The 128,956-nt window shown below is 45.0% G+C and overlaps 4 protein-coding genes across 4 annotated transcripts; 1 reads left to right on the top strand and 3 right to left on the bottom strand.

Moving 5' to 3' along the window:
* Positions 1–11,135: 11,135 nt before the first annotated feature.
* Positions 11,136–65,656, bottom strand: MSH2 (mutS homolog 2). Its single transcript, XM_080914921.1, has 16 exons — positions 65,404–65,656; positions 61,082–61,236; positions 59,120–59,398; positions 57,300–57,446; positions 54,382–54,531; positions 53,531–53,664; positions 48,013–48,212; positions 40,512–40,621; positions 24,065–24,188; positions 22,909–23,059; positions 20,515–20,612; positions 17,535–17,780; positions 16,437–16,641; positions 15,735–15,982; positions 14,280–14,455; positions 11,136–11,416 (listed from the first exon to the last, which is right to left on the bottom strand). The coding sequence occupies exons 1-16, from the start codon at positions 65,612–65,614 to the stop codon at positions 11,249–11,251; spliced, it is 2,802 nt and encodes a 933-aa protein (XP_080771047.1). The 5' UTR covers positions 65,615–65,656; the 3' UTR covers positions 11,136–11,248.
* LOC308418267 (small ribosomal subunit protein eS27-like) lies at positions 52,072–52,483 on the top strand. The gene has a single exon (XM_080913661.1). It carries the CDS (start codon positions 52,131–52,133, stop codon positions 52,383–52,385), a length of 255 nt encoding a protein of 84 aa, XP_080769787.1. The 5' UTR covers positions 52,072–52,130; the 3' UTR covers positions 52,386–52,483.
* A 6,864-nt stretch (positions 65,657–72,520) lies between the features above and the next one.
* Positions 72,521–87,342, bottom strand: EPCAM (epithelial cell adhesion molecule). The gene is made up of 9 exons (XM_080914095.1): positions 87,229–87,342; positions 83,967–84,074; positions 83,500–83,740; positions 82,387–82,452; positions 81,761–81,824; positions 80,123–80,224; positions 77,520–77,723; positions 74,472–74,516; positions 72,521–72,822 (listed from the first exon to the last, which is right to left on the bottom strand). The coding sequence occupies exons 1-9, from the start codon at positions 87,302–87,304 to the stop codon at positions 72,781–72,783; spliced, it is 948 nt and encodes a 315-aa protein (XP_080770221.1). The 5' UTR covers positions 87,305–87,342; the 3' UTR covers positions 72,521–72,780.
* Positions 87,343–97,756: 10,414 nt separating this feature from the next.
* LOC308418599 (large ribosomal subunit protein eL43) lies at positions 97,757–98,118 on the bottom strand. The gene has a single exon (XM_080913987.1). It carries the CDS (start codon positions 98,099–98,101, stop codon positions 97,823–97,825), a length of 279 nt encoding a protein of 92 aa, XP_080770113.1. The 5' UTR covers positions 98,102–98,118; the 3' UTR covers positions 97,757–97,822.
* Between the last annotated feature and the right edge of the window lie 30,838 nt (positions 98,119–128,956).

Genomic DNA, 128,956 nt, shown 5'->3' with positions numbered 1-128,956 from the left:
TCCTTCCTTCAGTTAACCGTGTTCCAATGTACTTAATTTGGGGTTGGCGAGCTGTTTTTAACGGGGTATTTTCCTGGCTTCTTTCTCTGTGAATGTATTGCAGGTGCGTATGAAGCATGTTTTACTTTCTGTCTTGGTTTTTGTTTTTGAGATGAGGTCTCACTCCTCATCCCTGGTTGACCTGAAACACACTATCTCTCTAGGTCAGGAAGACACACATAATGGAACACACAGCCCCTTCCAAAGCCGCCGTCTTTACTGTCCTGGAGGGAGCTTCACTGAGCCCTCAGCACAGTTTTCCAGCTTTTTCTCCCTGGTTTTCAGTAGCATGGTTATTTGGCTGTTTTCCAGTTTTAGAGATTATCTCACAAAGAGTAGCAGATTCGCATGCTCACACCCTTCCCCCAGTCCAGTAGTTGTTACCCTAACACTCATTGGCATTTAAATTTCCGTGGGTAAACTACTAGAATTCACAGCAGAGGTGTTCAGGATGCTTCTGTGGCTCAGCTCATCAGAGAAACAGAGGTCACTGCTTTGAATGAGACAATGTAGACTCAGAAAGAGAAAGTTCCGGTGACTTCACTCATGTGGCAGTAATAGGATTGGATCATGCAAGTGAATGTAGTAGCCAGAGGCTTGGAGAGGGAGGAAAGGGCTGGAGAGAGAGGCCTACTGTGTGAGTTAGAAGCACACTGTGCTCCCCAACAGCACGGGGTCTAAATGTAGCAAGTATGGATTGTGTATCTCAAAAAGCTACATGAAATGATTTTGAGTATTTTTGCCATAGAGAAATAAGTGCTTAAAATGTAGTTAGATGGTAAAATGTTTTCTTAGTGTGTGTGGGGTCCTGAATCTGATGCCCAGAAAAATGTTTGTGGGCATTTATGTTTAAATTTCATTTAAATATAAACAACATATACATGTATGGAAAGATCACCTTTGCATTAACATGATTTTTAAATTTTGTTACTATTTAGAATTTATGTTTTTCTAGTTGTGCGTGCATGCGTGTGCACACACATGCATGTGTGTGTGTGTGCGAGCATGTGTGTGTGTGTAGTGTGTATGTGTGAGTGTGTGTGCAAGCATGTGTGTTCGAGTGTGTGTGCGCATGCATGTCTGTGAGTGAGTGTGTGTGCGAGCATGTGTGTGTGTGAGAGCATGTGTATGTGAGTGTGTGTGTGTGTGTGTGTGTACACATGCATATGAAAGTGGGATGATGACTTGTTGGAGTCTGTTCTCTTCTATCATGTGGTTCCCAGGTATCAAACTGAGAACAAAAGACATTTTCTTCGTAAGTGGGTTTTTATTTTGTTTTGCTCTGCAGAGCTGGGAAACGAGCTGAGAATCTTCCTCAAGGCTCTATCCTTGAACCTATACCCTCAAGTCTAACTAGTGGTGTTCACATCTTTGGAGGCTCTTAGGTCAGGGCATTCTCTGTACCAGCTTTCAGCACATTTTATTCACTTGGCCCTGATAGAGTGGCACCTGAGAAGTCTAACATCCTCTAATATCTAAGGATACAGAGGGAAGGAAACCGAGAATGGGAGGGACCAGTTCAAAGTGACAGTGATGAGCAGGACTGTGGTCAAGTCAGTCTTCGGAGGAGGATTTCCCGCTGCTCTCTCTACTCCTCCTGTGTCCAGGCCCATGTGGCTCAGTCAGCAGTTGTACATACTCAACAGAACGATAAGAAGCCCGGGGCTACTCCCCCAGGCTGGTAAAAGCATTCTCAGCTTGTGGAAGAACATGCAGGGCTTCCAAGAGATCCTAAGATTTGAGGCACCCCACCCCTTCTCAGTGTCTTGCTCCAAACACTGCTAACATTACATTCCCACTATCAATGTCCACAGTTCTGTCCTTGAGGCTTTAAAAGCTCATGCCATTCCCAGTTAGCTCTCTGCCTGTGGATTGAGATGTGAGCTCTTAGCTACTGTCCCAGTACCACGTCTGTCTGCTGTCACATTCCCAGATTATCATGGATCTAACCCTCTGGGACTGAGAGCCTCAAATTAAACATTGTCATGTATAAGTTGCTTGGTTGTGATGTTTTGTCGTAGCTATGAAAAAGTAACTAAGCCTGGAGTTGGTAGTAGGAGGTGGGCTATTGCTGAGACAGACCACACACACACACACACACACACACACACACACACACACTTGTTTTGGGTTTTGAGACAGCGTTTCTCTATATAACCTTAGCTGTCCTAGAACTCTGCCTTGAACTTACAAAGATCCACCTGCATCTGCCTCTTAAGTGCTGGGATTAAAGGATGATTTGGGGACATTGAACTAGGAAAGCAATCAACAGCTGTGTTTCAAAGACCATTCTAACAGGAGCTAAGAAGACAGAAGTGTTGAGACCAGTGTGGACTATGGAGGTCAGGCTCAAGATATCCAGACGGGAGGGAAGTGTCTGGGCTAGAGACCACTCCTGTGATCTTCTGGCAAAGAATGTAGCTGGGGGTTTTGTTGTTGATGTTTTGGTTTTCTACCTTGTCCTAAGAATCTTCCTGGAACTAAATTAAAGATGTTTAAGTCTAATTTCATTGGCAGAGGAAATTTGAAGACAGCCTAATATTGACTTTGTCACTTGCTTATTTGTGACACTCTGATGCAGGTCTACAATGACAAAGTGAGTGGGGCAAAGAGATATAAAAAATGTATAGTTTGAGAAGAAAAAGAGCACCAGGAAAGTGAATGTTGTAGCCAAGGCCTGTGCTGAAATAGACAAGGAACCTGAAATAGAACAGAATGAAGGAAGTGGGGTCCTTGGTAAGACTCCACCCAGCTAAGTGTCCAATTTGTAAAGGAAAATGCACGAGGAGTTAGTGAGAAGCTTGTGCAGATGTAACTCAGGGAGGGGGTCAGGCTCCGTCCGAGCAGGCCACCAAATGAGGCAGCATTGCCATTCGGTTCAGTTCTGGCTTTAAACTCATAAAGGATACACACATAAAGGGGGTTTTAGGATATTCCTCTATGGTTTAGGGGAGCAGCTGCAAAAGAGCAACCAACAGATTGGGAAAAATTCTTTACCAATCCTACATCTGACAGAGGGCTAGTATCCAATAAATACAAAGAACTCAAGAAGTTAGATTCCAGAGAACCAAATAACCCAATTAAAAAATGTTGGATAGAGCTAAACAAAGAATTCTCAACTGATTGGCTGAGAAGCACCTAAAGAAATGCTCAACATCCCTAGTCATCAGGAAAATGCAAATCAAAACCATCCTGAGATTCCACCTCACACCAGTCAGAATGGCTAAGATCAAAAACTCAGGTGACAGCAGATGCTGGCGAGGATGTGGAGAAAGAGGAACACTCTTCCACACAGAACACCCACGATACAACTCACAGGTCATATGAAGATCAAGAAGAAGGAAGACCAAAGTGTGGATGCCTCAGTCCTTAGAAGGGGAAACAAAATAATCACAGGGGGTAGATGGAGGGAGGGACTTGAAGGAAGAGGGGGGGGGGAGCAGGGCAGGATCAGGTATGGGAGGAGACAGATGATATACAGAGGGTCGGAAATTGAACATAGGTATATAGCAATGGGGGATGGGGTACTGGGGTTAGCCACCAGAAAGTTCCAGATGCCAGGAAAGCAAGAGGCTTCCAGGACCCAACAGGAATAAAATTAACTGAAATACCCAAAAAAGGGAAGGGAAAACCTGTAGAGACTATATCCAAAGGTTAGGCAAGTCCCCTGGTTGGGGGATGGGGTCACACACTCATCTCCAAATTTTTATCCTAGAATTGCTCCTGTCTAAAGGGAAAAAGGGGGAAAAGTGTGGGACAGAGACTAAAGGACAGGCCATCCAGAGACTGCCCTACCTGGGGATCCATCCCATATACAGACTCCAAACCCAGACACTATTACTGATGCCAAGAAGTGCTTGCTGACAGAAACCTGATATAGCTGTTTCTGGAGATGCTCTGTCAGAGTCTGACAAATAAAGATGTGGATGCTTGCAGCCAACCATTGGACTGAGCACAGGAACCCCAATAGAGGAGTTAGAGAAAGGACTGAAGGAGCTGAAGGGGTTTGCAACCTCATAGGAAGAACAACAATATCAACCAACCAGACCCCCCACAGCTCCCAGAGACAAAACCTCCAACCAAAAAGGGACCCATGGCTCCAGCTGCATACATAGCAGAGGATGGCCTTATCTGACATCAATGGGAAGAGGCCCTTGGTCCTGTGAAGGGTCATTTCCACAGTATAGGGAAATGCCAGGGTGGTAAGGAGGAAGTGGGTGCATGGGTAACACCCACATAGAAGCTAGGGGGGATGGGGTGGGTTGGAGACGAAAGGGGATAACATTTGAAATGTAAATACATAAAATGTCCAATTAAAAAGAAATAATACATTACAAAATAAAATTAGGAATAAACACAAGTTTTTATTTAGAAAAAAGAAGCCAAGAATTGTGTTGGGTGCCCCAGGGTGTTAGAGGTGCTAGAGCTATGGGATGTCAGCCAGGAAGTGCTGCATGTGGGGAGTGGAACCAACTCCAAAGAAAAGTGTGCTCTACTCAGCAAAGCTGGAGGGGCGGAGCCATCTAAGCCCTTTGACAGCAGATACGGAGCTACAGTATCTGTAGTTTGCCCTGCTGGGTTTCGATCGGATACCGGTCCCGTGTTTCTTCAGCATTTTCTACTTCTTCCCTTTTGGAATGGTAATGTATATTCTATGTTACATGTGGGAAGTATGTTGGAAGTATGTAATTTGCTCTTTTGATTCTTCAGAAGGTTACAAGTAAAGGTCTCAGATGAGACTTTGGATTTTTTAAACTGTTTTGGGACTGAAAAGACAGAACTTTTGAAGTTGAACTAGATGCATTTGTATTATAATATGGTAGCAAGCTAATGGGGGCAGGGAATAGAATGTGGTCATATGAATGACAGTGACCCACAGGCTTCTATTTTTAAATATTTGGTCCCCAGTTGATGGAACTGTTTGAGAAGGATTAGGAAGTGTTGCCTTGTTGGAGAGGTTATGTCACTAGGGGGCAGGCTTTGAGGTTTCAAAAGCTCACACTATTCCCAGCTACTTCTTTCTGCTTCATGTTTGTAAATCAAGATGTGAGCTTTCAGCTGAGTGTGGTGATTCACACCATTAATCCCAGCACTCAGGAGTAAGAGGCAGGTGGATCTCTGTGAGTCTGAGGTCAGTCTGGTCTACACAGAGTTCCAGAACTACATAGTAAAACCGGTTTCAAAAGAAAAAAACAAAAGATGTGTGCTCTCAGCTACTGTTCCAGCACCATTCCTGCTGCTCCCTACCATGCTTGCTGCCGTGATAGTCACGGGCTCTAGCCTTCTGGAACGGCGAGTCCCCCAAATTAAATATTTTCTTTTCTAAGTTGCCTTGGTCATGGTGTTTGTCATGGCAAGAGTAACTAAGACAATTGCTTGGGAATCTTTGGAAGATCCTCCCCAAACCCCAAACAGCTAAAGCCTTTCTCAGACCCTCAGGAAGTCTGAGATAAATTACTTCATGAAGTAAATAATAAGACTGAGTTTAGCAGATTATAAATCCACGAGTTGACATTAAGGACACAACATGGGAAGTCAGTTTCTTGATTGAGACAACTGAGTTAGCCAACATCCTACAATAAAACATCACAGTATACTTGATGCTAAACATGAAAACCTACACATCATCATCATGTGAAACATGGAGGCCTGGCATATTGCTCAGTTGTAGAGTTCTTGCCTAGCACACAGAGTTTAACTTCCAGCACCACATAGACAGGGCATGGTGGAATAACCCTATAACCCCAGCACTTGAAAGGTGGGGGCAGAAAAATTAGAAGTTCAAGGTCACTACAACAAGTTTAGTAGTCTGGACTACATGAAGCCCTGGGTTGAAGAAGAAGAAGGAGGAGGAGGAGGAAGGAGAAGAGGAGGAGGAGGACGACGACGAAGATGAGTAGGACAAGGACAAGGGGAATGAGGAGGAGGATGAAGAGGAGGAGGAGAACAAGAAAGACGAGGAGGAGGAGGACAAGGACAAGGGGAATGAGGAGGAGGACAAGGACAAGGAAGAAAAAGCATCCTAGTGAGATATTTTAACCTGAAGGTCAGTGGTTGAATTGAGTTAAATGGCTTTAGATTTAATTACTCTCTGTAGATTTATGTTAAGTTGATACATGATCGGACAGTAGAGGTAGGCGGAGAAAAGGTAGGAAAATGTAAGAGGAACAGGGAGGGAGGAAGAGGAAATCAAGATGGAGCCAGGAAAAGCAGACTGAGATCCTGGTGGCTGTAATCGGACATAGGTAGATATAAATATTTAAAGGGATTCTATAGGTCTTTATCTCATATAGAAGGGCAGTTTGTATCTTTGTCTATTGGATGTAATCTTATTGTGTAGAGGGTTTGTGAATTGAGAATCTATTATATAAACCCATCTGAAAAGTTACTGGGCCTTGAAGTGATGTTTGTGACGGGCGATACCAGGCAGAGTAAACTGCCAGGGAAGGGAATCGTGTGAAGGGGACCGAGTGACAAAGTCCATGCACATGGCTCCATACTAAAAGCAGCACCTGTGGAGTGAGACCTTGGAGACCAATAAGGAGATGTCGTTTTTAAAATATTTGCTGCAACAACTCTCCACTTGGCGATAGCCATTCCCAGCCAAGGTAACTTGTAAACCTTATTAGGGTGCAGTGACTAGCAGATTCTGAACAGCCTGTTGTGGTAACCCTCTAAAATAAGAACTATTTCCCTTTCTTCTAAATTTAACCATTTAAGGGAATTTCAAATTTGTTTGTCTTGTTGAGATGAACAAAAACTACATCATAAGTCTCCTAGTCACCAGGTCTAGATCATGAGTGAGGCTGAATGAGGCAAATATCGGGGTCCCCACCTACCATCCCAGGACTAGGAAAACTGATACAAGAGGGTCTCAAATTACTTGGTCAGCCTGGGCTTGAGACCCTCTCTCAAGAAAATAAGGACAGTCCACACAAAACTACCTAACAGCACCACTGTCAGCCGGCTCTTGAGATCCTGGCTTTCCAAAATGGCTGCTTATGTGCAGGGGGACACTTCAGAGAGGGAAAAGCACACCCTAAAGTAAAACTGTGCCGACTGGAATTTGAGTATATTCTGAATGTTGCCTGAAACCAAGGGGCTGGAGGAAAACACTGCGGCCCATGCAAAGCAAGACTTTCCCTCCCTGGGAGAGAGAAAGAATTGCTCCAGTGCCATGCTCTGTCCCAGGAGTTACACAAGCGCTGTGCCAGGCTGTGCACAATCTAAGAGAGGCTACGCCAGGGTTTTGTTTTCCATCTTTTGAGACCATGTAGTTCTTGGTGGCCTCAAATTGCCTATGTAAATCCAGGCTGGCCTCAAAGTCAGGATCCTCCTCACTACAGAGACCACAGGTGGGCAACATCAAAAATGTAGATTCTAAAGCAAAGCAATAAAAGCTCAGTCCCCCAAAGTGGGGGGGAGGCGGTGTGGGCACAGAGAGGGGACATGTGGCAGAAGCTATTCTTTCATACTGGGCTGCACCTCCAGCTTCACGCTAACAATATGCCATTCTGGGCTTTTTCATTCTCTTGCCTGACCACACCCTCGATCCTTAACCCAAACATACAAAAATCTGTGTAAAAGTCTCTTTCCTTGTTTGTTCTTCTCCACAAGCTAATTAACAATGTTTATTTCAGACCAGGGACTGGCTTTTCCTGGCTATTCTGCACAGCATTTTAATCAACAGAATGTAACTAACAAGCTTAAAGAGCCATTCAGTACTGAATCAGCAGCTCATACCATATGCTGAGGGTAAAAACACACTTCCCCAAAAAAGCTAAATGCAGAAAGACCAAGGATAGAAGATGTATTTAATACTCAAGCAGTCTCACAGGATGTGCTGCTATGTGGAACATTGAGACTTTGAGGGGAACAAGTTATCTTTAAATATACCTACCCTAGTCACCCGGCCAGCTAAGCCAGTACAGCTGGTAACTTAATATATCCACACACACTCCACACACACACACACACACACACACACAACCTTTTCCCCACTGTCTCATTAGAACCTTTAAATATCATTAACTAAATTTTTAAGGAAAAATATAATCAATTACAAAATTGCATCTTAGATATTTGGGGGGTGGGGTGACGGGTGTTTCAAGAGTTTCTCTCTGTATCCCTGGCTGTCCTGGAAATCACTTTGTAGACCAGGGTGACTCCAAATAGAGACCTGCTTGCCTCTGCTTCCCAAGTACTGGGATTAAAGGCGCGTGTCACCACTGCCTTGCTTTAGATGGATTTTTTTTTTTAACTGTTAAAATGTAAAACTATTTTCTCAAACATGATTATATATGGCTAACAGATTTTATGTTAACACTGGGTTGAGTTTGTAATGTTACTAACATATTTATTTCATTCTGGTTAATATTCTGTGAACAAAACCAACCCCACAAAATTAGAGCTAAAATTTATATGAACTTTTTTTTAAAAATGACATTACTTTTTAATTATGTTTGTATTTTACATACATGGGAATATGGATACATTTGAGTGAAGTACTCTAGGAAGTCAGAGGCTTAGGACTCCTGGGACTGGAATTACAGGCAGTGTGGACCCTCCATGGGTATTTGAACTCAGGTATCTGAAAGAATAGCAAGTGCTTTTAACCACTGAGCCGTCTCTCCAGCCCACCTCTTTGGCAAGCCAGAAACTAGGTTACTTGAGGTTCCAAAAGGAAGGGCCTGCCTGGTCTGATGCCTATGTGGGGGATACAACTCCAGTCCTTAGGATCCTAATCATGTCTCAAAACGCCTTAGAACTGAATCCCAAGCTCCCCTTAGCGCATAGAAGTAGCCTCGCTTTTAGAGCTTCCAAGATTTCGTGTTGTCTTGGACTCAGTCTCTCGTAGCCCTAACAACTAAATCTACCATAGCTGATTTCCATTTTCAACTTGCTTCTGTGCAGCAACCTAAAAACACCCTTTCACAGCCATCCCAGGGATGAAAATATTTCAGCTCACTTTAAAAACTGCTTTTGAATTATATAAAGATTCCTGGCTGAGCCAGGAATGGTGGTGAATGCTTTTAATCCCAGCATCCAAGAGGCAAATGGATCTCTACGAGCTCAAGGCCAGTCAGGGTTAAAGAAGCAGCTGGTGGCTCAGGAGTGGCCTGTGAGGAAGGAGATCTGCTGTCCCAGATCAGCCTGGCCTGTCATAGAAAGATCCCATCTCAAAACACAAACACACTATTCAAGTTGGTCTTCTTCGCAAGTCTTTAGTACTCCTAAAAGAAAAACTAGTCAGTGACAAAGAAAAAGAGCACACTAAACAGTATTTAAAGGTCCGGTTTAATTTTCAATTATCTTCACACCAAAAATTATATGAAACAAAACTGCCCATCTCAACAGTAATTTTCAAAAGAAGATCTACAAAGCCATTCAGGAACTCTCTCTAGAGGCCCTGGGAAGAAGTCCACCTGAACAGGATGACTTTCCTTAGTCACTTTTTAGTTGTGCCCTATACTGATCTGCAGAGACAGTTCAGTGTCTATGAATTAATTTGCTGCTACACCAGCAGCCTGGGGTTTGATTTCCAGCACCCACATAGTGACTGACTCTTAGCTGTGTGTAAACTCCAGAGTCAGGGGCCCTTGTCTGGGACACCAGGCATGATGTGGGTACATATCTATGCAGATCAAACACTGCACTCATAAAATAAAATTAAGTTCCATGTAAGAGGGGAAAGTGGAGCACTTTCTTGCTTTCTGTTTGGAGGTCTGCTGATGTTACTTGGTGGAGCTGCAGTTCATCATTGCCCTTCAGCCACTGTGGTGGACATTCTAATTTGCCCCCAGGATGATAAACTGTTCTAGGCTGTTGGGGACAGGTTTTCAGGTTTATACCCATCAGCAACACTCCCTCACATCCTGACCAATAGTGGACACTGCCACTTGAAATTGTGGTAGGTCTTGAGGAGGGTGTAGTAAGGTAGTAGCTTGGCAGGGATTCTTATCTGGTAACTAAAAAACTGGGGAGTCTGACTTTGTACCCTGGCTGCCGCAGAACTCACTATGTTTAGAAATCAACTTACCTCTGCCCCTCAAATGCTAAGGTCAAAGGCGTGAGCCACCACTCCCAGCCCTAAAACACTTCTGTTAACATCTGTTTACTTACCTTTTCTCTTAGGTGAAATGATCCTGATACATTTAGTTCACACAATGATTATCCATGTGGATGGCTCGCTGGTTTTGGTGTGCTCACAGGTGTGTGCGCGCAGAACTAAGCTTTCATCTCAAATGCTAACCCCACAGCTACCACTTCCCCAGGCCCAACCACAGCGTACCTACCTGAGCTGGGCAGGAGACTCGTACAGACTACGGTGTGGATTCCTGTGACTGGCATGTTTCTTTTAGTACATTTCCGAGACTCAGCCCAATCTTTCCCATGTTTCTTAACAGGAATAAACTACATACATCATACAGCCAGACCACACTTTAACACACTCTCACCCAGTTAGGACACTGGGGCTGCTTCTACCTTTGGCTACAATGTAACATAAAATCTTTGGTGTCTGTGTGGCCATTTTGTTGTGATGTTCTTCTCTCTCTCAGATAAATACCAGGATGGGAAGCACAGGTTTTTACTGTTTGAGGGCTGAATGTTTAACTCCCACTGGTATTGGAGGGCCTCTCTCTGCTCCATGCCAGCCATCCCGACGGTGCGGTGGTTCCTGTGGCTTTCACTTCCTCAGCTATGGTCCTTCTCGCTGGCTCCTCACCCATTATCTCTTTTCCTTGGAAAGATTTATTCAGGTCTTTTGACACAGGGTCTCATTGCATAGACCAGGCTAGCCTCCCACCTACTGGGTTCAAAGGTGTGTACCATACCACTAGCCTTGTTTTGTTTTAATTATAGTGTCTGTGTGTGTGTGTGTGTGTGTGTGTGTGTGTGTGCGCGTGCACATGCGCAGATCCTCACAAGTCTGTTTTGAGATTCTTTATTTGTACAAGGTCTATATTAGAGTAAATGCATACAAAAGTCACACTGCAAAGAAACACAAGGTACCCCAAATCTAGAAAGTACGGGATTTTATTTATAAAATTCAGCAGAGTGCTCAAAGTTGCCCATACCATTAAATAGTACCCAGCTACAGACCGGAATGTTTTCCAGTATCATTAAATACGTCAGCACGCTGCAGTCCCAGGTTCTGGTGCTGAGCTTTAAGAGTGAGCTCATCCGTACTGGCTTCACTACTGTCCTTTCATGGAGCCTTTATCCGTGAGATGATTTCATTTACAAAACTGTTATTCTTTGCGACCACCTCTGCTTTCAGCTGCCTTAGCTTCGCTGAGATGCTCTCCTCCGACATGTCGGTGAAGGACATTTGCTTGACCTTGGACAGGAACTCCAGAATAATTTTCTCACCTTGCTGAAAAACACATGTCCCACAGTCATTACAAGGTACTCATGTGTGTGACCTATGTCCATGGGTGCCCTTAAATGTCAGCAGACAGGGTTGGATCTCCTGGAGCTAGATTTACAGATGGTCAAGACCCACCATGTGGGTGCTGGGAACAAACCTAGGGCCTCTGGGAAGCAGCGAGTGCTTTCCCCTGGGTCATCTCTTCAGCACAAGCGATGAACTCTTTAATTGGGGTTGGGGGGGGTTAAGGTCTACGAGGCAGATTTTAGGGCACGAACACTGACGTTCTCTTACATGAACACAGACACACGTGCATTGCACGTGCACACAGGATGGTCCCATTTTTATTTACTGCTCATGTCAAGGAACATGGTTATTATTTTTTGGGCAAATTTCTTAACTCACATTCTCCATCTACAAAATGGGGATATTATTAATATTACCAATTTCACACATCTGTTGCGAGGATTCAAAGAATTTAGAGTGTGTCTGAAGCAAGGCTCAGTACTATGTAATTTATTACAGCGTGTGAAGAATTAAATGGCCCATTTTCACACAAGAGAACCACGTGGCATCATGTAGGCGACTGGCAAGTATGGGACAGGTAAGAAGCAGGCATCCAACTAGTGAGAACAAATACTCCTCCACATAAAATCACACATACGGAGCTGGCAGATGACACGGCATGCAAAGGCAAGCCTGGCCACCTGGACCTGGTCTGAGACAGCAACAGCGATCCGTCCTGACTTCCGAGTGTGCTGCGTGGCAAGCAAACAAACCGACGAGACTCGAACCCTCTCTTCCCCCGCCCCTCATGGGAAAGTCAAGCTCCAGGACTGCCAAGATAAAACGTATTTCCTAAACACAGAAGACCAAAGCCTATGCTAAGGGCAATAGGACTGCGTTGTGTCCTTTAGCTAACTTTCCAAACCTGTCTTGTTATGATAAAAGCACTCAATTTCAGTTTTCTTGGAAACCAGGAATCATGTAACATAGTCCTGCCTAACTCCAATCATTAGGATCTGTGAGTATGATTTATTAAGGGAAGTCTGGACACAAAACCACTCCATGCTCGGGATGGAAGCCTTCCATATCTAAAGTTATGAGCAAGTTAGGATATAGTTCTCCTTTTTGTACAGCAACTATCCTTACAGAAAAAAAAAAAAAAAAGCCCACTGGATAAAAGCTACAAATATGCCGTTATCTGTTATGATGTATGTGACTGTAAGGTGTGTCACTATGTGTGTGACTGTAAGATGTCACAATGTATGTGACTGTGAGGTGTCACAATGTATGTCACTATTAGGTGTGTCATAATGTATGTCACTGTAAGGTGTGTCACAATGTATGTTACTGTAAGGTATCACAATGTATGTGATTGTGATGTGTCACAATATATGTAACTGTAAGGTGTCACAATGTATGTCACTATTAGGTGTGTCACAATGTGTGTGACTGTAAGGTGTGTCACAATGTATGTGACTGTAAGCTGTGTCATAATGTATGTGACTGTAAGGTATCACAATGTATGTGATTGTGAGGTGTCACAATGTATGTCACTGTAAGGTGTGTCACAATGTATGTCACTGTAAGGTGTGTCACAATGTATGTCACTGTAAGGTATCACAATGTATGTGATTGTGAGGTGTCACAATATATGTAACTGTAAGGTGTCACAATGTATGTCACTATCAGGTGTGTCACAATGTGTGACTGTAAGGTGTGTCACAATGTATGTGACTGTGAGGTGTCACAATGTATGTGACTGTAAGGTATCACAATGTATGTGACTGTGAGGTGTCACAATGTATGTGACTGTAAGGTATCACAATGTATGTGACTGTGAGGTGCCACAATGTAGTCACTGTGAAGCTGCCAGGACCAGGCAGCAGTGAAGTTCTTTCATTAGTGAGCAAAGCCAAGTTAGACACATGCCGCAGCACTGTGTGGACATCTCCATCTGACCCTTAACTACAGAGAAGGCTCAACAGAAGACCCAGTTCTGGTAATAAACTTGCCCGTGATCAGCTCAAAAGTCTAAGACACACTCTTACTGCTCACAACGTTCTAAGCAGCACAGAGCAGGGCTGTGCTTGCCACCGAGTTACACTTAGCAGGTGACAGCTTTAGAACACTTGTTCACATCATTCACTATTTACCCTACCAAATCTAGACTCTCACTGGTTTTCAGGAGGGCAGTGTGCGTGTGATGAAAACCAGACCTGCAGATTCCTGCATGTCAAGTCCAAACTCCAACTCCAACCTTCCTTCACATAAAGGACGGTGCAGAACTGGGGGTGGGGGCTGCCAGCCAGGTTTTGGTGGTTCCCACGTTTAATCCCAGCATTCTGGAGGCAAAGGAAGGCAGATTTCTGCAAGATCAGGGTCATCTAGGTCTAACCCTAACCCTAGGGTTACAGTTGTAGATCAGCCAGAGCTATATGGTAAGACCTTACCTCAAACAACAACAAACAACCCAGGGATGGACTTTTGGTTATGCTAAGAAAGCTGAGCCAGTAAGAATGACCAAGAAGTAAACACTGGATTCATACATAAAAAGCCAACAACACATCTTGGTTACCTGACATGCAGAGAGATTCTCTAAGCCACGCCCCCTGACTGACATGCAGATTCTCTAAGTCACACCCTCTGACTGACATGCAGAGATTAAGTCACGCCCCCTGACTGACATGCAGAGATTAAGTCACGCCCCCTGACTGACATGCAGAGATTAAGTCACGCCCCCTGACTGACATGCAGATTCTCTAAGCCACGCCCCCTGACTGACATGCAGAGATTAAGTCACGCCCCCTGACTGACATGCAGATTCTCTAAGTCACGCCCCCTGACTGAGGGCCCCAAGACCCACCTCTCTTTCCAGGCAGCGCCTCTTTGCAGCTGGCTCAGTTTCATCGCGTCCCTGTGAGGTTCCAATGTTCTGAAACTCCTCAAGCTCCAGAGCTTTCTGCTTGGCGCACTCTATCACATGCCTAGGGAAATTAGCAAGCTCAGCCACATGAATCCCAAAACTCTGATCACAGACACCTAAAGAAACAGGGGTGGAGTGGGAGGAGGAAAGAAACAGCATTTATGTGAATGGAATATCCTGTTTACTGCACAGTAGAAAATATAATTTTAGATTATTTCAAATACATTAGCCAAACTGCTCAGCGCACCTCGGATTAACTTTTTAACCAATCACCAACGATGCGACTCACACCCTCGCTCCTTCTGCCTTTACTGCAAACCAGCAGTGGTGAAAGTACTGGAGTAACAAATGAGCTTAGGGCACAGCCACGTGTGGCCCTGCTGCGCCTCAGCGACACACCAACCGTTTAAAGCAGACTAGTTCACGTGTTCACTCCATGCACTCTATCTAGAGCTGGACCGTGCTCAATTTGGAGCAAACAAAAGTAAATCACGGTCAAGCACGTGCTAGCACGCCCACAGCGGGCGTGAGCTTACTCATTTCTATCCACGCCTTATCGAGCCCGGAAGTACTTGGAAATCACTTCTACAGTACACAACATACTGACAACTTAAAGCAGAACGGTCCCATGCCGAATGCCAGGTAACCACAAATATTTCCTTCTCTAGCAAACACCAATAATGCAAACATAGTAAAACATTTCCCACAGAGGCAAAAATCACAAAAAGGAAAGACAGCATCAAGACTATGTGGACAATAATAGAACAAAAACATGCTCGTGGGAAATCCAGATAGCATGTGAAGACCCCTGTCCTGAAATAACTGTCCCCGATACAGAAATCTCCTTATGGAAGTCAGCACCACTGATTCCGTAACTGAGTGGGCGCTAGACCACAGCCACCAGCCTTTCTGAAAGGACACCACACCTGAGGATAACTGACCCCAGAGCCACTAATGGTGCCAGAGCATCTGGAGTCACCAGGTCTAAAGACCAGAAAAAGCCAGAAAGACGGCTGGCTCCGGTAAAGTCGCAGAGCACTTCCGGGACACTGGCTCGCTTCTCAGCACCGGGGTCAGGTGGGTCACAACCCTGTCACTCCAGCTTGACATTCTAGACTCTTCTAGACTGTGTCCTGTGCACCAACCCCACACAAGACTAAAAATAAAACATCCTTTAGAAAATTGTCAGTGTAATCCCCCATACTCTAAACACAAATCAACACCAACCTACAGTCAGACAGCTATAAACCAACCTCCCACTCTTGCCCTTTATCATTTTGATATAGATAATGTATATTCCAGAGGTAAATATGTTCTTAAGAACGTTCAACCACAATGAAGAATGCACCAATGCTACTTCAGACTCCCAGCCCCGCGCTGAGCCACAAAGCCCACCTTTTTTCACTTGGTAAAGCATAGTTAGGGTGTCCTCGGTGGTTAGCGCTGTGACGTGTAGGTTATTAACAGTTGGTATCTGACTGGCCAAAGCAGTGAGTTCATGAAAATGGGTGGCAAACATGCAAAAGGCGCCGATCTTCGTCGCGATGTAATCTGATATAGCCCAGGCTAACCCAAAGCCATCATAGGTAGAGGTTCCTCTCCCCAGCTCATCGATGATGATTAAGGAATCTTTGGTTGCTGACCTGAAATGCATAATTAATGACAGAAAATGTGGTCGAGGGATCATCATGGCAGTGGGGACAGAAAGACTAAAAGAGCCAGAGGTAGTGGATATCTGTAGCACAATGTTGTTTGTTAAACACAAAACAACAGAACACACAAAGTCACATTAATGAGTTTGGCAGCCTTTCATGTGTGAGTTATGCCCCCTCCCCACACCACAGACAGGGCCTGCCTTTGTGGTTCTAGCCATGCTAGAGTTCATTACACACAGCAGCCTGGCCTCGAACTCACAATATCCACCTGTCAGTCTCCCAGGTGCTGAGATTAGCAGCAAGCAACCATTACACCCGGCTTCTAATCAGCCTCTTAAGGTAATATAACGCACATACAGTTCAGAGGCAAGCAAACAATGCCTGTCACACATTACAGACAAATCTCATACACATCTCCACTTTCAGGGGACGAGTCACATACCTGAGGATAGAAGCAGTCTCCAGCATTTCAGCCATGAATGTGGAGACGCCTTTCAGTTGACTGTCACCAGCCCCTACTCGAGCCAAGATGCAATCCACAATGGACACTTCTGCCGACTCACACGGCACAAAACACCCAATCTGGGCCATGAGTACAATCACCCCAGTCTGACGAATGTATGTTGATTTACCTCCCATATTGGGGCCTACAATAAATACGAAAGGTCACTGATTTCTTTTACTTCTAACAAACTACTAGTAGCCCAAAACTGAACTGACAATTACTTAAGTCATAAAGATATGCAAATCAGGACCTACCCACAAGCCATCAAAAACCACTCATAAACAGTCACTGTCCACACAGCCCCAAGTGCAATTTTCTTACCATTTTGTCGGACAAACCGACAGAGCCCTCTAACAGGAGAGGAGAACATAAACATGGCTAAGCCGGAGCTTCACCTGGGCTACCGTGTACCACCCTCCCCGGCTCACAGGCACCTACAGGCTAATATGATAGCGAGCAGACCCCACGGGCCACTCAGCGATAGGATTTATTGATAAATGGGCTACTTATAAGTAACCAGTCTGGGCAAACTCCTCAAATCCTTCAACTCCACGCTACACGACCCTCCTTTTGGCAAATGTACAATAATTTGTCTGGGTTGGGTTAAATAACTTAAATACCCACTTAGGGAAATGGGATGCACCGTAATTCCCACAATATAATTCCCTACTGTTTTCTAGTCTCTGGTTCTAGTTACTGTCTCGGGACAGCTCGGCCACCTTTGAAACAAGTATGAACACATCCTGTCTTAAAGAGGGCTGGCCCAGGCTGAAGCTCTCCAGAAGACAATTCCTACCCATTCTTCCAAGGACTGGCTCTGGTGAGTCAGTACGTGAGTCTTAGATCATCAATACAATATTCTCTCCTAAACTTTAGCCACCCCAAAAAAGTCTTCCTTCTAATCAGGATCTGAATGTATGACCAACCAGAGCAATATATTCTTTAATGCCAGAGATTTTCTTCATCAATTTAAAACATCCCCATTCCATCATCAATAGGAAGAGGAAAAAAAAAACTTTTTTTTTTTTTTTTTACCAGTAATGATATGGAACATCTGTTTATCTTTTTCAAAGTGCACATCATTTGGAATAAATGCAACTTCATCTTGTACTTCGACACAAGCATGTCTGGAGGCTTTCAATACAATTTTTCCTTTTCCTTTCTCCAAGATGACTGGTCGTACGTAAGGAACGGGCGCTGCGTTTGACACGTGAGCAAAGCTGACGACGGCATCTAAGTGAGCTAGCACGTCATTGAGAGTCTGCATTGGCTCTACATAGCCTGTAAAAACACAACGCAATAGAAGGTACACCTTAACAAGTCTGCTATAACAGAATCTGAAAAGCCCTGAAATTCAACATGGTGTTAAATGTTTTCCTATATCCTTCCAAGCTTCAGAAACAAGAACAAGGTCTTTCCTTACAAAATCCCAACTAACTGGCACGAAGTACCTTCCCCTAAGAGGTGGAAAATTTAGGAAAGCATCACAGCACTGCTGTGATCTCAAGAGAGCTGTGGCGAGGCACGCTCACCTTCAATCCCAGCACTCGGGAGGCAGAGGCAGGGCATCTCCGAGTTCAAGGCCAGCCTGGTCTACGGAGTGGGTTCCAAGACAGCTAAGGACATACAGAAAACCTAGGGTTTCAGCCCCAGCTGATCCTTGGCGCCCACTCGGCACACGTTCGAGACTCCCCTGTGCCACACAAACCCACCTGACTCTAAGCCTGGACAAAACACTGACGGCAACCAGGGTCATCTCTCAGAACATAGTCTCCGTGCTGGTGGGGTGCAGCGCTGCCCGCATGCCTCCTAATTTCTGGATGCCCCAGAGTTAAACTCTACGATTACATAAAACTTTGTGTTTAAATAGCTGGAATTCTGAGTTTACAATTTTGTCTTTTTAGATAGGGTCCCGCTATGCAGGCCGGATTGGCTGTGAGAACTCAGGGAGGCCTCCTGCCGCCTCCCGCTCCATGAAGTGAAGGGTGTGTGCACCACGCCCCTACGATCATTGCTCATTCTCTCGCTCCACCTCAAAGCAATGTTTTATTGACCATAATTAACTTTTAAATGGCCACACAAACTAATCTGGACGTACTATAAAACTATGCTTTGCCTTTTAACCTACCAGAGATCCAGCTGTCTGCCTCTGCAGCGCTGGGCTCAGAGGCACTGCAATGGCTGCAGTTAGACACACGCTCTTTACAGCTGTGCCATGCTCCCGCTTCGTGGTTAAAAAGACTGGCTGTCCCTGCGGAAGACCTGAGTTCAGTTCCCGGCAGCTACACTGGGTAGCTCACAACTGCCTGTATCTCCAATGCCCTCTTCTGACCTCTACAGGCACCTGCATGTATGCGGCACACATGACTGTAGTCTCAACACTTAGGAGTTGGAGGCAGGAGAGTTATGAACTCAAAGCTAGCCTGCAATGTTTAAGACTGTCTCAAACAAAACTGAAAAGAGACAAAATTTTTACAATCAAAAAAATTAGGATTTGTTTATTGTGTGGCATGCACGGTCGCTACACACACACACACACACACACACACACACACACACACACACAGAGAGAGATCAGCTCAACTTGTAGGGGCAGTCAGTCTTTCCTTCCCCCATGTGGGGCCTGGTGATCAAACCGCAGGTCACACAGTCTAAAGCAACCACTTTTACCCACTGAGCCATTTCATAAGCACCATAATGTTTTTAAAGCATACTTTTTCTTTCAACTTCAAGACAAACCTGGGTCAAAATCTGAGCCCATGGAATGGGACAGAAGGAGAAAAAAAGGAAAATCTAATTCTAAAGGAAGTTAGCTTAAAAATCAGGTTGATTTCAAATATAAAGCTCTTGATTCAAAGGTTAAAACCCTGAGCCTTAACTAGCCCAGTGATGAACAGTTTTTGTTTTGGTTTTCTGAGGAAGATCTGCTACTGAAATAAACAGTATTTTATTAACAGGGCTCTTTAAAATGCAAATTGGATTCAAGAACACAAATCAACTGAATTCAGATACCTGGCATTCCCCAAGCAAAAACACATCTTCACAAATCATCCTATTCAACTCCGAATCAATACATACAGCGTATTAAATAAAACCTTAACATGTTTCTTCCGATTTAACAGAACTAAACAGGCATATATATAGCTTTTTAAAAGATTCATCACACCTAAGTAATTTGGCTCACAACCCTCAGAGAAAGACCATCTTCCTGCTTTATCCTAGAATGTGATGGTGGTGTCCCAAGCAACACCCCATTCTCAGCCACACCTCTGGCCTGTCAGTCAGTGGCTGGGCGTTGACTTGGTTGTTTTGCCTGTGGGCGGAGCCTGTCCTTTTGATGCTTCTGGGGCGGAACATTCAGAGCCCATGCATGGGAAAGAATGCCCCACCGTCCACATTTACCCAGTGCTGTCCCGCTTTCCGTCTGGGGTATACTCACTCAAGTAACACCTACAGCCCAGTCACACTGCCCTGCAAATACCAACAGCACCTCGAATGCTGTGCCCAGAATAACTGAAAATATATCAAACAGCGTACAGAATTACTATCAGCTTGTCTGGTGTAATGTGCATCTGCTTTAAGGTGATATTTCCTTCCATACCCTACACTGGGAACCCAGAGAACGGTTTAAAACAAACACCGTATATCACACCTTCAATAGCAGTACTTGAGAAGAGCAAGGAAACACTTTAAGTAAGGAATTAGAAACTAGCTACAGCACAGAAAGATTCTACCTTAAAAAAAAAAAAAAGATAAAAAACTTCTATTTTTTTTATCAGAGATGCCTGGCGCCCGGCTGACTCCCTTCAACCCCAGGACCCACGTGGGCTGGAAAAAGACAACCAACTCCTGTGAGCTGTTCTCTGGTATCCACAAGAATGCATGCACTCACACAGGAATAAATAAACGCATTAATACAAAAATTAAAATGGAAAACAATCTTCACACATCCTGATGCTTCACCATTAGAAAAAAACAGGACACAGTTAAACATTTTTTGCACTATCAAGTTTACCTGAGGAAATATTGACAATTTCTTTAACAATGGCGTCCTGGGCCTCCTCATACTCGCCTTTGTTCTTGGTATATTCTTCATTTAAAGAGGACAGTTCACTGAAAATCAAAACATTAAAAGTATCAAAATGCCTGCCAGAAGTAATAATATGCATTATATAAAATATATTCAAATTTGTCTTATGAAGCATCTGAACAATGAAATTTACAGGTTAAAATAAAAAGTGCTTTAAGAGAATTGAAAACAGACTTAGCAAAAAATGCTGACATCAAAGAAAAGGAGCGGCCCTGGCTGGTGAGACGCACAGCAAGTTCAATCTCAAGGGCACACGACAGGAGAGACAGCCATTCTCTGGCCTCCGCATGCACAGTGTATTGTCCCCCCCATACACAAAATAAATATAGACCCTTTAAAGAGAAAAGCCCAGTGGGGACTCAGGGAAGTAGACAAACTAGCTGACGATCTTGAACCTGGCCCCGGGCACAAAAAGATTCCTATGGGAAAGAATTAAGGAAGTGACATGAAGGGGTCATAAACTGACTCCTGCGGCAGGCTGGTGTCAGATCACACAGCCCTAAGCCTAAGACTTGATTCTGATCATGGATACACACTGAACCTTTTAAGAAGAAAAATGAGGGTTTGAAGAGACAGCTCAGCAGTTAAGAGCACTGCCTGCTCTTCCAGAGGCCCTGAGTTCAAATCCCAGCAACCACTGATGACTCACAACCATTACAGTGTGATCTGATGCCCTCTTCTGCCCTGCAGGTCTGCATGCAGACAGAGCTCTCATACACATAAAATGCATTATTAAGCAGAAAAATGCTATGATCAATGTCAGATACATAAGCAAGCACTCCATCTTTTCCACAACTTGAAAAGAAATAGATTTTTCACAACTTTTAGCATCATGCGGCCTGTCATTCCGATATCTTCTAATTACCCCATAGGTTCTTCTCTTCATGTAACCTAAGAGGTGTTTTATTGAAACAGGAGTGATACAATGTAGAACAAACAGCACAAGTCATATGAAGAGCTAGATTTCAGTCTATCACAGCGGTACTAGCATGTAAGCAGGAACTGAGATTTATCGGATCTACGAAGGGCAAAAACTAATACACTGTCCTACTTCTTTCTGAAGATTGTAAGGAGAACCAGCGCACTGCTCCCATAACTGGGGTGTCTAACCCACCTAGGATAGCATCCGCATACAGCACTGCAGTGAGTTAGCACCGGGCTGGAGAGGTGGCTCGGTGCTAAGAGCTGCTCTGGAGGACTCCACAACTGTCCCTTAACTTCAGTTCTAGCAGGACTGACACGCTCTTGTGGCTGTCAATGGCAACAGGCATGCACAAAGCACACATACATACACGAAGACAAAACACCCATACACTCAAAACAAGCAAACACACAAGAGTGGATCCCATGTTTTCTGTACTGGGAATACTAAAGAGGCAAGGCAGGCCACAGGTTCTAGAACAGTACAGGAGGAAGGTAATGCTCTTCCCTTGCGACTTTTAGACATAACCTTTCTACCTATGAATAAGTTCTGCCAAAAACTTCCTGATATCAGTTAACCCCTGATCCAAAAATAAGTTTTCTCAGTAACAAGCATAAAATGGCTGTAATATCGCAAACGGCCTCGGTAAGGCTGTAAGACACCTCTTTAAACTAATTTAGTTATACAGTTAACTGAAATAGCTGGGTTTTTTTTCTTCCTACTTGATAAAATAAAAAAATATTCTCCTAGAAAAATAGAAAGGAGAGATGGCTCAGAGTTTAAGAACGCTAGCTGCTCTTCCAGGTCCAGGGTTCAAGTCCCAGCACCTACGTCAGGCAGCTCATGGCCACCTCTAACTCCAGTTCCAGGGGATCCACAGTCTCTGGCCTCTCCAAACATCTGCACACTTATATACATACTCTTTTGCAACACTTGAGAATAGTTTAAAATAATAATAGAAATGAACCTTTAAAAAATAAACAGACAAAAAATAATTACAGCAGAGCACATGGAAAGGAGCTCTAACGGTGAGAAACAGATGTTTCACATTATTTACAGATGACACAGCTGGGAAACAGTCCCTCTGTGTCTGTCGCCTGTGGCCCTCGACATCTCCCTGGACATGGAGTTTAGGGGTGAACCGGGCCCCCCTGAGCAGCTCTTAGCACTGAGCCACCTCTCCAACCTCTTTGAAGCTGGGACCACAGAGACAAGTACTCATCCCGGCTAACAGTGCCGAAATGTCTACCAGCTCCTCGGAAGAAAGTAAAATGTGACTATTAGTTGATGCTTTTTAAACAGTGAACAATAAAGTAAAAACTCTTTGTCAAAGATATTACTTTCAGCAGAGAAGCCACGGAAACCCAAAAGCTTGAGAGTATGACAGGCTCTCAGACCTGTTGGTAAACTTAACGCCATTCTTCTGGATATCAACTGTGCTGAAGTTCTTGTTGTTACGAAGGACTTTCTCTTCCTTGCAGGTTACACGAAAATAATATCCAAACTGTGCACTGGAATCCAATTTAATCTGCTTGCCAGCGTCCAACCCTTTATGATTAAAAAAGAAAAACCTTAGGCAATAAATACATGCAGCCACTTTTTATACTAATTATGAGACAACACACTAGAAATTATGATTAGCTCCTTGGAAAAGGTTCAAATCCCATTACATTTGGAAACTATGTATAATACACCTGTGGAATCCTTACCCTCTCTAAAAATGCTGGTTTCTGATATGGAAGAAGCTGCTTTTTATAGGCATAACCCCATCCAAGATGGCCGAGCACCGGAGGTGGGGAGCACTGGTGATGGGGAGCACTGGTGATGGGAAGCACCAGAGGTGGGGAGCACATGCTGTTTCAGATGTTGGAGGTCTATGTAATGGCTATATAAAGGCTCATGCTTATGGAGTTTTGCATAAGATTTCTTGATTTATTCTTTCTCACTTTATTTGTGTGTGTAGAGTTCAGAGGATAAATTATGGGAGTCAGGTCTCTTCCCACATTCGTAGTTAGGCTGTGTTGTGTGCTTTATCTGCTAAGTCGCCACCCAAGGCCAAGCTTCTTTTTTTAAACCAAAGAATGTTTGAAACCTAGGTATATAATTAAAAGTGAACAAATGCATTTTCTAAACAAACATCTGACAAGGAGCCACTAGAAAAACTAGGATGTATTCTTCTTAAGCACAGAAAATTTCACAGAGCAAATAATGATTTGCTTGCTGAACTTTACACACCCAAGCTCTGTAAAATTTTCTATCATGGTCTGACTCTAATTTTACTCAAAGTAATTAGACCACACTTAAAAAAAAAATGCTAGGTACAAATTTGTTGGCTGAAAAACAGCAACCGAACTTATTAGCAAAAACTACAGACGGACCACATTTGCAGAGAAAGGACAGCAGAGCCGTGCATAAATAAAAACAAGATTTTAGTAACAGAATCACAAAATGTTCACAGGGAGCCCAACAGTTGCATCTGCCATCATGAGTGGTCTGAGCAAAGCATTGCCCTCTGGGGTGTGAAAAGAACTCCGGACGCACGGACAGCCTTACCGAGACCCCTGGCTGCACTTATTAAGGTGGACTGCATCTTCTTCTCCAGGCCATCCATGACTTCTCTTAGCTCGCTCAGGTTAGGATCAAAGGAAGGTTTCACAAGGAACTCATGGTTTTCTACCTATAAAAAGGACAACAAATGGGTAGAAAGACCTTACGAAACACGGTGTTTCTTCCACCAGAGTAGATCTGGCTAATGCTGGCGGGAATGGCCATCCCTAACCAACACTAGGAAGAATCAGCCTGTTAACAAATTTCCATAGGAGCATGCGAGTTCTAGATGCACAGGAATTCCCAGAGGAAGCAGATCCAAAAACCATGAAGCAACGGTCTCCAGTGATGCCCTTCCTTACATTTTCCTTAAGTATTACTACAGAATGTTCAATATTCAAAGCCTTCACTACACTGTGCTTTTCCCAAACCAAACATCTACCTTAAGAACCTCAATGGCTCCAATTCAGCCAAGCACTCCACTCCCAATGCTTCTCCAGAAAACGACTCTTAAAACTCTGTATCTAGCACAGGCAAGGTGGCTCGTGGGTAAAAGAACTTACAACTGCCAAGCCTGGCGACCTGAGCTTCACCCCTGCAGCCCACGTGGTACAGGGTGAAAAATCACTCACTGGAGTTGTCCTATCTCCACAGCTGTGCCATGCATAGTAGGTACAGTTGCAACACCCTCCTACAAATAAACACACATGTACACTCGCGCACACACACACACACACTCAAAACCTGTGTGACTGCCAGGTGTGGTGTGTAATCCTGAAACTCAGAAGGCAGAGGCACAAGAATCCGTGAATTCAAAGACAGACTGATCTACATAGTGAGCTCAGACAAACAGTACATAGAGACACAATAACTCAACATGAATGAATGAATGAATGAATGAATAAATGAATGAATGAATGAACGAACGACCTGAAACTTTTTCTTCAAAACTGAAGTTCAGCTGAGGCACTAGGTGGATAGCTCATAGGAGCACTTTCAGTAACCACAGAAAAGGCCAGGCAAGGCTTTGAGCTCCTATAACCCCAGACCTAGACAAGTGACAGACCCCTAGAGCCACACCTGCAATGTCACCGCTCAGGAGGCAGAGGCAGGAAGAACAGGAGTTCCGGGTCATCCAGGACTATGTGCATGAGACCTGCCTCAACAGCTAAAGCTCATCAACACTTCCTGACTGTTTGTTTTTGAGACAGGATTTTTCAGCCCTAGCTGTCCTGGAACTCACTTTTTCTTCCAGGCTGGCCTCGAACTCAGAGACCTGCCTGCCTCTGCCTCTCAAGCGCTAGAATTAAAGGGGTGCACACCAAACACCCAGCTCAAGATTTCATGATTTAATGACATTTGGGGGGGGTGAATGCTGGGATCAAACCCAGCCTCGGCCCTCTTGAGCACTGTCTGTTAACTGCTTTGGAGACAGGGTCTCACACTGGGTAGGTCTGGCTGCAGGCAGGGATGGAACCTGAAGATCTGAAGTAAAGGTGGGCGGCGCCATGCCTGCCTTCATTATTCACCTTCTAAATTATTAACCAGCAAGGACCTGTAATGAAAAGTGAATCTCATTTTTAAAAGCAAAGAGATACATGGAATTTTCAAGTCTTTATTATGTAGACCTTTAAAAAGACAATTTATTTGAGCATTATGTAGAACTAGTTCCAAGTTAAGGAGCAAACCATGGAAACGGAGACTTAAATGTTCACGGCTCTTCAAGCCTAGTGACTGCTCTTTTTTTAAAAAGCAAATGACTAAAATTTAAACAAATAAAGTTACAAAGAACATTTTAAAGTCTATCTGTACTAGGCATTAAAAGTTATTAAATAGACAATTATACATAAAAGCTTAATATGAGAGTGAGTCAATTTTCTAAAACAAGATGACAAAAACATATTCACTAAATAAGGCAGAGACAAATTGCCCCTAATTATTATCCACTTAATCAGAGCACATATTCACATTTCTAAAGTGAACTACACAAGGAGGAAAAAAAATCGAATTACAGAAAACTAGTGGAAAATGAATAAAATATTTAAAATAAAACATGTTCCAGCTACATAAAATATTAAAAGCTAAAATTCTAAACAGATCTTTTTAAAGATGAAAGGTATACCACAGCTTTACCAAAAACATAAGAACATAAAAGCTCTTAGTCAGGGCACTTCTTTGCACATCAGGAAAGTATTAAGGTCATTAAATGAGCAGGCATAAACACCTAAAATGGGCAATAAAGTAACAGAGAGGAAAATGCTGTCATGAAGGGTATGAATATTTAAACAGCCTTGGGCTGCTCTACAGCTTTCCCCGAAGGCAGCCACCCCACCAGCTTTTCTCCTGCGCCCTGCCCACCTAAGGAAAAGAAACTGCAGACACCCTAGGCTTCCTGAAACCAGTCACTCAGCAGGCCTACTGAGAGTGAAGCTGGTAGATGTTTATAACCGCAGTGGCCAGGCACACTGCACACACCTTTAATCCCGCGTCAAAAGACAGAAGCAGGCAGATCTCTGGGCTAAGGCCAGTCTGGTCTATAGAGAGTTCCAAGACAGCCAGAGCTATACAGACAAACCCTGTCTTGAAACACAAAACAAAAGGGGGCAGGGCAACATGCAGTGAGACTTGGATATGTTTACTCTGCCACAGCCATTCTACTAGAAAGTTACTGAAATGATGAAATAGAAGCAAAGTGTACACAGAGCTAGATACTGCCTCTGTACAGTGCACACAAGGCTAGATACAGTCTCCGTACAGTGCACACAGAGCTAGATACAGCCTCCGTACAGTGCACACAGAGCTAGATACAGCCTGCATACAGTGCACACAGAGCTAGATATAGCCTGCATACGGTGCACACAAGGCCTCCGTACAGTGCACACAAGGCTAGATACAGCCTGCATATAGTGCACACAGAGCTAGATACAGCCTGCATACGGTGCACACAAGGCCTCCGTACAGTGCACACAAAGCTAGATACAACCTCTGTATGGTGCACAGAGCTAGATACAGCCTGCACACAGTTATCTTCACAGCACAGCTTGAAGACAGAATTTGCATAACTCATCAACAGAACAGAGTATGAATAGTCACTTAAACATATAATGAAGATTATCGAGAAATAAGGATCAAGACGTTTAACAATCACGGGGGAGAAGAAAACCCGATGCTGTCAAGGAAGACTGGAAGTGTGCTACGTAACTTGCTTCTTCCAGTGGAGAGGCAAAGCCTCAAATCTGCAGGGGTATACTCATCTCCAGATGAGAAAGGGCACTTCTGAGAGCTGCTGAGTCTGTGGAGATGGAGCTAGGCAGGGAACTCTGCAGGACCCAAGCTCAGCTCCTACACTCACGGCACCCACATGGAGGCATCACACGGGGCTCAGAGCCACCTAGAGCCATAGTTCTAGAGAATGCCACGTCTCTTCTGCCTTCCCTGGCCCCTGCACTTGCACATATACATATAAATAAGTTAAGTATGTAGCAAACACATGTTTAAATCAAAAATAGAAAAAGAAGTGCAGGGGACTAAGCAAAACAAGGGGATGGCCTGGCCTTTAACGAAACTGAAAGTAGCGCTGATAAAGGATGCGCAGCCCGTGGCATCCGCCAGCAGCCTGCCACTCGCCCCACACAGGGCATCAAACAGTACCACCTACCTCTGCACTAGAACAAGCCACTGTCATCAAAGGTGACAGACAGACAGACAGACAGACAGACAGACAGATGAGCAAGGCGCTCACGGTGGGATGGAGACTAAGGTTGGGCCTTAGCCAAGTCACTAAGGGGCTCATCAATACACCAGAGATGGTCTAAAATCAAACGACCAATCCTGAAAGAGTAGAAAACCTTTGTAGAGGATGCACATCAAAAGATCACTGAGACTTTCAAGTTTTATGTCTGCGTATTTTATGTACGTGTGTGACTGGCCTGCTAGTGTCTGTGTGCCATATGTGTTTGGTGATCCTGGAGGCCAGGAGACTACATGGATGCCCTGGGACTGTGGGTACAAATAGTCATGAGCTGTCATGCCTTGTGCTGGAAACCAAAGCCGGGTCCTTCACAAGAACATGTACATGAACTGAGTCAACTCCCTAGCCCAGGGTATTTTTTTGACAAGTACATTAAGAAAGCTCCACTACCCCAGAAGTATTAGATAAAATATTATAAGCATGTTTTTCCAACAGTTAGAGAAAATTCCATCTAATGCACGCCTGTAGATTGTCCTGAACCTGTTCGAATTTTAATGTTAATTCCACTTCCCCAAGAAGGTCCGGCTAGTCAGTGACTCCAACTGAACCTTCCCATTTTAATTAGTAAAATAAAGGAAAGCCAGTAACTGGGTGGGACTAGGGAAATAGAGAGGTCTGAAGAAGGTCAGAGGACAGAGGTTAGAGGTCGAGGCAACATGGAGCTTCCCAAGGACCACCTGGAACCCAGGTGGGATTGATTGGTGTTAAAAAGCTATGAACATTAAGGATCTTACAGGTCTAATATCTCATATAGAAGGGCAGTTTGTATCTTTGTTTATTCGATGCAATCTTGTGTAGAGGGTTTGTGGACTGAGAGTTGAACATATAAACCTGAATGAAAAGCTATCAGCTGTAGAGTTGTTTGTGTTGGATTTTGGGGCATAGAAACATCCCGGGACAGAGGCAGAGAACAGGTGGTAGAAAACCGCCAGGGAAGGGAGTTTCGAGGATGAGTTGGACCATGTTGGCGGCTCGGACTGGGCTCCAGAGGTGCATGGGGCTCTGAACTAAAACCCGGCCTGAGGAGTGAGACCTCAGGGCCGGTAAAGAGATAAACCCTTTCTATTTTTTAATGTGTACTGCAACAGACACCCAGTGAAGACTCTCTAACATAAAACCAGGGAGATAATTTCAAAGTCTACTTCATGCCACATATGGTTCCACAAGCCTTTAATCCCAGCATTCTGGAGGCAAAGGCAGAAAAATCTCTGTGCAAGAGACCAAACATGTTTATACATAGCCAGTTCCAGGCTGGTCATGGTGAGACCTATTTGGTTGTTGCTTTTGAAAAATAAATCTTGACTAGCTTTATATCAGTTTGACACAAGCTAGAGTCTCTAAAAGGAGAAAACGTTAATTGAAAAAAATGCCCCCTATAAAAGGCAGCTTTAAAAGGCATTTTATTAATTGCTGATTGGTAAGGGAAGGCCCAGTCCATTGTGGGTGGTGCCATTCCTAGGCTGGTGGTCCGGGGTTCTGTAAAAAAGCAGGTTGAACAAGCCATGATTAGCAAGGCCCTCCATGACCTCTGAATCAGCTCCTGCCTCCAGGTTCCTACCCTGTTTGAGTTTCTGTTCTGACTTCCTTCAATAATATGAAAGTGAGCCAAGTAAACCCATCCCTCACCAAGTTGTTTTGGTCACGGTGCTTTTCACAGCAATGGTGACTCTTACTGAGAGTCAGCAGTAAGACCTTGCATCCATCAGCCCCTGGAGGAGGAGCAAAGGCAAACACCCTCTCCCCTAACCATGGAGTTTTGGTAGCATGTGTCTCCATTTATGGCTAAGCACTGGCTTTTTATTGCCCTTGTTTCTACTGTGACCGAAGGGATCTTTTTCTGCTGGTTGGTTGGTAAGCAAAGCAACCTTTCCTTGCTTCCCTCCGAACCAGGAATGGGGTTCTAAATCAATCCAGGCCAGAGAATGTGAACAAAAGAGGGTCAATCACCTTCTGAAGATGAAAACATGTGTCCCTACCACAGGAGCTGCTCACCTGTCCTACTAGCCTGGTACTGACACCCAGACTAAAAACTAAATTCTAATCTCAGTAAAAACAACCAACAGAACACTTCTCTTATTTAAGCCACCAGCATTCGCTTGAGTATGCATCTTGTTTTCAGTTCATTCATCCCAATAGATCTGGAAAGCCCCAGGCTAAGAGGAATCCTGAAAGCTTTCTCTGCAGCTGGGAATGGTGCACAGGCCTTTAATCCCAGCACTAAGTAGGCCAGTGACTCCAGCCTGTAACTCTGGGCAGGTTTCAACAGGTAATGGTAGCTGTCACCAGAGAAGAGGAACCTGTCCCTGGGACTGAGAGATGGCTCAGTAGGTAAGAGGGCTTATGACTCTTGCAGAAGACCCCTGACATCAGGTAACTCACAACCACCTCTAACTCCAGTTCAATTTGGCATATTCTCTCTCATCCTCTCTCAATAAATACAAAGAGTGAAATAAACCTTTGTGTATACAGAAATAACAACTGGAACCGAAGCATCCTAATATCAACAAGACAGACTACAATTTTATGGCAACCAAGAGAAAAATCTGTAAGCTTGGAACCAAACACCTAAAGTGTTCTCAAACAGCAAGAGTTTCTCAAGCAAATTAAAAACCCAACTAGAGCAGTCTAATAAACCAATTTCAAATTTAAACTCAACAATTACGGTGTAGAAATGGAAATAAACACAAAGGTTTAAAAGCACAGAGCTAAGCGTATTAGCCAATAATGAAGCAATGAAATTTGGTATCAGGTGTCCTAAGGGTCTAGTAATTTCTTCAGTGTGAAGACGGGCAGGTTTTTCAATTTGATGAGAGAAAAGGCCAGGTATGCCGGTCCACTTGTACTCCCTGCATCTGAGAGGCAAAGGAAGGAAGATCTACAAGTCCTAAAATCCAGGAAGGCAACCCGTCCCTCCTGGTTCTGCAGGCCCCGATCAAGAGCATTAACTGCAGAGGCTCAGCACACAGCAGTAACCCTACACAGAGGGCTAAAGTGGGAGTCCCAGTCAGCCGGAGCTGCAGTCAGCCGGAGCTGCAGTCAGCCGGAGCTGCATGGCGAGACTGTCCCAGGAAGACCATGGCAAGGAAGAAGAATCACAGAACAATTTGATGGAAGTTCAGAAATTAGAGAAACCACAGAAAATCAATAGGCTAAAATTGCTACTGAAGGTGCATGGGGAAGCAGCTACTGTGGTAAAATGCTTACATGGTGTATTTATACAAGATCCTGGGTGCAACGTCCAGCACTGTCAAACAAAAGCTAACTTCATGTTAACTTCAGAAATAAAATCTAGACATCAGCTTTCTAACTTAAACCCTAAAGACTCAAAAGCTGGGGAATTCTTTATCGTGTAAAAAATTAAGCATCACCTTTTCCATTAGACAAAATTAAATCCAAGGCAAAAAGTTAGCACTAAAGACGGCATACCTAAAAATTGGCGAGAACTTGTAAGAAACCCACGTGACTTTCCCCCAACTCGGCTGGTGAGTCAGACTGAGTGAATCACCCCTTTCTAAAGCTGTGGGCGCACTCAGCCGGAGAGACACTAGAGGAAACTACAACACATGGTGAACCTCCACACACACTGTCCACCACCTGACCGAACACGAGTAAACGTCAAACAAAAATGGGGACTGGAAAATGGCTCAGTGGTTAAGAGTGCTTGCTGCTCTTCAGGACCTGTCTCCCAGTAACCCTATCAGGTGGCTCACGACTGCCTGTCATCTAGCTCCAAAACTCCAGCTTGTCTGGCTTCACAAACACATGTACATAAAAAATAACAACAGTCATGTCTGAAATTAGTGAAAAAGGATAACCCAGGAGAACCCCCAGAGAGGGAAAAGCATGGTGAAGCGCGGACACGATGATTCTACCCAACAGCATTCCTTCAGCAAGTACAGCTCCAGGTCAGTACATGGCTCAGCAAGTGAAGGTGCTTCCTGCCAAGTCTGAGTCCAAGTAACAGGACCCACAAAAAACAGACTCCTCAAATTGTCCTCCGGTGTACGTACACACACACACACACACACACTAAAGACTGTAACGTAAAAAATAACAAACAAGATTTGCCCATTGGTGCAACAGCAGTGTCCTAGTTAGGGTTACTACTGCTGAGCTGAAACACCATGGGAAGAAAGGATTTATGTGGATTACACTTCCACACTGTAGTCCATCACTGACAGAAGTCAGGACAAGAACTGAACAGGGCAGGCCTCTAGAGGCAGGAGCTGAGGGAGAGGCCATGGAGGAGGGCCGCTTACTGCCTTGCTCAGCCTGCCTTCTTATAGAGCCTGGGACCCACCTCAGGGATGGCACCACCCATGATGGGATGGGCTTCTTCCCCACAGATCACTAAGAGAAAATGTTCTACAGGCTGATCTTATGGAAGCATTTTCTTAATCAAGGTTCCCTCCTCTCAGACACTTGTGTCAAGCTGACATGAAAATGACTGCCAAGGTCAGCAGAAAGTTTTATGGGGATAACCAACTGCTTTCTGATTGGATTTGAGACTTAACCCACAAGAGAGAATTTCTGCCAGGTACTATAAACCTGGTCAGAAGACCTCAACTAGGGAGATCACTGGCCCTAGGTGGGGGAAAACTACTCCTGTTGTTTTCCAAAATGGACATAAATAGGATGTGTGTGTGTGTGTGTGTGTGTGTGTGTGTGTGTGTGTGTGTGTGTGTGTGTGTACAGAGGGTAATTTGGGTGACACCATGGAGAATGGGTGGTTAGAGTAGAAAGGCCAGTGGATGAGTGGTAGGAATGTGTTCTGGACACGACTGGCACACATGCAGACAAAATACCAATGCACATGGAATAAAAATGAATTAAAAAAAAACAACAACATGACAATGAGTGAAGACCAAGGCTGTCTTAGATTTCCATTGCTATGAACAGACGCCATGACCAAAGCAACTCTTATAATGGCAAACATTTAACTGGGGCTGGCTTACAGTTTCAGAGGTTCAGTCCATTGTCATCAAGGCAGGAAGTATGGCAGCCTGCAGGCAGACATGATACTAGAGGAGGAGCTGAGAGTTCTACATCTTGATCTGAAGGCAGCTAAAAGAGGACCAGGAGCACTGACTTCTCCCACACTGAGCAGTTTGAGCACCAGGAGCCTTCAGAGCCCACCTGCACAGTGATACACTTCCCCAACACAGCCACACCTCCTAAGAGTGCCACTTCCCATGGGCCAAGCATTCAAACGTTCACGGGGGAAAGTGGAAAGATCTGCATTGGATATGTTCAAAATAAACTGTATACATGTATGAAATTGTCAAAAAAAAATCTTTAAAAATTAATATAATTCACTGAAACACCAAGGAACCTGTTTAGTTTTGTAAAAATCAATGCCTTCTTGAATTTTGGCTTAGGATAGTTTTGATCTACATTTATTTCTAAAATAGGAAAAAGAAGACTTATGGAAAGCAGCCCAGAGACACTTACTTGGGGGGTGGGGTGGGGGAAGGGCACAAGAAGCAAGCCATTGTATAAATGAGATCCTTCATCACATGAACCTCTGAGCACAGCTGGAACACATCGAGGCTTTCAAAGATTAGACATGAACAATTGAAAGTCCCCAGAGAATTTCTGAAAGTGGTTCTAAAAGTGTAATCTGAATGCCTAAATTCATTACAAATATCTTCCATGACGGTGACTTGAACTTGCCTTATAACCTAAGATACAGTCATAGAGGCGTGTCTAGCTCAGCTCCTAGGAGTGTGGTTGTTTAAGACAGGTGCACACTGATACAGTGAGTAAGGAGTAACGGCTACTGGCCACAGCAGTCCTTCCGGGCCCTGCAATGTGTCCCTCCTCCTGGAAGAAGCTAATGTGAGCGTTACAGCTTGGATGTAAAGGATCCTGGCAATAGGGAGTCACAGAATACCACAGTCACACTGCACAACAAACCTCACACAAGAGCTGTTCTGGGAGGAGAACTTGGGACAACGGCTGCAGCAGAGAAGGGCAGAGCACAGGGTTTTAACAAAGGGATTCTTGGGCAGGAATGGCGACATCCTGAGCCCTGCCATTGGTCATTCAGAGGTTTTTCTCCACTGAAGAAATAAGCCAACCGGCAAAGACTGGAAAATGGGCACTTCCAGATCCAGATCTAAAATCAGTCCCGAACACCCCCAGACTGTCTGCTTTGAAATTTATCCAAATTGGGTTTGTCTCAGAACTTGTCTAACACACCTGGTTCTGTGCTCTGTGGCCGGACCTCAGCATATTCTAGATAACCCATCTAAATGGCCAGCCACCAGGAGGTACTCTATAAACTTCAATACTCTCCATGACCTTGAAAATGTCTGCACAGGGCAAGTGCATTGAGCTCCCTTATGTTCAAGTTTTTTGGGAACTGCACTTCTGCAACCAGTGCTTGACAGCCCTTCTTGCTGGCCAGAGCCCCAAACGACCTTTTTTAATCTGAGGACGTGGACCCTGAGTCATCCACCAAGACTGAGCTGCCTGAGTCACTCACTGGCTCCCCCGCCCCTTCCCTTCCCCCTAACCACCTCCCTCCTCCTGTCTCTCCTCCCACTGCTCCCCTTCTAACTTACCACCCCCTTTACCACCCTCCTCCATGCCCCCTCCCCTTCTATGACCCCACAACCCACACCCTGGTCTGCCTCGCCTGGATTCTCCCCGGGGCTTCTTACAGCAGTCTGGCAGACCTCTGCTCTCCTCTGCCCAATCCAAGAGGTGGCAAGAGCTAAGGGGCTTGTTCCAATTCCTGTTCCTTTCTCCCCCAGATTGGAATGTGGTGAGGCTCCTTCTCTACCAACCTTCCCACCTATATTAAAGAGTTCCACTGCCTCTGCCAGGACTATGACCTATGACCTGTATGTGATGCAGGGTTCCATCTCACTCCAGAGCTACCAGAAGTATGCAGACTAGAACCACCTAGTGGACACTACAGTCCCTGTGGGTGACAAGCCAGTGCCAGCCAGAAACCCAACTGAGATTACTAGAGAGTCAAGATGGCCAGAGGGACTTTATGGCCTGCTGCCTCCTTTGGGGAATGAAGTTAGAGTCAAACCAAACCAGACTTTGACAAATTCCATAAAATTATGCAGCAAGCTGACAAAAATCCCAGCCTCCCCAGCAGAAGCTACAGTCCTCACTACCCATTTTATTCCCCAGTCATTGGTGAGAGAATATTTTCTATACTGTACAGATGTATCTATCACCTGTCAATCTAAAAGCCTATGTCCTATGACTTAGGCAGGAAATGGGAAGTGGGACATCTGGGAAGCAAAGAGATAGAGCCAGCCATGGGAAGATTCACCGGGGAAGATGGAACAAGATAGATGCATGGTACCTGAGCACAGCTAACTAGCCATGTGGCAGAATGTAGTTCAAAATAATTGGGTTGTCTAAGCTATGATCTAGTCAGAGAAGAGCCTACCTATATGGCCAAGGTATTTGTAAATTTATTTCTGGGAGCATGGGACCAGTCCTGGATGGACTTCTACAAGTCACATCCACATGGTTGGAAAAAACTAAAAAAGGCAGAGGCTGGTTCTCAAACCCGACTACAGCAGTTAGTGAAAATGGCTGCTAAGTCTGTAAAGCATGAGGAGGCAGCAGAGCTTCCCGAGAAGCTTGGCTACGGCAGAAACTACACCCTGCCAGGGGCCTGTTTCAAATGTGGCAACTGCTGAAACTCTCGGTAGTTCAGTACCCACGAAGCCGCTCCAGCCCGCTGTCGGCCTGGTCACTAGAAGTCAGAATGCCCCTGGTGAGCTTGTCTTCTGTGCCCAGCCACAGAGACTCAGCCCCACTAGCACAGGCACCACAGGCCCTTAAAGCTCCTTGGCCTGCGGAAGACTGACGGCTCCCAGACTCAGCGACCTCCACGGCCCTCACCAAGCTAAGGGCAACACTACGGGCAGCAGCAGATAAGCCCACCTTGCTCCTGATGGACTCGGCTACCCTCTTTGCTTTAATTTCCCACTTGAGTCCTGTACTCCTAAGACCCTGCACTTCTCTGCATTCCCGCAAGGTGATTCTTGTAGAGCTTTTCGGCTCAGGCCTTTCTGCCTTGGTTCCTTCACTCCGCTGCTCTGGAGCCGCCCTGGCCCTATAGCCTTTCCTCATTTTCATCCTCTTTCCCGAGTTGCTTCACAGAGCTCTATGGCAGACTGCCCTGTCCCTACCCTACAGATCCAAGTCAACCCTCAAGTGTGGAATATCTCCATACCTGTGACTGCTACCCACCACCAGCAGGTCCTCACCTCTCCTCTTCTTTCCCTCCAGATCCCGAACCCCACTGCTGCAGTCTCGAGCCATTACCCACCTACTACCTCAGGGATTCCTACTGACTCACCTCGAAACACTCCCCTTCTACCAGTGCAGGAGCGTTCTGATGCCTATCACATGACACGTTAATAAGGCAGTAATTCTCACCCACCCGTGGATACCAACCCTTCCACCCTCCTCTCTAACATTCCTCCTCCATCTTCATACTTGACCATTGTGGACCTAAAGGATCCCTTCTTTACTGTCCCCCTGCATCCTGACTCTTAGTTTCTCTTAGACTTCAAGGAAGCTCACAGGGGCAGTTCTCACTCAGGGCTTCCAGAACAGTCCTTATTTTTCTGGCCAAGCTTTGGCTCAGGACCTCTCCTCGGGACTCTAATCCTACACACTTCTTCATTATGTAGATGACATTTTACTCCGCAGCCCTTCTCTGTTTGCCCCAACCCCCTTAGTTCCCTGGGTTTCTGTGTCTCCCCATCTAAAGCTCAGTGTGCTCTCCACTGTTGTGAACTCAGTCCAACTCAGCCCAGGGTGTGAGACCCTCACTTCTGATGGAATTCAAGCCTTTCAGGTGAAAGGAAAAGGCAAATAATTTTCTGCCAGCCTCAAGGAGCCAAGTAACCCCTCCCCTCCAAGAAAGAATGCTTCAATCTTATCTAGCCACTGTCCTGGAATGTCCAACCTTATCTAGACATCCACCCCTATTCCGGCACAGCTTAGCCCCTGTAGTGTGGGATCAAGAACCCCAACTCAGGTTGGCTCAAATTGGAGATAGCCATACACTTTAAAAGTCAAATGACCCCACCAATGCTTGCATGCCTAATCACCATTGCTATAGCTCGCCCTTTAGAAAATGTATAAAAACTACTAACTCGAAGTTTGGGGTTGCCTCTCCTCTGGATGTAGGCCTCCCCAGTGCACTGGACTAATAAACCTCTTGCTTTTGCATTGATCTCCAATCTCTCGTCTCATTCATGGGAATCTCCATGTAGATAAAACTCAATTTGGGTCTTACACAGGCAGACCAGATTCTTTCATTTTTAGGCCTGGTGGGGTTCTTCAGATACTGGATTCCCAATTTTGCTTAGGTTAAGCTGGAGAGATCCCCACGGGGCCCCCCAGCCAGCCAGTCATAGCCAGCTGTCACTTCTCTTTACTGGAGGATGCCTTCTTAGCAGCCCACCCTGGCCCTCACCTGCCCCTACCCCATCTTTACAGACGAGAAGTGATCACTGGTGCTAGTTCAACCAGTTGGGCCCTCCCATCAGGCCATAGCTTTTATCCAAACAGCTAGATCCCTCCATCTGTGGGTAGCAACCATGCTTGAGAGCCTTAGCAAGGGTGGCAGAACTCACCCAGGAGCCCTCATTTTCCTTTCCCTCCCTGGGCCCTCATGGGTCCAAGCCTTTCATCTCCTGTTTCTAGAAAAAAAACCAAATTACCTTGACCTCTAGTCCTGCTCTAAATCCTGAAACCCAAGTAACCTTCCTCCCTGTCCCATCCCCTTATACTTCCTCTCATTCCCGTCCAAAGGCTATGGAGAGATACTCACCCTGGCCTGGTCTTCTAAACCAACCTCTCACAGAGCCCCAACTCATCCTCTTTGTGGATGGGAGCTCTCAAATAGACAGACTGGTAAAACCCAGTTTATGCTGTGGTCACCTCCACTGAAACAGTTGAAGCAGACTGCCTCCCAGTGAGAACCACTTCACAGTAGGCTGAGTTAACTGCCTTAACCAGGGCACGCCAAATAGCCAAGGGCCAACATCTCCACCAATTCTAAGTATGTCTTATTAAAAGCCTGCACCCACTCTGCCTTTTGGAAGGAAAGGACTTTTTCTCACCACCAAGGGTATACGCCCACTGTGGCCAAACTTTATGTGGCCCACTTAGGGTCAGACTTTTGGAGGCTCTCCAACTCCTGACAAAATTCACTGCCAGGAACACCAGACTTCCACTGACCCGGTGGCTCTTAGTAATGCCAGAGCTTATTCGGTGGCCTGAAGTTAGGCTTCTAGCTCCTCCTGACCCACAGTGCACATTCTCTTCCTGATATCCTCCTTCAAAATCAGCACCAGCTGAGCTGGAGGAAGTAAATTCCTTGTCAACAGGACCACACATTCCTGACATTTCTGACAGCTGTCCCAAGCCCCCTCACCTAGAGTCGACAGCCACCCTACCCAGCCCTAGATAACCATATGTGGGCACTCGCCTAGCATGTGGTAGACAGTCATTTTCCTTCACCTACAAACTGTGAAAACCTTCCTTACCATGTGGGGCGCTGCCTGCACATTCTCCATTACAAGATGGCGCTGACATCCGGCTGGAGTTAGCAGTAAACAAGTCATGTGCGCACGTGCTGGGTAACTTTCCACTCCTTGAGCTCTGCCTCTCCCGTGGCGTCATAGGGCCTGATGAGTTTCAACCAATCAGGGGGCTCCACGTCCAAGGCAAGGACTGATCCCTTTATAAGGGGATGGGCTAGATAGTTCAGGGTCTTTGTCTTCACGTGTTGCAAGCTTATGCTCTGTCTCTCGAGAGCATTAAAGCTATACCACAGAAGAATCCTATTTTGTGTGCCGCCTCGTTCTTGCTGGCGAGACGGTTGCGCGGGACATTACCATAGTCTGCCCTTGACTTTTTTGGGCCCCAGCTCATTCCCACATAAACTTGCCTATTTTCTTTTAATTCAGCTCAAACTGGCTTATTTCTTTGTTGGAAAAAACCCTGTTATTTGGCAAATAACAGGGCTCAGAATGTTGGCTCAACTGCTACTGGTAGCAGTTCTAAGGCTAAAAAGGAACTGATTTTGATTAAGTCAAAACCAGAGTTCAAGAAACCAGGCCTTCCAGAGGGTTTCACTGGACCTAGAATTCCTTTCTTTCTTTTCTTTTTTTTTTTAAGGATTTGTTTATTTCATGTATATGAGTACTGTAACTGTCTTCAGACACACCAGAAGAGAGCATCAGATCTCATTACAGATGTTGTAAACTACCATGTGGTTACTGGGATTTGAACTCAGGACCTCTGGAAGAGCAGCCAGTGCTCTTAACCACTGAGCCATCTCTCCAGCCCCTAGCAATTCTAAGTAAAACATATCCTGTTCTAGACTTCTTAAACTTTGTCTTATTCTTTCCAGAACATGCTCACACCAGCAAGAGTGCCCAAACACACATACAATCTAATACAATCAAAATAAACCAAGATCACATAGCACAAACTATCAACTCAAAACAGATCTACAGGTAGTAAACCCAAAGACGAACAATATAACCAACCAGACTGTTACCTTGACGCCAATAATGTATGTTCCTTGTACAGTCTTTCATCAGAAATTTAGCTTAGATTTTTATTTTTAAGTTTAGAAAAAAAATTAAGCAGGGTATTGTGGTGCATGCCTGTAATCCCAGCACTTGATATAGCAGGCCAGGAGGGATGCCTTGAGTCCGAGGCCAGCCGTGCTCAGAAAGACATATTAAGATCCTTGTCTCAAAACGCTCAAAGACATGGCTCGGAGGGTAAGAGCACTCGATGCTCTTTCAGAGGATACAGGTTCAGTTCCCAGCACCACGTGGTGACTCACAATCATCTGTATCTAGTTACCAGTAATCACACGTCTTTCCCAGATACACGCACACAATATAAATATGCATGAAGGCAGAACACAGCAATTTACACACTGCAAATGAAAATAAAATAAATCTAAAGCAAACAAACCCAAAGGCAAACACCTAGGCCCTATGCCTATTTTATGCAAACTAAGCTCACCTCCCCAAAACAACTTTCTATAGGAAAAATAACTTGGCTGTTTTTTGGAAGAGGCATCTTACACTATAGTCTACACTGAGCTTGGACTATATCATCGTTTTGACACAGCTTCCTGCTATGAGCTGAGATTACATGAGCCACCACGGTTCAGTAACTAGAATTCCTCTGCCGTGATTAAAATGTAACACCCTGGAATATCCAGAATCATTTACAGCATCATTTCCTTTCAGTCTGGAACCGCCACACACCCATCACACATCCTTCTGTTCACCGTGTTAACACTTGGGAAGCTGAGGCAGGTGGATACCACGTTCCAGGATAAACAAAGGAAGAATTTCCATCCCCAGTCTCCACACTCCACAGCCATCACTTCTTCACTGGAAAGGATTGGGACTAGATGGAGCAATGCCAGACGCTCGCCCACCACATGCAGGGTCCTGGGTGCAGGGTCCCGGGTCCGACCCCAGCACCACCTAGCGAGTCCAGTCTTCCCTGTCTGTCACTTAACTTTACATCAATCGGTGACAAAGGTGCCACGCAAAGTACCAGAAACACAGACTCAAGACAAATTAGACATTTTTAAATATGACTTCTCTGTTTTGTTTCTTGCCAACTTTTTCCTTCCCAAAAATACTTTGCTGTGGGAATTAAATGTAAATTCCATACCTGATCCATATCTAAGGTCGTTTCTATCATTTCTTGAAATTTTGAAAAATCAGAACGAAGATCAGTAAGAGGAGTCACAAAAATTGCCAACAGCAATGCCTGGTGTCTTCCTACAACAAAGCAGAAACAGCAATAAAAATATCAGCTTATAGCGATCAAATAATGAACATCCTTTGAACCAGAAAGCACAAACTGTACAGGTCTCTAAACCCAAAGTTATCTATAAACAGGAACTATTATGGCAGCACCAATGCCCCTCCCACTAGAACTCTGCAAGAAGGAGTAGAAACATTAAGTAAGACTAAATGAGCCAAGGACAAAGACACTAAGTAACACCTCTAATTTACACCCTACTTTCCTTTATCAGCCTGGTGCTCCAATCAGCAGAGGCTGAATCAAGTAAGTCTTTAAACTGGAACTTGGATGTTAAAATCCACCCAGAGGAAATTACATGAGGAGGGGAACAGAAACCAACAAAGTGCAAGGAAGGCAGAGTCAATGCACAGGCACTACCTGAGAAGGCACAGCACACAGGCACCGCTGCACACAACAGTCACTGACTGCACACAACACCCCCAGTCATTACTACTTGGGATATGAGGACTCTTTTTCTCCTCATTGCCAATAAATTCCTATAGGAATTCTGCAGGTGGTCACTAGGTGGACTTTAATCCAAAGGAATTAGTTCAATTCTGATGGCTCCTGAATGATGAAAGCTACCATGGAGTCACATCATGTTATTAACCGCAGCCACTTCTAGTATCCTGAGGAAAACGTACTTATGTGGGGAACACTCAGGCTGTAAACAACATGTTACATACATAATGCCTGCAGCATTACGATACCTGGCAGTTACACTGACTGCCGTCCCAGAGGGTCCTGAGTTCAATTCCCAGCAACCACATGGAGGCTCACAACCATTTGTAATGGGATCTGATGCCCTCTTCTGGTGTGTCTGAAGTGTCTACAGTGTACTCATATAAATAAAATTTAATAAAAAAAAAATTTAAAGATATGCAAAGGGTACAAAACCATTTGCTAATCCTTAACAACAGATCCAGACTGCACCTCAGTGCTAATTAGTAATTTTGTTGAAACTGCACTGTAAAGCAAATACCCTGCAGCAGCTGAGCAGTGGAGGCACACACCTTTAATCTCAGCACTCGGGAGGCAGAGGCAGGCTGATCTGTGCATCGGAGACCAGCCTGGTCTACAGAGGGAATTCCAGGACAGGTAGGGCTACACAGAGAAACCTTGTCTGCAAAAGAGAAAGAAAAGAAAGGAATGAATCTCAGAAACTAAGGCTACAGAGTTCAGACAATCTGTTTCTATTTAATACTTGTCAGTTCAATATTTTACCATTTTTGTGCAAGAACTTATGTTTCCCATAAACTACTTTTTTTCTAGCCCCTGACTTAGAAGTATTTCTAAGAATTCTCACGATGGGACTAGTGAAGACTGCTCAGAAATTAAGAGCACAGGTGACTCTTGTAGCCAGAGGACCTGGCTACAATTTCTAGCCACCCATACGGTGGCAGCTCCCAGTTCCAGGGTTTAAGATCCCAAGAGGGCACAAGAACAAGAGGTACACAAGCATATAGGAAAGAGTGCCAACACACACACACACACACACACACACACACACACACAAACACGCACGCACGCACGCACGCACGCACACGCACGCACGCACGCACATATACACACAATTCCATGGTATTACAAAATACTGTTACGTAAAGAAAACAAAAAACAAAAAAAAAATAAAAAATAAAAACCAGCTGTTGCAAATGAGTGAGGCTTGTGACCCGCGGTGTCCCCACCCTCTCCAGCAGACTCCTGGGACCTTCACCACTACCCTCAGGCTCCTTCGCTGGGTGGCGTTGTCTGCCACAGCCTGGAAAGCCGCGCACAGCTACAGCAAGGTTCACAGAGCGTGACATGAAGGCAGAACACGGACACACTCATCGTTTCATCTTTTTCTCATTCCTAATACGGTAACGAAGCTGCACAGTATCACACCTGTGTCTGTTACCAATCAAAACACCAACTACACTCTCAGACCAAGTCATAGCTTTCGGAGTTATCCTAAAGTTTCATTTAAATTCATCATTCCAGGAGGTGGGAGAGATGGCTCAGTGGTTACTGCTCTTGCAGAGGACCCAGGTTCACTGTTCAGCCTCACACTGGGCAGCTCACAATTATCTGACACTCCAGCTCCGGGGGTTCAGACTTTGGCCTCCATGGGCACCTATATCCTCATGTAGACAGACCCACGTAAGCATAATTAAAATAAAGATCGTTACCTTGAAACTGAAGGAGTCGGCCTGTCATTTCTTTCTCAGAAACAAGGCCGTAACTACGCTGCATACGCTGGCATAAAGCCCTGCTCACAAGCAATGCTCCTGCCTCAACCTCCTGAGTGGCTGGGATACAAAACTGAATTACCACAACAATCTGTGTCACAGAAGTCAGAAGAGGTCATCAGAAACCCTGGAACTGGAGTTTGGGATGGTTGTGGCCACAGACGTGCTGGAAAGCAAGCCTGTCTTCTGCAAGAGCAACGAGTGCTCTGAAGCACTTGGCCGTCTCCAGTCCCTCAGAATCTGTATAATGCACTGACTAAGGGGCTGGAGAGTTAGCGTTGTGTGCTGCTCCCAGAGGACCGGAGTTTAGTTCCAAGAACCCACACCAGGCAGCCAACAACTACATTCACTCTAAGCTCCAGAGACTGGATGTCTTACTGTCCGGACACACACACACACAATTTACACACACCAATTCCAAGTCTGTATCGAGGGTTTGTATCTTGATAACTACTTCAACAGAATTATTTTCTTTTGAATTTGTTTTATTTCTATGCTTAAAACCATTATTCTGAAAATTAGTCTTATTAGAAGCCAAAATAGGCATGTACGAAACAAAGACAAAGTTACAAACACTAGATACGGGGCTGAAGAAACGGCTTCAGAGATGAAGGCGGCTGACGACTCTTCCAGAGGACCCAGCACCACGCGCCAGCTCCCAACTGTCTATAACTCCAATTACAGAGTGCTGGATGCCCTCTGTGGACTCCGCAGGCTCAGGCAACGTGGCTTTGCTTTTTAATTTTAAGTGGCGAGAACACACACTAGAAGGCCTCAACTGCAGCCTTAATTCCCACCACTCTCCCCTTATTTTCCAGCACGAGGACTAATCACTTCACCTTACTTCACAACTTCAGGTCCAGTCCCTGCTAGCCTTAGATGCACCGCTGGTTGACACAGTGGGCTCCCTGGCCTTAAATGCCCTGCTGGCTAGGACAGTGGGCTCCAGAGCCCCTTCTATCCTAGAAGCTGGCTCTGTTTCTTCATTCAAATTTGATGTTAGAAAGTAATTTATTTGACTTTCCTTTCTTCTTCTTTGTTTTGGTTTTTAGGACAAGGTCTCACTCTGTAGCCCAGAACATTTTGAATTAATGGCAATCCTCCTGCCTCACCATATCAAGTTTGGGGATTACAGGTATCACCCAATATGTATAGCAACAGCAATTACTTTCTTCAAGTTTTAAAACTTAAAGTGCATGGGTGCTTTGCCTGCATATATGTCTGTGCATCAGGAAGCCAGAAGACAACGTCAGATCCCCTGGAACTGGATTAACAGATGGCAAAGAACCATGTGGGTGCTGGGAATCAAACCCAGGTCCTCTGGAAGAGCAGACAGCGCTCTTTTAAGTGCTGAGCCGTCTTTCAGCCCCAACAGCAATTCTTCAAGGCCTTTGTAGACGACATCTAGCATTGCCTTGGCTGCAGTCTTCCTCACTGTACTGTGTGCTATGTACTCGAGACTCTTTGTTTATTCCTTCGGTATCTCTTCTATCTTCTACCCTTCCACTCTCATAGGATCTCCACAAAACAAAGAGCCACACCTGTCTCCGCCATTTAGTCTGTGGGACAATGTAAGGCACAACCACTGCACAGGAAAGGAAGCAAGCAACACAGGCCATCAACTCTGACACGTACGGTTGCTAAGTACAGACCTTAGAGTTCTAAGATCACCCAAGGACTTGTGAACTTCCTAAACTGACTGCAGTATGACGTGTCAGGGCTGAAGAGAAACTGAGGACATCCCCTGCCCACACACGGGCAGAATACTGTGAAAATGACTACATTAAGCAACCTAAAGATTCAATGAACTCTATCAAAATCCCATCTACATGTGGTGGAGAGAGGGCTGAGGTTAAGAGCACTGGTTGCTCTTCCAGAGGCCCTGAGTTCAAATCCCAGCACCCACACGGGGCTGACCATGGTCCGTAACTCCAGTTCGAGGCATAGACAGACATGCAAGCAAAACACGTGAAGTAATAACTTTTCAAAGTAGGTATAATATCTGAATTGGTAAGTTGGACATGAAGTAATCTATTTGTCTGAGTTATTTTAATCTGTTGGAAATTTGTTCAAACACAGAATATAGTTATTTTTTATTTTACCCTGGCATTTTGGAGATAGAAATAAAGACCAATTTCATCTCGTCAAATCCGTATTTCTGGATGTGAGTGAGGGATCTGCCTTGACAGTTATCACGCCCGCTCTACCACTCGAAGGAATCAACTAAAGCTATGCGGTCACTTCCCTCGGTGGGAAAGATGCCTCTGTCCAGCATGTCTGTTCAGCAGCACTACCCAGCAAAAAGAGCACCTCCCAGTAAGCCAGCAAGTATCTATTCCTCAGAGAAAAACTAAGCAATGTCAATGTGCTTCCCCTGCTGAGGCTGCCCCCTGCTGTCTGTGAACACACCAAACAGCTCGGGGTCAGAAATTATCTGTAATTTTGCAAAATAATGTATGCTCATGTACTTTTTAAAAAATATTTATTATATATAAGTACATTGCAGCTGTCTTCAGACGCACCAGAAGAGGACATCAGATCTCACTACAGATGGTTGTGAGCCACCATGTGGTTGCTGGGATTTGAACTCAGGACCTCTGGAAGAGCAGCCAGTGCTCTAACCACTGAGCCATCTCTCCAGCCCCACTAATGTACTTTTTAAAGCATGGTTTTGCTCTCAAAAAGATTATACTTGCTTGCTTTCTTTATTTGTGAATTAGTCTGTTTTGGCTTTCTTGGTAAATTCAACACACTGAAGAACTGTGCTGAACTCAAAAATAATGGGGATGGGAGGGCACAGAAGGAAATCAGGAACAGGAAATACAAAACAAGATGTCTGCTTAAAGTCTGTACATTCAGGCTGCATCCATCAACAGCAGGTAACTTAGCAACTGTAGCTCAGCCCTGCGGTCAGGGGCGGAAGCAGATGGGTGCACAGAGGATGAAGGGAAATGCAGGCTGAGAAACAGGAGCAGAGAGGACCATACACACTGGATGCAAAAAGGAGTCAGAGCAGAACTTGGTTTTTAGTTAGTTCTGCTTTGTGAGAAAGAGTCTCTATGCAGTACTTGCTGTCTTAAAACTGCCTATGTAAACCAGGCTAGCCTCAAACTCAGAGACTGGCCTCCACGTGATCAGATCGGGGGTGAGGGAAGACGGCAAACAGGAGCATTTCATGTGCTAAGTCCCAGAAAGATGACTTAAGACAAAGCCACACCAGCTGGGCACTCGGCACACTGGGCACTTCAGACGCAGAGCCAGGCAGACATCTGGGAGCCTAGACCAGCCACTGACTCAGACACTGAGGAAAGAAGTAACAAAGGGGTGTCTGCTCACTGTACAGGGTCAGAGTACATGAAAACAGGCAGGAGGAATCGGGTGTTTGTTACTTTGTGCGTGAGCTATGGTCTGTGTGTAAAGACCAGCAGACACCCGCGGGAGTCAGCTCTTCACACCACTCAAGTGCCCAGGCTTGCTCCTGCACCACTGAGCCATCTCACCAACTGTGAGGAGGGATACTTCCGTAAAGGGACTCGGAAAAAATGGGAACACTTAAGTATGATCTTCTCTGTGTGTTTATGTGTGGCGTGTGTCCATACGCACAGATGTTTGTGGGTGCACATCCAAGTAAAGGCTATTGTCAGGAAGCTTCCAGACTACTTTTTAAAAGATGTATTTATTTTATGTATGACTACACTGTCACTGTCATCAGACACACCAGAAGAGGGCATCAGATCTCATTACAGATGGTTGTGAGCCACCATGTGGTTGCTGGGACTTGAACTCAGGACCTCTGGAAGAGCAGTCAGTGCTCTAGAAGCCACTGTGCCATCTCTCCAGCCCCCCACCTCCCACCCCCTGAAGGTCTCTTAATTGAACCTAGAGCTCACTGATGTGAGGAGTCTTGAAGCCAGGCTGGTGCTTCAAAAATCCCGTCTCTACGGGAACTATGAGCATCCCCACCTAACAAATGGGTTCTGGACGTCCCAACCCAGTCCCCGGGCTGTGGGCTGTGTACCAAGTGCTTAAACGCCCTAGCCCTCTGTTACCTTTTACAAAAGGGTGCCTCGGGCCAACAAAGTGGCTCAGTGGGTAAGGGCTTGCTGCCAAGCATGGCTATCTGATTTCGATTCCTGTGACCCACACAATGGAAGGAGAGAACCAACTCCCAGAAGCTGTCCTCCTGCTTCTGCTCTCACAACAGATTTATTTTGTATTCTGCCACCATGAAGCTGACTTTAAACTTGTCTGGAAAAAGAACCAAAGTTTCCCATAATAGTGAAAGGTCTATTTTGAGACACTGGACTCAACTCCTGTCGGCCACATAAGCACTCCACTGCTAAGCCCTCAGGTATGTTTTAATAGCTCTGAGTTGTTGATGTTTGGTTCAAACTTAGAATGCTTTACACGGTAGATGTTTAATAACTGTACGAACTAAAACTTGTGCAGTAGAGACTTACAAGGAAGCTACAGTGGGAGACGGGAAAGATGGCGACTCAATGCTAAGAGCCTGTGTGCAGGGTGGTGGCAGCGACGGAAGATATGGCTGCACAGACCTGTAACCTCACACTGAGAGGGAGCAGCAGGTCCCAAGTCACTGGCCATCAGTCTGACCAGGAAAGCAAGCGTCAGCACAGGTGAGAGACTCTCAAGTGTTGCTCTGGGCATACGTTTGCATAGCTACTCACGCTCCATCCTTATTCTCAAAGCACGCTCAGCCCCTCAGTGCCCACGCTGACACTTTTGTCAAGGACATGATTTGACTCACATATATGGACGCTGTATGTCAGTACCTTTCGTGGAGACATGGTGCTGTGCAGTCTAGGATGATCGTGAACTGCTGAATGTTCTAGAATGTTCTTCTAGCATGTTCTAGAAGGGAAACCTGGCAAGCTCGGCACCGGCAGGTCTTGTCCTTCCTCTTGCTAAACCATTAGATTACATTCCTAAAGCTGGCCCAAGGTTGGCTTCCTCAAAGGACCACTCTGTGCCTGACTCAGGACAAACTATTAGAAAATGGGACCATCACAGGAAGGCACTAGACCTAACTTTTGTAAGAACAGCGCATTTGTCAGGTCAGTCAAACAGAGGGGAAAATTAAAAGCTGCAATTAAGTAAAACCAAGCTGCTGATACCTTCGTATTTCTCCAGAGCCTGTATGACATTGGGAAGCTGGTTCACACCCTGATACAGTCGGTAACAATCTTGTAAATTCGCTGCTTGTCTCTGAAATTTCTTGGCAAGCCGGTTAAGATCTGGAAATCGGCGAAGTAAATCCTCCTGTAAGCTCTGCCTCAATTCTGAGTCTTCGACAAAAGCTTCTACTAAATTTAATCTGGAAAAAAAATAATAAAGTAAAATTAGAATAAATGGTAAGATAGCTCAATAGGAAGGCACTGCCACCAAGCTAGACAGGCTGAGTTCAGTCTTCAGGGGTCCACACGGTAGGAGGGAAATGACCCCTCAAGTTGTCCTCTGACTTCCAAATGAGTGTGGCAACACCCCACAACATACACACACACACACACACACACACACACACACACACACACACACGTGCGCGCGCACAAGTCCTTTTCCTGACTGCCTCAGTCTCTTCAGGGCTGGAATTTCATTACATGTGAGCCTCGCCATGGCTAGCTAAATATTAACTATAAAAAGTAAAGACCAGGGCTGGAGAGATGGCTCAGTGGTTAGAGCACTGACTGCTCTTCCAGAGGTCCTGAGTTCAAATCCCAGAAACCACATGGTGGCTCACAAAACCACCTGTGATGTGATCCTATGTCCTCTCCTGGTGTGTCTGAAGACAGCTACATTTACTTACATACATAAAATGAGTAAAAAAATCTGAGGAGGAGGAAGAGAGAGAAGAGGAAGAAGAGGAAGAGCAGCAGCAGCAATATCAGGCAATGGAGGCAGATCCCTTTTATCCATGTGCTCAAGAGGTGAGCTCAAGGCCAGCCTGGTTTACAGAGTGACTTCCAGGACAGCTAGCCAGGGCTACACAGAGAAACCACCTCAGGAGAGAGAGAGAAGGAGGTCACACCAGACAGAGACGACCAATCTTCTACAGAACTCTGGGAGACGAGGGCAGGACAACCTGTCACTTAGGCTATCTACGCCTAACAAATTGGGTTTGAGGCCAACCTGGGCTACATAACACCCTCACTCGAAGCAAAAAAGGCAAACCACACTAGCACAAAGCAAACCACAATGTTCCTTCAGTGTGGCCCAGATATCCTGAAAAGCCTAACAAATTGCTAGTTTCACCAGTCTATTCAGTAAACCACTTCAGAAGTAATTACAGTGTCAGCTCATATCTCTGGATAACATGTAAAAAGGGAAAGACTGTCTCCTTGACAATGCCACTTTAACATCACAACTTTAGAAATATCAAAGCTTCTAATGCCATTAACAGAGCATACCTATCAGTCATACTGAATTCAATTTCTCAGCTGCACAAAATTTGATACAGAATTCACAATTTAGCTGGAATGCAAGATAAATTTTTAAGAGCCAGTTAATCCCTAAAATTCCAAAAGGCTCATTGGAAGTTAATCATAAAATATGCGGGATTTTTAAATATTTACTGTCCTGTGTATATGGGTTTATAGCTGTGTCACAGGACAAAGTTCAAGTCTTCTCCCTCGACCATGTGGGTCCCTCAGATGAATTAGGTCATCAGGCTTGGAAGTAACCATCTTCAACCAATGAGCCTTTCACCAACCCAACATCTGGTCTTAAAACCAACATTCTTGGGGGCTGGAGAGATGGCTCAGTGTTGAAGAGCACTGACTGACTCTTCCAAAGGCAGTTTTGATTCCCAGTATGCAGATACCAGGTCACAGTTGCTTACAACTAGTTTCCCCCTTCTGATGCACTCAGGCTCCTACATATATGATATGCATACACACACACACACACACACACACACACACACTCAGATATAACCTGGATCAACAGGTCATTCTTTAGTGACAGAACCCTGTGGGGGAAGATACAGGATGAGAACATAAAAAATATACAAGTTGGGACCAGAAATTGTGTACGCTAATGGCTCACATCAAACCAGCTTCAGGCTAGAGATGGCTCAGTGGTTAAGAACACTGACTTTTTTCAGAGGTCCTGAGTTCAATTCCCAGCAACCATATGGTGGCTCACAACCATCTGCATTGGGATCTGATGCCCTCCTCTGGTGTGTATGAAAGAGAGCAACAGTGTATTCATATTCATAAAATAAATAAATCTTAAAAAAAAATACAGTATCATCAGACAGCAGCAGTATGTCCCTTTAATCCCAGGACTCAGGAGGCAGAGGCAGCATCTGAGTTTGAAGCCAGCCTGGTCTACTGAGTGAGTTCTAGGAAGGCAGGGCTTCAGAGAAACCCTGTCTTGAAACTCCCACCCCCCAAAAAGTACAGCATCTCGTAAGGGAAAAACGTGACAGGACCAACAGGAGACTGCTGTGCAATGGACTGACCAGGAAGATAGTCAGGAATGCGTACAAAGGGAACATGGGATTCTCAACAGAGGGCCTGAGACTGAAAACCAGAGCCCTTGAGAGGGGAGCAAGTGGTTTCTCAGGATCCAAAGCAGAAGATTCCTCTATGGCCCCAGGTCATTACTGCTCTTACCAGCATGTTTTTATATCCTGGTTTTAGATAAAGAACTGGGTCCCTTCTCCCTAACATCAGGGCTTCAGGGAAAGCCCTAAAATCAGCCTTGTTCCCAATACAGACAATATATAAACAGATAAATGTTATTAAAAACAAACAAAGGACAGGCTTGGTGCACACCATGAACCCCAGCACTTGGAGACAGAGGCAGGTGATCTCTGTCAGCCTGATCTACAGAGCGAGGCCCAGGACAGCCAGATCTCCATAACAAGGAAACCCTGTCTAAAAACACCAAAAGAAAAAAAGGAACGAAACAAGGCTGGGTATGATGGCATCCACCTTTGCTTCCAGCCTTCTGGAGGCAGAGGAACGAAGATGTCTAAGGAATTTAAGATCAGCCTGGTCTTCCATAGTTCCTCGTGCCAAAGCATGGTGAGAACCTGTCTCACAAATCAACAACAGGCTGTCAGTCCTTTAAAGCCAGTAACGAATGGAAGGTTATCAACTGTCAAAAGCACTGGCTGCTCTTGCAGAACCAAGTAAAGGCTCCTACCACCCACGTGACAGCTCAAAACCATCTGGGACTCCAGTCCAGGAATCTGGTGTTCACTTCTGACCTCCAGAGACACCAGACACACCTACAGTACACATACATACACACAGGAAAACATTCACACACATAAAAGCCCCGAATCCAACCCCCAGAACCCACAGTGAAAGCAAAGGACTGGAGCTGCCTGACCCATTCTCCCCTAACCAGTGATAAATTAAAATAAACTAGGCTAGGGAAAGCTCAGCACAACAGCCTGAATGTGTTTCCAACACTGCTTCAACCTCCAAGCACCACATAAACTGGGGGTGGTAGCCCAGCACCAGGGAGGTGGGGAAAAGGATCAAAATGTAAAGTCAGGCAAGCGAGAGACTCCGAAGATCAGGGTCCTCGCTGAGAAACCTGTCTATCTGAGGATGATTTAAAAAAGTTTTTAAGGGCTCTGAGACTTTCCCAAAACACCCCATTCTGAGAATGTGAGACCCTAAAGACACAGAAATGGTTAAAGTCAGACTCAAAGATTTTTCAGTCATCCCAAGGCTATGAGATCCCGCCTGTGTCTGACAAATAAAAACAATGGCCCAGAGTAATTCTCAGAAAACCACAGAATATATTGACTGATAGCCACCTGGCTCTCTAGAAAGCCCTAGATAGAGTCCTGACACATGTCATAATTAACTCATGCTCTAAACAAAATGTAAAAACAGAGTTTTAATGGACAGGTCAGGCTATACTGACCAAGCTGAGTTAAGACAAAACAAAAATGGCTGCTTTAGGAACAGCTCCCCTACCCCTCCCTGTACTCCAAGGAGAATGCAAATTGTCAACAACCTTACTGCCAAAGTTTCTCCCTCCTTTCCTCCCCTCTGCCTCTGCTCTTTCTGAAAATTATACTGCTGACCAATGGTAAAACAGTATAAAAGTACAAAAAAGTATAAAAGATGGATGCTTTTTGAGTTCGGGGTTGACTCTCCCTGCGAGGATGAGCAACCCCATGTACATGGAATAAACACCTCTTGTTAGGGAGCTCGAAAGCGAGTGCTTCGTCTCAGAGATCTGGCGCGGCCGCGCTTGCGGAGCTGTCACCATGCCTCTGGCTAGAGACCTATTACACCCTTCCTTGGAAGAGGAAAAGAAAAAGCATAAGAAGAAGCAGCTGGTTCAGAGCCCAAATTCTTACTTCATGGATGTGAAATGTCCAGGTTGCTACAAGATTACTACAGTTTTCGGCCATGCCCAGACAGTGGTTCTTTGTGTGGGTTGTTCAACTGTGTTGTGCCAGCCCACAGGAGGAAAAGCCAGGCTCACAGAAGGCTGTTCATTTAGAAGAAAGCAACACTAATCATCTATAAAAGTTCCTGAATTTGTGTTTTTCACGGAAAGCCTTATCAACTTCAGTTACTCTACCAAGACAATGTAGTTATTGTTTGGTTTTATAAAGTCTACAACAATGATCTCCTATTTTGGTGTCAGTTTTTCAATAAAGTTTTAATTATGGGAAAAAAAAAAAAACCTCTTGTTATTACAGCGATCTATCGTCTCATTGTGTTCTGTGGGTCGAGTTCCTGAGCTAAGAGGTCTTACAACAAGGAGTTGGACCCTGGAGCTTCCATGATGCCACAAATTTATGCTAAACACTGTACATACTCACACTTCTTCCTGCCAGTCTGGTCTGGTCTGGTCTGGTCTCTCTCTCTTCCCCCTCCCTCACACATACAAACACACCATACACATAAGAATTTTGTTTTTAATTTTCTCATCCTCAACTAAATATTGAGTTCAGGGTCAACCAGGACTCCAAAAGAAAACAAAGCAAAAATAAAATAAAATGGGTGTAGTGTGAAATTGTGCATCAGAATAAGTGAAATCACCACATATGCAGCCACCAAACCCAAGCACTATTGCTGGTGCCAAGAAGTACTTACTGGCAGGAACCAGACAGAGATGCCCCCTCAGGGGCTATGCCAGAGTCATATAGATTCAGCTGAGCATGCCTCCAGCTAACCATCGGACTGAACTCGGGGACCCCAATGAGGCTGCTAAAGAAAGGACCTAAGAAGCTCAAAGGGGTTGCAACCTTATGGGAAGAACATTATCAACCAACCAAGCCCTCCACAACTCCCGTGGAGTAAAACACCAACCTTTGCGCACACTTTGAGAGACCCATTGATCCAGTTGTGTATGTAGCTGAAGACAGCAGTGTCTCATCAATGTGAGAAGAGGCTTTGGTCCAGGGAGAGCGTGTTTTCCCAATGTAGGGGAATGACAAGGCAATGGCGTGGAGAGGGGGATCAGGAGAGTGCACCTTTGTGAAGGCAACTGGAGGGAGGGGGGGGGGAAGGGATAACATCTCAAATGTAAATAAAGAGTATCTAATAAAAAATTATATATATATATATATATAAAAGAGTAAGTTGGCATTTGTTCCCATATGGAGTTCGGAAGAAGCTGCTCATAGGCAGGAGAAGCGCACACTAAACACTGTACCTCTCTTCTATCCTGTTTCTATCCATGAGCGGCTGTTTGATCCACTGGTTAACCAGTCTTTGTCCTTGAGCAGTTCTGCATTTATTCAGCAATGCAGCCAGAGACTGGGAGCCAGTAGTGTCTTCAACAGAACCCTAGAACACAAAAATAAATTAATTAAATAAAGTAAAACACTCATCAGCAAAGACTATACCATGAAATACAATCTGGGAAAAAAGGATGAATATTATTTTCCAATATAAACTGAGAACTGTTCACAAAAACATTCTAAGCTAAAACCAAATTTCAACCTGTTAATCTGTATTTACAGACACACACTTTGCCCTCAACTAAACCACTTCATAAATACTGCTGGTTTTCTCACCCTGACCAGTTTCCTCCCCTGTCCTCCCGGTATCTGTCCCCAATTACTGCAGTTTCTAACCAAACTCAAAACAGAACTTTACAGCATAGCTTTGATCACACAAAATTATTCAAAAAACTAGGACAAATCAACATATATTACTTGAAACTAGAAAAATGAAATACAGTGGGCTGGAGAGATGGCTCAGTGGTTAGAGCACTGGCTATTCTTCCAGAGGTGCTGAGTTCAATTCCCAGCAACCACATGGTGGCTCACAACCATCTGTAATGAGATCTGATGCCCTCTTCTGGTGTGTCTGAAGACAACTACAGTGTACTCACATACATAAAATAAACATTTAAAAAAATGAAATACAATAGTTAAACACAACTTACCTCTTTTAACTACAATAATGTTATAAAATATAGATCCCTTAAATAAGTCATTATCTGCAAATGAAAGAACTTTAAATTATTTATTATTTTTAACCCATGTTATCTTTTTTTACCTGGAAAAGGTTGAGGGCTCTAACTGCGGCCATGTCTAGCTTCATGTACTGGCTGAAGTCAAAAGTCACCAATTCAAACTGTCCAAAATTTGAATCATCTGATAAGAGTTCTAAGAACTTGATGACTGCAGACAGCGATGAAACTGCACCCTACAAGTAAAAATGTAAACAGATTCTTCTATCATCAAGACTAGTGAGCGGTGAGTTGGGCACGGAGGCCTGTGCCTGGGATTCCCAAGAGCGAAAGGCCAGCACAGGCGACCAAGAGTGCGGCCAGCCTGGAGTGTTAGCGAGGCCACACGAGCGTCCAGTACAAAGTGCAGCCTGTCTCTCATGCTGGCGAGACAAGACCGGCGCTGAAGCTCCTGCTCCCCAAGCCTCACGATTTCAGTCGGATCCCTAGACCCACAGCACACAAAAAGAGCTTCTTAAAGTGTCCTGGCCTCACACACATGCTGCAGCACACACATGAGCTCTTGCTTGTAGCACAAGGCTGATGACTTAGTTAAACAATGGAACCCACAGTGTAGGACCTTCCAACCTCCGCTCTCACATCGGCCATCACACACACGAAATAACAAGGCAGACCTGACAGCCTTATAAACCCAGGACTCGGAATATGACGGCAAGAGCAAAAGTTCAAAGTCTATGCCACTAACTCAAGGCCAGCCTGGGCTACATGAAACCCTGTTTCAAATACAACATACTGGCTCATTTTAATAGACCTACTTTTTCCTATATGGTAACTATATTCTAATTGCTTGTGTCAAACTAATTAACACGTAAGACTGTCCACATGGTCTCCCATTACATCACCAGGAAGGAGGCAGACATCAACCTTCTTTGTTTTAGTTATGAGACAGGGGCACACTCTGTGGCCCAGGCTTGTTCTTATTAGTAATTCTTCTGCCTCTGCTTCCTAAGTAAGTACTTGGACTAGAGAAGGAAGCTACCATATCCAGCCATAAGAACTTATTAACTGATAAGTAGAGGGCACATGTTTTTATGTGCCAGAACTCAGGAAGCAGGTAAATCTCTATGGTAAAGGCCAGCCTGGGTTACACAGTATGTTCCTGGCCAGTGTAGTTATAGAATAAAACCCTGTCTCAAAAATTAAAAATAAATAAAATAACCAAAGCCCTACCAGCTTCTTTACACCATCCTTCTCAGGTTTTTATTTGCCTTTTTGAGGTAGTTCATTTAGCCACAGATATCCCCCAACTCAATATGTTTTTTTAAACTGCCTCTATCTCCTGCCCACACTATTTTATGTTCTCATTTTTAAAAAGGGAGGGGGGTGCTAGAGAGATGGCTCCGCAGTTAGGAGCACTGACTACTCTTCCAGAGGTCCTGAGTTCAATTCCCAACAACCACATGGTGGCTCCCAGCCATCTGTAATGGGATCTGATGCATCTTCTGGTGTGTCTGAAGACAGTACTCACATACATTAATCGTTTTTAAAAGGTAAGCATACTTTCAGTTTTATTACTTGCTAACCTCCAATAACAATTCTTCAATGCAGACATAGCTATACTTATTTAACAGAACATTAAATTCTCATGAAAGATTCCTGGAACTGTGCACAGCAAAGTTGGGACAAGTAAGACTATGCTTTGTCCCCTGCGTAAGGGACATTAATCAAGATCTTTCATGTGCCGACTTTTTTTCCTCTTTGTAGAAACATGGTCACAATCACCCGGGCTGGCCTCAAGTCTGCAACATTTACAAGGATGATGTTGAACTTCTGATTCAATTTCCAACTGCTAGGATTACAGGCTCGCACATCAAGTTTATGTGTGAATATGAAACCCCTCCATCTATCAACTCTACAGATATGTGTTGAAGCAAATATTAGAATGATGGCTTATCCCTTTACCAGCCCCCGGGGCCTCACTCCGCAGATATCGCCCTAGTAAGGAGCCGAACACACGGACACCCGGCCCACAAGCTACACTTTCCACAAGATTACTTTCCCAGGCCCCACCCTGGTGCGTCTGCCTCAGCGTGTTTCTTTACCCCACTGCCCGGCACAAACATGACTCTAAGGCCCAATAGCTTTTCACGCAGGTTTATATACAATCTCAATCCACAAGCCCTCTATACTGTAAGATTATATCCAATGGACAAAGACACAAACTGCCCTTCTATACGAGATAAAGACCTATAGAATCCCTTAAATATTCCTGTCTACCTATTGCCAATTATGGTCCCCAGGACCCAGGTCTGCTTTCTCCAGCTCCATCTTGATTTCTTCAATGTCTCTTCCTCTTCTGTTTTCCTACCTTTTCTCCACCTACCTCTCCACCGTCCAATCAGCACCACCTTAACATAAATCTGCAGACACGAACCACAAAAGTATGACAATAGGGGTGGAGAAGTAATTCAGCAGTTAAGAGCCTGCACTATATACGGTGGCTTACATCCACCCAGAATTCCAGCTCCAGGAGAATCCCGTCTCTTTACCTACCAAGGGCAGCACACTACCCCTACACACATACATAGATTAAGATAACAGTAAATGTTTAAATATAAGGCTATAAGGTTATGTTTAAAATTTCCTAGTCATAGTCATTTTCTTGATTTTTCCCCCACAAGCTTCACTGTATATAAAATAGTTATCACAGATGTAGAGTTCAGATTTCAAAATGAGAAAGACAGAAGTACAGGCCAGTGAGATGGTTCAGCGGGAGAAGCCCCTCCCACCAAGCCTGATCCTGACCCCAGTTCACATGGTGGTAGAAGAAAAACTCTCCTCAAAGTTCTTTCCTGACTTCCACACGCACTCGATGGTGTGCGCTCACGCATGTACCCGAGCACGGGGCACACACACAATAAATAAGTGCAATTTTTAAAGTGACCGAATTAGCTTTTAAAAACATCACTGCTGTAATTTAAGCACACACTCATAACCCACAGACCTGGTTCTCCATCTCTGGTAAGACGGCGCTATTCATCTGTTCTCCTTTTTTGCCTTTCAATAATCGGTTGAGATCCTGATAAATGTCTTTGGTGGAAAAGTCAGCTTTCTTTCTTTCTGTGATCAGAATTCCTCCTCTCTGTATGACCTGTTTATAGGAAAGATTTCAAATTACTTTGAGGAAATGAGAAAAGAAAATGACTAACATCAGAAGGCATAAAATGACACAGCCTAGAAGTCTTAATATGCACTAAATTTTGTTCACTATACACGTCCTTAGGAACAACTCTTAAATCTGAGAACTAGCTCAGGAGAGGGAAGTGGGTCTCACATCTTTGAGTTCAAGGTCGGCCTGGCCCTCACAGGGAGCTCCAGCTTGAATTCAGGGTTGAACCCTGTGGAGGAGGGGCAGCTGGAGACAGGTGCTGGAAAACTTGTCAAGGCCAGCACTGCAGGGGGTTACAGGGTGGACATGAAAGCCCACACCTGTAGTCCTAGCCCTGGAGAGGAAGGGACAAGAGGAGGGCCACTTAGAAGCGGGCCAGCATGGACCATGGTGACAGCAGACAGAACGTCCCTTTAAAAGTATCTGTCGCAGTTAAGAGCACTGGCTAATCTTCCAGCAACCACCTGGTGGCTCACAGCCATCTGTAACTTTCCTTCCAAGAGCTGCAAAGCCTTCCTCTGACTTCCCCGGACTCCGGACAGTCATGTGGTAGGAAAAGCACCCATAAACTTTTACTGGGTGTGGTATGGCATAGCTTTAATCCCAAGGCGGGAAGCAGGAGCAGGCAGATCTGAGTTCCAGGTTATCCCGGTCTACAGAATTTCAGGACAGCTGCAGCTAGCTACACAGTGAAACCCCGTCTCAAAAATTTTAAAGAAAAAAATCTAATTTTTTTTCTTTTTTGAAGTTCAAGGCCAGATTTGGCCACATGAGATACTATTCTAAGCAAATCTAAACCAGTAATAAATCATATACACGTACACACACAACACAAACAAAATGTAGGTAAAGGTTAAATTTAAAAAGGAAAACAGGAGCCATTTGTGGTAGCACTTAAGTAATCTTAGAACTCAGGCTGCTGAGGCAGGATGGCTGTGAGTTCAAAGCCAACCAGGGCTATCAAGTAAGACCATGACTCAAAAAACCTAGAAACTTAAAGAAAAACTGCAGGTTTAGGTTATCGCTCAGTTACACAGTATCTGCTCAACACAGTCCTGGCCAAGATCCCCAACAAAATACTAAATAGATAAAGTAACTATTTAATGTTTATTTGACGAACCATGCCGAATACAGTAATAGCTACTATAATTATTCTCTTGGGGTGAAGACAGAAAAGGGGGAAAGACTGGAGGTAGAACAAGAGTCTTTTAAGATGCATTTAAGTGTATGGACATTATTTGTCTGCATGACAGAAGAGGGCATCAGACAGAAGATGCATGAGATGCCCGTGTACATGGTCATGAGCCACCATGTGGGTGCTGGGATTTGAACTCATGACCTCTGGAAAAGCAGCCAGTGCTCTTCCTGCTGAGCCATCTCTCACGATAGAACAAGTCTACTACAAACACTTGTCATGATGACTTAAGAATGCCAAGCTTCTTTCAAAGTTACAAATCAAGATTGTCCTCAAAATAAAACATTTTAATTAGAATTCAAATGATTGGTTTTTTTTCCCCATCACTGAACAGCATCATCAGCTGGAACCACAACTCAGTGGTAGAGCACTTGCCTAGCATTCTAGAGGTCTAGGTTCAAGTAAAGATAGGGGGAGGGGTATTTTAAATTAAAGATGTTCCTAGACTGAACTCCCTTACCTGCCTCAGTTTCCCCATGTCTCCGGAAGTCTCTCCTCCTGATAAAACACATTCCTTTGGTCCAATCTGAATCAGAAGAGCCTCGAGATTGGAGAACTGATCATTATCAGGGAACTCACACAATCCTAGCTTTCTCTGGATGGAATCCACATACCCAACTCCAACCTGTCTTTGACCATCAACCATGGACATCTTAACACCTATAATGCCAACGGAAGCTGACATGTCATTGTTACCAAACAGGATGTCTTCAAACTGTGAAAGGTTGCCAGGAGAAGCCTAAGCAAAAACAAAAACAGTTTTGAACATATTTAAATTTTGCAAGTGAATAATTATCCAAACTTGATCAATTTTGTATTTTCTTACAGAGCATGCTGGTCAGTATATTTTCAATTATTATTATATAAGGTATAAAGACTCGTTTCTCCTTTTGCAGTTACAGACTTCTACAGAGACAGACTTCCGTTGAAGCTTAGCCAGATGACAATGACACTGTGCTCCTGTAGCTTCCTGAGTGCTAGGATTAGAAGCACACATGCACCATGCCTGGCTATGGTTGCTTTTGTAACACTTAGACACATCTAAAAACCATTCTGAGGCTGGGCGGTGGTGGAACATGCCTTTAATCCCAGCACTCAGGAGCAGAGAGAGGCAAATCTCTGAGAGTTTTAGGCCAGCCTGGTTCACAGAATGACTTCCAGGACCATATAGAGAAACTATTCTGCCAAACTGATTTTTCAAGCCTCCAGCACAGGAGAGACTGAGACAGAATGACAGAGTCCAATTAATACCAGTCTGGGCCCCAGGAAGATGCTGTCTCAAACACCAAAGCATCCTCCAGGCTTGTGTGACTCTACACCGCTCATTAAAGGTGTGGACTGAGAAAGTGCACAGTCATAAGTGTTCACTAGGAACAAGAGAACCTGTCTGCCTGTTCTTCCAGAGTTCAATTCCCAGCAACTACATAACAGCTCACAACCATGGGGGTCTGATGCCCTCTTCAGGCAGGTGGATGTATATGCATCAGAACACTCATTAAATAAATAAAATTAAGACAAAACCTGGCTGACATACTTCAGCTATAGAAGAGGCAAAGGCAGGTATGGCCAAGCATGGCTGTAATCACATTAGCGCTGGCGAAGCGGATGATCGCTGACGCCAGACTGAGCTTGTTCTAAAGAAAATGTTTTTAAAAAGATTCCTTTGATCCCTCAACTTGGGAAACTGAGTTAGAAACCATTTCTTCATTTTTTGTTGTTTTTGGCTTTCAAAACAGGGTTTCTCTGTGTAGCCCTCATCCATAGACCAGGCTGGGTCAGGGTTTAGTATAAATCAGCCTGCCTCTGCTTCCCAAGTACTGGGATCAAAGGCGGGCGCCACCTGCACATCCGGACAGCCATTTTCCAAGGACTGCCAAGAATCCTAGGCCCTCCTGCACTGAGGACACAGTGAGACCTTGTTTCCAAAAGAAAAAGAAAAAAAGAAAAAAGATAAACAAAAACTGGAGGCTGGAAAGATATCAGAGATTAGGACACCGGGTGCTCTTCTAGAATCTCGCTCTCAGAAAGCTCACAATTCTAACCAATCCCAAGGGACCCAAGGCCTTCTTCCCCTGCAACAGCAGGAACGTGGTGCGCAGACAGACATAAAGACCTAGTACATATAAAGATAAGTAATCTTCTAACTAAGAAAATAGATAAAACTAAACTTTAATAATAATACTTATGTCCAGGCTATCATCCGGTTATGTTGTATTTTAGGAACAGTGAGAGACAAGGCTCGGCACGTTCAGAAACATTTTATGAAGACTACTGAATCTCTAAACTGCGACTAAACTGTAACTTTTAAAAACCCAACACTATGTCAGAATTTCTCAAAGCATTTTGCTATCACAACCTAGTTAATATAGTAAAGCATGCGCGGAATTTAATTTTCTAAAACAAACATCAGAAAGAAAATTACCTTAAATGCCAAATACCAATCGTTCTCCTTAGACGCCTTGTTTCCAGCTTTATTCTTATAAACTTCAACTCTGTACTGACGCACCAGAAGAAGATTCTTCACAAAAGACTCAAAATTCATCTTACTGAGCACAACACTCTGCAGCGTCTTTGCCCCTAGAATAAACAACATAAACAAAGTTAAATGTTAAAGATGAGGATTTGAGGTGATACATGTCTGAGCACTTCACACATCAGCGGAACCTTGTATTCCCTAAGCAAGCCAACCTTTCACAAACTGTGGGATGAGCAAACACATCGTACGCACCGTGAGCATATCCGCAGCTCTAGCTGCTTGGAAGTCTGAGGCAGGGGAATTACTTCAGAGATAAGCAAGGGGTTGGTGATCAGCGGTCAATCACTGGACCCTCCCAGTAGAAGGGAAGAACTGATTCTGAACACATACTGCAGGTTTACCCATATTCAGTACACACAAAAGAGATGAATAAAAATAAAAATAAAAATGAAAATGAAAAAAATGGGTGAGGTGGCCCTCCAGGGGCAGGGCAGGAAAATCTGTTCCAGAACACACAGGGATGTTACAAAGAGAAACTTTCTCAGAAAAAAACAAAAACAAAAACAGGAAAGCAAAGCAAATTCCTTGGCTGGGTGGTGGCTGTGGCAGCCGTGGTGCCCTACTTTAATCCCAGCAAACAGGAGGCAGAGGCAGTCGAAGTTCTGAGTTCAAGGCCAGCCTGGTCTACAGTGAGTTCCTGGATGGCCAAGGATACACAGAGAAACCCTGTCTCAAAAAAAAACAAAAAACGAAAACAAAGTAAGTACATTCACAAAGGACTTGGGCGCTCTTAAAAATGGAACTGCTCAGGGCTGAGGTGGTGCTCAGGTTTCAATCACTTTCCCAGTTTGTATGACTTCCTGGGCTAGCTTCTCAGCAACACAACACATCACACACAGCACATCACACACAGCACATCACACACAGCACATCACACACAGCAAGTCTCCCTTCTAGCACTGTTCCCTACCCAGCAGCTTACCAGGCACAGGCTGGAGTTTCAGTGAGTACCAGCATATGTAAATCACTGCCTTCCCCTTTTACGCACTCACACAGTACACACACTGGTCCCCCTGGAGCTTGCTCCAGCCACACAGAACTAGCTTCTCTGTACTGGGAGATAAGTCTAGTGACCTGATCTATCTCTTCAGCATGGCCACACTTCTCAAAGAACCCTGTACATTTTCCAGGCTCTCATTGTGTTGAAAAGATTCTAAAACCAAATCCTATCACATGTGTGATTTTAACAAACTGCCAGACTGCATCCCTCCTTTGGTGATGTGTAACCTATTTTCCTACAGTCAGAGCACAGACAGGCAAGACCTCTGAGTGAAAGGACAAGCTGGTTTAGACCAGCTCCAGGCCAGGAGGCAGGGCTACAAAGCCAGACTCTTGTTTCACAAAAAAAAAAAAAAAAAAAAAAAAAAAAAAAAAACAAAACAAAACAAAAAAAAACAACCAAACCAAAAAAAAAAAAACATAATAAAACAAGAGTATTCGGGGACTGGAGAGAAGACTTAGTGGTTAAGAGTACTGACTGCTCTTGCAGAGGTCCTGAGTTCAAATACCAGCACCCGCATGATGGCTCACAACCATCTGTAGCTCTCTGGTCTTAGGGTACCAAGACCTTCTTCTGGCCTTTGTAGGTACCAAGCACACATATGATACACATATATACATACAGACAAAACACCCATATACATACATTTTTTTTTAAAAATTCAAACTTTCTCATCTGTTTCTCGATGGGAGTGATTTTGCTCCTCTGAGGAAACAATAATTTTGGGAGGCACATAAATTGTCACAAGGAACAACAGCACTTTGAAATCTAGTGGACAGGACCAGGGAAGCTTCTAACGTGATCAGAACAGAATAGCTTCTCACAATAAATGAATTATTGATTCTTCAAAATGTATATAATACCAAGGATGAGACCCCTTCTTAGGGGAAAATAATTTCAGTTCCAAGGAATCCAATGCCCTCTTCTAGACTCATGCACGGATAAGCAAGCAGACAAAACAGTCATACTCATAAAACAAATCTGACTCAGAGCACTGGCTGATCTTCCAAAGGTCCTGAGTTCTATTCCCAGCAACCCCATGGTGGCTCACAACCATCTGTAATGGGATCCGGTGCCCTCTTCTGACCTGCAGGCATACACGCAGTATATGTACATATATACATGTATACACACTGTATACATGATAAGCCAATCTTAAAAAATAAAATAAGTCTTTCTACACACACGCACACAAATAAAATCACCACACCATCCACTGGAATAAAAACTCCTTTTTCCCAGCACCCACATGGCTGCTTACAACTATTTTTAACTCTAATTCCAAGGGTTCTGAGGCTCTCTTCTAGCCTCCTCCTCTGTCACCAGGCACACAAGGTGCACACACAGACAAAACACATGCATATAAAACTCAGTACGTAAGTGTATAAGAGGCTAGTCTGAGAGAGGCAGGTGGATCCCTGTGAGTCATGTGGCTTCCAAGCCAGCCAAGGCTACAACACTAAGACACTGTCTGAAAAGCAGAAAATAAAACAAAATAAAAATATATCAGCTCTCCATTTAGAAACGAAAATGAAAAGTCTTATTTGGCAAAAATATTATGGTGAGGGAAGATGGTCTGGATAATTCTGGGAGAGCAGAATCAACTCACAGCATGTGCCAGAACCATCTGGTCAGCACAGGGCTGCTGAAGCCCGGTATTGAAGGCTCATCACTTCAACCATGGAGACCACACCTCAAGAAAAGCTCTCTGGTTATCATCTACAGACGCCATTTCTCTAGAAGGCAAAGTAAGTGTGACACACCGAGAGGCGGTGCACACTTGATCACAAGCATCTCCACGCCTAGTCTGTGTACACTCTAAGTGTGACAGTGCACGCTTGATGACAGGCATCTCAACGCCTAGTCTGTGTTCACTCTTAAGTTCCTGAAGAACCAACGGGTAAAGAGAACAGGCTTTTTCTGCTGTGACACGCACGATCGGAATAAAAACCTACCAACGCTCCACAGAAGGCGTATACTCGTTTGTACAAGATTCCTGAGAATGATGCATAATCCCTATTTCATTCCACTGTGCTAGGTAGTGAGACGTGAAGGAACTGGGTTAGATGCAAATTCCACAAAGAGCTAAATTAAATGTGGGAAATCCATACAATTATTTAGCAACCAAAGAAATGCTGTTAGTACAGATAATCCTTGAAATGAAGAACAAATAGGACTCCATTCACACGTTACATCCCAAAACAGCTGGAGAAGCATAAGCTGGTGGCAAGAGCTGGGAAGATTGTGAGGGAAAAGTAATAATGGAACAAGATTTGCATGTGTGTGTGTGGGGGGTGTCTGTCTGTCTCCTTAACTCAAGATAAGGAAAAGCCAAACACAACTGTATGTGGAGGTAGCAAAGCATCACCCAGCATAGGCCATAGAAATAGTATAGAGCAATCTCTTGTCTGCAACATCCATTTGCATAGGACAGCATAAGAATTACAACTCACAATCCCAAAGGCTGATAGAAGGAGCATTCATTGTATTTGAAAGAATAAGCAATAAGGGGGGGGGAGGTTGTTATGGTGATCAAATTAATCTACCTAGGCCACAAATTAAGAGGTCGGAAGCCTTTTAGGGAGAGATGTTGCTGGGTCAGTAGGCCCAGGTTGGGCGGCCGAGGAGGGGAATGCCGAGTACAGCTTTCCCACTAGCTCAACCGCACTCAGCAAATAGTAGGGGAGCTGCAGCTGAAATCCGGGAATTCAGCTCCAGGACAGATCCCAGGTCCTGACCACTCGGCAACACCGCCCTTCAACAACGGTCCATCACTGGTTCTCAAGCGGGACGGTTTCAAAACAAAACAAAACAAAAAACGAAGTTATATTGGCAAATGAGGGTGCCCTAAAGGAATTTCCCAACGTGCCCTCCACTCCTCACTCCTAGGTTACGGGCTGTTACAGGTTTGGGGCTACGCATGGTGGCACATGACTTTAATCCTATCAACTCGAGAGGCTGAAACTCCAGGATCCGGCGTTCGAGGACAGCCAGGACAAGGTGATGTATTGTCATGGGCTCTACAGTACCCAGAAGAGCATAGCCCGCTGTGCGGAGGCGAACCAAAACAATATTAAACGCGTGGCCCCAGGAGGCACCTCTCCAGCGCCGGGGAGCAGCGCGCTGCCCCACCGCTGACGCGCCCAGGTTTCCGGCCCCGGAGCTGCAAAGCTGCCCGCCGCGCTCCGGCCCGCGCCGCTGCCCTCACCTGCCGGCCCCATGTACTTGATCACGCCCTGGGTCTTGAACACCTCGCGGGCCGCCAGCAGCGCGTCCTCGCCGTGCGCCGTGTAAAAGTCGCCGCGGTCGAAGAGGCGCACCGTGGTGCTCGGCTTCTCCGGCATGCCCTCAAAGAAGCGCACGAAGCCCACCTCGGCCGCGCCTTCCAACTGCAGCGTCTCCTTAGGTTGCACCGCCATTATCGAAACGCTCCGCAAAACCCAAGAAGAGTACAGCGCGACCCTGCGTTAGCCGGGTCGTTTCCCGCCTCCCCAACCCTGCCCCTAAACCGCGTCCGGCCTCGGTGAAATCGCCCAATCAGCATGCAGCGCTGCGCCTCGGTGGGTGGGAGTCTGCCGCGATAGCCAATCATAACAGAGCAAGGCCTCAGCTTCCCGCGAACTCTAGGATTCTAGCTACTGCGCATGCGTCCGGCTTGCCTGAACGCTGACCTGCTGAGCGCATACCCTTCTCCCGAGGCTAAACTTTCAGGTCCTCACAGCGGATGGCCCTGCGGGTGCGTAGCTGGGTAGGCGGGGTCAGCTAGGAATTTGTGTATCAAGAGACCGGAAACGTATGAGTGAAATCAGGAAAACCTTGTAAACAAAGAACTACCCTCCCTGCCCCCCGCCCCAGCCTGGAGTGTGTGATCTACGTTAGCAGTGTAAATTGCCTAAGAGTTCAGGTTTATTCTGCACATCTTCCTACTGACTCGGTTTTGCATTTCGCCCTACCGTGGACTAATTCATTCAAAAAGACACTTTGCAAACCGAGTGCGATGACTTAATCCCAGGTCTACCAATGGAGTTCCAGAAATGTCAGGATTACACAGAGAAACCCTGTCTGGAAAAAATAAGAAAGGACACATTGGGGGCCCCTGTCTTCGGACACCAGGATAAGGCATCAAGTCTCATTACAGATGGTAGTGAACCACCATGTGGTTTCTGGGACTTGAACTCAGGACCTCTGGAAGAAGCTCTTACCCACTGAGCCATCTCTCCAGCCCAGCTCAGCAGTTTCTTAACTCCCTAATGTTTTCACAGTTGCCTACCTTGAGTTCAGTCCCCAGCTCCCATACCCATCGTTAAATGGTAACTCCAGATTCTCGCTGGAGAAATGGCTCAGAGGTTAGGAGCATTGGCTGACCTTCAAAGGTCCTGAGTTCAATTCCCAGCAACCACATGGTGGTTCACGACCATCTATGATGATGTCTGGTGCCCCCTTCTGGTGTGCAGGCATACATGCAGGCAGAACACTGTATACATAATACATAAATATTTAAAAAGAAAAAAAACTAATTTGCAAACAAGTGTGGCGGCATACACTTGAAACCCCAGCTCTCAGGAGGTGGGATCAGAAGGACCAAAAGTTCAAGGTGGCAGGAAGCTCAGTACAACATTATCCTTGGCTCTGCTGTTGGAGGCAAGGTTGGGCTACATAAGACTGCATCCAAAATAAATAAATAGCCTGTTTTGGGCTGTGTGTAGCAAGACCCTGTCTCAGTAAAGAAAAGGGGAAAAGAGGCAGAGAGGTTGCGTCTGGTTTTACTCTGTGCTAATGAATGGGTGCAGACAGCACTGTTTTAGAAGGTATATACACAGAGAGGAAGAGGTATACACTGACAGGGGAAACTGCAGGGCTATAAGCATTCTCTAGGGCTAATTACCTGATCAGCATGTGATTGTGGAGGGCCAAAGCATCCCAAGTCCTGAGCTAACCTACCTTGAGCTAACTTTATTTCCCTAAGAAGCTGCTCATTGCCCACCTCTGGGAAGACCTTAACAGCCTTGTGATTATCAAGTAATGTCTTTGTACAGACCCCTTAGTTTCTAACCAACATAAAGAGTAAATGTCATCAAATAAGATCCAAGGCCTCCAAGAGTCCCTCTCCCCTTTGCTGTCATCTGCCTACCCAATGTTTTCACCCATGCATTGGGAAATGCCTTGATTTATAACTTTATTTTGTTACTATAGAACTTCTTGAGAGCCATTGAGATGGTTCTGGGTAAAGGCACTTGTACCAACCCTGATGATCTGAATTCCATGCTGAATACCACCTACTGTGTGGTATCCATCAGAGAAAATACCTTGTGCATGGCTTTATCAGTTAACCAGTAACTACCCTGGTATTCAGGATCCCAGTGTAGCACTGAACTCTTCTTGGGGTGAGCTTTTAAACACACACACACACACACACACACACAATGTTCTGGATGTCATACTTCAGTTAACAAGAACAGTTAGCCAGAAGTGGAACTACCTAAGCCAAAAGGCAACGGTAGTACAATTAGAGAATTTCCCAGAACTCTGGACTTAGATGAATTGGGCCTTTGTTTTAATGTTGGCAAGTGGTGCTGTCTGTGTGCTGAGTTTTTCAGCCTGAATGCCATACCCATCATGGAGTCAGTTGTGCTAAGGTCTGGGGGCCTACCACAGACCCACAAGTAGGGAGAACCAACTCCCTCAAGACACCCTCAGACTTCCACACCCCCATGCTATGCTACTCATGTGAGCACAAATACACACAAAACACAAATAAATTATGAATCTAATGAATACCAAAACAATTTCATAAAACTGGTGATCATGTTGGAACCTTACCGTGTTGGAATAGCCTAAACTGTGTTTCTAGGCTATGGTTGCCTATATTTGACACCAAAATAAACTATCTTTTAGTCCCTTGGGGGGGACTGTGTTTTGCATTGATATATAGTTTAAGTTCCACAGGATAAAGACCTGAAGGAGATCAGGGCCCATTGTGTTGACACCCCTCACCCCATTCTGTAGAAAATTATTCGGCAGTTTTGGGGTTTTGGTGGTGGTGGTGGTTTGGTTTGGACAAGGATATGTGTAGCCCAGATTGACCTCACGTTCAGTGTGTAGCTGAGAATGGTCATAAACTGGGGTCACAGGCGTGAGCCTTTCCCAGTATCTTTAACGAGTTTCCAGGGTACTTCTTTCTGACTGCTGAATTTAGACACCACTAGCCCACAGGCTAATATCCACATACTTGGAAAACAAAGAAATGTAGAAAATCTAACTGCAGACTACCCTTCCCAGCCACATTTCCTGAAACTTGAACATGTCTGCCTATTTCCTTGACACTGATCTGGGGCCATGAACTTACTTTGTCTTGCAACATGACCTTCTGCTCTGGACTGGCCCTCTTTTAACCTTTCTGTCGGAAATGTCATCTTTCAATCCTCAGTCCATGTCCCTTTGCAGGAACCCTGCTCAGGTCCCAAACTGTAACTAGCTGTGTTTCTTCTGAGGCCCTACTCACATCTGGATTCAGGAGTCGGGGTACTAGTCGTTTTTAACCACACACCTGACCGGGACTGGGATAAATACTCATGCCTTTATCAATAATAGTATTGACTAACAAACATCTACTAGTTTGTCTGACAGGCTTTTAACTTCACATATGGCTACTGTTTGGGGACTTTTTATTACCATTTCTGAAGTTAATAGATATAAAATGAAGAACACGAGCCGGCTGTCAGCCTCGGCAAAGAGTGGCCAGTCTTAAATAATAGCAGCCCAGGCTGGCCTCTGACTCCATATATAGCCAGGGCTCACCTTCTGCACTGTTGCCTTTTTTTGAAGTGTTGGGATTACAACACTGTGTCTGTTTTGAGGGGTTATTTTAACACTTTTTTCCTGTCAATGAAATGTGTATATTGATGGCTGATAAACTCATCTGTAAGTCATTTCCAATTTCAACTCCAGCCTGGGTTCTTTTACCCCATGAAGTTGTGGACTCGTGAACACGATGGTGACAGTTGAACAGGAACCGTCTGTCTTCATCTTCTGGTGCTTATTCACACTGAGGCGGATGAGTACAGTGACACAGAAAGTAATCCCAGCACTTGGAAGGTGGGACAGGTGGAACAGGAGTTCAAGGCTAACCTCATCCGTGTAACAAATCTGTGCCCAGCCTGGGCAACAAGAGACCCTGTCTCAAAACAAACAGAACAGAGACCCAAGAATAGAGCAAGAAAAACCTTTCAAACCAGATTCTCAGTCAGTTTGGGTACGGGAGCTTAGAGTTTCAGGATAAGAGAAAGCTGAGCCTGCAGCCTCTCTAAAGGCTGAAGCAGGAATGTTAGTTTGAGGAAAAGTCTGGACTATACATGAGACCCTGTCTGGGGCGGGGAGGAGGTAAAATCTACAAATAGCAAGTGGCCCACACCTGTGATCTTATTGCTCTGGAAACAAAGACAGATAAATTGCTGCAAGTTGAAGTCCAAGCAGAGCTACTCAGGGAAACCTTATCTAAAAACTTAAGTTAAAATATGGGGTTAAAATAAAACTATGGGAGTAGGACAGGCTCATGAAGACTATTCATGTATTTTCTGGGAATGACAGACTTTCTTGACATCAAACACTACCTCTTTTCACACAGTTCTTCCTGGCCCCAACCATGGCTGTCTTCGACTGTCCTGGAACACTTGGGGACATGCCACTTAACATGCAGGTAGGATTATGATAAAGGGAAGGTTGTCTGTGGTACTTTAGCAGCCACCTTAGTTAGTTTCAACCATTTCATGCCTGCAGACATTCTGTCCCTATCTCAGTACAAACAAGAAGAGATACAGACTAGACATTCAACTGGGTCAAGTAGGAAGCATGAGACGGGATGGGTAAATCGGGTCTGGTGGCAAACACCTAAAAGGGGAAAAAAAGTTGCTTGTGCAAATTAGTGAGATCCTGTCTCAAAAACAGAAGGAAAGGGGCCACTAATATAAATTTCTAAAATTAGTGACCAGCACTCAGGAGGCAGAGGCAGGCAGATCTCTCTGAGTCGGAGGCCAGCCTTGTCCACAGAGTGAGTTTTAGGCCAGCCAGGGCTAGAGTCAGACCTTGTCTCAAAAACACACAACAAAAAGTAACTGACAAGGGGTCGGGATGTAGTCCAGTGGTAGACTATTCACCTAACACTCTTTAAACATAGTCAACACCCAGCATCCCCAAAGACGCTCTGATGAACTTTAGGCCTTTAGGCAAATGATTTTGGTGTCAGTGTGGAATTTGGACGAGACAGAAATTAATATATTGGTTGCAAAGTGATTGGTGAAGACAGATTAAAGGAGCATGTATTCCTGATGAAGAATGGATCTAGTGACTGAAAATAATGTAAGTCATAGAGTATTTGTGGCTTGATTCTTGACAAGGCAATCAATACATCTTTGATTCTATTTTGCTAGGTTTTAGTGTTTGAGGTGAGAGGTAGCCCTGGAGTTCAAGACATATATTAAAGGGTTTATAACTTCACAGGGACCTTCTTGTGTCTACACACACACACACACACACACACACACACACACACACAGAGGACTAAGACCCCTCACTAAAGGCTAGTTATGTGAAATGATTTAGAACTCAGTATGAAGAGACTTGGAGACTGATTGTTCATCAGCTATCTAAGGTTAGATGGCAGGTAACTAAGGAATATGGATAGAATCCTCCTGCAGGAGAAGCAAGACAAAGAACACATTCTGGAAACATTAGCAGCATTTCAGAGTTGGTACAAGTGGCAACTGGCCAGGAGACACAAGATAATGTACAGACAACACACTAGGTGAGGACTGAAGCAATACGACAGGCTCTGGAGAGGATGACACACCCTAGCAGGGGTAGCTTCGGAGTAGAACTCAATGTGATAAATGTACAATCCCAAATTTGCCCTTTTGACCAGGTGTGTGCACTAGAGAAGCCCAGCAAAGTGGAGTTGTTCCCTAGTTCTGATAGATGCTTGCAGCTACTGCACCAAGTTCCTGCAGCATGCCTAGGGCTAGTAACACACCTGCTGCTGTAATCTGCCTTTTTTTTATTTTAAAAGATCTACGGGGAAAGGAAGCTCTCTGGCTGACTGGAACTCAGTATGAGGCTGGCCTGATCTCTCTTGAGATCCATCTGCCTGTTTCCCAAACACTGGGATCAAAGTAAGACCGAATCTGAAGAAAGCTGTTGGTACTTGTGGTTTGAATATGGCTACCATGCTCCCACCTTGAGGATACTGGACTGAACCTTTGAACCTGTAAGCCAGTCTCAATGAAATGTCCTCTGTAAGCGTTGACTTGGCTAGTGTGTCCTCACAGCAATGGAAACTTCCAGTGAATAGCTTTCTCCCGTCCTGTGGAAGTCACTGGCTCTGCAGCTCCATCTCGGAGCATTGCTGAAGCACTGTATCTGTGTCCCACAGCTTTGCCTGTACTTCAGTGTTCACGTGCTCAGTAGCATTCTCCTGGGTGTTCTCCCGAGGGTTTAAAACCTGTTAGTCACGTTCCTCATTGCTACAACAAAACCTGAGGAAAGCAGCTTACAGAGGGAAGGATCCAAAGTCCAGGATGGTGGCAGTTAGGAGGGAGGGGGCTGCTCACAATACATCAGTCGGTGGTGATGCTGCGGCCCAGCACACTTTCTGTGTGTGCATATTCACACTAAGTTCTCTGAAGTTCTACATTAAGGGCTGTTTCTCATCCTGTATGTGTTAAGTACTCACTAAAAGCTCCAGTTTGTACTAAGAGTGCTGTTGCATGTTTCCTAGTAGTGCAAATTGAACCCAGGCCTCTAACATGCTAAGCACATACTACTGAACACTCCTCCCCAACCATCCCAACCTCTCAGAATGTTACTGACGGTCAGGATCGCACCGGGTAGCCTGGAACTCTGTCTACATAGTCTGGGCTGGCTTTAAAACCACAATCATTGCCTTGGCCTCCCAAAAGTCGAAATCATAGGCATGAGCCAAAACACAAGGCTTTTCCAAGTTTAAGTCTGTTTTTTATTTCTTTAGGATAGAGTGTTAGATAGCTAAGGCCAGTAAGTGTCTAAACTACAAACATTAGCAGATTTCCTGGCAAACCCTAATCCTCCTACGTCAACCTCCCAAGTACAAGAATTACAGGTTTGTACCACTCAGCAGCAGAGCATTTACAGACCTTGTAAATGCAGATGCTAGAAAATATGGTTCATACAAACTTAGAAACTCAGTTTAAAAATGTTTTATTTCATTAAAAAAAAGTTTATTATGTACAAGACTCAGTATATAGAAGGGCAGCTTTAATCACAAAAACATGAGAGTAGTCATCTAATTCTACTGTGGAATGTTTGTGATACACTCTTCAATAATAAACATAAACTGCCTTAACTTTGTGGAACTTGGGTTCCACAGCAGACCTGCATATATAAGTCTAATTTTAGGGTTGGTAATGCCAATGTCAAGCTGTTTGTATTTATGAGTACAAATCTCACTATTACACATGTGTGGCCGTAACTAACAAAGCAGTAACCCTCGAAAGGTCTTCATTGTCCCAGGCCGCTTCCGTCCGGTGGACCCGTCCCGGTTCAGCACTCAGCATGGTTAGGCACTGAGCTCCCTGCGGACCTCACCCATCTCCTTTATCTGCAAATGAGGAGCATGCAAGGAAACTCAAGTAACAGCCCCACTCTGTTCCTTCAGGATTGTCTGTTTGAGACAGGGTTCCTCTGTGTAGCCCTGGGGGTCCTGGAACTCACTCAGTAGACCAGGCTGACCTTGAACTCCTCAATCCCCTGCCTCTGCCTCCTGAGTGCTGGGATTAAACGTATGTAACACCACTCACAGCCCTGCCCTCGGAAAAGTTTGCTCTTACGAGTTATTACAGGGGACAGAACAAGGACCTTCCTTCACATTTATACTCATGTAAAGAACAAAAGAAAAAGGAGAGTGGAGCTGGAGAGGCGGCTCAGTGGTCTTGGCTTCGGTTCCAAGCACTTACATGGCAGCTCACAACTGTTTATAACCAGTTCAGGAGGATCTGGTGCCTTCTTCAGGTCTTCTACAGGCACCAGGCACACACTTATTTCAGAAATAGATACAGGCAAAACACCCATACATATAAAATAAAAGGAAATCAACTATTTTTTAAAAGCTGTATTGTTAAAAAAAAAAAAAAAAAAAAAAAACTATATTGATTTCAGGATCCAGTCTGTACTTGTAACAAGATGGCCCCAGTAAAACTAGATTTTTTTTCAGGTTTTTAACTGAATACATCTAACTTTTATAGCCAAGAATAATGACCACATCACCTGACATCAATGTTCATCTTCTAATTTCTTATGGTTTTTTTTTTAAGATTTATTTTATCTTTTGTATGAATGCTGTCTGCATGTATACCTGCACGCCAGAAGAGGGCATCAAATCACACCACAGATGGTTGTGAGCCACCACGTGGTTGCTGGGATTTGAACTCAGGACCTCTGGAAGAGCAGCCAGTGCTCTTAACCACTGAGCCATCTCTCCGGCTCCCTTTTCTTTCTCTCTCTCTCTTTTTTTTTTTTTTTTTTTTTGAGAAAGAGTTTCTTTTCTTGTAAAGTCCTAGCTGTCCTGGAACTTGCTCTGTTCAGACCAGGCTGGCCTTGAACTCACTGAGATCAACCTAAGTCTGCCCTGAGTGAATGCTGGGACTAAAGATGAGCACCACTAACCCTCAACGCTTCTGAGGGCTTCAAGTTACTCATTCAGCTGGATGTGGCGGCTAAACTCTTGAAATCTCAGCACTCAGGAGGCAGAGGCGGGTGGGTCTCAAAGTTCAAGGCCAGCCTGATCTACAGAGTGAGTTCTGGGACAGGCAGGACTATGTAAAAGTCCCCAGGCTCCAAATAAACAAATAAAAAGGAAAAGCAATTAAAAAAAAAAGTTTTTCAAAACAGGCTTTCTCATTTCTCTGCAGCCCTGGCAGGCCTTTCCTCGGCAGTACTGGAATCCAAGGTGTGAGTCCTGTGCCCCTCAAATGGTTCTTAGAAACTTGTGGGGAGACAGATCAGACCAGCAGTCACACTGGGTCTCTCACACAGCTCCACTGGGCTATGACTCCACATCACTAAAGCTAGAGCCGGAGGTTTCTGTACCACTTGTCAAGGAAGCAGGAAGCACATATGACATGGCCTGTCACAGGCCCAAGACTGTCCCTGAGACTATAGCGTCTACAGTGTAACTGTGCTCTGCCAGTGTCTCCAAAGGGTCACTGACTCCTCTGGTTAAGAGACTCAGCATATCCTGTATCCACTTACCTCAGCCTTCTCATATTTTGCTGATTTCTTCCTTGTAGATATAACCTGAAAGAAAAACCATTTACTGTTACTACTCAAACCAAAGTGACAAAATTAACATATGTGCTCTGAACACACATAAGCATCTAAAAACTGGTCACATTGTACCAATTCTCTTAACTGGCTACACCAATACCAAAGGTCCCTTTCTGGAGCAATAGTTATTAACTGAATATTGACAAAATACCCCACAAGTTCACTTACCAGCCATTCTCAGATAATGAATACTCAGACTGTTCTCTAGGTTTCCCTTTCAGATACGGTTACACATGACCCTGAATGTGCTTAATTTTGGGTTGGCTCTCGTTGCATATGTAGCCCTTGCTGGCCTGGGACTCACCATGGAGACCTGGCTGGTCCCTAGCTCTCCTCTACCTCCTTGAGCATGGGGATTAAGAGTATGTTCACAGAGCTGGAGAGATGGCTCAGCAGTTAATAGTACCAACTGCTCTTCCAGAGGTTCTGAGTTCAATTCCCAGCACCCACATGGTGGCTCACGACCATCTGTAATGGAATCTGATGTTTTTTTCTGGTGTCTGAGAACAGCTACAATGTACTCATATAAAATAAGTAAATCTTATATGTATATAAAAAAGAGTATGTTCATAACTGTCAAGCTTCTACATGGGTTTCTATGTGTCAGTTAGGTTTCTGTTGACTCTGTGTGTTTATCTGCCAGCTGAAGTTCTATAAACCATCTATCCCTACTTACTACCAATTTTTTATTGTGGGAATGGGTTGCTGCTGTTTTAAGACAGGACTCTGCTATGTATATCCTAGCCTTGAACCTTGATATAACAATCTGTCTTAGGGTTTCTATTCCTGCACAAAATATTATGACCAAGAAGCAAGTTGGGCAGGAAAGGGTTTATTCAGCTTACACTTCCACATTGCTGTTCATCACCAAAGGAAGTCAGAACTGGAACTCAATCAGGTCAGGAAGCAGGAGCTGATGCAGAGGCTATGGAGGGATGTCACTTACTGGCTTGCTTCCCCTGGCTTGCTCAGCCTGCTTTCTTATAGAACCAGGTCTACCAGCCCAGGGATGGCACCACCCACAATGGACTGGGCCAGGGATGGCACCGCCCACAATGGGCTGGGCCCTGTCCCCTTGATCACTAGTTGAGAAAATGCCTTACAGCTGGATCTCATGGAGGCATTTCCTCAGCTGAGGCTTCTTTCTCTGTGATAACTCCAGCTTGTGTCCAGTTGACACAAAACGAGCCAGTACACAATCCTCCTGCCTCAGCCACCTTGGGTATATGCCGCTGTGTTTAGCATTGCGGTATTTCTATTTTGTGTATGAGTGATGCGCTCAGACCCTCGTGTGTGTGGAGGTAGAACAACTCTCAGGAACTAGTTCTCAGTTGCCACTTTATGAGATCAGGATTTAACTGTCACCAGTTGTACTGGCTGGTTTTGTGTCAACTTGACACAAGCTGGAGTTATCACAGAGAGAGGAGCCTCAGTAGAGGAAATGCCTTCATGAGATCCAGCCCATTGTGGGCGGTGCCATCCCTGGGCTGGTAGACCTGGGTTCTATAAGAAAGCAGGCTGAGCAAGCCAGGGGAAGCAAGTCAGTAAGTAATGTCCCTCTATGGCTTCTGCATCAGCTTCTGCTTCCTGACCTGCTTGGGTTCCAGTCCTGACTTCTTTTGGTGATGAACAGCAATGTGGAAGTGTAAGCTGAATAAACCCTTTCCTCCCCAACTTGCTTCTTGGTCATAATATTTTGTGCAGGAATAGAAACCCTGACTAAGACAAATTGGTACCAGAAGTGGGGTATTCTTGTGACAACCTAACCAAGGTTTGGGGAAGACTGTGGAATGACTTTGGAACTTTGAGCTCGAAGAGCCATTGGAATGTTAAGAGCCCTGTGGAAAGTGTGGTTTCTTTCACTGCAGAATATCAGCATTCTATGTGCTAATGTCTTCTGAGAGTCCCGTCTTACCTTCTATGCAGTCATTCACCTAGAGTTAGTGAGCTGCCCAACTCTTACATTTCCATGTCCTGATGTGCCTGCCCCAAGCACCTGGTAACATGGGCAGCCCTGACAGTGTAAAACAGGAACTCAATATTTGCCTTTATGGGATGAGAACCAAGTGTGGTAACAATGCTGGACTGAAATCCAAGTCACCAAGACACCTTCAAATCTATCTTTATTTGGGCTGAGATAACATCTTGCTGGCCTTAAAGTCATTTTATTTTCACACCCCCCCCCCAAGATTTCTATTCATTTTATGTTTATGTTTATGTGTACCTGGTGCCTATGAAGTTCAGAAATTAGTTAGATGCCTTGGAAGTGAGCTACTGATGGTTGTGAACTCCCTGTGGATTCTGGAAGCTAAATCCGGGACCTCTCCAAGAGCAACATGTGCTCTTAACCACTGACTCATCTCTCCAGGCCCTGGCCTTAGAGTCTCGATTGTCCTGCCTGAGCTTCCCAAGGGCTTGGAATACAGAAGTATGGCATCATACCCTGCCATGTTCTGGATTCTGACGTACTGGTGTGACTACCCGATACCGATCACCCTTAAGGTCCTGGGACAAAGCAGACTTCTTTAAATCTCTAAGACTTCTACCTTTACCTCTGCATTAGGAGTACGCACTGTACCACTATACTGTACCCAGTGCAAATTTGTTACTTATCTAGAATCACTGCTACATGGACTATTTTTGACTGTTTTCTTGCTAACTTAAGCTCTGTGTTGCTTTGGAGACAGAGCTCAGTTTGCAGCTCCATCAAAACCAAACGAAGGATAAGTGTGCTGTGCATCTCAGTGATCGTGACCGTGCTGGAGCTCAGGTCTGCGGCGCTCGGGCAGAAGCACTGCAGTCCTTGCAGGGAACTTGGCTGTGGTGTTCAGCTGAGGTGCTTTCTCATGAGAGACCGACCCTTTCCAGCTTCAGGAAGTGACTATTTGGTAAAGAGGAACCAGAACTACAGCACAGTCCTTCACTGAGGTCCTCAGACATCTCTCCGTGAGCCCTGACTCACCCTGTACTCACCAGAACAACAATCCCCGCGATGATCGCTAATGTCACCACCACAATGACCGCGATGATCCCAGCCGTGAGGCCCTGCATGGAGAACTCGGGTGCCTTTTCGTCAACATAGAAAATGAGGGTCTGCCCGGGGTCCAGATCCAACTGTTCTCCACTCACTCTCAGGTCCATCCTCTTAGAAGCGTGGAACAAGGACTCCCCCTTCACCTACAGAGAAGAATCAAAACTGTCCAAATCAATCAGCACGGGCACTGGGTCTACACTGCCAACTGTATGCCAGACCAAATCAATCAGCACAGGCACCGGGTCTACACTGCCAACTGTATGCCAGACCAAATCAATCAGCACGGCACCAGGTCTACACTGCCAACTGTATGCCTGAAGAAAACTGTTGAGAATCTTCAGTTTCCATAACAATCTGATCCAGTGAAACTTTAAGGCACGGTTTATTACGGGAAAATGCCATCCACTAAAGGAGAAACATCGTCCATGGACCTACCCTCCACACTAAAAAATAACAACACACGGCCGATTCAGTCTCATCCTTTCTTCTATCCCTTCATCTCCCAGGCCCAAAGTACCCTAAAGTAAATCTCAGAAGAAATATCTCTCTGTAGTAAACACAAGTTTAGCTGGGTGCCATCTTCCATCTGTAATCCTACCATCTGAGACGGCTGAAGCCTACCCTCTACGTAGTTCTAGGTCAGCCTAGGCTAATGAAGGACTGTCTCAAAACAAAGGAATAATAAAGAACAAACAATAAGCAAACATATATAAAAGGTTGTCTCTGAACTCAGTCCTCCTGCCTCAGCCTTCAGAGTGTTAGGATTACAGAGTATTCCACCACTTCTGCTGCTCACATAAATGCTTTTAAAATGGACACTGGGCAGCGGTGGGGCGAGCACTTAATCCCAGTGCTCGGGAGGCAGGCACGTGAATCTCTAAAATTTTAGGCCAGCCTAGCCTACAGGGTGAGTTCCAGGCCAGTCAGGGTTAAACAGGGAAAAAGGAAGACAAAACAGAGACTGACTTGACATTTCAGCACTTAGAGGACATGAGTTCGGTTCCTAGAGCCCACATCAGGCAGCTCCCAACAAACCAAAACCCAGGTCCCGGGGAACCACTTAGTTTCTGGTCTTCAAAGACACCTACACTAACATGCATATAGATACAGAGACACACACCTACACAGAATAAAACTTAATCTTTAAAGAGGAGACTGACTCCTATTAACAACCCTAAATGGAGGATGGATATATATACATATACATACATACATACATACATACATACATACATACATACACACACACACACACACACACACAGAGAGAGAGAGAGAGAGAGAGAGAGTGTAACCACAGAGAAAATAAGAATTATAAGAAAAAAGAAAGCTAGGTACACATAGTTCAGTAGTAGACATTGGAACATTGGAACGCTCCCAGAACATTGGAATACATACTGGGTCCAATTCCTAACACAGCACGAATTAAAACAGAAGTCAGAGGGCCTAGAGGCCTAGCATGTCCAGGGTCCAGTCCTCAGTATGACAGAAACTAGTAATAGTGACACATACTAGTAGTCTAGCACTTGGGACTATTACATCACAGACCCCTACCTGTCCCTCCTCCAGGCCATGCATTTCCTACCAGACTTTCTGTGTCGCCTGGAACAGAATTTGTGCTTCCTCATCTCTCCGCTCCTAACAAAAAAGCTGACACCTGACATTCTCCCAAACATGCTCTGACTCAGGCTGGGCTCCCCGGCCGCTAAGAAAGCTACAGAGGAAAGGACTCACCAGCCTGCTCCCTGACACGGTAAATACCTCTATTCTTTTTTACATTTTTCTTGGCTTCAGATTTATTTTTTATTATCCTTAATTGTTATCTGGGTTTTTTTTTTGTTTTGTTTTGTTTTGTTTGTTTGTTTGTTTGTTTCTCAGGACAAGGTTTCTCTGTGTAGCTCTGGATGGCCTAGAACTCTCTGTAGACCAGGCTGGCCTCAAGCTCAGATCTGCCTGCCTCTGCCATCCACCACCTATGATTCCTCACCCCGCTGACAGCTGCCTGGTATGCTTGCTGGGATCAGACAGTCTGAAAGAACAGAGCGGACATGCTGCTCACTCTGCAAAGCCGTCTCACAGCCCCACTTTACACTTGTTTTCACAAAGTGTTTATAATGCTCCCTCCAACCCATGTCCTCCGGAATGACGCACCATCTCTCGTGAAGCTCTCCTACCTCATGGCTCAACCACAGCCCCATGCCGATGGCCCTCTCTCCTGTAAAGCTCATCTTTGGAAGGATAATTTCACAGTGTCTCCCTTCCCAAACCACTACTCTCCTTTTAGACAGACCCCAGCACTTGGGAGAAGGAGGCAGGAGAATCAGGAGTCAAGGCCAGCCTATAAGAACCTGTCTGAAAAAGGAACAAATCCTGGGCTTTGACCCCAGCACTCTAGAGGAAGCAGCAGGCAGATCTGTGTGACTGCAGGAACAGCCAGGGACACACACACACACACACACACACACACACACACACATCCTGTCTAAAAAAACAAATCACTAAAAAAGTATTAAGATTTAAAAGTCACACGGTTTATACTTACATCTTTCTCGAAATAGTAAGCCACATCAGCTATGTCCACGTCATCGTGAGTTTTCTCAGAAGAGTTTTGCTTCAGATCAATAGTAATGACATTTTTCTCATACTGGAGGAAACGGTGAAAATACCAATTAATACAATTAAAATATATGAAAAGTCTGTTCAACAGTCAGAATATATAGAATTTTGTTTTCTGTAATTTACACCCACCAGAATGTAAATTATGAAGACTTTATCACTAGTAATTAGAAAATCTTTGAGAGAACTTTATCTAAGAGTAAAAGAGCAATGCAAACACTTTAAAAAAAAAAAAAGATTTATTTATTAATACATAAGTACACTGCAGCTATCTCCAGACACGCCAGAAGAGGGCACCAGATCCCATTACAGGTGGTTGTGAGCCACCATGTGGTTGCTGGGAATTGAACTCAGTTCCTCTGGAAGAGCAGCGGTGCTCTTAACCACTGAACCATTTCTCCAAGCCCCCATGCAGTTTTTTGTTTGTTTGTTTGTTTGTTTTTAAGAGTTAAGGCAAGGACTAACTAGGTATGATAATTAGTTTTAATTGTCAACTAAAATCTAGACTCATTTGAGTCTCATTGGGCTGAGCTATGGGCAAGTCTGTAAGAACTATCTCCATTATGAGGTGGAAAGACCCACAAGGACTATGGCCTGCATCACCTCCTGGGCTGGGGCCTGGACTAAAAAGACAGACAGAACTGGACAAGGCACGGGTGTGTCGTCCGTTCTCTCTGCTCTTGACTGTGGACGTTGCTAGCTGCTTAGTGGCCGCCACACAGTAAGTTCCTGCTGCACTGAGACTCTAATCTGGGATTGTTAAGACATGGCTCAGCAGTTTATAGCACGTGTTGCTCTTAAGGAGGACAGGGGTTCAATTCCTAGCTGCTAACCATCTGTAACACCAACACCACTAGGGTGTCCAATGCCCTTTCCTGAACTCTTGGAGCAAAAACATGGTGCACATGTACACCTGCAGGCAAAACGCTGATACAAGGAAAATAAACCTCAAAACAAGGTCAATAAACCCTCTCTCCCCTAACTTGCTTTCTTCAGGGCACCTTATCACAGCAGCAGGAAAGCAAACCAAGACACTGGCTGGGTAAGGACAGCCTGTAGCAGGCACACGGGAGCTTGCAAAGTCGATGGAAGGAAAACTACTTGGATTCCATACTAAGTGCCCAGGATTTAAATTGTTACTAAAATTCATTTACCTACCATTAAATATCACTGGCTGGCTGCCTGGGCAGTGGTGGCTCACCCCTTTAAGCCCAGCACTTCAGAGACAAGACAGGCATATCTCTGAGTTCCAGGTCTATAGCCTGGTGTATAGAATGAGTTCTAGGACAGCCAGGGCTAAACAGAGAAACCCTGTCTGAGGGTGGGAAAGACCAACAGTGGATGTCATGTATACTCAAACCATCCCCCCTACCAACTTGCTGCTAAAACTAGATCATTTACAAAGAAAGGAAAGAAAAAAAGAAAGAAAGAAAGAAAGGAAGGAAGGAAGAAAGAAAGAAAAAGGAAGGAAGAAGGAAGGAAAAAACCCAAAAAAACTTACCAGAAAGAAAGAAAGAAAAAAAGGAAAAGAAAAAACAAACAAAACAAAAAACAAAAAACTTACCACAATATCTGTGATAAATTTCTCCTTCAGCTTGTATCGAGATGTAAATGCCTCCTTAATTGCTCTACAAATAATTTACAGGTTTTAGTTTTTTAACTGTACCATAATAGAATCTCTACTTTTTAAGCAGATAGCTCAAGGACTTAGTTGTTATAATTTTATATGTATGTGTATATGTATGTATGTACATATATATACACATACACACTTTTTTTTTTTTTAAAAGAAAGGGCCTCACTATGTAGCTAGCCCTAGCTGACTTGGGACCTGGTGTGTAATGGTAGCTAGAGTGAACAATTTTAATTATAATACATATATATATATATATATATATATTTAATTAATGTAATTTAACACCATAGTAAGTGGTTCAAGTCAGCATCAGCCATTGATCCTAGAGCTGCTGGGTGTCAGTCTGCTTAGAAGCAGAGGATTTACACAGTACCCATGTATCTGTCAATGGATTATTCACAAATTCCAAAAGGGAAAATGGAAATTTCCCGATAGAGAAACCTGCCAGACGTAGCCTGTAAAGGGATAAAGCCCATATTGATGTGATCTGCATCACATATGTAATTTTCCTGTCAAGGGGCATAAACACAGAGTATATGTGTAATCACACTTACTTCTGCAGACTCTCAGTGTTGTAAGGGTTTTCTCTTTCTTTGTGTTTTAGTTCAATGATGATCCAGCTGTAAGACAAGATGTGTCAGCTGTGTGTAACTCTTTCATGTGGTTTTACAAAGAGGCAGATACTCAAATTCCCAACCAGGAGGGATTAGAGCTAGCAGAAGCTGTGTAAGTGTGTGATAAACATGCCTCCCCTATCCTGTACACACAGGGACCGTACCCAGAAATTAACCCGGTCCTGACACTGCAGCAGCAACAGCACAGAGGCCGACTGAAGTCAAGGCCAGGTTGGCTGTGCTGGGCCCCGTTCAAAGTGAACTGCAGAGGCAGGCGAAGGCAGGCCAGAATTCTAGCAGGAAACCATGTCAGAAAGAGGTAGGGGAGGGGACCTCGGGCACAGAGAGCAACAATCGACCAAATCATGGCAACTGCAAGCCTTGGGCCTGCCTCCTTCCCCATTTCTTCCTTTTGTTAACAGGACTTGTGTCTGTTTCCTCTGCCTCTGTCATGCTCAGCAGAGTCCCAGCTTCTCGACCACTTGTCTCCAGCATAAATAGCTCAGCTTTAAACCTCAATCCATGAGCACATACAGTTTAATACATACTCACTTTACACTAATCTGACTTCAAAATGAGCACCAGAGAGGCTCAGTGAAAATAAAGGGAACGAGGTCTCAACCACTACCACTTCTATAAAACCTAAGACCCAGCCTGTCTACACAGGAAACTCCTAAGCCAGCTCTGGAAATGTCACAATCCCAGGCCCAAGACCACCCAGGCCTCCTTCCATTTCCCATACTTAGTCACTTCTCAAGGAGAAAAACCTTCAGGACTCCATTTCCACAAAACAACACAGTTGGATTAGAAACAAGAAAACAAACATAACTGGATTAGGGCCAATAAAACCCAACAAGACTGGTGACGGCCATTTTATGAGGCACAGAGACAGGATAGACACTTGTCACCCAAAAGATCTCAAGGAGCCCAGGCTGGTCTCAAACTCACTGAACTCCCATGCCCAGCCTTTCCTGGGTTTTTAATTCCAAAGCACATAATCTCCTTTGGTTGACAAAGCTAAACTTAAGCAAACCCATGAGAAAGTTCACTCACTAGGTCCTCACTCTCTCGGAGCATGTGATCTCCGTGTCCTTGTCGGTCCTCCGGACACCAGCCGTGTTCACGCACCAGCACGTGGCAGTACCGTTGCACTGCTTGGCTTTGAAGAGCCCTTGCTCGTCACACTCGGGGTCATACAGCCCGTCGTTGTTCTGGATGGCATCCTCCGGTTTCATCCTCCTCCCGGACTTGCTGTGAGCCATTTCCGCCTTCATCACCAAACATTTGGATGCCACTAGGGAGACACGGTAAAATGAAAATTAACCACAGCTTCCCGTGCCCAGGGCAGAGCACGTGAAGGTTATTCACGCTCCCTCGAATCTCCCCACACTCAATCGCTTGCCGCAGATAATTTCGGAAAAATAACGCCGATGACAGCCAGTAAAAGTCAGCTCAAGGAGCCTCGATTTGAAGAGTATTACCAAGGTTAAACCTACAGGCAGACAGATCCTCTTACTCACGTTTGGAGCAAATGACAGTATTCTGTGTGCCATAGGAGGTGCACTGGCATTCACCGTTCTCGTTCTCCGAGCACCTTGTCGTCAGCCTGTAGTTGTCGCAGACACAGTCTAGAAAATTGTAAAACGTTAAAGATGCAGCCCCACTGTCAGCTCATTCTGTCAGCCATGCCTTTAAGAAGTGGTGCTGAGCCAGACACGCTGGCGGATGCCTTTACTCCTAGCACTGGAGGTTGATCGCTGAGGTGCAGGCCAGTCTGGTCTACTATGGAGTTCTAGGTCAGCCAGTGCACAGAGAAAGAAAGAAAATGTATCCTCCATCCATGTGCTTTGTCATAAAATGCTATCTCTCAAAAAGTAAAATAAACACACCAGGGTATATAATAGCACACACCTTTAATCCCAGCATGACAGAGGCAGAGGTTGATGGACCCCTGTCAGTTCAAAGCCCGCCTGGTCTACACAGTGAGTTTCAGGAGAGCCAGGACTATGCTGATAGACCATGCCTCTTAATCAAAATAGATAGTTTAAAAATTAAGGGAAAAAAAAGTAACCCTGAGTATTTTTCAGCTATAATTTGCGCAGAGTCATCTCACACGGTCCACTTTGTGACATTATACAGTCTAATTTGTTCTAAGCAGAGTGAATCAAAGTTTATTAAGATGCGGCTGAGAATTCTGCAGGGTGGGAATGGCCCCAAGGGAAGAAGACGGAGGGATTTTCTTGACAGAGCCTTGGGCTGTGCTCACAATGGATTAGCACACCCTCTGTATTTCTCTCTTCTCGGCAAGCTCTTTCTTTTTAAATGTATTACGTTATTTACTCATTGGAGCAGGGCACTCTATGGTGTAAGTACAGAGGTCAGAAGATAAACCTGTAGAGTTCATTCTCTCTTCCCATTACTTGGGTCCTGGGATCAAACTCTGGTCACTAAGCCTAGTGATCCACAAGTACCTTCAGTCACCAAGCCATTTCTTCGGCCCCAAAGTAGGATTCTTCACCCTTGGTCTCCTCGGTGCTGGGCTTAGTTGATTACTACCCATGGATAATTTTGCTGTTGTTAGCATTGTTTTTAATTTTTTTTTAAGATTTATTTACTTTATGTATGTGAGTACACTGTAGCTGTCTTCAGACACACCAGAAGAGGGCATCAGATCCCATTACAAATGGTTGTAAGCCACCATGTAGTTGCTGGGAATTAAACTCAGGAGCTTTGGAAGAGCAGTCAGTGCTCCTAACCACTGAGCCATCTCTCCAGCCCTGTTTTTAATTTTTTATTATTTTTTGGAGCAGGGTCTTGCTATGTAATCCAGGTTAGCCTCAAGCTCACAATCCTAAAGGCTGGAATCACAGACATGCAGCTATGTACAGAACTACGTGGCCCTGGTTGGCCTGGAACTCTGTGTAGACGAAGCTTCTTCAACCAGATATCTACCTGGCAGATCTTCAGCCAGAGTATTAGGACTAAAGGCTCACAGCACAGCCAGAAACAATGTTTTCAAACCAGCCCTCTAAAGACTGTGTCATTCTTGCAGCTACTTGAACTACTGGACTTTCCTTTTTACTGAGCTTTTTTTACTATACAGTTTTTCTACATATTCTGTGTATGCACATACACACATGCCACAGTTCAAATGTGGAAGTCAGAGGCCGACGTGGGAGCCTGCTCTACCCTTCTGCCTGAGGGCCTTGGGAATTCAGCTCAGGAGTAACTTTACCCACTGAGTCATTTAAAAGAAAAGAAAGAAAGAAAGCCTTTCCCCTCCCTTCTCTGAGTCCCTCCCTCAGTCTGTCTGTCCTGTTTGTCCTTCCTTCACTTTCTGAACGTCTTATTTTATAGCCCAGGCTCAAGAACAGCCTCTTGCCTGGGCTTTCCCAAGTGCTAGTGCTGGGCTCACAGGCGGAAGTTCCCACACCAAGCTGCTCCCCCCACTTTCCACTGCCTCCCTCTCTACCTACAATCTCATACTTGTCTAGGAGTAATTTTATCTTTTTCCCCAAAAGTCAACAACTCCAATTCTGCAATCTATGGACCCTTCCCCTCATATTCCTTCCTACTTGGGGCCCTGACGGTGTCTGTTCATGCCTTTCTCCATTAAACAGGGCTCCATTAGCCCAGGCTGCCCTCCACTGCCACACCAATTCAAGATGACCTTGAGTTGCTAATCCCACAGGATCTGCTTCCCAAGGTCTAGGGATCCAGGTACCTTGTTTATGGGGTGCTAGGATATCAAGCCCAGGGTTTGCTAGGCAAACACTCTACACCCCAGCCTTCAATTTAAGTCCAAGAAATCAGAAATAAGTAACTTGATCAACTGTATTACTTTAAGTGTAATTAATGAACATAGGCCACATCTCCCTAGTTGAGAATTAAATCCTTCCCAGAAAACAAAACTAAATTATATTTAACTTTAAAAAAAATTATGAAAGAAAGGAAAGGAAAAGAAATCCTCTCCAGGCTGTTTCGTTCAATTCTCCACTTCCAGACACCATCTTAGAAATAAATCGAAAGTCGGAGCAAACTCTATAGCAAGAACTAAGATCAAACTCCATGTTTTTATGTCTACAGCGCGTTCAGTCACTGTTTAAGAATAGTTCTTAAAGACTAAAGGAACAACCCGGTGGCTCTAGGGATAAAAGCCCATGAGTTTAATCCACAGAACGGATTCAAACAAATTGTCCGACTCCATGTAAACAGTTTTAAAAATAAAAGCCTACAGGAAGTAGAAAACTCCCTTCATGAAATGTTGGGAAAATGGCTATAATTCTACCTGTACTCCAAAACACAAAGATATACAATTTTAATCCTGGGAATTCTTAGAGTAGAAAGATGATGCGATCTCTAGCAAGGTCCTTACAGTTTATCTTTGTCTCTGTCCTCCCTACAATAAACACTGCATTAGTCATGATTCTCAGAAACGGGAAAGCACACCTCGGGCCGGTAAGTCCCCGGAGGCCCGCCTCCGACGCGCAGGTGCACAGCGGCCTCGGGGGAGCTACCTGTCCCCTCCCGGGGCCCACATCCGGGGACCCGGCAGGTTCGGAGGGAGGGGGGACTGACTGGCAGGTCGCAGCGACCAAGGCCTAAGCTCTGGGGTTTGGGACCCCAAGTTGGGGCCGCCACACCCCCGGCGACCCCGGCCCCACGCCCCCGCGTGGCGCAGCACGCCGCCGCCTCCTCCGAGAGCGCGTCCCGCCCGCGCCGTCCGCTCCCCATCGCCCGCCCGACGCGACCCCACACCGCCGCCCCAGGTCCACGCCTCACCTTTCTGAGCCGCGGCCAGCGACGCCGTGACCACCGCGAGCACGAGCCCGAACGCGAGGGCCTGGGGGGACGCCATGCTGCGCGCGGAGCGGCGGGGACTCGCGGGGGTGCGGCGCGGGACGGCTCCGGGGACAGTGGCGCTGCGCGGCGGCCAACGGACTGAGCGCTCCGCGGGAGCCGACCTGCCGACCTGCCGCCCGGCGGCCACGCCCCTCGGCCCTCCCCGCGCCGCGCCCCGGCTCACCGCCCCGTGAGTCACCGGCCCCACCCCGCCCCTCTCCAGGTGCACGCTGCCCCGGACCTCAGGCGGGGACCCGGGTGCCCGGCAAGGACCGGATGTCGAGGACAGCGGGACGAGACTGGACCTGAGAGCCGAAAGGGACACCAAGACAAAGCGAGAACTTCCTGGAGGAGAGACAATAGCGAATACTTGGCTTTGCGCTGCGCCTGGCAGTTTACCTTCCAATACCTGTTAAACTTTTAAAATGGTTATTTATGTGTACGAATTGTTGCCTGCTTTCGAGTCCACCACGTGCGTTCCTGGTCCCGAATTAGTCAGAAGAGGGCTCCGATGCAGTGGATCGGGAGTTATGGATGGCTAAGAGCCACCCTGTGAGTGCTCAGAATGGGACCCCGTCATCTACTAGAGCATAACCTTCCTTACGCTGCGACCCTTACGGTGACCCCCCCCCCCACACACACACACCATGCAATTATTTTCATTGCTACTTCCTAACTGTAATTTACTACTGTTATGAGACGTAATGTAAACGCCTGTTTTCGGATGTTTATAGTGATTCACACAGGTTGAGAAACACTCCCAGAGGACCAAGTGCTCTTAACAGCTGGTCCATCTCCAGCCCGGAATAGTACGCCTTTTTAACTAGAGTGCTTGCTTTGACTATCATATATTTTAGTTATTTTATATTTTGAGATTATGGTAGAATTACATCAATTTCTCACTTCCCTCCCTCAAACTCTACCTGCGCTCTTCCGGGTTCAAGGAATGCTGATTCGTATATTGATAAAAACCAATTTCTTCCAAAATTTAGGGAAGTCTTAGAAACAGATTTAAAAGACAGCAAAAAGCTGGGCGTTGAGGGACAGACACACCTTTAATCAAAGCGCTACGGAAGCAGAGGCGGGGGGGGGGGGGGGGGGGAGTGCTGGGTTTTATGGGTCCTTGGGGGTGGGGGGCGGACACACTGTCCAGCCCCCAGTTTGGGTTGGTCAGTTTAAACAAAGACGGCGCCGCTGATAGGCCGTACCGTTGGGGTAAACAGTCCTCATCGGGTCTTGAACTTGTCAGACCGGTCCTCCAGCAGGTGGGCCTTACCGGTGGGAGAGAAAAAAGCAGGCCAGGCCTTCTCTTTAAGCCGCCAGGCTTGGTCAGGAGGCTGACGGAGAAGCTGGAAGTTTGCCATCTTCGTCAGCTATTTTTGTGACCCTCTCCTTAAATGTCTGCCTGTTAGGGATCTTCTAAGCCCAGGCTCCTCTCTGAGAGCCCGATAACCTAAATTCAGTCCCTGAGACCCACAGGGTGGAAGGAGAGCGCCATCCCCCACTAGTTAATACTCGGACCTCATGAAATAGCATTTCACTCCCCACTAGAGTCGGGAGGAGGCGTTTATAGAAAGCGTCAGGTTGATATCTCCATATAGAACACAGATAGAATTTTGGATCCTATATTCTTTATAGTATTACAAGGAGAATACCCTCTAACGCCCCTCCTGCCCTCTGAGGATGTAGATAAGTTAGTAAGGGTGGTTGCTGAGCGTGCTTGAAAACCTGGTTTGACCGCCGGCTTTCCTAGTCTGGACTTGGTGGCATAGACCCGCACTGGGGAGGTGAAAGCAGAAAATCAGAAGTTGAACGTCATCCTCAGCTAGTTCTGCGATCCGGAGCCCAGCCTGGGCTATCTTGACACCCTGACTCAACCAATGGCCACCGAGGCTGCTCCTTCCTTGATGAATTTTGCGTTCACTGCTCTGATTAGTCACTGATGCAAGAGGGAGGATCGAATGGGTGATGGCTTGCCTTTTTTTTTTTTTTTTTTAAGACAGTATCTTTTTAAATAATATTTTATTTTTATTTTATGTGTGTGGGTGTTTTGCCTGAATGTATAGCTGCGTATCCCATGCATGCAGTACCCACACAGGCCAGAGAGAGCATTGGTCCTCTGAAAGGGGAGTCTCAGACGGTTCTAAACTGAACCCTGGTCTTCTAAGAGCAGCTAATGCTCTTACTCACTGAGCTACCTCTCCAGCCCCAAGGCAGCGTCTTGTGTACCCCAGAATGGACTCAAACTGACCGTGTAGGTCTCCCCTCTTCCACCCAGGTACTGGGCATGTACCGCACAGTGCCTTGCACGATGCCCTGTGTATTGAAGTATTCCACACCTGAGAAGCTGGTGTGGGGATTCAGAGGAATGGTAGCTGCCGATGTCACCAGCAGAGATACACGTACAGAACTGAACGTTCCCATCTGTGTTTATGGAGTTATTCCCATCAGCCGGCGGCATCTTACAAAATGTGACTTTGTCAAGACTAAGACATTAGCATTGGCTCAGTGTTACTTACTAAACTACAGATTTTATTTAGAGCCCCAGCGTTTTTTGCTTTTTAAACTATTGTTTTTCCCTCTCCCTGTGGTAGAGTAGTAACAAAGGCCTATTGAGGGGAAACTTCTGGTCAAGAGAATCAGGGGCCTGGGACTGGGTCAATCACCTGGCCAAGAAATCACCTTTAGGAAGGGGGGTTCACCTCGTAAAGCAGAGAGGTGGAATAATTAGTCCTTTAATGAGATGCTGTCTTTCCCTTCCCACAATCCCCTCTTCCTAGTGCAGTCCTTACTAACCAAGCACCCATGAGATTCTGCCTGGTCAAAGTGCACTTTTTTCTTTTTCTTCTTTCTTTCTGGTGCTGGCCAGAGCCTAACTCTATGCTTTTTATGATTTTTGGGGCTTCCTGTTCTTTCATCGGAGGCCCCCTTGCCCCTGTGGTTGCCTTCTCCACTGGCTTCACTCAAAAGACAGCTTCCCCCTTCTCCTCCTCTGCAAAGCCGCTGGGATTTAAACCTTACCTGCCCTGGCTGTTTTCTTTTAACCTCTAAGAAAGGTGTCTCTGAGCTTCTGCTTGAGTCCTTTTTCTATGTGCTTTGATTAATGAGTTCAAGAACTCCAAGAGGTATCACCAAGACCAATCTGGAATCCCATATTACCCTTTCTTTTGTTGTTGCTTGTTTTTTTCGGCAGGTCTCAGAAGCACTCACTGACCATAAACTCACTAAGTAGCTAAGCATAACCTTGAACTCTTGATTCTCTTACCTGTGGCTGGCAAGTGCTGAGACTACAGGCTTAGGGCACCACGCCTGACCTAGGTTTTTGTTTGTTTGACATTTGTTTGTTGTGTTGCTTTGAGGATGGTCTCACTACACCAGTCTGGACTCAACTCCTGGCAATCTTCCTACCTCAGCATCCTAACTGTTATCAATTAAAAGCTTGAACCACAACTGGACTGTTGTTCCGCATGCCTTTAACCCCAGCACTTGGAAAGCGGAGGCAGATGGATCTCTGTGAGTTCAGGACAGCCAGGGCTAAACAAAGAAACCCTATCTCAAAACAAGAAAAAAAAATACCAACAACAAACAAACAAAGCAGGACCTGACTGGAGGACGCGGCTGGAGAGTGAACTCAGGGCTTTGCACATGCTAGGCAAGCTCCTCTCTGCCTACATTGTATATTAGTTATTAACTCTCCGGTTTTGAACAGTGCTGGTCCGGTGTTTCAGACACTGATGGCCTGAGGTGGGGGAGATGCCACAGAGGCTGTCCGCCCATATCAGCAGGTGTGCGGCCTCCGTTATTCCTGCTGATGCTCACCCCCGTCTCCCAGGATGCTTCAGTGAGGGTTGTGTTTTAAGAAGCTTCATTTTTGTTATATGCTATTCGGTAGAAGTGCATGGCTCATATACTCCTTTTCAGATTCTGTAAAATTTTCATCTTTTACTAAAGATTTCCATGGAAAAGACCCACTCTGAACCAATGTTTTGAGACCTCAAAATAGAAAAGTAGAAAAAGAAAAAGAAAGCAGAAGACGAGGAGGAGGAAGAGGAGAAGAAAAGAAATAATCAGGAGTGGAGTATAGCCCACTGGTCTAACCCATGTGCAAAGCCCTAGGTTTTTGTTTTTGTTCCCCCCCCAGCCAGAAACACTGTCACACACACTTCACACACAAAGAAATGAGTCACCACCAAGTGTAACCTGAGGGGAGAGAAATAGAACAACATCTCAAATGTAAATACAGAGTATCTAACTTTTAAAAATTAAATCTAAAAAAAAAAAAATAGAACAACAGTGTGTTGAAGGAAGAGGTATTAAAACTTCTGCGAGGAAGGCTGGCGAGCTCGCTGAGCTGGTAAGTGCTTACCGTGCATGGAGGCTTTAGTTCCCAACTCATCATCCATGAAAAGCCAGACGTGGAAGCAGATGCTTGGAATCCCAGCTCTGAACAGCAATGGGAACAGAAGAACCCTGAACTGTCTGGCCAGCCAACATGGCCGAACAGGTAAGACACCCTGTCTTTGACAAGCAAGACAGAACCTAGAGCAGCTGAGAGTGCTTACTCTTGGGCTGGAGAGATGGCTCAGCCATTAAAGGCTAAGCTCACAACCAAAAATAAAAGAGTGCTTACTCTTACCTCGGGTTTGGTTCCTATCACCCAGGTTGGGGTCAGTAACTGCCTATAAATCCGGAATCAGGGAATTAAGCCTCTTTGAGTTGCCAGGGATACCTACACACATTTTACTTATCAACTCACTTAGATACACATACATACACATAAAAATAAGTGGAGGCTGGAGAGATGGCTCAGCGGTTAAAAGCACTAACTGCTCTTCCAAAGGACCTGAGTTCAATTCCCAGCAACCACATGGTGGCTCACAACCATCTGTAACAGAATCCAGCGCCCTCTTCTGGTGTGTCTGAAGACAGCAACAATGTCCTCACATAAAATAAATCTTTAAAAGAAAGAAAAATAAGTAAATGAGCTATGGTGGTGGCACAGCCCTTTAATCCCAACTCTTGGGAGGCAGAGGCAGAAGGATCTGTGGATCTGAGGCCAACCTGGTCTACAGAGCGAGTTCCAGGCCATGCTGGGCTACAAAGAGAGATGCTATCTCAAAACAAGAGAAAAATTAGATAGGTTGATAGATAGGTAGAAGATAGAATAGATAGATGATATATAGGTAGATAGATAGATAGATAGATAGATAGATAGATAGATAGATAGATAGATAGGTCTGAGTCTGGAATTAAGGTCATTTAAACAAGATGTACAGTGTCTGAAGAGAAACAATATTCAAGATTGTCCTCCGACACATCTTGTATATGTTAAAACCACTAGAGTTATAAGTACCCTGCACATCTTTCTTCTTAAGATTTATTTTTATTTTATGTGTATGAGTTTTGGCTGCATATATGTAAATATGCCACATGAATGTATTGCTCTCCGAGGCCAGAATAAGCATTGGATTTTCTGGATTTGAATCAAACCCAAGGACAGCCCGTGCTCTGAGTCACTGAGCTGGGCCACCAGTCTCCACTGGTGGACAACCTTTGAGACTAATGGAAACCCGTTATTCCCTAAAGATTTGCAGTCTGGGAGGCGTAGGGGTGCATATGTGTGAGCAGATTCAGTTCAGACTGGGAGGTAAGCAGGAGGAATATGGAGACAGCAGCAGCAGTGGCTGCAGAGCTCCCACTTCCAAGGAAAATGTCATCCACATGTGTGGGTGACACTAACAACTGCTTAGGCACACCTGTGACTGGGCATGAACTTGGATCCAGGTTTAGTGGGACATTGTTCATATCAATGGATCAATAGAACAGAAAAGGAAGGGGAAGGAAGTTGAGGGAGGATTGGGGAAACAGGATAGAATACTGGGTCTGAGAACATAGGACGTTCATCCGTGAAGATACCAGGGTTGTGAGGAAAGTCTGAAGGACGCTGACAAAGCTTTCCGATTTCTTTCGTTTTACTGAGTCAAGGTCTCGCTCTGTGGCTGAGGTTGCCCTGGAACTCACCATGGCCCCAGTGGAACTTGAATCAACCCTGCTGCCTCTGCCTCCTAGCTGCGATCATAGGCCTGGGTCCCATGCCCTGCTCAGTGGGTTCTTTTGAGAAGTGATCTCAGGGGGCTGCAAAGGAGTTGTATCTTGATAGAGAAAGTAAAGAAATATTTTGGAAATGGTAAGCAGAAAGTTTTCCATAGCTGGGAGCAGTGACATAACTGTAATCCCAACATTTAGGAGACTGAGGCAGGAGGATTACCTTGAGTTCAAGGTCATCTTGGGATATGTGGCAAGACCATATCTCAAAAAGAAGAGGAGACAAAAGAGGAGGGGGAGGAGGAGGAAGAGAAGGAAGAAAAGAAGGAAGAGGAAGAGGGGGAGAAGGGAGAGGAGGAGGAGGACAGCCTCTGGCTTGTTATACGAGGTGTCAGAAAAAGGTAGAAATGGCTTCAAAGCAGCTTTCCTATCTTGGTCAGGTAAGTGTGGTGATGAAGGACCTGCAGTTACCAAAGGCCCTGAAGAAATTCAAACAAGAATGATGTATTGAAGCCAAATGTGGCAGAGAAGCCTCTGCACTTAGGAGGCAGAAACAGCTGGATCTCTGAGCTTCAAACCAGCCAGGGGTTACACAATAAGGTCCTGTTTCAAGATAACAAAACAAAGAATTATTTATTAAACATCTACATGTATAATTTAACTCTTCAACACAGGGTTTGAGGAAAGAAAGGGAGAGACTGGAACAACCGCTAAGAGAATTTGTTGCTCATCCAGAGGATACAGGTTCCGAAGGTCTGCACGGTAGTTCACAACATCTCTACCTCTGGTTCTAGGGGAAATGGCAAGGTTTTCTGACCTCTGTGGGCAACAGATACATACATGGGGCACAAACATATATGCAGGCAAAGCACTCATACACAAAAGTAAGTAAACACATCTTAAGAAAATAAAAAGATGTAGGTAGTCCTTTGAGCTGTGTTTCCAGATTCCTCTCTAACTTAGAAGGAAATAAGACTTGGCAGACAGAATTGGACCTTCACCTTTGTCTTATCAGGATCACAGAGGGTGGGGTCTTTATGAGTCTCATTCACAGTGTGTACCCTGAAGAGACCTGACGCGCCTCAGACAAGGCAGCTTTCATGTCTAATGATCTCACTACCATGCATGTATAGGTAACCACAAGGAAGTTGCCTCTCTTGGAAGTCATGCAGCATCAAAGAGCTCTATCACTATGGTTTCTCCTGCAGCCGGTTGACAGCTAATACACTCACTGTTTGCAATCCCTGATAAGGAGACAAGAACAATAAAACTCATGCTTAGATGACTGTCCTTCCTGGAATGACTGTCCCATCTCTTGAGTATCCCTGTAAATTCCATGTTCAGAAAGAATAAACATCGCAAACCTGAGTTTGCAATGTTCCCCGGGAGGTTGAGCTAAACGTCACAGTCCAGATGAACCACACACCAACATCATCACAGACTCCCAATGTGCCAGCCAGCTGGACAGTCCCTGTCACCACCCTGTAGCACTCATTGGCAGTCACTGGGACTGAGGAAGATTGTAGAGAATTAGAGACAGGAGATAAAGAAGAAAATCAGGAATGGGGTGTGGAGATACCCTGCCTTCCTTGGTTTCTTTTGTGAAAAGAAAGGGAACTTCGGGAGTCTAGAGAGAAGTCTTGTTTTATTGTAAGGGTTTCTGAGACAGGGTCTGACCTTGTAGTTCAAGGTGACCAGGAACAAGCTATGTGAACCTGGCTCCCCTCACCCTTGAGGTGAGCTTCCCAGGTTCTGCACCCCTACCTCTACCCTACTGACATTACAAACATGTACTGCCACATTCAGCCCAAAATTTTTTCTTTTTCCCCTTTTTTTTCTTGGCAGGACTGAACTCTTCAGCCTTCATCCTCCTGCCTCTGCTGCCTGAGTTCTGAGTGATAGGTCTGCACATCTATTTGAAATGCTTTCATTTTAATGAGTAACTAAACAGTTGTGTGGAGACTAAGGTTCAAAAAGATGGTCTTGTCTTTCTATATTTTCTCGAGGACTTTGTTGCTTTGGTGGCCAGATTGATAACCCCACTGCATAAAACAGACAGAATTGGAATCAGTCAGGCTACCACAGAGTTCTGGATCATTATACTGCTTTTACATTTTATTGGGGCAGGAGAGATTGCTCAGTGGTTAGAGCATGTTCTCTTCCTTAGGGCTCGTTACCCATACTGACCACTCATGTTGAGAGCACTCTACAGATGCCTGTGATTCCAGTTTCAGGGGATCTCACACCTCTGGTTTCCGTGGACATCTGCACTCCAGTGCACACACCCACACACAGACACACACAGACATGTAATTCAAAATAAAAATAAACCTTAAAAAATATCCTCTGAGCCTGGATTTCTTTTTCAGGGTCTTATAGGCACAGCCCAGACTATCCCTTAGCAACAGGTCCACACAGCAGGAGAAAGTCTGTTAAGGTCTCAAAGTGTGATTCCTTCCCTTTCTCACTGAATCTCCAGACTGTGAACAGTTGTCTTTTGTTTCCAATGACATGGGAAAGTGGGTAGCAAAACTATCTTAGTGCGTGGGACTACAGGACCTGGTCCTAGGTGTGTAGGCTGGAAAGCCTATAAGCACCAGCCCATGTGGCCTCACTGATGCCACATGGAGACCAGTGTCTTAGTCAAATGTTAGAGAGCCATGTGTGTGTCACATAAGCCCCCGTTCCCAACCTCCCACTGAACCCCGCAGGGCTTGTGGATCAGGGCTCGGCTTTACAGACACCCCTTATTCTTACACAGGTATCAGTTTTTCTATCCACATGGCTATAAAATACTGTACTTTGCTTACATGTTGTAAAAACACTCATCAGAATGAAAGCAATAAAGCAGAATAACCCTTGTCGCCATAGGAACGTTCCCTGTCTGCTTCCTGCCAAGACTTGGAGGAGGACAGGGGATCCTGCCTGGTGGCTGTCACACACCCACACACTTTGGTTGGATGCTGACTTCTGGCTTCTCTTCACCCCAGAAGGCCATTCTTAGAAAAGCCCAGGGAAGCTGGGAACATGGCGGCCCTTACCATGCAACAGACAGATGTGGGTGTGTTTGAGTCTACATCTGATTCAGACAGAGGCACTACTTGGGTCAAAGGACATGTCTTTGGACCCGTTTCCACGTGATTCCTCTTTTTTTTTTTTTTTCTTTCTTGAGAAAAGATCTCTTTAAATGGCCTAGGCTGGTCTCAAACCCCTGGACTTCAGTAATCCTCCGGCCTGTGTCTCCTGAGTGCTGGGACTAAAGGTGTAAGCCGCCACTACCCAGCTTCAATCTGTTTTTCTTAAGAAAAAAAAAAAGGGTGTGTGTGTGTGTGTGTGTGTGTGTGTGTGTATGTATGTATGTATGTGTGTGTATATGTGTGTATGTATGTGTGTGTATGTATGTGTGTGTATATGTGTGTGTGTATGTGTGTGTGTATGTATGTGTGTGTATATGTATGTGTGTGTCTGTGTTTCTGTGTGAGTACAGGTGCCCATAGGGTCCTGAAGAGGATGTTTAATGGTGATAGATAGTTGTGAGTCCCCTGACAAAGATGCCTGAACTAGATTCTGACCTTTAATATCACCATCCCTAAAGAGGGGCTCAACCTTCTCTAGCTCTTTCCCTAACACAAGCTTTACCCTAACTTCCTGGTAGAAAGCTGTTAAAAAATTAAAATTAAAATAAACAAGCAATCAAGCAAGCAAACAAACCATGTGTGGCCAGCCTGCTCTGCACAGGGATTTCCAGGCCAGTCGGGCTTCGTGGTGAGAGCCCGTGTGGGCAGGAAATCTGTAAGTGAAAGTGACTTGAGGTCTCATAGACATAACTGGCTGTAAAAAGGGGTGATCTGTACATCAAATATAATATAAAATCAGGCTGGAGATACGGCTCAGAGGTTAAGAGGCTTGCTGCTCTTGCAGAGTACCAGAGTTGGTTTCCCAGCATTCAAGGCGGAGGGCTAATAGCCACTTGGAACTTCAGAGGGTCCAACAGCTTTGTCTGGCTTCTGAGGGTATTCACATACAAATATACTCGCACAGACACACATACAGATACACGCACACAAACACACACAGATATACACGCACACATACACACACACATAAAATATGGGGCTGAAGAGATGGCTCAGGGGTTGAGAGCATCTGTTCTTACAGAGGAACTGGATTCAGTTCCCAGCACCCCACATGATGACTCACAACCATTCGTAACTCCAAGGGCTCTTATGCTGCCCTCTAACCCCTGTGGGAAGTCACCAGGCATTGGTGTACATATCTACATGCAGGCAAATATATATATAATGAATAAATCTTAAAAACTAAAAATAAAGCAAATCTTTAAAAGTATATAAAATTGTATTTTAAGTCAACAAACTGGGAATAAATGTACAGAAGATTTTTTTATATAAGAGCATCTAAAAACTTTTTTTTTTTCTGTAAATTAACCCGTTTATTGCAGGCCAGACAAGTCTCAGACCGGGTAGGGCTCCTACTGGTCTTTCAGTTCCTTCAGTCTTCTGATGGCAGACTTCACTGTGACTGCAGAGGTGGTATTGTAGGTCCAGGCGCCGCCGGCCACCGTTTTCATGCAGGAACCACAGTGCCAGATGCCAACAGCTCGTCTCTTCATTTTGGTCTTGCCACAGAAGGAGCACGTGTACTTCGCGTGCTGGCTGATTTCAATTTTCTTCACCATTTTCCGGAGGGAGGCACCATAGCGGGTCCCGTACTTCCCGACGATCCCGACCTTCTTGGTGCGTTTAGCCATGTCGCCGGAACCGAAGCCCAAGCCCGAAGAGCTAAAAACTTTTTTTTTATTAATAAAGTTCAGCCTTTTATATGGGTACACTGTCACTGTCTTTAGACACACCAGAAGAGGGCATCAGATCCCATTACAGATGGTTGTGAGCCACCATGTTGTTGCTGGGAATTGAACTCAGGACCTTTGGAAGAGCAGTCAGTGCTCTAACCACTGAGCCATCTCTCCAGCCCCTAAAGCTTTTTTCTAAATGCTTTGCAGATAAAGGTACTTGTTATGCAAGCCTGGCTTTCAGAGCTCTGTCGGAACTCATGTAAAGATGGAAGAGGAGAACCAGCCCTACAAAGCTCCCCTCCAGCCATGGCATGCTTACCCACATACACAGAAGACAGACACCCCACCCCCAACCCCACAATAATAAAATAAAATAAATTTCAAAAAAATGAATGATAGAGTATTCGTCAAGTTTTCATGAAGCCCTGGGTTCAACTCAAACATTATGTAATGCTTACATGTATCAAAATATCACATGGGGGCCAGTAAGGTGGTACAGCAGGTAAGGGCACTTGCCACCAAACTAGGGGAGCCTGAGTCTGATCCTGACAGAAGGGGAGAATCTATTCCTACAAGTTGTCCTTTAACTTCTCTATGTGCACCATGTCACATGCTCACACACACACACACACACACACACTAAATAAATACAATTAAAATGTTAGAAGATAATGATATGTATGTATAAATTTTTATGTGCCAATTAAATAAACTAGATTTTTATCAGAGGTCTATCTAGTTAAGAAGCTCTGGTCTTAGTCTAATGACATTTTATTACCTTATGCTTGGTAAGTCTCAGCTCTACCTTTCTCCTTTATTTTTAGGCTAATTTTGCATTGTAGTTTCTAAAACTGGGCCTGGGGCTCGTACCTGTGATCGCAGTACTTTGGAAGCCGAGGCAGAGGGATTTTCTCACATTTGAAATCAGCCAGCCTGTTTTACAAAGTGAGTTCCAGGTCAGCCAGAGAAGACCCTGTGTGTGTGTGTGTGTGTGTGTGTCTGTGTGTGTCTGTGTGTGTCTGTGTGTGTCTCTCTCTGTGTGTGTGTCTGTCTCTCTCTCTCTCTCTCTCTCTCTCTCTCTCTCTCTGTGTGTGTGTGTGTGTGTGTGTGTGTGTGTGTGTGTGTGGTGTCTCTCTACTCAGCAGCTCTGGTTGACCTGGAACAGACCAGGTTGTCCTTGAACTCACAGAGACCCTTTGCCTCCCAAGTTCGGAGATTAAACAGAATGTGCCACTGTGTTAGGCAGAAAACGTATGTTTCTTGAGTAAGCTCTTTATTTAACCAAGCCCTCTTTCTTTATTGTTTGTTTGTTTGTTTCTTAAGCAAGGTCTTGCTAGGAAACCTGGGTTGGCCTGCTTCCTCCGCCTCCACTCTTAATTATGGGTGTGATTCCCCAGGCCTGGCCAATCACTCACGGGTCAGCCATGGTGCCAGGCTCAAGCAATCTACTACAGATCTCAAGGTAGAAACCAGAATCTGCCACTCAGCAATACTGTCTCGAAAAAAGAAAAAACAAAAACAAAAGCAAAGGCAACTCCATGACAAGTTTGGGAAGCTAGATGTAGTTGGATGTGGCTAGATTATTATAGTGTAGGGAAGATGGCCAATCTGACTGTAAAGGGCAAGTGACCCTTATCACTCTGGATAAATTTGGATGTTATCTTGCTGATGACTAACCTGGGAGTGATTGTGGATGGTCATATGAATGGAGAAATTCCTTTGGTAGCAATATGGAAGATTGCTCTTGGGTCAGAGGAGGAGGAGGCCCGGAAACCATGTGACAGGAGAGTGCTCAGGGCCTGAGCTAAACGCGGTGGTCATGGAGGCAAGGGACAGGCACAGGAGGTGTCTGGGAATATGGCCACAGAGTGTAGAGTTCAGAGAGAGCAATTTGGGACACTTCCTACTTTTCCAATCTGATGGAACTGTAGGTTGTCCCAAACACAGGCAGCGAGGATCATGGCAGAGCCTGGTTGAGGATTTGGGCGTGAGCTCAGAGCTGAGCTACACCGGGGTACAAATATTGGCACTCTACTAAAACATTTTATCTGGAGCTCATGAGGAAGCATAAGAACATTTTTAGATATAGATCGATACATAAGTGATAGATATATAGGTACATACACAGATATATAGGCAGATGTAGCAGTCATTAATATTTAAGATTGTGGTTGATGATTCAAGGCTGTATGAATTAATTGCCTAAAAAGAGAAGAAAATTGAGATAGGAGTTTTGAGAACCTCAAAATTTGAAGAAAAGGAAGATCATTCTAGACCAGATGAGAACCTTTGAGAAAGCCAGGTAAGGTGACTCATGCCTCTAGTCTCAGCATCTGGGAGGATGGGTCAGGAGGCTCCACCTGCATTATAGAATGAGTTCCTGGCCAGTCTGGGATGAACACTGAGATCTTGCTTTATAAAAATGCAAATAAGGGGGGCTGGAGAGATAGCCAAAGAGGTGAAGAGTGCTTCCTGCTCTCCCGGAGGACCCAAGTTGTAGCAACTACTTGTAGCTCTAGCTCCAGGAACTCTGATACTCTCTTCTGGCACCCACACACAAGGTGTATGTTCACACACACTTATAGACATAAATCAAATAAATCAGGCTGGAGAGATGGCTCGGTGGTTAAGAGCACTGGCTGCTCTTCCAGAGGTCCTGAGTTCAAATCCCAGCAACCACAAGGTGGCTCACAACCATCTGTGATGGGATCTGATGCCCTCTTCTGGTGTGTCTGAAGACATGGACTCACATACCTAGAATAAATAAATAAAATCTTTTAAAAAATAAAATAAATCTAGAAACAAAACAAAACGAAACTCCCACAAATAAACAGGCCAGATGTTGTGACACATGTCTCTAATCTTAGTGTAGAACCAAGAGGACCAGGAGATCAGGAGGTCAAGGTCATTCTCTAAAAAGTAGTGAGGTCAAAGCCAGCCTGGGCTACATGAGACCCTGTCCCCAAACAAACAAGCAAATAAACAAAAGAAAAAAACCTAAAAAACAAATATATCTAAAGAGAGTTGGGTAAGAAAACAAATTCAGAAATTTTCAAACAGGAAAGTTAATTAAATGATAACGAGGCTTCGGTGAGACTCAGTGGGAAGGGAAGGCATCTGCTGTAAGCTGACTCACCCCTCCCCCAACCCACATGGTCAGAGCAGAGAAGAGACTTCTGCAAAATGTCCCCTGTCTCATCACACACACCATGGCACGTGTGTATAGGCACACACAAGATAAACACACAAACATGTACACACACACATACATACATATACCATAAAAGAAAAAAAAAAAAAAAGATATTAATGAGAGGAGGAGGAAGAGTGCTCCTTGTTGAGGTAGAGTTGCAGCTCACGTCTGGACAGACCCCGCCAGGACAGTACGGTTCCACCTGGAGGAAGAACGGACACAGAGGGGGAGAGAGAAAGAAGAATAAGAGAAAGGGGGACAGGAGTGTCTGCCTTTCATTTAAACTGTGACGTAACTGCTCCCAGGTAAAGGTGGGAGCTGAACCAAAAGTTGGCTGGGACTGTATAGCCATTGCCATGGCAACAAATGTGCAGGTCCCTGTCGCCTATGGATGACATCACCGCTGGGTTTGGAGGCAAAAGCGGTTCCTGATACTGATACTTCTTATCTGGGTGTGGCTCACGTTAGTAAATTCCAGTCTGTCTGGAGGCTGAGGCAGGAAGATAATGAGTTGCAATGGTGTGTTTGGAGGTGAGCTGAGCTATTTGAGACCTTACAACAACAAAGCAGCAGGAGCTGGACAGATGGCTTATCAACTAAGAATACTTTGTTATTCTTGCAGACAGCCTGGGCTCAGTTTCCGGTACCAACATTCAGGCTCACAGCCATCTGAAATGCCAGTTCCAGAGCATCTAATGGACTCTTCTGGCCTCCACACACCAAACATACATGTAAAAATTTAAAATCAATAAATGTAAAAGGACCCCCCCCCACACACACATACACTCAAAAACTCACATGTAAAATAAAACACACAAGACTCTGCTCTTGGCAGTTCAACCGATAAGATGACAGCAGTACACTAAAGTCTAAGCTCAGAGGGAGGGGACGGGGGATCAATGTGTAGATGAAGTCACATTTGGTTACTTATCTTCGACACCTCACCATTGTCACTGCCTACCTCTTCCTCCTCTGCTCCTGGGCCCAGCAGCTCATTCTTGGCACCGACCAGAGGGAAGTGTGGTGAAGTCATGATCACTGCTCTCAGGAGGACACCCCTAATCTCACCACCCAAAGCATCAGCATTTCTGGCCGCCCTGGACAAAGCGGCTTTGTCTTGGGCCACACATTAAACACACAAAGGAAAGCAAATTGAGGGCAGTAGAGGTGTCGGTGTATTATTTGTACAGTATCTGCTACAACAAGTAAGCAAGATGTCCTCATCTAATGATCATAATTACGGGCTGCGGGATGGCTCTGAGGGCAAAGGTGCTCATTGTAGAGGCTGACGTCCTGAGTTTGATTCCTGGAACTCGTGTGGTGAAATAAAAGAACCGACTCCCACAGGATGCCCTCTCAACACACACACACACACACACACACACACACACACACACACACACCATCTCTAAATAAATGCAAAATTTAAAAAATCTAATTATGCAGCACCCCATTCAATAGTCTTTCCAATTTTTGAGCAGATCCCAAACCTGTAATCACCGACAAAGAAAACGAATATAGCTTAATTAGTAAAAGCTCATTGATTAAAAATTATTCCATTTATGTATTTCATGTGTGTACACACACCCCGTGGTTCCTGTGCAGAGGTCAAAGGGCAAGTTGAATAGTTGGCTTTCTCCTACCATGTGAGCTCTGGGGATGGCTCTCAGGCTGTGACATGTGGCCTTTAACTGCTGTCTTGGTTTGCTATCTACTGCTGTGATAAACACCACGATTGAGAACAACTTAGGGAGCCTGTCACTCAGGGAAGCCAAGGAGGATCAGTGTTTACTGGGTAGAAGTAGATGAAGTCACATTTGGTTACTTATCTGCTACACCTCACCAGCTCACTGCCTACCTCTTCCTCCTCTGCTCCTGGGCCCAGCAGCTCATTCTTGGCACCGACCAGAGGGAAGTGTGGTGACGTCATGATCACTGCTCTCAGGAGGACACCCCTAATTCTCACCACCCAAAGCATCAGCGTCTCCAATTCTGCAGAGAAACCTCATCCACACTCAGCCTACCTAGGTATGGGGAGGAAAACCGAGTGACTAGAAGCACGTGGGGCTGGTGGCTGGCAGGACTGATGTTCCAGATGAATATGGAGGGGAAGTAGTGCCAAAATACAATTCTCAAGACAGTGCAATTCTGATGCTAGCACAAAGTGAGCACGTATCTATAGTGAGATTTTGGTTTATTTAAAAACCCAGTTGTATTATGTGAATATATTTTTGTTTTAATCCCAGGTGTAGGATATGGGGTTACTTCAGTTTGCCCACAGCGGCTGACCATGACTTGTCTTGTGCTCTGACAGGGGCGTGATTTTTTGAAAATTTATTTATTTTCGTATATGGGTGTTTCGCCTGATGTACATTTGCGCACAGGAAGAGGGTATCAGCTCCCATTACCGATGGTTGTGAGCCGCCACTGAGTGCTGGGACTTGAACTCAGGACCTCTTGCCAGTGCTCTCTGCTGCTGAGCCATCTCCCCAGCCCCCAGGGGTGTGATTTTGCCAGCTGAAGAGAGTTTATGTTTGGAATTCTGGGAACTCTTGAGAGGATATATAAATGCCAGAGCCAGGAGAGGCTGTGGAGGCTGCTGCCCCCTGCAGCTGCTGGTTCCTGTTACTTAGGTTTGTCAAGTAGCTGTGAGCAAGAAACCGGACGACACTGGGTATCCAGAAGATGAAGTCCTATGGACTTGATGCCCCAACTGGGCAGGAAGTCGTCTAATGAGATTGATGTGACGTTCCCTTTATTTGTAGCCTTCTTTCTATCCTACCTAGTGTTGGAAGTGGGAAGGGATAAGGGTACAGTAGGAAGGAAGATATAAGAATCCAATAAAGTAGCCAAAAATATGGTTACATATGTTCAAACGTTCCACGTGACCTTAGCCAAAAGGCTGAGAACCTATTTTGTTCAGTTTTCCTATTAGTGAGTGAATTTTTCCTAATTAGTGATGGAAAAGCTAGTTACAAAACACTAAGGAACTGGATATTTAGAATGGTACAGTGCGTTTGCCAGGTTAGATACAAAACTGACCAGCATCCTATAGAGCAGTAGAAACAGAGCGTATACTTCCACCAGATAGGAATTATTTGTATCGCGCTGGGCATCGTGACACATGAGACGCATGCATGCCTGCCATTCCAGCATGCAAGAGGCTGAGGTAGGATTGAGGGTTTGGGGCTAGCCTGGACAGCATAATAAGTTCTAGGCTAGACCCACCCACAAAGTAAGGCTGTCTTTAAAAAAAATTTTTTTAAAAAAAGGTTTTGCTATTGGACAACAACCTGACAATTAACATGTAACTTATTTTATCTGGACTGTAATCACACAAAATAGCAAAGCCACACCAGATCCTTTGTTCTAGACATGAAATAGCCCCTGGCAAGCCTGCTCCACCAGGCTCACCCACAGAGAAGGCACGCAGTCACTTCGTTTCCCAGCTTTGGGTGAGTTTTCTTTCCAGCACCCAGACTGCAGGGAAGCAGAGGTGACGTTCTCCCGGTGTATGCTGGAGAGAAGAGGGGAAGCCAGACAAGGTTCAAGAAATGGGGTAAAATGGAGAAGTGGGCCAGATGTGGTCCAGGGAGGAAGGGAACAGGAGGAACAAGGTTCTGTGTGGGAGAAGCTGAGGTGTTGCAGCCGGGTGAGCTCCGGGTGTGGTTACGCTGGGCGCGGCTGTGGTTTTCCACCTAAGGAGCTCTCACTGTCCACACGTGGCTGCTGGCTTCTGCCTGTTGAGTCATTTGCAATATGATTGGAGAAGCAGAGCTGCGGTGAGCAGAGACTGGAGGACTTATGTAGAATCACAACCCTGGGGAGCTGATGGAAAGCAGCAGGTGTTTCTTCTGTTTAGCCTGGAGTCACTGTAGGTCATCCCCAGGCAGCCAAGAAAGACAGCCAGATGTGAATGGGAGCCAGGCCATATGGGAAGTCACAGGGACAACCAGATGAGGACAGACTCGAGGCCAGGCTGATACTGGAGGTGACTTGCAGTAGACACTGACCTTCAGCTGGTATATGCAAGGGCCGACCCAGGAAAGGCGGAGGAGCTGTGAGCCCGGTGTTGCTGCATGCTTATGGGGTCGCATCCCAGGAGCAAGGTTCATGTGCAGCCCTGGGACTGTCTGCTTATAGCTTACCTCAGAGCGTTCAACAGTCTGGTCACCTCACCTGTGTCTTCCAAACACCACAGGATGACTTTAACTTAGGATATACAGGGCTGGGGATTCTGGGACATTTCATTACCACTTACCTCAGTTCACCTAGCAGAGAGTTACTCTAACCCCTCCACACTAACCTAGCAGAGAGTTACTCTATCCCCTCCACATTAACGGGTGCTCAGAAACAGATGCTGTACACAGGACATAAAACTTGTTGAGAGTTCTATCGAAAGTGCCTGTAATGGGCTGGATAGATTGCTCACAGTTAAGAGCAAGTACTGTTCTTGCAGAAGACCCCAGTTCGGTTCCTAGCACACGTGATGGGTGACTGAGGCCCTTCTACTTGACTATAAGAGCAACTGTTCTTACGTGTGTGTGTGTGTGTGTGTGTGTGTGCGCGCGCGAGTGCGTGCATGCGTGCTCGTGCATGCACTGCCACCAATTAATATTTTTAAAGAGATCTATTTATTTTATTATATATATATAAGCACACTGTAGCTGTCTTCAGACACACCAGAAGAGGGCATCAGATCTCATTACAGATGGTTGTGAGCCACCATGTGGTTGCGGGGTATTGAACTCAGGACCTCTGGAAGAGCAGCCAGTGCTCTTAACCACTGAGCTATCTTTAATATATATTAATATTTAATTATATATATATAATTTAAAGTACCTTCAAGTTGGCTTTGGCATATGCCTGTGCTCCTAGCACTCTGGAAGCTGAAACAAGAGAGTCAAACATTCAAAGCCAGCCTGAGCCACACAGCCAGACTCTATCTCAATAAAACAAATGAACAAACGCATTTAAAAAAATCAAGGCTGCATTGGCGCATGCTTTAATCCCACCACTGGGGAGGCAGAGGCAAGAGGATCTCTATAACTCCAAAGCCCACCTGGCTACAAGGGTTCTAGGACAGCCAATGCCACCTGCACAGAAAGATCCTGTCTCAAAAGAAAACCATAACAGTAAGAATACATAAACAGATAATGAGAGGACGAGCAAGAACTGCAGTGTGTGGTGCTTCTGTTTGTTCGGCTTCCTTCTGGGGGAGGTGGTTGGTGTCAGAACACTTTGTATAGAACTTAGGGCCTTGCATCTATTAGGGAAGTGTTCTTATTTTGGGGACAAGGTATCGTGTGGCACAAGATGGCCTTAAACTTGCAGTGATCTTTTTGTCTCAAGACCCCAAGTACTGGGGTTATAGGCATGAACCACCGCACTCACAGAGATCTGCCTGCTTCTGCCTCTCAAGTGCTTGGACTAAAGGTGTGAGTAACCCTGTCTGGTTCAGGTGAGTCATTAAGACAATGACATTTATTTTGTGGGTTTAGGTGTTTTGCCTACATGAATGTCTCTGCCCCACCTGCACACAGTGTCTACAGAGGTCGGAAGTCTTCTCCCTGGGTACTGGAGCTATGGATGATTGTAAGCTATCTTGTATATGCTGGGAATTAAACTCAGGTTTTCTGGCCAGCACTCTTAACCTCTAAGCTGTCTTTGCAGTCCTTCTATCTGGTCATTTTTTTTTCCAGTCAAAACTAATCTTTTATTCCTTACACATTGTTTGTGTTCAGCAATTTACAGTAACAAAAATGTTCTATCAGGTTTCTCTCTCTCTCTCTCTCTTTCTTTCTCTCTCGCTCTCTCTGTCTCTCTCTCTCTCTGCAACATTTACAATAAAGAAGAAAATAGGTTTTGACAATATATCTTATAAGAGATTTAGTTTAAAATTAAGTTAGCAAATCTATCATTGAAGAATTGCATTCGGTTTTGTTTTAGAAAGATATTCCTTGGAATTGTAATTAGAGATATGCTACATAAATTTTCTACTAAACACTAAACTGGACATTAAACATCAAAACACAATAATATGGTTCTTATCGATAAATGGTATCATGTACTGAAGTTTTTGTCATGGTTTGGTATATCTTCTTATAGTTACCTATCCTCCATTTGTGACTGGTTAAAACTAGATTGTCTCTGAAGAAGAACAATTCCTGATCCATAGCCATTAAATAGATTATGTCAGTTATGAGGCAGGGACAATGACAAACCAATCTATTTTGCTTCATTGTTTCTGAACATAAAATTAGGATTACTGTTCGAATCCTAAAACATCTCAAAGTGAAATCTAAAGTGTTTTATTACAAAACATATAAAATATGACTGACCAAAACAGCTTAGTTCAAATGCAGAGTAAATATTGTAACTAAATCATAAAATCTCCACATAAGATATAGTGGGAAGCTTCAGAAACCAAAGCTCTGGAAAATGTCCCTATTCTACAATCCTCAAAAGACTGCTTAAAATAGTTTTGGCAGCTCCAGTTTCTACAGGTAACTTATTGACTGAACTAAACTCCAGGCCATCAGCTTTCTCAGGTTTAAAAACACTTCAAAATGGTCATATCCAACATACATATTTAAAAATCAATGGATACTAATCATGATATTAAAACATACACTTGAAAACATTATGGAAGCATTAACAGTGCTGTTGTTGAAATAATAACACAAATTACAGATTATAATTTAAAAAGTCCATATTCTGGGAATATTATCTGCTCATTTTTAAAGAGATCGGCTCTGTGTGTGGTGTTGAAGCCGTGTGTTAGATGTGTTAGGAGTCTGGAAAGAGCTTTGCCACTTCAAGATGGGTCTTGAATAGCAAGAGGAGAACGGGGCAGCTGAGGCAGGACAAGTTGAAGGCAAATCTGTGAACAAGAAGACCAGGGATTGGAGAGATGGCTCAGACGGTAAGAACATTTGTTCCTTTTGTAGAAGATCCGAGTTCAGATCCTAGCACCTCCATGGTGACTCACAACCATCCTTAACTCCAGTTTCAGGGAATCCCAGGCCCTCTCTGACTCCCACCAGCACCAAGCATGCAAGTAGTATGCACGCACACACACACACACACACACACACACACGAAGGCCAAACACTCATCTTCATAAGCAAATCTAAAAAGAAACTGACAAAGCAGATTAAACACAACACTGAATTGTAGAAATGAGATTGTGTTCCTTTTCTGAAAAAATTAGATTCACAGTCTGCTCAACAGATTTTATTTATAAATTGCATCTATTCCTCAGTGTGGCAGTCACGCACTCTCCACATAATGGAAATCTACAAATGGAAAAATATTTGTGAAGTCAGAGGCAGTAGAGGACATGGTCTCCATGTGAATGCAGGCCCTGACTTGTTAATTCACTGTTCCTGTCTGACTCTCTGCCTCACTGTCTGTCTCTGTTAGGGTGGGGGTCCTGATTCTGTCCAGTTTTCAACTACCTTCTAGAGTAGCATCATAATTTTGTTTGCACTTTCCTAAACCACACCACATAGCAGAAGTGAGCCCTTTCCTAAGTTTGTCCGTTGGCGACATTCATTTGTCAAAGGGCAGTTTTCTCCAAATACACGCATGCTGAACAGCATGGGGAGAGGGGAGGGAGGGAGGGAAGAAAATTAGCCCAGATCCATCCGGAAGTAGAGGCAACTCCCAACACCCAAACTGAGGAGCACAGCTGGGACTGAGCAGGCTGGGAAAGCCTCCCTCTCCTCTGTTAGGCTGGCATGATCAGGTGCCTCGGCTTCTTTTGCAGCTCGAGTTAATTTTTAATATTCCTTGGGTAAGGTAAAAGGAAGATAGGAGCCCAGGCAGATGTAATAATAGAGCCCAGATCTAACTTCTACAGCTCTCCCTCCCTCTCTCTTTGTTCCAAGTCTCCTCCCCTCTTCTTTGTCTGGGAGGAAGACTGGAGGCTGACCGCGTTGCAGGAGCGGGCGGAGCTCCGGGCGGTTCCTGGGCACCGAGCTGGGGACTAGGGTGAGTTTTTCAGGCGGCTCCATTTTTTGTCGTTTCCCCATTGTCTTGGTTACTGATGTGGCTGTATGACCGCAGCCCCGAGATTTTCTTCCTTCCAATTCCAAACGCCAGTTCCTTAGCTCTCCCTGTTTTAAGGTCACTGGAAACTTTAAAAAGCAGTGCTAAGCTAATAAATTCTTACTTGCTTGAAAGCGGCTTTGTCCCAGTTCTTTGTAAAGCAGGCACTCTTGCCTTGTCGTAGTTCCCAGACGTTAAAAGAGCGGGCTTTGTTTAGGAATATTTGTAGGAAGCACCCCAATCCAGTGCTTGTAGCATCCCCTTCTTTCTGCATTGGCCTATGCCTTTTTTTTCTCTCTCTCTCTCTCTCTCTCTCTATTCCTGAGGCTGGAATTCACTCTACCCTGCAGAGGGCTGGGTCCTGGCAAGAGCCACCGCCCTGACCTGACTCTCTCATTAAGATGGTGACATGGCTCAGGGCATTCCGGCAGGTGCCACCAAGTCTGACAGCCTGGACCTGAGTTAGAACCCCGGAAGCCGAGGTGGACAGCGAGAACTGGCTCCCGTACATTGTCCTGTGATCTCCACACTAGTGACAGGGCACAGGCTCAGAGCGGGTCGCAGCTCCTGGTTATTTTTATGCCTGGAAGAATTAAGTGTCTGTGATATGCTCGGTTTCAAACATTAGGCGCCTGGGGACTGTCGGGGAAGGCTCATGTTTACAACACCCATCATCGGCATAGGCCAAAGGGAGATGTTAACACTTGGTAAGATATTCAAAATGTACATCCCAGACCTTGAACACGGCAAGTCAGGCAGCCTAAGTCTAAATTCTCCCCTGTCTAACCGAGGAAAGGTAGTTTCCGGCTGGAGAGATGGCTGGGGAGTTAAGAACACTGGCTGCTCTTCCAGGGCACCTGGGTTTAACCCCCACCCCCAGGGGGCAGCTCACACACCGGCAGCTCAAACCCTCTGTGATTCCAGTTCCAGGACTTCTGGCCTCTTCTAGCCCTGCAGGCCCCTGCCACGTCAAAAAGTCCGCAGAAAGTTGTAATCCAAAGAACTGAAACTGAGCTTTATTACTGTTCCAGTAGGACATGGTGGCACATGCTTGTCACCAGAGCACTGGCCAGGTGGAGACAGCAGAGTCAGGAGTCAACCGGACAGCCTTCCTCAAAAGACCAAAAATCTCACCAAACCAACCCACGACAAAAAGTCTCTCTTAACCCCTGTGCTTCTGTCTGCGTTAATAACCTCTTCCAACTGCGTCACTGAAAAATGGTTCCCCCTGGGGATATAGCTTAGTGGTTAGCGCTTGGTAACCCAGGTAAAAGTCCTGGGTTCATTTCCATCACTGCAAAAGTCAATCAATAAGTCAGCCAATTGATCGAGATTTAGTTGAATTCCAGCCTTTGTTTAGGGAAGGGTAGATGTGGTGGGTGGCAGAGCTGTAAATGAGAGGGATGGAAAAATCTAGACCGCTAGGCTTTGGAAGCTTGGAACAGACCATGGCCGGGCCCCTGGCTCATTTGTTTAGTCTGATAGTATAGTCCCAAGTTCACCATTAAGTTGTTTTATTGCCTTTTTTTTTTTTTTAAGGTACACTCTCATGTAGCCTCGGCTGGCCTAGAGCTCAAAGTACTCCAGATGAGGATGGCTGTTAACTTCTTACATATATACCTTATCTTCTGTCCTCTGACCCTTAACCCCCTCCACCCCAGCCCCTGCACACTGGAGGGCAGGCCCGCAGCACCTGCCTGGCATTGCCGTGGGTTCTGGAAGATTCTGTGGATGCCCTGTTTGGTAGACCTTTTCTCTCCTCCTGCCTTTTTGCTCAGGTTCCAAGGAACAAACTCAACTATGGGGACGTCCCTGTAGGACTGTATCTGTCCATATCTTAGGATAGTTTTCAAGGTCCCGGCCTACCACCCACCCCATCTTTTCTAAACACAAACGTGTTTGTTTGTTTGCTTGTTCATGTGTGTGTGTGTGTGGGTTCGCAAGTATATAGAAGACAGAAGTCAACCTGTGGAATCCGTTCTGTTCTTCTACCCTATGTGTGTATTCCAGAGATGGAAGTCAGGTCACGTCAGCCTGGTGCAGAGGGCTTTCACTTCTGAGTCCGTGAGAAGTCCTGCCTCAGCGTCCTGCTCCAGAAATTCTCTGCTCTGGGTGGTTGGCATCGGGCTAGTGGTCGGGATGGAACAGGGGACTGACGGACTGACGCCAGCCTCTGTGGAGCTTAGCTCAGGGTCTGCTCTGTACTTGTGCTAGCTCCGCTGCTTGTCCCGGAGGACTGGACAGAACCACGCCCACTGCAGTCTGTGCCCTTTCTCTAGACCACGTTCTGGACACCAGAGACCAACATGCACCATAGAGTCAAGTCTGTTTTCAGTCTATTACGTGGCCTTCTCTTCGTGTTTCTACTCTTGACTGTGGGCTGTGCCCCAAGGAAGGTCCAAATGGGGTCACTAGGTGTTGGTGTGTGTTGTTCTTGCTGTTTTGGGTGACGTAATGAAACAGGGGCATGCTAGGTGTAGTCTGTACGTGTGACAAAGGCCTATCCCTCACCCCAAGCCATCTGACAAACGTCGTTGAGGGGGCTGGAGAGATGGCTCAACAGTTAAGAACACTGGCTGCTCTTCCAGAGGACCCAGATTCCATTCCTAGCACCCACATAATAGCTAACAGCTGTCTGCAGTTTTAGTTCTAGGGGACCCCACACCGTCTTCTGGCCTCTGTGGACACCTCACACAAGAGTTGTATAAAAGGCAGGCAGACACCACACCGTATATAGGAAATAAAAATAAAGACATCGTTTGTTTTCAGAGTATATTTGAGAGGGTCTATTCTATGCACAGTTACTCATGTTGTGTTTCTCACACGAAAGTGAGTTCTGTCCCCACGTGGATGGTGGGAAGTAACAAGAGTCTGAACCCTCTGTGCAGATCAAGAACGGGGTGGGCTTCCTTTGTCGCTGTCCCAAGAGAGAGCACTCTTCCATTATCAGTGAAACACTCTTGGGGAAAACTCCAACATTTCTGGTAGGTTCTTGTCACACAATTACACACAATGCTGCCTTCTCAGTGCTGAGGACTCTGGCCAGACACTGCTTAGTGAGACATCGCCCTCACAGAGAAGTGGCCGATACTCTCCCCGGATGGAGTGAGTCACTCTCTTGATTTTGAACCCTCACAGCCTGTTATTCACATGGTGGCGAGTTTCTGACCTGTTACACCTTGCACAGGTGATCCTCAGAGAAATGGTCCCTCCTGGGCAGGGCAGAGGGTGGCTGACTCATCTGGCTTCCCCAGGAGAGTAAGACTAGCCCCCCTCACTGAATCAATTACTTTAAAAATTCAGTCTCTCAGGGATTAAGTTACTGAGATCTGTGAGAAAACCAGTCCAACCAGTTGCACCCTGCTTTCTTTTTCCTTGGTTAGCACCTGAGCATCTGTTTGGCCAACATGTCTGCCAGCAGACTGGGAGCATCTGGACAAGGGGAAGATTTAAAAAATACTTTATCTGTTTATTCTACATTTCTACTAGCATATGTTAATTACAATGATGATTTCGTTATGACGTTTTTATTCACATGTAAACATGTATTTTGATTCTATTCACCTCCCATGAAGCTCACTTTCCTCACCTGTGGTAGCTCAGTCCCTTTCCTTGTTCTGGCTAATAGCTGAGGGGTGTGTGTGTGTGTGAGTGTGTGTGTGTGTGTGTGTGTGAGTGTGTGTGTGTGTTTGAGTGTGTGTGTGTGAGTGTGTGTGTGTGTGTGTGTGTGTGTGTGTGTGTGTCCCAATGCTCAATGAGTTTTATCAGGGCGATCTATGGGAGCCTGGGCTCTCCCTCTTCCAGCAACCTATAGCTCTTCAGGGTGGCTGGAGGCCTCCTGAGCTCCTCCTCTTACAGCTTTTCGGCAGCCAGAGCTACAAAGAGAACCTACCCACTTTGTTCCCAATAAAATAAAATAAAACATAAAATCTTCTAAGCAGTTAATTTCCAGCGCTCTTTAATTTTTCCCCCTTCTTCCTGTAGCACTGGATTCAAACTGAAGGTCTCACATATGCACCTCACTACTGAGATATACCCCCAATCCTACTGAGACATACCCCCAGTCCTACTAGATTTTTTTCTCAAATTTTATTTTGTTCTTATTTATTGTAGGTGTATGTGTTTGCTCACATGGGCATTGGTGCCTGTGAGGGCAAAAGAAGGAACCAGATCCCCTGGAGCTGGAGTTACAGGAATTTGCTCCAGGTGTGCACTGGGCACTGAATTCTGTTTCTCTCCCTGCTGAACCACAGCTCCCTGCATTAATCCTGCTACACAGAGGCCCTACAACGCCGATATTTGTTATCCGATACATAACTGTACTTGTGTAAAGAACACGGTGTGACATTTTAGTTCTTGTATACGATGGTAGTCAGGTGACAGTGGTGCATGCCCTTTGATCCCGGAACTCAAGGTAGAGGCTGGAGAATCAAGAGTTCAAGGACAGCTTCAACTACTTGGTGAGTTCAAGGCCAGCCTTAAAATGTGAGACTCTATTTTAAACAATGACAACAACAATAAAACAAATCAAAACCAGTTAATGACCCATTCAGGGCAGTTAGCACATCTCACCAGACATACTTGTCTTTCTGGGATCTGAACACTGAAAACCTTTCTCTGTTTTTGTGAGACTGGGTCTCATGTAGACCTGACTGACCTCAAACTCATTGTTTGAAACAGGCTTCTAACTACAGACTGCTGTTTCCTTGCACAGGCTTCCGGATTGTGGAACCAAAATGCCCCTTATTTAGCACAGATTGAAGCTCTGCGTGAACGCTGAACTGGCTATTTCGGTGGAGAAGGCCTAGATGTTCCCTCAGCCTGCCCTATTACAGAATGACAAACCTTCCCTCCTACCCTCAGGCTTCCTGTGGACGCTAAAAGGGACCAGTCCATAAATGGCTTGGAGTTCCTGGTGAGAGTCTGGGCTTATATAAATATCACACTGAGAAGTTTATAGCAGGAACACGCACAAAGTGTGACGTGAGCCTTCTCAGCATGCAGAGTTGCTCAATGGAGTCCATTCATGTCCCCGAGAAAAACACGGAGCGGAACTGGAAGGAGTGGGTGGAACCAGAAGGTTCTAGGACAAAGGTGTTATCTGCACTAGAAAAGTGAGCTATCCTGGCCTTTGGGCCCCACGCCTATGGAGATAAAGCCAGAGCTGAGGTAAGCTCGCGTCGCTCTCGGAGTGCAAGCCAGCGTTCATTCGGAGCTGCTGAGGCCAAAATGATGAACAGCAAAGGCTTCGTGGGAGAGTCTGGGAAGAGATGAAAGTGAGGTCACCATGAGTGAGCCGAGAGGAAACAGTGGTTGGTGGAGGGCTGCCTGCCACGCCTGGACAGCCGACCTGCCTCCATTCTTCTGGAAGCTGCAAACCACAGTTCCATGCCTTGGGAGTTTTCCCTTGTTAAACTGTAAATGGTCACATTCACGTGTGGCATTGTCATGAATGTGAATGGGATTTCATTTCTTTCCTTTCTTCCTTCTTCTTTTTCTCTCTTTCTTCCCTTTTTTTTTTTTTTTTTCTTTTTGTCTTCCCTTTTCATTCAAGCCTCTAGCTCGAAGGACATCCCGCTACCTGAGATGCAGGAGCCAGCGGGGTGGAAAGCAGGCTCCGTGGAAATGCCCCTTTAGCCATGCAAAAATCAGCGAAAATCCGCAGAGGGTTCAAAAGGCAGAGGGAGGGCCAGGACGAACTCTGTAGTCTCCAAACAGCAGCTTGGACGTGCCCAAAAGGTGGCATTGGGGAAGGGCAAAGGAGAGCGTTCCACACAGGGACTTCTCTGGCACTTATGTGGGACAGTCACACCCGGCTCTCTGGTTACGGGCCTGGAACAAGTCTGGACAGTCGGTACTGAAAAAGGTGGGCGTTGATGTGGGGTGGGCAGGGGGAATCCAGAGAGAGAGACTGGGCCTGCAGTTAGAGCTGCCTGTATTTCTGGGACCAGGAACTCAGAAAGCATATACTGGCTTGACCAGCTTTCAAGGTAGGATTGATGGAAGGTATGCTGGGAAGGCCGGGCACTTCCTGAAAATAATGTTTTCTTTACCCGACTCACTGAAGCCTAGCATTCCTTTAACAGGGAGGCAAAACGTGCGTTACAAAGCAAATTTTAAAAGGCATGGGAAGAGAAACTCTAGACCGAGGAAGAGGAAGTGGGGAGGGGCCTTCCTTCTTGTAGGGTGGTCAGGTTTTGCTCATGCCCATCCGTATGAGGAAATAAATCAGCGTCCTCGATCACAAAAAACAGCAGAATCATTTCTGACTGGTTCCACGTTTCCCAGATTTGGGCAGCAGAAGAAAGCGTGTCCACCCCACCACTCCCCCGCCCCCCAGTAGCCCCAAAGGCTTCAATTCTTAGTTTAACACTGGTAGTTCTCTGCTATTCTGAAATGTAGTGCTGCCCCTTGCTGGCTATGTTGCGGTATAGCGGCTGAAAAGTGTGGTGGTGGGGGGGGGGATTGGGGGTGCGGGGAAGGACTGATGTTCAAATGAATGTTCAAAGAACAATGGCTGCCAGCCCCGCCCGCCTCCTGGATTCTAGGTCCCTGGGCAGCCCCTCAAAGCCTCACCCGATTCTGCTGTTCTCCCCGGAGGCTCATGGCCCCAGGGCTGCGGGTTCGGGGTTGGGGGTGGGGAGGGGAGTCTTCATTACACTCCTTGAATCTCTCCAAAGGGGATTCCCCTACAGTGTCAGTTTCTGTAAAAGGGGCTCAGCAGAGATTAGAATTTATGTAGATGCCCTTGGATGGTCAAATATCTCAAAAAGGGTACCTTTAAGTTGCCTGATGTCAGTGTTAACAGAAGAACCAAACATACTGCCTTTTTATATTAAAATTTTTGTATGTATACATGTACCAGAAGAGGGCGTCAGATCCCCGGAACTGAAATCATAGATGGTTGTGAGCCATTATGTGGAAATCTAACCTAGATTTCCAATGCTCAGTGGTTCAGAGCACTGGCTTCCAGGGGTCCTGAGTTCAATTCCCAGCAACCACATGGTGGCTCACAACCATCTGTAATGGGATCCGATGCCCTCTTCTGGCACAAAGGTATTTATAAGCAGATAAAACAAGGAAATAAATCTTTTAAAACATTTAAGACACACCTTTAATCCCAGCACTCAGGAGTTTAAGGCCAGCCTGGTCAACAGAGCCAGTTCCAGGGCAGCCAGGGCTGCACAGAGGAAACAGTATCTCAAAAATGAAACAGAGCCCAGAGATGGCTCAGCAGTTGACGGTTGGGCCACCGAGAGTGAAGACCCAGAATGTGGGAGGAAAAGGATGATTCCTGCCACTGACCTCTGACCTGCACATTCCTGTTGTAAGCACACACAATAAATAAACATGAAGTCTGAGCCAACAATAAACTTTGCATTCATGGTGTCTGGGGACACGGAAAACCTCCCCTGATAAAGTGTGGTTGCATATTCAGGGTCAAACTCAGGTCTGGAGGGAAGGTGCTCACACAACCAGGAAGGCAGCGTTAGAGCAAAGCTTCAGCATGGGAGGAAAAGGAAGCTGTTCCTGGGTTATAGAGCTGGGTCTAACTCAGAACTTACAAACGGAGGCACACCCATCCTAAGAAGTAAGCCAAAAGCTGTTTATTCCCCGTGGCACCAACAGCAGAAGTGCTCTGAATCTGAGCATGCTCAAGAATTAGGCCTGAGACTTCACTGATGTTTTTATTACTTAGTGGCAACGTCCAATCTCTCCTAAGGCCAGTCTGAGGCCCCATTGCAGCATTGCTCAGAACTCCTAGAAGTGAGTTGAATTGTCTCTGAGAGAGGATCGAGGCTTAAAGATAGGACAGCACCCCTCACCCTGAGCTACAAATGTACCTCCTCTTATCACCTCTGTAGGTCAGGACATCTGCCAACAGATCCTGACCCACCTGAATCTGCCTGCCTTCTCTCTCTCTCTCTCTCTCTCTCTCTCTCTCTCTCTCTCTCTCTCTCTCTCTCTCTCTCTCTCTCTCCTCTGCTTCAGAAAAGACATAAAAATGCCCCCAACAGTTTCTCAGCTTCTGTTGTTCCTTTTCCTCCAACATTCAGGGAATTTAGAGTTAAAAGGCATGATTTAATCTGTCCCTGGGGGCTTTACTTTCCCTTTTTGTTTCATAAGCATCTTTTAAGGCACAGTTGGCTCTTTCTATAACTGCTTGTCCTGTGGGATTGTGTGGTATACCAGTGGTATGCTTTATATTGTAATGTGTGAAGAATTGTTTAATTTTATTGGATACATATTTGGGAGCATTGTCAGTTTTAATTTGTGCAGGTATCCCCAAGTAACAGAATGCCATCCATATAATGGTAAATGATAGATTGAGAAAATTACTTTTGAATTATTTCTAATGGTTGTTGCACAAAATATTGACATAAAGTTGGACCATTTAACATTCCTTGTGGAAGTACTTGCCAGTGATATCTCCTTAGTGGACGACCGTTATTCCAAGTAGGTACCAAGGAAGTGATCCTTCCCTATCCTGCACATTCAAGGGCATTGTGAAAAACCAGTCTTTCAAGTCAGTCATTATTATAGGCCATTGTCTCAGTAACAGAGATGGTAAAGTCTGTAAAGGACCCATTGGTTGAATTACTTTGCTAACTGCTCTTAAATCCATTATTATCCCCAGTTTACTAGATTTCTTTTTTACAGCACACAGGGAAATCCCATGGGGTGGTAGACTCTTCTTGAGTTGAGCCTCTAGCTGCTCTTGTACCAGACATTCAAGTTCCTGCAATTTTTTTTTTTTTTTTTTTTTTTTTTGCTATGGGCCACTGCTCTTGCCGTGCAGGTTGGTTTGATGACTATTTTACAGGCAAGACTGTAGGTATGTCAGCAGTGGCCCCTTTTATAAATTTGGAAATTTTGTTCCTGTGATACCCTCTTTCTGGACCACGGGCACAGTTTGTGATGTTTCTGGATCACCCGTATCAATCTTCCCCGGGAGCATCCACCATCATACATCTGATTCCCTCATTTGACGTCCCTGAGTTTGCAGAAATATTAATTAACATACTCTATTGCTTTAAAAGACCTCCTCCCCACAAATTTATGAGTATGTCAGCCACATAAGGTTTCAACTTCCCTGTTTGCCCTTCTAGTCTCACACAGATAATCCATTAGATACTTTGTCTTATTACTGATAATTAGCAATCCTGATAAACTATATGTAAACCTTCTGAAGTGGGCAATCTGGATTGCAAGACTTCTGAGAAAGTATTCTAACATATAACAAAGTAGCTTCTGTATCTACCAAACCTTCTATGTCAACATTATTCATTTGTGCAATTCATTTGCGTCTCTGGTCATTAGACATTGTTTGCCAGAACGAAGGTTTTCTAGTACTTCCAAAAGTTCCTGCCCTTTCTACTGGAGTAGCCCTACCCTTAACACAAGGAAACAACAGTTGAGCAATTCTATCTCCTGTGTCATTTGTATCTTTTTTCTTACATATGTCATGATTCTAATTTCTTCCTTGCTATCCCCATACTTCGATGCACAATAAATCCTTGAGAAGCTAACCCACTTCTTCCTAAGATTGTTCTCACTATTCCTGAGGGTAAAAGACCATACGTACTAGTGGTTAACTTGTAAAATTTAACTTTTGGGGATAATGTAAGACCAGTAGACATATCCAAAGTTGCACTCCTTTCTGTAGCATGTATAACATCAGAAATACTTAATTTTTATTTTCTTGCCTGCTTGGTACTTTCTGGCTGATCAAAGGAAGACTGCTTACGTTTACCTCAGGTTCCTGAGCTGACAGACCCTTCTGTTCATTTCCCAAGGGCAAGAGGGGACCAGTGTTTGCTCTTTTCACAGTGGCTACAATACCCTGGAAACTTTTATGTTTAAAGCAAACAGAACCAGCTTATTCTCAACATCATATTCTTCAGAGTCAGTGAACATGCTATTTTGAGCTCTGAATCTTCTAGCCTTATAATCTTTTTGGAAATGGCCAAATTCACCACAATTAAAGCATTGGGCATTTTTATTTCTAAGACTTCTAGCTATGGCTTGCCCTATAACATTATTATGATGACCTGCAAACCATTACCAGTTGTCTCTCTTATGCCTTCGTCTATCAGGACTTCCTGTGCTTTCAATGGTCTGATTGCTCTTTTACATTCAGTGTTTATGTTTTAAAAGGCCAATGTTTCTATGAACGACTGGTTTCAGGGTCAGTCTAATGTGGTTCTATTTACAGCTGAAACCAGTATCTATAAGAAATTAGTGAATGGTTCTATATCTGTAAGTCCCTGTATTACCTTCGTAAATGAGATAGACTTTCCCCTGGTTTGTCAATCATATTCTAGGTCTTTAAAGAAGCAACATGACATTGCTCAGTTATACCTCCATCAGTCTGGATCTGTTCTTGTAAATCAGTATATCGCCCTAAACCAAGCAGTAGGTCTTTAGTAACATTTATTACCCTCATTAAATTATATTGTTCTACTTTTGTGGCTTCTTGCCTCCACCAGGACAACCTCTGTAATTTTTGTCCAGCTTCTAATACACCTGACACTAATCCTTTCCAATCTTTGGGGCTAACCCTATGTTGCATAGCCCAGTTATTTAACATTTACTTAATAAATGGAGAGTGCAAGCCATACAATATAATAGCCTCTTTAAAATGCTTTAGATTTAGCATTTCTATTGGACGCCAGGCCAGTCCATTATAGGAAGGAGGGCCATCATTAGCAGGCATATGCTGTACAAAGACTGGGAAGGCTGAAGCTGTCTGTAACCTCTAGTGGTGAACTCAGCTGAATGTTGTAGATTGTCTTGACGCTGTTCATATTTTAATGTTAATTTCACTTCCCCAAGGAGGGCTGCCTAGTCACATACTCATTAGGTGACTTCATCTGAACCTTCCCATTTTAATTAGTAAAATAAAGGAAAGCCAGTGACTGTACAGAGGGAAGGGAAGTAGAGAGAGAAGATGTGGGAGCAGGGAGGAGGATAGTGGTGGAGGTCGCAACATGGAGGTCCATAAAGACCAGTTAGATCCAAGTTGGATTAATTGGCATTAAGCAGCTATGAATATTAAGGATTTTATAGGTCTGATATCTCATATAGAAGGGCAGTTTGTATCTTTGTCTATTTGATGCAATCTTGTGGTGTAGAGAGAGGGTTTGTGGATTGAGAATCGAACACATAAACCTGAATCAAAAACTGTCGGCTGTATAGTTGTATTTATGTAGGTTTTGGGGTAGAGAAACACCCCGGGATGGAGGTGGAAAGCAGAAGGTGGAAAACCGCCAAGGGAAGGGAGTTGTGCAAATTGAGTGAGACACGGGTAGTGGCTCGGACAGGGTGACAGAGGCTCACAGGGCTCTGAACTAAAATTGAGCCCATGGAGTGAGACGCCGGGGCAAATAAAAAGATAAGCCCCTTTTATTTTTTAATATTTACTTACAACAACTGTTGTACCTGTACTGAAGAAGTTGCAGTAGAAAATTCTCCAATGAATTTAAATTATAACCTTGCTGATGTAACCTGCACCCCTAAAAATATAAAAACTGCTTGTAACTACCTTCCGGGGTCTCCTCTCCTCTGAATGTAGGCCACCCCAATGCACCGGATGAATAAACCTCTTGCTTTTGCATCGATCCCCGATCTCTCATCTCATTCATGGGAGCCTCAAATAGATACGACTCAATTTGGGCCTTACAGTACCATTCCCTGCTCTTCCTGGCCCCTCATTTCGCAAAGGTGCCCAGGACAGTGAACGTGTATGGAGCAGAGCAAGGTGGCAGTTTACCTTCAGCCCATTTGCCTCCCTTTTCCACCATTCAGTAAATTCCTGGTTTCAGACATCACGCCTGATGTGTGTCTTTCTTTTCCCACTTGCTCTTTTTGCTTCCTAAGCACTTCTACCTCTATTCGAAAACTCTTTACATGCTTAGCAAATTCTGCAATTTTCTCTAACATAAGAGAATTACCAGCTTTTGCCTCAATATTTTTCAAAAGAGTAGACATGAAAACCAGGAAACAAAGGCACCTTCTTTCCCTGGGAACAAGGTACGAGACCACCCAGAGACTGTAGCTGCTATTTCGCCAGCCTTCTTAAAGAACATTGCTAACTCCTCGTAACCTGATCTTCCCTCTGCCACATTCAAAGCAGAATTACCCATAATTCCTAAGCCACATTGGATATCACCTTGTAGGCTTAGATTTTTAAAACACCAACTTTTAATAAGAGTTCTCAAATGCTTTCCCCCATCCCCCTTCTAACACACCATTCAAAGGTAGGGGAGAAGAGATGAAAAGAGGATGTACACTTATTTAGAAGTAATTCCTTGGGGACAATTCCAATCTCCATTTGTTAGGATAACAGGAGTCTAGTTCAGTAGTGTCAGGATACTAAACACAAACCAGCAGCTATGGCCCTATCCAGCAGAAACCGCTAGGCCTCTACCAAATTGGCATGAGTCACTAGGAGAGACTAGAATAAACTGGAATGGTAGGAGAAGCTCTCTGCTGTGCCTCTTTCAACAAAGCAAAGAGCAGCAAAGACAAGTGAAGATGAAGACATGAGACCAATGAAGCATTGCAAAGCTAGCTATGCAAGGGTACCATCACTGACCATTGAGTCCTATTTATACTACAGCATGTGGCCTCTTCAGAACACCATGTGAGTGCTGTGATATGCAGGGAAGACAGGCACAAGATAAGGCCTGTGATTGGAAAAAAAAAGATAGGCAGGAATAGAGTTTTGGAAAAGGAAGAGAAGAAGAGAAAAAGGTAAGATGGAGGACAAAGATGACTCATCTCCATGAGGCTCTGAATAGCCACAAGTAGTTATGAATATCCTATAAGGGATGGGTTTGTATTGGATGATTTGTCTTGTCTAGGTGGGCAAATTATATCAATTGGCTCTGAGTTTATTATGTGGACATTTTGTGTATATTTACTGATATATATGAAATAAATCTGAGTTTTAAATTGCAAGTTTCTGGAGCTTTGATTTGGTTAGATGTGTGGGTTGTGACGTACTATGAGTGTGGGCAGAGTTCGAGGTGCAGAGACAGCTGTGAGAGGGATGCCACTGTATGTGACTAACAGTGGGAGCAGAGAGATCGCTGAGGTCAGAGAGTAGTTGGGGATAGCATGGTGGGGTGTGACTGGAACCATTCGCCGATTTTTAAAATATTTACTGCTACATGTGAGTCTGCATCACATGACACATCCAGAAACTTTCACTTCAGGGAAACATGTGACTTCTTATTTATTTATTTAATTTGTATTTATTATACTGGGTCTCCCTGTGTGGACCTGGCTGGCCTGAAATTTTATGTGTAGTCTAGATTGGCTTTAAATCTACAGAGATCTACCTGCTTTCTCCCAAGTGCTGGGGTTAAAGGCATGCACCACTACACTGGCCTTACATCTATTTTCTGTGTATGTTTGTGTGTTGAACATGCCATAGATTGCATGTGGAGACCAGAAAACACCTTGTGGGGTTTAGCTCTCTCCTTCCAACAGGTTGGATTGAAGTTAGGTCATAAATCTTGGCAGCAAGTGTCTTTGCTCGGTCAACCATTTTACAAGCTTCCCAATTATCTCCTTCTTTTTTGTCCCCTGGCAAAGTTTCGGGTAATACTAGGCTAGCCTCAAACTCTGTGTAGCTCCAGCTGTCCTGGAACTCATTCTGTGATCAGGTTGGCCTTTAACTCACAGAGATCTGCCTGTCTCTGCCTGCTGAGTGTTGCTACCACCCAACTTTTCCAGATTCTTTTGTGTTGTTGTTGTTGTTTTAAGGTTTATCTATTTATTTTATGTATGTGAGTACACTGTCACTCTCTTCAGACACATCAGAAGAGGGCATCAGATTCTCATTACAGATGGTTGTGAGTCACCATGTGGTTGCTGGGAATTGAACTCAGGACCTCTGGAAGAGCAGTCAGTGGTCTTAACTGCTGAGCCATCTCTTTAGCCCAGCCAGATTCTTGTTAAAGATATTTTGTCTGCATCATACTAGGCTGTCAGGAAAATGTATACTATTTTGAGATCTCATCTTACCCCAGTGGCCTTCATGAAGAAAACCAATGGCATAAAATGCTAAGGAAACTGTAGGGCTGATGGAATTCCTTCTTACTCTAGGTGGGAATGTAAGTTTGCACAGCTTTTATGAAAACCAGAATGGAGGTTTCTCTAAGAATGAAAAGTAGGACTTCAGTAGCCGGAGAGATGACTCAGCGATTAAGAGCACTGCTGCTCTTCTAGCAGATCTGGGTTCAATTCCCAGCACGCATGTGGCAGCTCATCAACTGTCTGTAACTCCAGTTCCAGGGAGCCAACATCCTCACACAGACACACATGCAGGCAAAACACCAATGCACATAAAATAAACAAGTAAATGATTTTTAAATATAGACGTTCCATATGACCAGCTATTCCAGTTCTTAACATACACTGGACTCTATATCTATCACACAGACACGTGCAGTCCATATTTATTGGTGCACAACTCACAATAGCAAGGGAATTGAACAAGCTGAGAGATCCATCGTAAGATGCGACTTATGTGCATACACAATGGTGGTTTACTTGGCTGTAAAGAAAATGCAAAATGCAGAAAAATGGATAGATATACATAGATTTGGAACATAGTATGTTAAATGAGATAGCTGAGACTCAAAAGGACAAAATTGGTGGCCAATGAGCTAACTCAGTGGGTAAAGGCCAAACCTGACCACCAGAGTCGGATTCCCTGGAAAACATATGGTGGGAAGTGAGAGCCAGCTCCTACAAGTTGTCCTCTCACTCCATATGTGTGTTGTAGCACATGTGCATGTACTTATACACACACACACACACACACACACATACACACAAATAAATAATTAAATGAATAAAACAGGACATTGGTAGCACATACCTTTAATCCTAGCACTCTGGAGGCAGAAGGAGGTGGCTGTCAGTTTGAGGCTATCCTCGTCTACAGAGTGAGTTTCAGGAGAGCCATGTCTATACAGAGAAACCCTGTCTCAAAAAACAACCAACCGACCAACCCCCCCTCCAAACCAAAGCAAAAGAAAAAGCATATATATGAACTGGGGCAAATGTGGGTATGACCTATGAAACTAGTAAAAAGACCTTAATGGGAAGAAAAGTGGTGGTGGGGGGAGGGTAATAGGACACACCTGACATGAAAATGCAAAGTCACTGTCCAGTCACTCGGTCACTCGGTGACTCGAGGGTGCTGGGTGGCTTAGGGGTTTGGGGGAGAAAATCGGAGAGGTGAATCAATACACACTTTGAAAAGTCCAAGAGCCTGATTGTGTGCTGACATCTTCAGTGACAGCACTCAGGAGGCAGAGGCACTAGAATCTCTGCGAGTTTGAGGCCAGCCTGGTCTTCCTGTTTAATTTCAGATCAACCAGAATTACATAGTGAGAACTTGTCTCAAACAAACAAAAAAAAAAAAAATAAGAAGAAGAAGAAGAAGAAGGAAAAGAAGGAAGAAGGAACAAGAGAGACAGAGACAGACAGAGCGGTTGTAACGAAACATGAAACAATACTATTTTTGTGATAAGATTTTTATCACCTTTTGGCTTATCAAATTTTTCTGCAGTTAACAAAAGCCTCCTCTAGAGGAAGCCACTCAGAGTGAGACTGGGCTGTAAGATCTGATCAGCAAGTCTTTGCCCATTTCGATGGTACGTAAAAGACTTATGAACAACAGAGCAAACCCAGGGGAATCGCAGTGAGGTGTAGCTCATGGTCCTGTGCTTGATTGGCACTTGTCTTGAGCCTGCGCTGAAAGGGTTGGAAGCTCACGTTCTCTTCCCACACATCGATCATTTGTTCATCACAGGCTGGTGAACACCAGAGGTGAGAGAATGTTCACAGCAAGGGTTACGCTTCCCTGACCTCGGTTACATGTTCTGCACAAAGACTACAAAAACGAAAAGTGCCAGAATAAAACCCCAAATCTCTCACTAGCCCTGGAGGCCTGACACAGGCAGCCCTGAGACTTAGGCAAACAATTAAAGCCCATTGGGCTCCTAGTGACTACCCTCAAATGCAATGGGCCAGAAAGTGCCATAAAACTTATGCCTCAAGATAATGAGCTGCCCTGTTGAATTCTATTTAAATATGATCCCACCAAAGAGTGAAGGAAGCTTGCCAGCTGATGTAAAACAACCGAGTTTTAGGGGCTCTGAGACTTTTCCATTCTGAGAATGTGAGACCCTAAAGACACAGAAATGGTTAAAGTCAGACTCAGATTTTCCAGTCATCCCAAGGCTATGAGATCCTGCCTGTGCCTGACAAATAAAACCAATGGCCCAGAGTAATTCTCAGAAAAAAAACACAGAATATACTGACTGATAGCCACCTGGCCTCTAGAAAGCCCTAGACAGGGTCCTGATACATGTCATAATTAACTCATGCTCTGATCACCCAATTCCGAGAAACAAAACAAGGACAAAACCCCTCAAAGTTTTGAACTATATAACAAGTTTCTAAAAATGTAAAAACAAAGTTTGAGTGGATAGGTCAGGCTACGCTGACCCAGCTAAGTTAAGACAAAACAAAAATGGCTGCTTTAGGAACAGCTCCCCTACCCCTCCTTGTACTGAATTCCAAGGAGAATGCAAATTGTCAATCAATAACCTTACTGCCAAAGTTTCTTCCCCTCTTCCTCCCTCCTTCCTCTCCTCTTTCTGAAAATTATACTGCTGACCAATGGTAAAATAGTAGTTAACCCCCCTCACAAAAAAGTATAAAAGATGTGTGCTTTTTGAGTTCGGGGTTGACTGTCCCGCGCAACCGTCTCGCCTGCAAGAACGACGCGGCACACAAAATAGAATCCTTCTGCGGTAAACTTTATTAATCTGGAAAAACCGGTACTTGCTTCACGTAACGAAAAGGACGGGGAAAACCAAGAGATCCAAAGAGACGAACAAGACGAACAAGCTCCACGAGACGGCCGAAAACCAACGGGGGGAAGAGAGGAAGAAGAGGGGAAGAGAGAGAGAGAGCTATCCAGCTCGCCCCCTTATAAAGGGATCAGTCCTTGCCTTGGACGCGGAGCCCCCTGATTGGTTGAAACTCACCAGGCCCTATGACGCCATGGGAAGAGGCGGAACTCATGAAGCGGAAGTTACCCAGCCTGTGCGCACATGGCTTGTTTACTGCTAACTCCAGCCAGATATCAGCGCCATCTTGTAATGGCGAATGCGTGGGAATGTGTGGGCGGCGCCCCACAGCCGGATATCAGCGCCACCTTGTAATGCCGGAAGCGTGGGAATGTGTGGGCGGCGCCCCACAGTTGACTCTCTCTCTTGTTATTACAGCCGTCTATCGTCTGATTGTGTTTGGTGGGTCGAGTTCCTGAGCTAAGACTCCTCGAGGTCTTACAACACAGCCAGCTCCTCCTTCCCTCTCTCTAAGTTTATATCATACTGTGTGTTTATTGCCTCTGTGTGTGTATGTGTGTGTTGCCTGCATGTGTGTATGTCTACCACACTCATGCCTAGTATACCGGCCAGATGAAAGAGCTGGAGTTGTGAATGGTTGTGAACCACTATGTGGGTGCTGGTAATGGAACCCCTGTCTTCTGCAAGAAGAAGTGCTTTTAACTGCTGAGTCCTCTCTCCAGACCCAACTCAGTTGTCTTAACTGCTACGAAAGGACTTGGTTTCCTCTCTCTGTGTATTAACAGTGTCTATTCTTTATTTAACCTTTATATCAGTCTGCTAATCCCTTCCCATCCCCCCCCCAGTACCTCAGACAGAGAAGGAACTGAGGGGAGGAGCTCCGACTGCAGTTGCTGAGTGACTTGGATGTTCCTCTTGTTCCTCTAAGCAGTTAACTGTTTCTAGTCGGTCAATGGGCAGAGCCTGGTGTCCCAAATGAGCCATGGCAGAAAGAAGCCAAATATCTCTGAGACATTAGATATTTGTGGAGCAGCACAGAGTTGATTCTGGGTAAATAGTGCAATGCAGGGCCCTTAAATGAGTCATTAGTGTTAGTGTGTGTGCACACGTGCACATGGGTGTGCGTACACTCATGCCACTGTATGAATGTGGAAGCCAAAAGATTATTTTTTGGAGTCAGTTTTATTCCTTCTACATTTTTGTGGTCTTGGGGGAATTAAGGTTTTGGGGGTTCAGTTGTCAGGCTTAAGCACCACTTTACTTGCTGAGCCATTTTACTGGCCACGGGTGTAGAGACTCTTAACTTGAGACCCACAAGGGACTCAAGGACTCCATTAACCCCTACACTTGTACAAACAATTTTACATTATTTGCATGTGTAAGACACAAATTGAGCCTTAACTACCTGGAGACTCCCTTGAATGAGACCAGAGATTTGGTGATCGATGCAAATGTAAGAGGTTTATTTTCCAGTGTGTCTGGGTGTGTGTGTGTGGGGGGGGGTGACCCTCAAGAAGGTGACTCTGAATGGCTATAACAAGCAGTTTTTATACTTTTTAGGGGTACAGGTTACATCAGCAAGGTTACAGTTTAAACTTATTGGCTAAGCATATTGACCTTTGAATCTATTGGCTAGTAAGCATGGCACGCATTTGAATGCTACCTGTGGCTTTTTATTCTGAGGGTCACTCAGTACATTCTGAGAATTTCTGTGGATGGAGAATAAAATTTTGCCTAGCCTTATCCCTAGGAGGGAGGGGAAAGCTGTAAGGAGGGTGTGGAACTGTAAAAGGATCCCTCACATGTACTCATTTTCCAAGTGAGTATCCCCATTTTCAGGTAGTTTGTAAAGTTCCAGAACCTCTGTGTGGTGAACAGTACTTCCCCAGTTCCCACATCTACTTCCTCTTTACACAGCCCACATTGTTCAGGTAGGAGACCCTGTCCACAAACACACATCTGGTCCTGGAAGGTCCCTGCCTGCCCAAAACAACTAGCACATTCCACTCCTCTGTGTAAGTACAGTTGCTGCTTGAGATGCCTAAGTCTCTTGATCATGGTAGCAGGAAACCCTGTTTCTTCTCTTTTAGCCATTGATGGCCCAATGGAGCTGGTTGGCTGCTAGGCTGGAGAGGAGATACACAGGGCAGACAGCAGAATGCAGGGCAGCTGGGAAGCCAGTTCTGGAGTGAGGCAGCTCAAAAGAGCTTTGCTTTACATATTATTTAAGGTATGGCTGACTAAAGAAGCGTAGTCAACAACAAGAACAAAAAAGCCTAAAGGAGCCAGGTAGTGGTGGTGCACACCTTTAATCCCAGAACTTGGTAGGCAGAGGCAGGCAGATCTTTGTGAGTTTGAGGCCAGCCTGCTCTACAGAGCAAGCTCCAGAACAGCCAAGGCTACACAGAGAAACACTGTCATGAAAAACCAAACCAAGCCAACTCAACCCAACCCAACCCAACCCAAACAAACAAGTCTGAAGGTGTCATGCCCACTACTCAAAGTATAAAGAAATTCTGGGCCAGGACCATGGCTCAGTGGTAGAGCACCTGACCAGATGTGAGAGAGCAGGGTTTGATCCCAACAGTTTGAATGAGAAATGCCCACCATGGCTCAGGCAATTGAACACTCAGCTCTCCGTTTGTGACTGTTTTGTAAACTTGTGGA

The sequence above is a fragment of the Micromys minutus genome, assembly GCF_963924665.1.
Source record: "Micromys minutus genome assembly, chromosome: 3".
In the NCBI taxonomy this organism is placed as follows: domain Eukaryota; kingdom Metazoa; phylum Chordata; class Mammalia; order Rodentia; family Muridae; genus Micromys; species Micromys minutus.
The sequence above is the reverse complement of the archived record's forward strand: the minus strand, read 5'-3'. Positions and strand labels throughout refer to the sequence as shown.

Coding starts and splice junctions, on each gene's coding strand:
- MSH2 (XM_080914921.1), bottom strand. CDS start 65,614: ATGGCGGTGCAACCTAAGGAGACGCTGCAGTTGGAAGGCGCGGCCGAG. Junction 40,622..48,012: donor GGCTCTGGAGAAATACGAAG/GTATCAGCAGCT, acceptor GCTTTGTTGTAG/GAAGACACCAGGCATTGCTG. Junction 15,983..16,436: donor GAGACTGCTTCTATCCTCAG/GTATGTGACTCG, acceptor TATGCATTTCAG/GTCAGCAACCAAAGATTCCT.
- EPCAM (XM_080914095.1), bottom strand. CDS start 87,304: ATGGCGTCCCCCCAGGCCCTCGCGTTCGGGCTCGTGCTCGCGGTGGTC. Junction 81,825..82,386: donor AACACTGAGAGTCTGCAGAA/GTAAGTGTGATT, acceptor AATTATTTGTAG/AGCAATTAAGGAGGCATTTA. Junction 77,724..80,122: donor CTTACTATTTCGAGAAAGAT/GTAAGTATAAAC, acceptor TCTTCTCTGTAG/GTGAAGGGGGAGTCCTTGTT.
- LOC308418599 (XM_080913987.1), bottom strand. CDS start 98,101: ATGGCTAAACGCACCAAGAAGGTCGGGATCGTCGGGAAGTACGGGACC.
- LOC308418267 (XM_080913661.1), top strand. CDS start 52,131: ATGCCTCTGGCTAGAGACCTATTACACCCTTCCTTGGAAGAGGAAAAG.